The sequence below is a fragment of the Leptosomus discolor genome, chromosome 8 (assembly GCF_034619465.1).
Source record: "Leptosomus discolor isolate bLepDis1 chromosome 8, bLepDis1.hap2, whole genome shotgun sequence".
Classification (NCBI taxonomy): domain Eukaryota; kingdom Metazoa; phylum Chordata; class Aves; order Leptosomiformes; family Leptosomidae; genus Leptosomus; species Leptosomus discolor.
In genome coordinates this window covers 39,137,267-39,277,511 of record NC_141398.1, presented here as the reverse complement: position 1 = coordinate 39,277,511, position 140,245 = coordinate 39,137,267, and the positions used below count along the sequence as shown (strand labels likewise).

The 140,245-nt window shown below is 46.2% G+C and overlaps 7 protein-coding genes and 2 non-coding genes across 13 annotated transcripts in view; 3 read left to right on the top strand and 6 right to left on the bottom strand.

Moving 5' to 3' along the window:
• RANBP10 (RAN binding protein 10) overlaps positions 1-53,884 on the top strand; it is a 101,883-nt gene extending 47,999 nt beyond the window's left edge. For 2 of the 3 annotated variants that reach the window (XM_086469339.1, XM_086469341.1), the window contains 11 exons: positions 19,968-20,135; positions 28,234-28,256; positions 34,442-34,626; positions 41,565-41,677; positions 44,379-44,487; positions 45,479-45,627; positions 47,750-47,945; positions 49,315-49,439; positions 50,339-50,484; positions 50,960-51,071; positions 53,193-53,884. In XM_086469339.1, coding sequence (XP_086325465.1) covers positions 19,968-20,135; positions 28,234-28,256; positions 34,442-34,626; positions 41,565-41,677; positions 44,379-44,487; positions 45,479-45,627; positions 47,750-47,945; positions 49,315-49,439; positions 50,339-50,484; positions 50,960-51,071; positions 53,193-53,323 — 1,457 coding nt within the window. In that variant the 3' untranslated portion in view covers positions 53,324-53,884. Of the gene's footprint in view, positions 1-19,967; positions 20,136-28,233; positions 28,257-34,441; positions 34,627-41,564; positions 41,678-44,378; positions 44,488-45,478; positions 45,628-47,328; positions 47,359-47,749; positions 47,946-49,314; positions 49,440-50,338; positions 50,485-50,959; positions 51,072-53,192 lie in introns of all 3 variants that reach the window. The other variant, XM_086469340.1, reaches the window with a different exon arrangement.
• A 9,557-nt stretch (positions 53,885-63,441) lies between these two features.
• Positions 63,442-64,647, bottom strand: LOC104349271 (C-C motif chemokine 4 homolog). Its single transcript, XM_009954763.1, has 3 exons — positions 64,581-64,647; positions 63,894-63,999; positions 63,442-63,529 (listed from the first exon to the last, which is right to left on the bottom strand). The coding sequence occupies exons 1-3, from the start codon at positions 64,645-64,647 to the stop codon at positions 63,442-63,444; spliced, it is 261 nt and encodes an 86-aa protein (XP_009953065.1).
• Positions 64,648-70,100: 5,453 nt separating this feature from the next.
• Positions 70,101-71,164, bottom strand: LOC104349286 (C-C motif chemokine 5-like). Its single transcript, XM_009954786.1, has 3 exons — positions 71,098-71,164; positions 70,585-70,696; positions 70,101-70,206 (listed from the first exon to the last, which is right to left on the bottom strand). Exons 1-3 carry the CDS (start codon positions 71,162-71,164, stop codon positions 70,101-70,103), a joined length of 285 nt encoding a protein of 94 aa, XP_009953088.1.
• A 10,217-nt stretch (positions 71,165-81,381) lies between these two features.
• On the bottom strand, positions 81,382-86,434 carry LOC104349281 (uncharacterized). Of its 2 annotated transcripts, none has more exons than XM_086469519.1 (4): positions 86,368-86,434; positions 83,436-83,556; positions 82,110-82,573; positions 81,382-82,031 (listed from the first exon to the last, which is right to left on the bottom strand). In XM_086469519.1, the coding sequence occupies exons 1-4, from the start codon at positions 86,432-86,434 to the stop codon at positions 81,382-81,384; spliced, it is 1,302 nt and encodes a 433-aa protein (XP_086325645.1). The 2 variants fall into 2 exon arrangements, with proteins under 2 accessions (XP_086325645.1, XP_086325646.1); XM_086469520.1 differs by having other exon boundaries at positions 82,119-82,573.
• A 9,088-nt stretch (positions 86,435-95,522) lies between these two features.
• TRNAL-CAG (transfer RNA leucine (anticodon CAG)) lies at positions 95,523-95,605 on the top strand. The gene has a single exon. It is a non-coding gene; the product is annotated as a tRNA-Leu (tRNA).
• Positions 95,606-95,742: 137 nt separating this feature from the next.
• Positions 95,743-95,825, bottom strand: TRNAL-CAG (transfer RNA leucine (anticodon CAG)). The gene has a single exon. It is a non-coding gene; the product is annotated as a tRNA-Leu (tRNA).
• Positions 95,826-96,513: 688 nt separating this feature from the next.
• Positions 96,514-103,418, top strand: PLLP (plasmolipin). The gene is made up of 5 exons (XM_086468811.1): positions 96,514-96,636; positions 99,439-99,612; positions 100,120-100,239; positions 100,319-100,428; positions 103,235-103,418. Exons 1-5 carry the CDS (start codon positions 96,514-96,516, stop codon positions 103,416-103,418), a joined length of 711 nt encoding a protein of 236 aa, XP_086324937.1.
• A 320-nt stretch (positions 103,419-103,738) lies between these two features.
• ARL2BP (ARF like GTPase 2 binding protein) lies at positions 103,739-111,775 on the bottom strand. 2 transcript variants are annotated; one of them, XM_009956596.2, is made up of 6 exons: positions 111,735-111,775; positions 109,487-109,548; positions 107,753-107,859; positions 106,989-107,074; positions 105,649-105,745; positions 103,739-104,518 (listed from the first exon to the last, which is right to left on the bottom strand). In XM_009956596.2, the coding sequence occupies exons 1-6, from the start codon at positions 111,770-111,772 to the stop codon at positions 104,438-104,440; spliced, it is 471 nt and encodes a 156-aa protein (XP_009954898.1). In that variant the 5' UTR covers positions 111,773-111,775; the 3' UTR covers positions 103,739-104,437. The 2 variants fall into 2 exon arrangements, with proteins under 2 accessions (XP_009954898.1, XP_086325489.1); XM_086469363.1 differs by lacking the exon at positions 111,735-111,775 and adding an exon at positions 109,658-109,737.
• Positions 111,776-116,408: 4,633 nt separating this feature from the next.
• RSPRY1 (ring finger and SPRY domain containing 1) lies at positions 116,409-139,528 on the bottom strand. Its single transcript, XM_009951509.2, has 14 exons — positions 139,182-139,528; positions 135,108-135,160; positions 133,523-133,635; positions 130,591-130,717; positions 129,109-129,167; positions 128,680-128,746; positions 127,814-127,945; positions 126,423-126,538; positions 125,567-125,710; positions 122,662-122,773; positions 121,604-121,706; positions 119,962-120,114; positions 117,745-117,849; positions 116,409-116,887 (listed from the first exon to the last, which is right to left on the bottom strand). The coding sequence occupies exons 1-14, from the start codon at positions 139,526-139,528 to the stop codon at positions 116,791-116,793; spliced, it is 1,728 nt and encodes a 575-aa protein (XP_009949811.2). The 3' UTR covers positions 116,409-116,790.
• Positions 139,529-140,245: the final 717 nt, after the last annotated feature.

The window sequence follows — 140,245 nt, the reverse complement described above, 5'->3', positions numbered from 1 at the left end:
ACTCAGCATTTTGGTATCTGAGGATGAAATCACATGTCACGGCTGAACTGATCTAACTTGCTGTCATCAAAGGAGAGAAACCCAACCCTTCCTTCCCTCCCCTACAGCTGCACAGTCCCTCTTCTTCCCTTGTGCAAGCCCGTGGCTCTGGCACTTGTCACCTCCTTTGCCAGGCAGGAACCTGCCTGCTTTTCTGGGATTGTGGCAGGCTGGTTCCTTCAGAACTCGGAACAATGCTCTTACCTTTGCATCCTGAATGTAACACCTGAAATGTCCTTTCTAAAAATTAATTTAGCCCTCAGTCCAGTAAGTTTTCGTGAGCCCAGCTGAAAATGCATTGGTGGTTTGCTACCTAACCTTCATAAAATGGAGAAGATGGGTGTTCCTGTCTTTAATACGGATGAGATGTGCATGCTGGAGATGATTCTCCCCTGCATGTGGTGTTCTGCATTGGCTTTTGAAACTGTTGAGAGAGAACCTTTTATTTGTTCTAGGTCTTTGAGGGTAACCCAGCAGGAACATACAGCCAGGCAGAGTGGGAAGGAGGGGTGATTCTCTATGGTAGCAGCAAGGTCTTAATTCAGCCTAAAATCTTGTGAAACCATAACCTTAGGCATACCCTGCTTCAGTTTCTGAAACAGCATGGATAGGATCTGACCAATCACTTCTGGAGACTTTAAATACCCTCTGGTTAGTAACTGACTTGCCTTGCTCTGCAGCATTGCACATGTTAAAGGGAGAGCCAGCTTTCACTCACCATTGGTTTTGGTTTATGAAACTATTTTTTTCACCTTCTCAAATGGAAAGATACTGCTTGGCTTGTTCACTGTCTGCCTGCTTCAAACTCCCCATTAAAAGAACAGGCTTTCAAATTCAAGAATATTTTATAGACTTGAATTAAAGTGCAGCCAGATAAACCAGTGGAATTTGGTGTATGGAAACCTGTTCCGTATCAGGGTTTGGCTTCTGGAGCTGTAAGGGCTTAAGCCAGGTCAGCAAAACCAGCAACAGTTCCTCCAACTCTCCTATGTCCTTGTGAGTGATCTGTTGCTGTAGACATGTAGATAAAATAAAAGTGAGCACTGGAAATTAAGACTTCCCTGTGCTCCCTTCCTCTGTGAACGCCATCCATCCTCCTCCGTAAGCCACCAACATGATGAACGGGCTTTGAATTTTAGCTTTGTTTGGAGATCCCTCTCTTTCCTTTGCACTCTCCTCTTGCTGATAGGTTTCTGTTGACATTTGTAAATAGCAGCTTATCTTGCATTTTATAAGAGGAGATGCAAGCAGGGGAGCAAGGCTATTGAGGAATCTGTCTTCCTCTTCCTTGCTTTGAGAGGGGAAAAAAGACACTGGTTTCTCCCCTAGGGATATTCACAAGGGCTTTTCAGGCAGGTGTACTCCCTTCCAGGGGTGACCAGAGAAGGGAGGCTGGATCAATATATTGTAGGAGCTGGGCTTGTTCAGCCTTCTGGAGAAGAAGAGACAGAGAAGGGATCTAGTAGTTGCCTTTCGCTATCTAAAGGCCCTTGCAGAGAACATGGACCCAGACTCTTCTCAGAGGTGCACAGTACAAGGAAGAGGGGCAATGGGAGCCAGTTGCAACAAATAAAATTCTTATGGGAAATAAGATACTGTTCCTCATCAGAGTTAGGGATGGGTTACTACAGAGGCTCTATCCTTAGAGATTTTCAAACCTCGATAGGACAAGGTTCTAGGCAGCTGGATCTAACTCTTCAAGTTAACCATCTCCTTCTAGCCAGTTTTGTTTTGTTTTAGATTTTTGTTGTGGGGTGGGTTTTTTGGGTGATTTGCTCTTTCTACTTCAAATGTGTTTAAACAACTTCCTTTCCATGTATCAGCTTATGCTTTGGTGATTTTCTGTGACTCCAATGACAAATGAAGGACCCGTGCTAAAGGACTTAGTCCCAGTAGTAAATAGAATAATTACAGAAGATGAGACCTCACCAAATCATCTGATCTGAAGCTAATTCAATTATGCATCAGTCTTGCCTGACAGGTGTGTGTCTAAACCAGTCTTTCATTATCTTTCTGGCAACTTCTTTCAACACCATCCTTGTGCTGGAAACTTTTCCTGATGACTAAGCTGAATATTCCATGTAGTCTAAGTCCTTCACTCTCAGATTGTGTGGAGGTGCAGAATAGTTAATTTGTTTTGTCTTTGTGGCTGTATACATGAAGACATCTGTCACTGCTTTGTGGTCTTCTCTCTAGACCAAACATCCCTGGCTTTTTACCTTCTCCCTGTTTGTAATGTTTTCTTGATCTTTCTCAACTCTTGTTGACCTTTTCTGAACTCTAACCACTGGATGCATCGCAAGCACTAGTGTCTTACTCCCTATAGTAAAAGAAAATGTTACAATTCAGAGCAAGTATAGGACGTGGCTGTTAACCCACAGTGCAAACAAGGGCAAAGGAAAAACCTTGCCAAGCTTTCACAATTTCCAAGGCTTAAGTGGTGAGGGGAGGGGAAGAAGCTAGATGGTTAACTGGGAAAAGGAGGGCCTTCCCCCTTGGCTTCTACAGCAGCCAGCAAAAGCCCTGAAGTATGGTATTAAATATATGAACAGTATGTGGCAAACAGATAGTGATTCAGTCTGCTTTCAAATCCTCCTGGCTAAATCAGCATTTTGGATACCCAGCTTGATTTTTCTGTCTTTAGAAGTAATTTCTATGAACTTTGTTTAAGTATTTAGGCAGCTGATCAAGCTCTGTCTTAAAATACTTTATGGTATTTGTCCTGCTGCAAAGCTCTTCCAGAACTATCCTGTTAAATAATTGACTAACATGGCACATGGAATTTCCATACGGTGTCTTAGTAATGTCTTACAATGGTACTCGCACTTCCTTGTCTCTAGTAAATATACCCCAGATGTAACTTTTCTTTTACTGTATTTGCTGTGTTGAGGAAATAGAGCAAATCAAAGTTTTGCTTTTAGTTTAGATGTAATTTTAATTATATGGTCTATCCTTATTGCAACTTGTTGACACATTAGGAGGGCAGATGGATGGAAAAAAGGATGAGAAAGCAGTGGCAGTCCAAGCTGCTGACAGTGTAGACTCCACGTGTTAAGGCTGAGCGAGTGACCTCAGGCTGTGGGCAGGCTGCCTGCTTTGCTTAGGGCACGTCAGGTTGAAGTAAAGCTACTCGTGGGCAATGCCTGTGGAGTGTGTAGGGAAACTTGGAGCACCATGGAGAAACCTGAATTCTGTTCCTCCCCTCCATTATTCTCCGTAAGGAAGGCTTAATGCCGTAAAGAAGCATGAAGACATTCAGTTAACCTCCCACTCAACCCCTGTTTTGTTCTTCATGTTGCTGTGGCTCTTCATGGAGAACTTGAGACCACTGAGGTTTCTAGTTAAACCATGCAAATTATTCAAGAATGGCTGAAGGAAGCCTTGTGGTTTCTTAGAAGGGTCCGAATACTTGCTTTTACATGATTATTGCTTACAGTCCTCTCTTTCTTGCCTGTTTTCCTTTTATTTTCTACTTGTACTTTGTTGGATGCTCTTCAGGACTAAGCACCATGGAAACCTTTGACTACTGTTTGATAGAGTTTTGGGATAATAGCGGTTAGTTGAGTAATTTAATCAAAGTGGTACCAAAATGTATACTTGCTTCAACTTTTTGTACTTTCTATGGCAATTTGGATCTGTTAACATTACTTCTGCTAGACTGCTAATGGCAATACTGTCTATACCGTGTCCTGCTGGAGTTATTCAGTGACGAGTTAGTATATAACCCAACTCTGCTTGCCATTCCACGTTTCAACCTTTTCCCTTGCTAGCCAGGAAGAGACTTAACTTGTTAGGAATTTTGTTGTGCAAACCCAGATTGAATAGTACCCAAATCTTCATTTTGGTGTGTGATTTGCATATAGATAACTGTAGTACCCATAAGGAATTTCATAAAGACATCAGGTGTTGGGTTTGTGTCTGGTGGGGTTTTGGTAGTGGGGGTGGGGGGCTTCAGGGGTGGCTCCTGTAAGAGGCTTCTACAATCTCCCCTGGCTCCTATTCTGACCTGCCTCTGGCCAAGGCCATGCCAATCAGTGCCTCTGCCATAAACATATTTAAGAGGGGAAAAACCTGTTGGGCGTGTCTTTGTTTGGAGTGGAAGAGGGGGATGTGAGAGAAACAACCATGTGGACACCCAGGTCAGTGAGGGAGGAGGAGCGGGGGATGCACCGGAGCAGAGTTTCTCCTGCAGCCTGTAGTGAGATGGTGGGCTGACCCTGTGCAGCCTGTGGAGATCTACAGTGGAGCACATGCCTGCCTGCAGCTTGTGGAGGACCCCACATCGGAGCAGGTGGCTGCACCTAAAGAAGGCTATGACTCCAAGGAAGTCCATACTGGAGCAGTCTGTCACTGGGAGGGACCTGTGCTGGAGCAGTTCATGAAGAGCTGCAGCCCCATGGGAAGGACTCATGTTGGAGAAGTTCATGGAGGACTGTCTCCTGCAGGAGGGACCTCACGCTGGAGCAGCATAAGTGTGTGAAGAGTCCTCCCTCTGAGGAGGAAGGAGTGGCAGAGACAATGTATCATGAACTGACCACAACTCCCATTCCCTGTCCCGCTGCGCTGCTGGAGGGCAGGATAGAGAAACTGGGAGCAGAGCTGAGCCTGGGAGGAAGGGAGTAATTGAGGGAAGATGTGGTTGTTTATCTCATTATCCTGCTCTGATTTGGATGGTAACTTGGTGGTGGTGGTGTTTAAATTAAATTGATGTTGTTTTCCCCAAGTCAAGTCTTTTGCCTGTGACCATAACTGGTGAGTGAGCCCTCCCTGTCCTTTGCCTGAACCCTCAAGCCTTTTGCTATATTTTCTCCTCCCCATCCCACCGAGGGGAGGTATGAGTGAGTGAGCTGCATGGTGCTTTGTTGCCATCTGGATGGGCTTAAACCATGACACATCGCTTATTTAGCACCTGCGATAAGCTATAGAGTATGGCGATTATTTTTTCTATGTCAGGTTAAGGAAAATATAGGGTTGACTCATTTTTTGAATAGATGATAAATAAATGTGGATTCCCCCCAGACTACTTATGGGAACACCTACAGGACTTGGTTACACATGCCGTCCTTCAGCTGGCTGTGCCAGTTCCTATCCACAAACTTGCTTACGCTTCTGGTACCCTCTCATTTATCCCAGCAAACCAGTTTGTGGGGCTGTATGTGAGCTGGGTCATACAATTGGGTTAATATAATGAACGGGGGGCACTGCTTGATTTTTGGATTGTTATTAACTTGCATCTGTTCTGTTGCTCAGTTGATCAGACAGGTAGTGCAGGTTGAAACAACTCCTCTGTGAAACTTTATTCTGCAGAATTATTTTTGAGAAAAACAAATACTACTTTTACCTAAGATATGTGCTGAAAAACATTAGAGACCGACTGTTCAATTAACAGTTATCCAGCTGATCATAGAGACTGTTTTTTATGGAGGAGTGTCTTGCTGGGGCATACTGGGCTGAAGCTGGCTTGGTTGGATGCATCTCTCTACGTTTTTTTATCTCTCTGCCTGTTCTCAAGTTGTTTGAAGATGATGGCTGGATACCTTTTATTTTGGTGATTAGTTGGATGACATTTGAATTTTATTGGATTTTTTTTTTTACACTAAGCTTTGTTTCATTCAGTCACACAGTAAACATTGAAAACAACTGTCAATGAAAGCATATGCTTGTTTTGCTGTTACCTATCTGATACCTTACAGTCCAAATGATCCATGGACTGAAGGTTTGTGAAGCTACTGAGCTCAGAAGGGCTATTAGCTGTTATTAGGAGGGCTGTGTGCTAGCAGCAAGTGGTGATGCCCGGGCTATGGAAGGGTGTCATGAGGAAAACTCAAACATGGGTGGTGGAGGAGAATCTTATCTTGAAAACTTCTGCACTGAATGCCTTCTAGCTCTGTCTGGTTTGTTGCTGGTGATACATTAAAGAGGCAGTGATCTGCGTGCTGTGGTTATTAACGTCCTAGAGTATGATGGGATGAGAGTGTCTACAGAAATCGTCTTGGTGGTAGTGGAGGAAGTTACTTGGAATCAAAGGACAGTGATTCTTGCAAAGAAAGCATATCGTAGAGAAGTCAAATGGGAATCTGAAGTAGAGACCACTAGAAGCTCATTCACAACAAAGTGAGGAGGATGCTGTTAATCACCCCAACATACAAAGGGACATGCAAGGTTGAAGCAGGGAGCGCCTCTGACCTGCGGTGGCTGCAGGAGGAGGGCTTCAATCCTGCCGCTGCTACCTCTGCCTCCCCAGGCTGAGCAGACCCAACAAACTGATTTTGAGCAAGATGCACTGGAGCATCCAGGAACATGTCCTGTTGCTTAAACGTGGGTTACTTGAGAGCAGTTAGCAATGCCAAAAATCTGGGATTCAATAGGAGCTGAGGGACAAAGCAGCCTGAGAAAACTGCCCCAAAAACTTCACTTGGAGAACCTTGTTGGTGCCAACTTAACTAGGTTTTGACCTGAAAATGTACCTTGTATCTGCCCTTAACATCCTGAGAGGTTATAGGTACGTTTAGAAATTGCAGGTTTTAGTGCTGTGTAAGGAAAGAAATGAGAGCAAAGTGGGTCAGTGTGTTGGTTCAGCTCTGGAGTTAGTGATCCATTTGTGCAGGATGGATTTTTAGAGGAATTCCTCACCGCTCCAGAGCTCAGCTGGATGGGTGAAGATTATTGAGCTTAACACAGTGGTGGATGACGAACATACACTACCAAGAGAGAGATACACACTGCAATAGATTTAAGGTTTCTGGCCTTTGTAAGTCAGAGCCTTTTGGATTTGTCTACATGAGTCTCTTAGTTTTGGAAGTGGGGTGTATTTTTTTTTAAGTGAGTCTCCTGGTTGTCACTGCTTTATTTACATCTTCAGTTGTGTGACCCTTGTTCCTACTGAACTAAACTGAAGGATGCGCTCCAGGATCACAGGTAGTGCACTCCAGCTGCTAATAACTATTTGGTCCACAGGATGAGGCTAAGTAATAGAAGAGACCCATCCCTGTTTGAAAAAAAAAATTTAAAAAAATCTCATGCTGGAGAAAGTGTCCTGAAACTGGTTGAAACTGTTTATTTCATTTGCAAATCTGCTCTTACTGTGCTGCACCATGCACTATTTTCAGAAGACCTTTTGATTATTATTTTTATTTTAAAAACTAAGTCCAAATGAAGGTCATACTAAAGAAATGGGTAAGAAATTTGGGGTTCTTATAATAAAACAAAAGGATTTCCATTGAACTTAAGCTTTCACATATTTTTAGTGTAAGAATTTTTCCTGTATGGAATCTGTTTCATGTGTTCAGTGTATGTAAAATTTCATCATAGGAAAGTAATCTGAGAAATACTCATTTTCTGTTTATTCTGGGCATACTTGATTCATTCATATTGTTTCTTTTTTTTGTCTTCACTCTCAATTCTCTGTGTATGTGGTGCCATGACCAAGTTTTAACTGACCCTGGGTGCTCTGCTGCCTCTGTGTTGAAGAATCATGATCTCAAAGTTCCTCTGGCATTACTTAACTCACCCTTGTCTTGTTTTCTCTTCCTGCTTCTACTCTCTGCAGATTGGTAAATGCCCTTTAAAAAGCTTGTTCTTTCTCAAAATTGTGTGACCTTTATTAAAAAAAAAGTCCTACATACCTTTGTGAATCTTGTGTTTTATGATTGACATGTCCACTACCAATCGAGGTCTGCTGAGCTCCATTTAATTGCTCAATTGTCTTCTCCTCATCCCACATAAGCTTTCTCACCTTCCCAGTCAGTTTTCTCCAATCCTGGTTTGCGTGCTGAGGTTGCCTGAACTGGTATGAAAATTCCAGTTTGTTCTTCCACATTGTTCAGTTTTTCACACATCAGTAGTGGGCTTTCTGAGAAAGTTTGGATTTGCAAGATCTGAATTTTGGAGCCATCCAAAATTAAAACTGACCAGTATATGATTAAGATAATTAACTGGCTGTACTGTGTGTGATGTGTTGTGGTACAGGAGGGGAAGGTTGTGGACTGAATTTGTGTGCAAGGATGGCTGTGATGGCTTTGTTATAAAATACACATTGAGTTATGTGAATTGATATTTTAGATTAGACTGTGGTGTTGGGGCACTTGAATAACCTGAATTCACATCAGCTGTTCTTTTAAAATATGTGTATTCTCTTGAAATCAGTAGTGGCAAGCAAAGATTGTTGGTTTTCAGGCTTGTAGTAGCATTTATCTTTCCTGCAGCTCCTTTGTCTGGGCATGGTGTCTTGCATGTGGCTGGCCTCGTGTGGGGAAACAGCTTTTATGGAGCCTGACAAAGGTGGTCGCAGCTCATGTCCTGTTTACCCATAATCAGCACTGCAAGAAATGTTGATGTCTACAGCACTGGCAGAAGGGAGGTTGTAGGGGCCTGGAGGAGTCCGGCTTGGGAAGCTTGAGCTATCCTTTTGGGTAGATCATAACTAACTTTCACTACGAACATGCTGTGCAGGAATTGCAAGAAATGCACAATTTTGTGTGTTAGTTTATGTATCATTCCCTTTTTCTTCCCACAGGTCTTGTTTTCTGGAGTTGTGGTGCTGCAGTGTGGTGTGTGATATCTGTAGTTTATAGTGGATGGACTCGCACAGCCTTTATAAGCTGTCACAAATCAGCAAAACAAGAAATGAACTGGCAGTTATATTTGTACCTGGAAGCATGTGCAACTTCTTTCTTTACCCTCATGGCTGCCAAAGCCTCTCTCCCCATGTGGTCCTGTGCTCTGCTGGTTAAGTGTGCTTCCCCTAATTAGGTTATCTAGCTGGATACAACTTGTTTAGGTGGGGCATGTTTTAAAACACGAGTCTTCTGCTAAGAGCTGATATTGGGTGAGTTGACATGGCATGGAGGAGTTGGACAGATACCTTAGTACCCTGCATGATACTTGCTGGAGTGTGACACCAGAGCGGTGAAAATCAGGTCCTCAAATGAGATCAGACATGACACTATCCAATGTGTTCAGAGCTGGGGAGTAACAAAACCAGCTCCTGAACCATAGAATTGGGGTGAATAACCTTCTGAATTAAGGTTAAATTTAATCTTATGTTTTATTTATGGCTATTTATGTGAAACTTAGGATTGTATAAAGTAAAAGTTACTGCCTTTTTCCCCTTCAGACCCACTTCAGTTCACGTGTTTGCTTGTACTGATTGCCCTGTCTGCAGCCAGAAAAGCTGCCCCCAGTCCTTTGGTCAGATTTTTAGGGAGGAGTTGTTTTTATTTTCTTTCTTTTTTTTTTTCTTTTTCTTTTTATCTTTTCAATTAGACTAGCTTTTGGGCACACAGACTTCAGGGTTGAATAGAGGAGGCAGACAGAAAGCTAAGCTTTCTGTAACCGTGCTTCACCCTGGAATATTTGGGAAAGTGCTTAGCCACAGCATTTAAGCTGAACAAAACCATGAATTGCTGTTTGAAGGCAGTAACCCCAGCCTTGGGAGATGAATAAAAGAAAGTGTTTCCACTGGCTATTAAGTGCTCAGACATCAGTGTGGGTGAGTAAGCGATACGTACTCAGGGGATATGGCTGTCCTGTGCTTTTCTGTGCCATAACTCTTTTGGAGACAGGCTGGCTCCTCATGGAGGTTCTGCACTCTTCTCCTGCAGCATGTTCCCAGGAATATATGATACAGGTATGCTGGAGCCTGCCTTTGCAGGGAGCTTTCTGTCATCCAGCAGGTTGTGTTGGTTTTGTGCCATGTGAAAGCAGAGTTTCTAAAGCGGAGCGGAGTCAGCATTGCATAGTGGGATTGTGATTTGGCCTTTGCCAGTACCACAGGTTGCATCTCCAGCTGTAGCACAGATTATGGACAGTCCAGGTAATCTTAGTGACAAATAAGAGCAGTTTAGAGACAGCAATTTGGCTATCAGTAAGAGTTGTAATCAGCACTGCTTGTTTTTCAGATTAAAAAAATTCTTTATAGTGGCTGTACCTATTATTTGACCCTTTAAGATAAAAGGTAGCATCAACACAAAGCTAAATTTCAATACAACTCAAACGGTTGGATAGCAGCTGGTTTTACTGATGGATAAACATGATCCTCTTCAGAAAACCCTGTTGCTTTACATTAATTGATGAGGAAAGTATATAAGGATTCTCTGTTTAGAATCTAGAAGGCCTTGTTGGAACCCCTTATCATCATGAGATGTGCTTCTTCTGGAAGACTTGTCTCTCCATAAGGTCTTGTGTTTATAGAAATAAAAATTGTTCATAATTTTCTTACCTCATTGAATACCATTTTAGGGATTGTGTTTAATAGTAGCTGGATGACAGCCCCCTGCATTCCACAGTGAGCTCTAACATTGCTCTTGGCTGAGTCACTCAACTGCTCTGCCTCAGCATCTCTGTGAAATGACTCTTTCCCATTACCTTGCAAGATTTTTCTGAAGGGGTCTTAGTATTTCGTAAAGGTGTTCTTGCCCATCAAGTTGAAAAGTTGGCCTGTAAATTAACACGTGAATTATTTAGTATGATGAGGTTTGAAGCCTGTGTATGTGATAAGATTTTGTAGCCAACTTGTTCTTTGCTCCTGCTACTTAATAGATAAATTGCAAAACTCCTAATCTTTTTTTTTTTTCCATCCCTGTCCTACATTGTTTTGCACCCCTGCTTTCCTCCTCACCCCCTCCAATGTGGTGTGTCAGGGACTATAATAGATATAATAGTACAGTGGTGACCTGATCATGCTAGAGAGCTTTTTGAGCCTTGCCGTTGTAGATAGAACCAACCTGTTTTGTAGTTGTGCTTTAACTGTCTTGTGCTCTTTGTGGGGCTATAAATGGCTTGTAGCACATCCTCACCTCTGGTATAGGGAAGACCAGGTCATGTTCTGACTCTGTCAGAAGGTGACCCATCAAGCTTGTAGGTTAGGAGGGCTTGCTGTCTTTATTCATTCAAGGAAGGAGGATTTTTATCTTAATTTACTATATTCTGTGGTGAGGTACATGCTAAGTAATAGTGAGACGGATTCATCAACAAATCTCTGGGGCAGGTGGAACAGACCATTCCTGGTGACAAGGTATTGCCTGTGTTGCAGCTATCTGAAGCCTTCTGGTTTTGTTCTTCCTCTTTATGAATCAATGGGCAGTGTCAGTAGATATAATTAAGTGTAGACTGTGGTTTGATGTTTTTGAAGGCTAATTAACATGCAGTAGCTGGCAAATGGTAGGAGTTGCTGATCTGGACTAAAAATCCCCATGCCAGGTAAATATTCTTGAAAAGGAAATTTTACAGTGTTACTTTCTGCTCATAGTCTCTGTGGCGGATCAGGCAGTGCTTGTTAGCACGCATGTTCTGCTGGGTCTTCCAAATTCTTGCAGGCTTTTTAAGCTGTCTTGGAGGTTTTTTGATCTTTGGGTCACTGCGTCCTTTTGTTTCTCCTCTCTGTTAATATGAGAGTAATGCTGTGATTTCCCCCCACCCCTTTGGATGCTTGCCACATTTAAGTCCTCCTGCCATGAGAATTTGATCTGAGCTTTATCTCTTTTACAGTTGCAAGTACTTTACTCATAAACATGGAATAGCCTCTGAGCCAAACCTACAGTCAGGCCTGTCAAGAGTCTTGTGACCTTTGATTGGCATCATCTGGTGTTGCTCTGTAGAGGCCAAACTGGCCTTGGATGAATCTGCTTGATCTGCTGGGAGCTGGGGTGAGAGGCAGGCCAGTGTGCAGCAGTCCCTAACTGAGATGTGTGCAGTGATGTGAAGCACTGCACCGTAACCTTGTGCGTAATTCAGTGTGATACTATAGAGCCTATGAAAGCTGAGCACATCCTTACCTTAGGAAGTGTGTCCTCTGTGAGGTGAAGTGGTTTTATTTTGTGTATACACGTTGGTTCTGCAGTGCAGCATTTGGGCAGCTACTGCATTCAGAGTTACTTTGCCACTTTGCAGAAGAAGTAGAAGCTGTTATTGGAAAGAACATGCACGGATAAAAACTTGGGGTGCTACTAGCTAGGATTTCTTTATTTCCTGGTGCCCCTAGGTAAGTAGGTTTTGGGGACACTTTTTTTTTTTTTCCTTGACACTTTCTGGGCAGATGTCCAGGCCTTTGAAGTTCTGCTGGGAAGATGCTGTAATATGCTAAGCGCCCTGCTCCCTGGTCCTATTCCTGTCCTGCAGCTGGTGCCATGACTGTACCTCCCTGTACGGTAACCAGCTAGACAGCTATTCCATGCCAGGACCATGCCTCTCCTACTCCCACTGCCCCAAATCTATAGCATAGATTGCTGTGGCCACTGAGCAGCTATTGTTGTAGGCTGATCCAAAAAAAGAAAGATGTGTTGCAGTAGTAATAGTTGGTTTGATTCATGATTGAATGAAGAAAAACAAAGCTCTATCTCCTTGCTCTCACCCAAGCTTCTGATGTTTATGCAACTTCATATGGTTTGGCATAAAGGCTATAAAACTGAACCGCAGCTGAGATGCTGCAGCACCCTAGATGCTTCTTGGGGCAATGGGCTTTTCTTGACCAGACATTTAGCTTCCAAGGCTGTAGGGCACAGGGTCTTGCTCAGCCTTCTCTTTGCTAGGGGCAAAGGCACGTTTTCACTGTGCTGGGCTAATGTACACCAAACGTACCTCCACTGGCAGAGCCAAGTCCACTGCAAGATGGTGGAGCAGTCAATAGAGGGTGGTTCTGTTTCTGCTGTGATAACAGCTTCTTCCCCCTTATTTTTGTCCTGTCCCCTCAGACACCAGTCCCTGCCTGGGCCTGCTCTGCCCATGACATTGTAGAAGCAGCTCTGAACAGCAGCATCCTACTTCTCCCTGCACCATGTTCATCTGTTCAACCTCTGTTTAATGTCCCTTCCCCTCTGCTGACATCATGGTCTGCTCCTGCCAAAGATCCATAGCTGGCTGAGCAACAGCCTCCAGCCAGAATGTGGTCCAGGAGCAACTCTGGGCTCCGTAGCTGGCTTCACCCTCAACATCCCATTCCCCAAGCACTGTACGAGTGAAGTTTGTAGATCTGTTTCTGCTGGACTTTGGATTCAATAAAGCTTATTAAAATAATTTTGTTTGGTTCATTTCAGCGTGTTGACACAAGTTCGTGTTCCTCTGTGGCTAGTGTTTGCGCACTACTTGCCCTGGCGTGGGCAACTGTGGGAAGCTGGGATTGCTGGCTGGGGGTGTGGGAAGATGAATGCCCCAGGCAAAACACTGGACAAGAACAGGGAGGTGAGAAAAATGAAAGTCTTTCAAAATAGGAAAGAGAGAAAGTAGGTACAGGTGAAATGTGTAAAGATGCAGACACTGCAAAGACTATAGAACGGCCGCTGGGGTCTGTCCTGAAGAATAAGCTCTAAACTCTTGCATTACTCAGGATACAACAGACGCAAACCCTATTTATAAATCTTCAGCTTTTTTCTGAGGAGCTTCCATCTTCTCTTCATATGGCCAAATGCACACTTCAGCAACATTACTTACTGCTTTGGATGTTTTCAGTTTTCCTGATCCCAGGTCAGGTTATCACCAAATCTGTTGTGAGCAAGGTCCTGCCCTTTGCAGCAGCTTCTGCATCAAGTACTGATTCTTTGAATGTATGGGCTGAGCTGCAGTGGAATGTGTTTCTCCCCTGGAATGTGCATGGGCAGGGAATGGTCCATGTGTCAATGGTAAAGCCCAGCCTGGCCAGTGACAGAGCAGGAAGAGTCTGAGGTGTCAGGCCATAACTTACTGGAACAACTATCTTTTTCCATGGTCACTGGGCCTTGCACGTCTGTCCTTTGGCCTGCTATCAGAGGAGAGCTCAGCACCCATCCCTGTGAGTGCTGCCTTCCCCGTTCTCCTGTGCCCACTGTCAAGTCTGGCACATTTGAACCTTGATGCGCAGGGGGATGTCATCAGTTTGCTTTCTTCTCTGCAGAAGGAGCAGCAGGCCATCAAAGCCATAATGAATATACTGCTCTTGGTAATTCCCACTAGGGCATCCTGTGTTGCATTGCCTCTGTGTTGTGTATGGGCTGATGCTACATGCTTCCAAGGTTGAGCAGCAAGTTCAGGTCCTGATGTTCCTAGCCATGACGCTAGTTTTATCCAGTGCCTACCAGAAGTTCTGTGTACATTGCTGGCACTCTTGAAACTAAAAGCTAAAATGACATGTTATTTCCACAGTGCTAAGAGGTTAATGGTGCCCCAGCCCAATAGTACCACTTTCCAGTCTCTGCTTTGTGAGGCAGAGCCTGATCTCAGAAACAGAAGATAGGCCTGTTGCAGGATCTGCCCAAAAAGTCAAGAGTACAGCAGGGCTGATGTCGAAGGGGCAAGGTGGGATTGAACAGAGATAGATGTAGGATAGTTAAGGGTAGTACTTAGCACACTTCATCTAACTACAGTGCTTGCTAGGAGTGAGCGTTTAAGAGTTGATCCCATAACTGTGTCCTGAAGTAACTCAAGTCTTTTCTGCTATGTGGTCTGGCATTGTGTAATTCTGGCCTGTTTATCAAGCTGCAGCAATGGAACTTGCTGTTCATTTTAAATTTTTTTTTTGACTGTATGTTGGGATCAAGATAGTCTGCTAAGAAGACCAATGTATCTGCTTTTTCTTGTTAGCAGGCTAAACAGAACTTCAGTTCAGTGCTGAACATATGAAAACATTCTCCAAACCCTGCTCGTGGTTTCTGTTTTTCTTTCTTCCCATTCTCTGATTGATAGCACAGTCTGAGCTATTCCGCATCTGTCTGGCTGTTAATATATATTATACATACATTTTGGGTTTGGGGCTTGAAGTGTTCAATTCAAAGGGACATCATTTCAACTGTTTTTTGTTCACTAGCTGCTGAGGTCCTACCTGCAGAGCGGTTCTGCCTTATATTTGCATGTTTGAAGTGCGCTTGTCTTTAAAATGAGCTGTAGTGAAAACAGGAGCCTTAGGAGGCTGAATGTTTAGGTTCTACTTTGACCACTGCCATGGGCCAGGTGTACCAATCCTTTCTGTTCTATGCTTGTCTCCCCTCTTTAAAATGATTTTGTGCTTTTGAAGAGAGGATGGGGAAGGAAAAGGAAGGAATGAGGGAAGCGTGCTATCTGGACCCTCCAGCCACTGTAGCTCACTAGATTTCAGCCTATAGAGTATGGTCCTTCGGGGTATCCGTGATCTGCTTTTTATAAGAAAAAGAAAAGTACATTCTTCAATCTTATTGTCCAGATTTCTGAAATTTTGTAGAGCATCTGAACTTGCACTGGAAAAGTTTTAGGTGTGGTCAGCTGCACGCAGGTGTGAAGTGTCCCTTGCTCTACACGTCAGCTGTCACCAAGCGACTGAGATGGGATGTTGTTTAAACCCTATAGCCTTGTTGGAGTGAGTTACTGGTCAGAAACTGTTCGTGTATGAGTACTCCCAGGGTTTTCTTAGAAGCACGTGCCTGTACCTCACTCATCCGGGATGGACTGCTCTAGCTGTTGAGGATTGCGAGCCACTGAAGGTGGTAATGTGGAAGGTGCTGGAGAGGACCTGTGGGAGTGAGCTGAGGCTGAGCGCACCAGCAGTGAGATGGCAGATGAGAATCCATACAGAGAAAGCGTTGTCACAGGAGCGATGATGCCTTTTGGAGTGATTACAATAGCTTCATGGAGACATCAGTTCAGTGGCAAAAAGGATAATAAAGGGGAAAATGCTAGGATTAACTTGCAGAGGGATAGGGAACAGCACAGAGAACAACTGCAGCCTGCGTCCCTTCTCCACGATACACCTTCATCTCCATTCTCAAAAGCAACGCTGTGAATCCAGAAAAGGTTCAGATGATGATGGTCAGAAATGCAGGGAATAGCTAAACAAGCCAGGAGTCATCAGTCTGGAAAAGGGATGATTATGCAGGGTTTTGTAGAGGTCTAGATAATGAGGTATGTTCTGAAGAGGCTGAATGCATAGTTTGCCATCCTCTCCATTGCAAGAACTACAGGGTATCAAATACAAGTAGTAGGAGGCATGTTTTCATGCAGCTTGCAGTTACACTATGAAATTCCTTGCGGCAGGATACAGTGGATGGTATGAATGTTTGCATGTGCTTAAGGAAGAATTGGACAATTTAATAGGAAGAAAATCCTTTGAGGAGTATGAAGTGAACAGAATCTCCATCTGGCTCAGTATGTCTCTGTGCTGCAGGTGGTTAGCAAGCGGTAATGCTGTTCAGTAGGAGCATGATGTATGCATGTCCTACGCTTACGCTGTCTCACTTCTTGAGGGTTCCTTATCTGGGCTGACCCCATATCCTGGATGGCCAGCCTTTTTAAGAACATTCAGATAACATCTCATCTCTGCTTTCTGGGTCACAACAGTGGCTTCTGGAAGTACTTGAGTACAAGTGCTACTAGCATTAAAATGTCTGGAGAATTTGCAGATGTTAGTGTGGGGAAGCTGTATAGGCAGTGTGATTCAGCCCTTACTAAAGCAGTGTCAGATTTTATAAAGGAAGAAGATCTTGAGGAACTGGAGGCTCAAATAGTGTCATAGGAGTCAAAGAAAAGGTTGTAATATTATGGACCTATTACTAGGTGGCGATAGTAAATTGTTAACGATGTAGAAAAGTCCCAAGTTTTCAGCAAGTGTTTTTGTATTTGGAGGGAAGTTGGAGGATGTATGTGCAAAATACATGTGACGAGTGACTCCCTACTCTGCTGATAATCCAAGGTTATGCCAAACGCTTTCAATAGGGTTACACTATTTAAATCAATAGGCCCAGATAACTTTGACCTAGAAGTATTAGAAGTGCTGATAGTTATTTTAAATTCAGATTATTAGGAAATTTCAGAAGACTGGCTGAAGTTGGCAAGTGCTGGAATGACCTGTATGTCAATGCCCTCATGTTTATTCTGGGTGGAATTTTAGAAATCCTGATACATTATTTGATTAATAAATAACTAAAGGCTAGGCATATAATTAACACCACTCAGCTTTTGTTTATGGTGAGTACAGTAAGTTCTCTGAAACAAATCTGGCTTGTTTTTTTAAGATGACTGTGGTGATTTGATAAGGCTGGCAGTCTAGGTTTAAAACACTTAGCGTTGTGTCAGGTTCAGATTCAGCACTATGCAACATTTGAGTTGAAAAAGTTAACTCTGTATATCATTAGTAAAGTGCTGGGTGAGCGAGGTTTCCTTAATGGGTGAAATTAGTTGTTGTCTGTGGAGAATAAGATTCAAATCAAGCTTTTTCCAGGCATTGTTGCAACACATACCAAATTTGGCACTGTCACCAGAGCCTTTATTCACTCTGGAGTTCATCTCGTCAATGCATTCATCACCACCTTTGGTGGAACAGCAAGTACCGATACTGTGAAGCACAAGTCTTACAGGAGCAGGAGAAAGCTTTCTTCAGTAGGATCAGTCATGATCTGTAGGTAACAAAACGTTTTTCATCTTATACTACAGAACCCATAGTGTCTACTTTTGCATAAGTATTTTGTGAAGTTGTCCTCACGGTTGGGCACGGTTCTGCATTTCTGACGGCAGCCTTACCTAATGCATGATGTGTAAGCATCGGAGATGTAACTGATGACAGGTTCTTATTAAATACTTTGTAATGCCAGGAATGTTTTGTATGCAGAAGAGTTAGAAGTTCGTATTTGATTGTATTATTAAGTAGCTTAGGAGATAAATTGATTAGACTTATCATGTGACATTACCAACAGCTTCATTAGAGAAGTTCTGAACTGACACACGTAACAGACCTGGTTTTGGGGAGACTGAAATAATAGACCAGTGATGGCAGCCTTTCACAGGCCAGCAGCCTGGGGAAGAAAGGAGCCGCAGTGTTAAAAACTCAGTATTTCAATGATAATTTTACTGGCTGGAGTCTTAGCAGTGGAAGTTTGACAACAGACTCTAGAGCCCCGATCACTTCTTTGTTTTTGACAATCCTGTTTGGCACCATTTTTGAGCTTGCTGAGGGTGCTGTCTGGGCTGTTGTCCCTGTCTCTCATGAAGATATTAAACAGGACTGGTGCTACTGTCAACAGCTTGTTTGGAGCTGGTCCGAGGGAAGACGGAGCTGACCCCTGGGACATATCAGTATGTTCCTGTGGATGTGTGGGACCTAACAGAGGAGTTTTCTCACCATTTCTAGGCTAGGATTTGCTAGGTGTCCTCCACACCTTTCACTCCCAAACTTTGCCCCGAGGTCCAAAATCTTGGACTGTGACATCTTTCAGTCTTGCTCCATTCCCTGACTTTCCTGTTGGCATTCATGTGGTATGATGCAACACATGGAGGGCCTTGGGCATGCAGCGAATGTTTCATGAGTTTCTGAGAAACCCTGAGCATGTGGGTCCGCTGATGATAAGATACCTGAGCGCATGAAGCTGAGCACCATTTTACAGGATTAAATTTGTAGTGCCCTCACGTTGTGGTAGTTTTTGTAGGAAAATCGTGGCTTGCAGAGGTGCTCCAGCCCACCTTCACAAGGCCACTCTCTGTGCTTTGCCGCGTGCTTGGTCTTTTGGTGCCTTACTGCAGGATGTGCGCTTTCTACTTTTTAACCCCTCTCCTCTCGTGGTCTTTGCATTTCTCCCATAGTCTTTTTGCCAACACCATTGCTCCACATTTAACAGATTCTGCACTACCCTTTGGTTGTATAAGGTCAGTAGATGGATGAAGCATCTTCTTTTGCTTACAGTCTGCCTAAGGATCCAGCCTTATCTGTTTAAAACACAGGTGGTTGTTATTAATGTTGTGTCTATCTCAGGCTTTTTGATAGAAGTGCATCTCTCTGAGAGATGTGGGTTTGACTGTGTAATTCATAGGAATGCTCCAAAGAGCTGGAGAAAATCCTGATTCTTCTGAAAGTCTTATAGTAAGACAGAATGTGTCATACTTCCTTTCAACTCTGGTGAGAGGAGTGTTCCTCATGACTCCCTCCCTGCTGTAGCTGGCCTCTTAAGAGAGGCAGGGATGAGCCATCTTGAGCAGCAGTGTCAACTGAAGTTGGCAGGCACAGGTGAGTAGATTTGGGTGGCATTTGCTGAATCACTCTGTGGCCACAACCATGGGAGCATTGCCGCCTTCTCTGCAAGATGGAGATGAGAGTCCTCAAAAGAGACGACCAACATGTTGCCTGAAGAGCACTTCAGCTTTAAAAGATGGATTAATCTCTCTTCTTTGCAATAGTTACGAGTTTGATCTGGCATTTCTACACATAAAAATTTCACAAAAGAATTTACAACAGAATTGGGGTAGATCAGAACAAAACCAAGAACTCAGAATAATGGAATTACTGCGAGATGTAGACAAGAGCACGTGGGCAGGGTGCAATCCCTGAGCCCAGCTTTAATCCTAGGCACAGTGTCACTGGCAGAAGAAATAAAAGATATTAATGTTAAAATTGACCACTTTGAAAATTGACTGTTGACATTTAAGGGTTGGGTTTTAAGCTGTCCACAGACTGGGAAATGTTGGCCAAGGGGAACACAGAAATGCCTACCAACTGTTAGAAGGAAATGTAAATGTGAGAATGCAAAGATCGCCTCTAGCTGTTCAGTTACGCCTGTGAGTGCTGTTTAGAGACAAAGCCACAACTGGCTGAGAATTATTTTATTAAATGCTTTTGCTGGAAGACTCTGTTAGTGGGAAGCACAAATGTTTTACAAAGAGGAGCTTGTTTCACCACAGGCAAAATAAAACAGAAACAGGGTTTTAATGTTTTTTTAAAACAAAAAAATCTTGTCCATGACAAAATGACTTTCGGCAATCTGTTCTTTTAATTATTTCTCACAGGGAACAAATGAGGTTGAAATCCAAATTATGTGTTACAATTGATGACCATTAATTTCTTTTCAGTTGCTGGTATATGAAAATTAATACTGGGATGTATCAGGAGTGGGAGTCAAAATTTCTAATTTCCTACCAGAAAATTATGTCCTGAGAGCTGTAGTTGCCATGCTGTTCTGCTAAACTGGTTTCGTTGCTGACCGTTTCTTTTGTCTTGTCTTTTGCAGGATGGGATAAACATTCTTATGGGTACCATGGCGATGACGGGCACTCCTTCTGTTCTTCGGGGACAGGACAGCCCTATGGCCCTACGTTCACCACTGGAGATGTGATCGGCTGCTGTGTTAACCTTATCAACAATACTTGCTTCTACACGAAAAATGGCCACAGTTTAGGTAGGTAAAGAAAGGTGTTCTCAGGAGAGGGGTGCTCCAGCCCTGCTCTTGCTGCTTCTGTTTAATACTTTGCATGTGCTGTAACTATTGCCCCACATCTGTGGGTAAGATTTAAGAAACAGGAGAGAAATAGAGCACTTGGCAGCAGTCAGGAGTTGTAAATTGTCCCTGAGACATAAATACTTCCAGCACGTAAAATGGTTTCTGTGCCGCTCGATTTGTTTAGGTAGGTTAGGATTGCATCCCCAGTTTCTCCTCCTTTCCTCTGCTACTGCACCCCTGGTGAGAGGTTGGGTAAGATGGCTAATGGCTGGGCAACAAGGAAATAAAGAAGTGGGAAGTTTAGTGTATTACTCAACTGACTACAAAGCTGCTGTATCAGTGTCTTTTCACTTTTTAAAGGGACTTGTCCATCTGTAAGTCTTAACATGTTAGTCCAAGCATTCCCAAAGCTAGACATTAATTTAGCATAAGAAGTCTTACTTAGGCACTGACCTATAATGTGTTTCATTCCACAGTTGTTTTAGTAGTTCCTCTAAAGTTCAGGACTCAAAAATTTTGTCCAAAGGAATATCTCACAGATGTTTTCCATCATATCTGATGTGTCTAAAATAGAAAATTGTAACCATTTTCACCTAAAATGTCATTCTCTTGGATGACATATTATCCACCCTGCATACATTCTTGTAATTTTTTTGTCACATAAGACATACAGTAAATTTTGGTAAGTTCATCTCACTTTTTGCACTGGAATTCATTTGGTTTGGTAGGGACAGGCACTCCTTTCCTTTGCTTCTCCTTGCTGTGTCAGTTCTACTTTGTTGAATTCAAGATGAAGAAGCTGGTGGAAAAATACCCTACTCAAAACATTTATCAGAACGAAAGTTGTTTTGAGTTACTGGCTGGGCTGAAGGAAGGAGTGGGATTGCAGTGCAGTGTGTGTCTGGAGAGTGCATAATTTCTGGTGAACTCTGGGGAATACTGGGCTCCCCCGTACATGGGAGAGATGGACATGCTGGAGAGAGTCTAGTGAAGGGCCATTAAGACAGTTAGAGGACTGGAGCATCTCTCCTAGGGGGCAAAGCTGAGAGAACTGAGATGTTCACCCTTGAGAAGGCTCAGGGGGGATCTGGTCAGTGTATATAAATACCTGAAGGGAGGCTGCAAAGAGGATGGAGCTAGACCCTTCTCAGTGGTGCCCATTGCTGGAACCAGAGTCAGTGGGCACAAATTGAAACCCAGGAGATTCCCTCTGAACATCAGGAAAGACTTTTTCACTGTGAGGGTGACTGAGCATTGGCATATGTTACCCAGGGAGGTTGTGGAGTCGTGGAGTCTCCATCCGTGAAGGTATTCAGAAGTCACCTCGTTCTGGGCAACCAGCTCTGGGTGGCCCTGCTTGAGCAGAGGGGTTGGACCAGATGACTTCTGGAAGTGCCTGCAACCTCAGCCAGTCTGTGATTCTGTGAAAGCAGCATGCTATGCTACAGGCATAGCAGAGATACAGATCTGAGATGTGGGGTTTTCACCTCTCAAGAGGGGATCTCAAGAAGGATCCTTCCTCTGAGGCAGATACAGAAAGGCCTGGTAGTCATGCAGACAGAACTTCTCTTGGAAAATTGTTTTCAGTTTTTCTCTAATTTCGTACCCACTCTTGTTGATTTGTGAGGGGATTGTTGCCTAGAAATGAGGCATGTGCCTTCTGAGAAGCATTCTAGATTGAGTCCGTGACTGTGTGTGCATTCAGCAACTAGTCCTGATGGTTTACAACACCTCAAGAGGTCTTCAGCCCTGAATGGAAAAATTTCTTTGAGCATCCTTTGAGGCTTGTTTTTAGCGTTCTAACTTTATAGATGGAGCCTTGTTGAGAAGCCCAGTGGGGAGCTGCTCAGGTTGAGTGTCTGATCTGTCTTCTCTTTTGAAATTATAACTATCACCAGACCATGCGTGAAGACTTGTGGTTTATTACCTAGCAAGATAAGTGACTAGCGGGGGGACTAGCAGTCATTTGTAGTCTGTAAGTATTAGTTAATCACCCAGATTTATAATAGCTGGATTATTCTAAATTTAACTTTTAGTTTGTGGACATTGAAAATGTAGAGAGTTATGAAAGCAACAGCTGATGGCATAGAGCGGGAGGTATTGTGTAGAAATGAGACGAGTTCACCATACACAGTGACTACGATGCTGAAATAGTTAAAAATATTTCACAAAATCTCTCCTTTTAGTTGCTGTCCTTGATTTTTAGTGTGTGTTTACACATAAGTAGTATAGTGGTTTGTGCTGTGCCTCTCTGGCTGTTTTCCTTTGTTTGAGTAGGTAGTTTTCCAGCTTCCCCATTTTTTAGCCTGATGGTGCTGTTACTTTTTGTCACAGCCGAAGCCTAACAGTCAGGAAGAGGCCAGGTCCTCTGTTTAATGTGTTCGTTTGACATTTAATCTCTTTTTAGTGAGCAGGAGTCTGCAGAGTAGAAGGGATGTCAGTTGAAAAGTTGCCCCTTGCTCCGTCTCCCCGCTCTGTTCCCAGGGCCTTGTTGTGCCTGGGTGTCTGGGCAGATGAAGCCAGACGAAGTACACAGTTCAGTAACTTCTGCATTGAATTTCGTCATTACCATCCTCTGATTCCTTGCCTCGTGTCCTGCTCAGAGATTTGTTTTGTCTGGGACATTTGGAGGTCTTTACAGGAATGAAGTTGCCTGGTCTTCCTTTCTTGATTTTTAGTGCTCCTTTCCCTTCAAAGATGGGGTTTTTGGGTGGAAAGCTTGTGTTTTCTAATCTGACATTGAATGATCCCTTGGGGAGCAGCCTGCCCCAGTGGTGGACAATGCCGGTGGGAAGAAACAGGAAAGAAAGGGAATTAAATTACACTGTGCTTAGAAAACAGCATTAGATATAAGCATTGATGTCTCCTGGATGTCCCCCTCTTGGACTCTTCAGATGTATGGTACAAGACATGAGATGTATGACAGAATTATAGGTAGGAGACTCTCTTGAGCATTCACAACAGGCTCATTTGTGTACCAGCTTCTCTTTGAGCTGTAGTGGCATAGTGGTTGTACTCAGAGAGGAGAAATGATGTGGTTAGAGAGACAGACTGATGGAAGTAGGGTGAAGCAGGTGTCAGCAGAGGAACCAAGACCTGATGGAGGCAGGAGCAATGATTTATTTGAAAGTCAGAACACTTTCTGCGTTGGTGGATGCATCTCCTTGAAGATCTTGAACATTCCATGATACTTAATGCTAACCTGAGAATCTCCTTTCTGTGTTGTATAAACCCAAGGCTTACCAGGAAGGGGATGAATGTGCTTTTTCTTGATGTTCCCTGACATAAAGCCACTGAAGCTGTGTATGTCCCCTCTTAGGTAACGAAGTCATTGTCTAATCCTGCTGCAGATACCAAAAATATTCACGAAACTAGTCAGCCCCTTTGTGATGCCAGTTAGCTTGGCAGCAGGGTTTCAGGGCCTTCCCTCTGGGCATTTGAATTTGTCTCGCTTTTAATGGAATTACTGTAGCTTTGCTTTTCCCTAAGACGATATTCTCTCTTCACCATTTCTCTCTTCACTATTTCAATCCATTCCTTTTTATCTGTTAATTAGACCCCCCCCCCTTTGTTTTCCTTGCGATTTCTGCTGTTGCTTAAGTATGATCTTCTGTTGTCTCCATACTTTTCTGTTCGATCAGATCCATCAGGAGCACTTACAAGAACTGTTTTCTTGATCATCACAAATTCTGGATGTTCTGGTTGGAGCAAAGGCTTGAACTTTGTTTGGAGATGTCACATGAAAACTGTTTGACATCGTATGTAGTCTTAATTCTCTGTTCTGGAAAATGTCTCAAATGTCTCCTGGTTGCTGTTAAAATGCTTTTGACAAGTTCTGAGCATAGTCTTGGCAGGAAAAAACATGATGAGATGTGGCTAGAAGTGCAGTGAGGGTGAGTTAGGAGAGAAAGAGGGAGAAATGTGAAAGATGTTTGGGCTCCAGCCATTAAGCAGAGAGTTTTGGATGCGGGACGTGATGAGGGAATGTGAGTGCTACATGTCTCTGGGATTAAGTGGATGAGTTCGCTCAGGCACCAATGTGGGAGTGTTTCACATCTCACGCTTTGACAGCAGACCAAGGTAAATGGAGCAGCAGGGCTATAAAAAGAGCATGCAACCCTCTGAAGTCTTGACATAGAAAACTTCCTGTAGTCTGAGTTCTACTGCAGGCACTTGGAAAGACCAAGTTAACCTATAAAGTAAAATGCCTATTCTGCAACCAGTTTAGAGACCAATAGGAACATTAGGGGTAATGAAGAAATCTGCCTGTCATAGAGAACCACAGATGTCCTTCCTAGTTTAATAGGCTTGTCCCCAAACCTTCAAATGAAGTTTGCAGAGAGCAAGAGCATTGGGAAGTTTAAAACAAGACTTTAGATGAACCAAATTTAAAATGAATGGAAAATATTGAACTTGGCTACAGCCTTGTTTCTGTGTAAGAACTGGTTTACCCAAGTGGCTTGATTGGGGGATAACTGTTTCCGAGAGCATGTAGAGCTCTGTGGGTTTAATAGTGCTTCTCCTCAGCAGCAAGTTGTAGAACTATTTGAGTATTTCATGGGCTGACTTTTCCTAGTTTACTCTTTAGGATTCCCATCTTGCTGAACATGTTGTTGCTTATTGCAGTCTGTCAGCACTGTTTATGCATTCTGTGAATTACAATTACTGAAACAGATGCTGGAGGAGTACCCTGCTGAACAGAAAATGGATGCTGTGGCTGATCACCCAAATACATGTTGTCTTGTGCAAATGGAATTCTGAAATGTATTGTGAAGAAAATGGCCAGCTATGAGGCAGACAGGATGATTGTTGCTGGGGGGAGAGTGGAGTTGGCCTAGAAGGTCCACAAGGACATTGTATGCATGGGGACGTATGAAAGTGCATGTTAGTTATGGAAAAGTGGAATTTGTTTGATTAGGTGGCAGGTGAAGGTGTCCGTCCCACTGTCCCCCAGCACTGAACTTTCATTTAATGTCTTTATATCACTGCCTTGATGATCACATTAACATCGTGGACTTACAGGAGATGCTCTTCACACACTCACTCTTGCTTCCTGATCTCTTGAGCTATGTTCTTATGTCTTTAAATTTATGAAGTTTGTTATTTTAAATTGGATCCAGACTTTGGAGGTGCTGCAGAGGAAGAGTGCAGTTTCAAATTCAACTGTGTAGTTAGAGCTGTGATTCTTTTGCTTTCTGCTCTTGACTGTGTCAGATGCAGTTGTATGGCAGTGCAGATTCAGGATGAACTCTAAGCAGTTATAAAAGTGCAACAGATCTAGTTCTGTAAGTGTAAAGCATTGTATTGGTGCAAAACATACAAATGCCTTAATTTAAAGGCAATGGGATAAGTTTGTTTATAGAATCGTCGAGTAATTTTCACTGGGAGGGATCTCTGGAGGTCACGCGTCCAATGCCCTGCTGAAAACAGGACCAACTAGATCACGTTACTCAGAAACTCATCAAGTTTTTACTGTCTCCAAGAATGGAGATCCCCAGGGGGCTTTTCTGGTCCCCTGGTTCAGTGTTTGACCACATTCATACTGAATTTTTCCCACCAAATATCTAATCAGAATTTCCCATGTTGCTGCTCGTGTCACCATGCCCCTCTGGGGAAAGTCTCTCTCTGTCTTTTCTATACCTCCCATAAGGTAGTTGTAGGCAGCAGTAAGTGTCTTCCCTAATGTTCTTGAGACTGAACAACCGCTTTTCCGTTAGCCTCTCTTCATCTTGTTGGCCTCTGCTGGACTCACTCCAGTCTCACTGTTCTGTCTTGTATTGGGGAGCCCAAAGGTGGATGTCATTTTCCAAATTTAGACTCGCAAGCATTGAAGAGAAAGGAGTGATCCCTTCCTTTACCTACACTCTTACTAACACAGCCCCAGCTACGCTCTTACTAACACAGCTTAGGATGTGGTTGACCTGCTTCACTGCAAGGACCCACTGCTGACTCCTACTCTACTTGTTGCCCATCAGGCCCCCCCGCATCCTTTTCTGCTTTCTCTCCAAACAGCCCAAGCCTCTCCTGTTTTCTGGGAATATTACAACCTGGTGGAAGGGCTCTTCAGGTGCTTTTGTTGAGCTTTGTGGGGTTTGTGCTGGATCATTTCTCCAGCCTGCAGAGGCCTTTCTGAATAGCAGTATGTCCTCCAGCGTATTGTCTGCTCTCCTGTTTGGTGACATCTGGGAACCTGCTGAGAGTGCACGCCGTCCCATCGTCCAGGTTGCTAGTAAAGACGCTAAACTGAATCGTCCCTTCCATCAATCCCTGGGGGATAACGCTTGGACTTTGAGCTGCAGATCACAACCCTTCGATCCTCCCAGTCCAGCCAATTTTCCACCCACCTTGTAGTCCACTCAAAAATCACAGGCTTGTCCATGTGCTGCTCCCAGCTGTACAGCTACAGGAGTTGTCATGGGAAAGCCAGGCCACTTTTGGCTCTGAGTGATCATGAGTGGCAGAGGAGGGCTCCAGTGGGCTGCAGCCTCAAGGAGGTTGACCTCATTCTGGTATAAGGGTAGAAAAAAGCTTTCATCCAGCTGAGCAAAACAAGCATGAAGTGAAAAACAGGTTTGAGTGAAGAGCAGTATTTGGGCAAAGTGACTGAGTGAGAGAAAAGCTTGCTGAACGTTTTTCTCAGCCAGGTATTCAGCATCACTTGTATACACAATTTTTGTTTGGTTTGTAGAGAGGGTACTCAACAGACAAGGTCTATACTTTCGTGATGTTAATTAAACCATATTTGCTATCTGCCAGGGTGTTAATTAAACCTCATTGGTTAAAGTATTCAGGAATTTTTTCCAAGCATTTGATTTTGGATCTGTGCTGTTTGAATAGTAATTATTAGTTTCCTATGTTGACTCCTAAAATTGGTTTAAATTACCATTTCAGACTGATTTGGTAACATTACATTGCAGCTTTTGGTTAAAATAGGCCTAACATTAAAAACGGAGACCAATGTGCTCTTGCTTCTCTGCAGCTGTTTCACTGCTGCTCAGAAGGGAATGCTGCGTGGCTGGGAGGTGGGATGTGTGCAAGAACTGGGCATACTGATGTGGGTACCAGCGTTCCACTGGCTGGGGAAAGAAAGCATTGCTGGGAGCGTGCATGGGGCAAGACTCCTGAAACATTAGCTTAAAACATGAGTTAAGCTCAGCCTGCTAAGGTGAACAGGGCATGGCAGCAGTTTCCCCTGTGCGGTTGGTGAGGGAGACCTAAATGCTGTGGGTTAGAGCTGCTGTCACTGGCCGATCCATCTCCCCATGCTTCTGCCTTGCTGCTGGATCTCACCCATGGCAGATGGAGGGACACATGCTGCAGGAGAGGGAGGAGAGGCACCCTCCTTCCGAGCAGTAGCTCACGTCTGAATCCGATGCAGAGCATTGCAGAGTGGCGCCTGGGGGTAGCCTGACTGTAGCTGAGCATTGTCTTTGGCCACTGCTCAGTTAGCCATCCTAGGCAATGGCTGCCTCAGCTTAAAGATCTCTTTTCTGGCATGCCAAATGTAAATGAAAAGGGAAACCATGCACTCTTTTTCTATCTTTTATGTTTTAGCAGCATAGCCGAGAATGAAGCTGTTCTTTGCACCGTATTTCTCAGGTGTGGTCCTGTTGCAAGGCTGTTCCCCACCTGTAATGCAAAGCATTTGAGTGTTTGTTCCTGTCTCTGGCTGGTAAGGAGAGGTAGTTACAGCCTAAGCCGAAGCAACGTTACGGTAAAACTCTGTTTCTAAAGCCAAAGTGAGTCTTGAAAACCAACTCCTTCATAGTAACAAAGGGAGAAGCAAAGAAAAGAGGAGCTACTTTTTAGGAAATCACAGTTTGGGGAGAGATGACTGAAACATTTAGGTTATTCCCTGAACCTTTCTCCAGATGCAAAACCTTATGGAGGAGGGGACTGGGGAGGGAAGTTACTTTTGAATACAACAGGTGGTGAAATGCAGGGTCAGAGCTGGGATTTATTGAAATGCAATAACATTTTGTGGAATGTTAAGGGTGTAGCCAAGCAGGGAAAAAAATCCTTTGTCTTTTTAATTCTAATATTTTTCCCCCCACAGGTATAGCCTTTACAGACCTCCCTGTAAGTACACCTATTTTCAGCATTTTAACTAAGGATGCAAATAGAAGGGAGGGGGAAGAGTGTGGGGGTGTGATTTTTTTTTTTTTTTTCTGTTTGTGGTCTGTTAAAAAAAATTGTAACACACATTGCTGAATGGTATGGATTTTCCTTTTTCTGAAACTTTGTAGTCCTGTGGCTGGGTTTGTGGGCTACTCACATGCCTCCTCTCATCCCTCACCACCTTGAAGAATATGTTCCTCCTTCTCCTGGAATTAAAGCAAGCATTCGAACTTCGTTACAGGTCAATGTCTTCCAATGCAGCTTCGACTGGGGGGAGTATATGTGCAAAGTCATGGAGTAGCCTCTCATGTCCCATCATCAGAGAGCCCCAAACTGCCTAATATTATTCTCAGCTTCTTCTTGCCTCATCCAAGTGTTGTAGCCGTGGTGGTGTTCCCTTGCCATGGTGTGGTTAAGGAAGGGTGCTTCTGAGAATGAAGATCAGGCTTAGCTGGCTCTAGTGTGTGTGCTCATTGCATGCGTTTTTGACGAGCCTCCACCCATGATGAGTAACCAGCTCGTGGAATTACTGGAGGAATGTATTTGGCATCCGTGTGGGGCTGCTAGTTACTCTTCTGATTCACCAGCCCTGATACTGAGTTACTCTTGAGTGCAGTGACACCAGTTCAGTTACACCAGGCAGTAATGTCTAGTTGGGTCTTACAAAAGCACAACTTTCACAGTGGGTCATGGACAAAAACATGGTTGCTCTTTTTCAGACCCAAGTGTTCCTGGACAAGGAGCAGGTGTTTAGGAAAAGAAGATAAAACCAGGTCAGACATACACCTGTACATCCACCGCATGCATTTCTCTCATGCATAGAACTTCTCGTCCCTGAGGTTGCACTCCTGTCTTTGTACTTAACGACCCCAAATGAATTTTCTCTGAGGGATTTCTTAGTTTCCATAACTTGTTTAAGCCTCCAAAGTGATCAGTTTTCTTAGCTGACTTCCACATTGTGTGGAAGAAAGCTTGCTTTGCTTTGTTTCGCACCTCCTGACAAAAAAAATTATTTTGTTCTTCTCATTTTTGTATTGTGAGAAATAATGACGAGCACTCCCTGTTCACCTTGCCAATGGGATTTATGGCTTTACAGATCTCTCTTGTATCCCAGACAGTGTCTGTGCTGAAGGATGTTCCAGTTATTTAATTTGCCTTTTCACATCAGCTGTCAATACAGCTTTTTTTTTTGTTGTTCCTGGGCTCTTTGAACTTGGTAACATTGCAGTGTATTCTAAACCAGAAACCTTCACAGGATTTTATTCACTTGGTCCAAGTACAGTTTATTAAAGTAAAAGAATATTTTACCTGTCCAGGAATATTAACCTCTTGGAGTGAGGTCTTGTGACAACCTTGCATCCACAGCAAGAAGACACATCCGTGATATACCCTTTAGTTTTAGGTGCTCTTTTTTTTCCTTCTGGATATGGATTACCTTAGGAGTCACAGTTTTGCCATATTCCTTCTAATTTTTTTCACTGCTTTGTCTTTTCATTGAGCGAGACTGCTTCTCTTTCTGAGATGAGACCAATCTTCATGTGGGGATAGATAGATAATTACTGTTTAAGCTCTTATGAATCAAAAATGGCTATCTAACACACATACCATTGTTTTGCCATTTTTACAGCTAAAGTGTTGCCGTAGAGCTTTGCAGCACAGATTTGGCAGGCTGAAGTTACCTGTCCTGCTTAGCTTAACTTGCATCCTTTTGATCCGGGAGTATGCAGTGAGCTGATGTATACATTTAATGTGCACTGTTCACCCTGGTGTTGAGCCTCTCTTAGAAATAGGGGATGACCAGCTGGGGACGCAGACCAGACAGAGGGGCTCTTGCAGCAGTGAATTCTTGCAGTGCCTCTGAGATTGAATTCAAAACCCTCCTGAGCCCAGGGCATTCCCCCATCCTGCTGTTTCTTGATCTCACCAGATCATACTTACAGGATCTCATGCTTGTTTGTCTGTATCCTGTGCAGAGGAGATGTTGGTTTAGTGTTAAACTGGAAGAAGACCTGGTCAGGTGGATTTTTGGATCAGCTATTCAAATACCTTGTGCAGGGTCTCCGATGGTTAAATGGTATCTCTGTGCCTTTTATCAGCCAGTTTGCTGAGCTATTTCCTGTGGAAATCTCCTTCTGGCTTTTACAGCAGCAACTAACCCATAACACTGTTCTTTGGGGCCCAGAAGGAGAACAATGGATGCCCTGTAGGCCTCCTACTATTGAGAATTATCCTCCATGAGGTAATTTCTCTTTAAAAAGAGGGCAAGAGAAGCTTGACTGGGTCGTTTCACCCCCTAACTGGACACGAGCAAGGACAGGAGACTTCTGCCTCCGTGTGGATTTTGGATGTTCCTCTCCATGTGGTAAATGGCTCAGCTGCTGTGTTGGCAGCTTTGTCCTAAGGATGCCTGCACCTGACTTACATCACTCCCATTCTCCTTTTCCAATATCCTTCCCTTGAAATGCTGCCTTCTTCCCTCACCCTTGCAGACACCTGTGTATTCCATGTCCTTTTCTGGCCCTTTTTGCTCCCTCTGTCCATGGCTTCATGGTTTTTCTCCCAAACGGTTGAGGTTACAGCCGTTTCCTGAAGAAGGGGATGCCAAACCCAAGATAGACTTTTGGTTTAAGTATAATGGCTCTTGCCAGAGATTGTAGAAGATTGGAGGTAGTAGGGAATTTGAAACTGATATAACTTGCAAGTGGTATTTTTCATTTATTTTAGCATTGTGATCCATTGTGTGAACACAATACCCATTCATTATAAGGTAAAGAATAGAAAACATCCATCATATGAAACATATAGAATGTAATGTGTATTCCTCACCTCCTAAAGCTGCAGTCTAAAAACTTAACTGCAAATGGGAATGGAAACAGCAGTCTTACCTGAGGGACCCTTGAGGTTCTCTGATTTGAGCAGCTTGATATGCGTTTTTTGGCTCTGGCTCTGTTCCATACCAAATTACTGAAATCCCCTAGGGAGGGGCTGTAGGTTGAAAGCTTCTTCTTCCATTACAGCCTGTGAGATTTTGAAGCTGACTGGTAGCACACATCAGTGAGAAGCTTGGCCAGTAAGCCCCATTACTTTTACAACTTTCAGGCTTAAATAACTTTTACGGTTGGCATGTCAGTGAGATTATACAAGGAATTAATTTGAACCTTCAAAACTTACCAGTCTAGGTATTATTCACTTGAAGTGCTTATTGCAAAATTCCCCTTTCAGAGGCAAATGTTGAAGACAATATTTTGCAATATTCATATTAGGAAGTTGAAATACCTTCAGTTGAAAACCACATTTTGGTGTGATAAGTCTCACACATGGTGAAGCACATTTACTTCAGCTTGTTTCAGTTCCCTCTAAAGAGTGTTTGCATTTGTACAAAAATAGAGTGAGGAAAAAAAATTGCATTTTGGCTTAGCACAGGCTGAAGTTAATACAAAAGTAACTGCTTGCAAGTGCAGGTGAATATCCCACAGAGCGAATTTTCCCCTTTTTTACCAATTTGAGTCAATGGTTAGGTCTAACTCTCTTGTTTACACAAGCCCATATCAGGTTTATCCTGCCTGACGGTTTTGCTGAAACAATAGGAAATTTAAAAAAGCAGAATGTGGAAGAGCCCAGGATGAGATTGCAGGGGTGCATTGGGACAAGGGGGTGAAAAAACAAGCCGAGATGAACTAGAGGTTGTGAGGAACTGGCCACCAACATCAAAGGCAAGAGGTGGTCCAGATGTCATGGGAAGGTGTTCCTGAGGAAACTTGGCAGAAGAAGTCTGGTCAGTGGGCTCTGGGATGATGTCTCCCTGCATCTGGCAGAATGGTGGAGATATGTGTAATTCCCAACAGTTGCTAAACAGAGAGGACATATCCCACATGTGAAAAATGGAATTTTAACTCGGAGGTGATTTGTTGGGGGTAGGCAGCTTCCCCTCAAAGATGAACATACCCAAAAGTGGCTGAAAAATACATGATATGTTGTAACTTGGGATTTTTTAACTTCCAAGTATTTTGGGTGTCTGATTCCTGGCTTTGGAAGTCCTTGGGTTCATACTACTAAAAAGTGTGGACTGTGGAAAAGATCTGATCCCTCATTAGAGATATTTCCTTGTCCGCTAGGTTTGAAAGAAAGGAGAGACTGACTTTTCCTCTGGCATTTTCCTTTGGTAGCTCTTCCTGTCTCATGCTGCATTTTCATCGCACACCTCTAACCCAGCAACTTCCTTAGTGTGAGAATAGGAAAAGGGGAGGTGTGCTGAGTCAACAATGATGCATCCTGAGTTCTGATTTAAATTTCCAGCCTGTATTTATAGATTCATTTTCTTCCTTTTGTCCCGTGAAAACTTCCCCGGCTGCAGCTTGTGCCCGTTGTCCTTTCACTGAACACCCTTGTGAAGAATCTGTCGCTATCTTTTTTTATCACCTCCATTTTGGGAGTAGAAGACTTGCAGTTAGTTTTTCCCTTTTGCTTTCTTTTCTCCAAGCTAATTCCCTCAGCCTCTCCTTGTATGCCATGCACTCCAGCCCTCTGACCATCTTAGCAGAACTCTACTGGACCCCGTTTGTGAATGCCTTTCTTGTCCTGGGGATGTGGAGGTGGGGAACCAAATACAGTACTGCAGATGTAGCCATGCCAGTGAAAGCAGAGTTTTCTCTTCCCATGACATGGTGGCTCCACTTTTGCTAATGTGATCAGGATTCTGCTGTGTTCCACCTTGTAACAACCTTAATACCTTTAGTAAAATGTAAAATCCACAACTATAGTAGGTCTCAAGGGGAGATCAGTGATATTGCTGATGTCTCAGGTCTCTGCAATAGTGAAGAATTAGTTGAATAAATTTTCCAGATAATTGTAGGAAGGCCCATGCCCCTTGCTATAGAGGAAAGAATCATCCTAGCTTTCTTTAGGATGCCCGTCTAACCACCAATAGTCGTTCTCGCTGATTTGACCTAGAGAGAGGGCTGCTCCTCCACTGATCTGATGTCTGACATGGGTTCAACCATGAGCAAGACACCGCAACCAGGCACCTTGCAGACTTCAGTTTTGATATGTGCTTCTGTGTGCCTTGCCCAGTGGCTGGTTTCTGACTGTGTCAGTCTCCAGTGTGTTAGAGCAAAGTGAAAAAACCCGACTCCAAACAGTTCACGAGTGGCATGAGCGAGATTTCTTCCTAAACCCCACAGGCTATCAGCAGATACTTTGAAGCAGAGGATTAGTGAAGTCTATGTTGCAAACAGAAAAGTATTTTGTGCTGCAGAAAAGTAACAAGAGGATGAATGGAACATGCTCTTAAAAAATGTGATCCAGGCTGATGAAAACCAGGCACTCCTTTACCTTTTCTGATGCCATTTCTCTTTTCACCACATTTAAGTGGGCTCAGGGATTCAATTCATATCCGTAGACTTATTCTTAAAATAGCCTGAATTCAGAGAACTTCTAGATAGACTTTGACCACCTATTTTCAATTAGATCATCTGTGGAAGCTGAATTTTAGAGGTATTTTCACAGTGGCAACCTTTTTCTTTTCCTTATGTTCTGATGGCAGGTCAAAGCTTCCATTTGGCTCTGTATGCTTGTTCTTAAAATGAAGTTCATCTATCAGTAGTGGAATTTCTTGTGCGGATGGCTTGCTGTCTTGGGATCATCAAATACCTAACCTCAGAGCTCCACTGCCATCCATTCCCTTTACATCAGAGATGTAAAATATTCAAACAGCAGCTTCCAAGGAATAAGAGAGTTCAGTTGAAACAGTGGAGAACACACAGATCTGTTGATTGAGATTATACCCTATTATTATTATTGTTGTTGTTGTTGTTGTTATTATTATTATTATTATTATTATTTGATGAACTTTGGTAGAAATTGCGGAAAATTAAGCCAGAAAGTGGACACACCATAGACAGCAGGCATGGCATCAATCACAGACTGCTGGGGGATTGGACCTGTAGTTCTGGTTTTATGCAATAACTTTTAATAACTGCACAATAAGTCCTGGGGTTCCTTGATATGTACCTAAAGGCCTCTTGCCCCCTCCTATTCCATTGCATTTTTCTATGTAAAGAGCAGCTCTTTTGTCTTACTGAACCATGTAACTGGAACCAGAAAGAGAAAGCTCGGTTTAATACAGGTTTCTTTTTCTTCCTTCCCAGTCAAATCTCTACCCTACAGTGGGTCTCCAGACTCCAGGAGAGATAGTCGATGCCAACTTTGGGCAGCAGCCATTTGTGTTCGACATTGAGGACTACATGAGGGAGTGGCGAGCGAAGATTCAGAGCACCATTAAGCGGTTTCCCATAGGAGACAGACTAGGCGAGTGGCAAGCCATGCTGCAGAAGTAAGTCACTGTTCTGGTGTCCAGCATCTTTGGTTCTGCTAGGCTTTAAATACTTTTTTTAATGCTAACTTATCCTTTCTTATGGCAAAAATTGCTAGTCAGTGCATTTTGCTCAAATTGTTTTACCCTCTGTTTTGTTGTTTAATAGTCTTTCCTGTGTAGATTGCTGCTGTTTCAAATGTAAAAGACATGGGAGAAGTTTTCAGCCAAAGACTGCATGAAAGCTTGTAGGAATGGAAGAACATACACTATGAGGTGATGCACTAGGGGAAAGGGAGTGGAGAGGACACCAGAAAGACTCTTACATAGGAGGAAAGCCAGTATGTAAGTCAGCTGAATTCAGAAATGAAAGAGCAAGAAATAGCCTAAACCAAAGGCTTCCAAACCCAACCTAACTGAAATCACCATTATCGCATTTATAAATTTATGAATATCGAATGCATTTCCCATTGCAAAAAGGACTGAGTGGAACTTGATGAGAATAATTGACAAGAGTTGTCAGAGGTCAGGAGTATCTTCTGCCTGAAGAAAGGCAGAGCTGACCAAGGCTCCGCAGCTTGGAAACAGGTAATTGAAGGAGGTGGACTGTAGTTGTCTGTCGGTCATTTACACCATGAAGAGCATGACTAGAAAGTGATTACTTACTGTTTCTCAAAATACAAGAATTAGAGAAAAAGCACTTTCTGGCTTAAAAACAAAATAATTTTTTTTTCACTAAGTATATGAAACTGTGGGACTTGCTGCTGCAAGAAGTTGTGGTGGTTTAAGTGGGTTTTAAAAGCTATGCATTTAAATATTCATGGAGGCCAATTCCATAGTTATTTTTTAAACCCCTGAGTCTATGGCTGTTGGTTCTATCTCTGGTTGCTTATACCTCTGATTACAGGGAGCTGTGTGTTTCACCTTTTTATTATATTCTTTCCTTGAATACCTGATACTGGTCACTCTCATCCAGGAGGCTTAGATGCAACAATGATCACACCCATGTGATTCTTCTTGTTTTCTGCTATTCCTGTATTTAGTTACTTGCAGATAATTCAGGGCAACAAGCAAAACCTTTGAAAAGCAACCAGCCAAAGCTATTGAAAATAATAATTTTCTTCAAGAAAATAAGGAGCAGGAAACCTGCCAGAGAGTTTGTAGGGCCTGTAGAGGATTGCAGTATAAAAAGGGACCTTGAGGAAGATAAGACCATATCCAGTTGAATTCTTTGCCAAGTCCAGAAATCAGGTAGCTTGTCATGCTGGGACGCTTTTTTGTGAGGGACTTGGCAGAGGCTGTGTCTGGGATTGAAGTGTCTGTCAAAGAAGCACTGGAAGAAACAGGTGAGGGGAAGCGGAGAAAGTCTCTGGGATCAAATATTTACCCAGAGTCCTAACAGGACTCAAGGAGAAACCGGGTGAACTTGTGGCTGTGGAGCAAAGTTTCTTCCAAACTGCCTTGGGTCAAGCGAAGGGGACAATGGTATGTATGGTGCCATGTTTCATGAGGGGTTTCATAAGAGTCAGGCAGTGGTGGACAGAAAGAACCTTGATACCTGTCTTGGACAAATCCATAGAAGCACTGCTGAAGGGTAGATGCATTGGGCACATGGAGAAATAGGATGTGGGTTTTGCAAAGAGAAGCCAGCAGACACGTGGATACAGTTCTTGAGCCATTATCTTTGTCTTGGAAGTTGGAAAAGCTTTTGAGAAGCTCCCTTGCTGCAAACTAAGGGGGTACTATGCAGTGAGAGGCTGAGGGCACATGTCTGATGTGGATTATGAGTTGTTTATGAGAGAAAAGAGAAGGGAACAAGTGGGTAAGGGATTGTCGCTTTGTGAGGAGAAGGCTGCAGAAAGAATTAGATGCATGCTGGTAGTGTCTGTGGTGTTGAGGATGTTCAGAAATGGCTGGGAAGAAGGGACCCTCCAGGAAGGAATGAGATCTTTGGGTTATGATGAATCATTGCATGGAAATGTCAGCTCATTTTTTTGATAGCAAGCAGAAAAAAAAATGCTAAGATTTGTTAGAGGAAAAACAGAGGACAAAAATCATTCTGTCACTGTGTGAACATGTGATGCACTCTCAATGTGAATGCCATGTGATGTTTCAGTTCTTTCTCTCCAAGTGTGAGAAAAGTGAGAAGAGCATGGAAAAAGACCAAGGCAGGATGTGCAAAGGCATGGAGTGGGTGTGAGGCAGGGAACAAATATACAGACCCGCAGCGTTGAAGGGTATGATTGTGAGGGGTAAGGCAGAAGTATGAAAAGAGTTATCTTGAATAGCCTGAGAAGGTGATGAAGGAACAATTATACTGCAAGAATACAAGGGCACCAAGTGACCTTCTATGACAAGGTGACCTGCTTAGTGGATGAGGGAAAGGCTGTGCATGTTGTCTACCTTTGACACTGTTTCCCACAGCATTCTCCTGGAGAAACTGGCTGCTCATGGCTGGGACGGATGTACTCTTCACTGGATAAAACACTGGCTGGATGGCCAGGCCCAAAGAGTAGTGGTGAATGGAGTTCAATCCAGCTGGCAGCCCGTCACCAGTGGTGCTCCCCAGGGCTCAATATTGGGGCCAGCTCTATTTAATATCATTATCAATGATCTGGACGAGGGGATCAAGTGCACCCTCAGTAAGTCTGCAGACAACACCAAGTTGGGCAGGAGTGTTGATCTGCTCGAGAGCAGGGAGACTCTGCAGAGGGATCTGGACAGGCTGGATCGATGGGCCGAGGCAAATTGTATGAGGTTCAACAAGGCCAAGTACCGGGTCCTGCGCTTGGGTCACAACAACCCCGTGCAGCACTATAGGCTTGGGGATTAGTGTCTGGAAAGCTGCCTCGTGGAAAAGGACCTGGAGGCGCTGGTCAACAGCCAGCTGAACGTGAACTAGCACTGTGCCCAGGTGGCCAAGAAGGCCAATGGCATCCTGGCCTGTGTCAGAAATAGCGTGGCCAGCAGGAGTAGGGAGGTGATCGTGCTCCTGTACTCAGCACTGGTGAGGCCACACCTGGAATGCTGTGTGTGGTTTTGGGCCCCTCACTACAAGAAGGACATTTGAGCTGCTGGAGCGTGTCCAGAGGAGGGCAACGAAGCTGGTGAAGGGTCTGGAGAACAGGTCTTATGAGGAGTGGCTGAGGGAACTGGGGTTGTTTAGTCTGGAGAGGAGGAGGCTGAGGGGAGACCTGATTGCTCTCTGCAGCTGCCTGAAAGGAGGTTGTAGTGAGGTGGGGGTCGGTCTCTTCTCCCAAGTGACAAGCAATAGGACAAGAGGAAATGGCCTCAGGTTGTGCCAGGGAGGCTTAGATTGGACATTAGGAAAAATCTCTTTACCGAAAGGGTTGTCAAGCACTGGAACAGGCTGCCCAGGGAAGTGGTGGAGTCACCATCCCTCGGGGTGTTAAAAAAACATGGCACTTAGGGACATGGTTCAGTGGTGGACTTGGCAGTGTTGGGTTAATGGTTGGACTTGATCTTAAAGGTCTTTTCCAACCTAAACAATTCTATGATTCTAAGTGAAGAATCTAGAAGAATCTAAATGAAAGAATCTAAAAGAATGTGAAGAATCAAAATGGCACATTTAGAAAAAAATAAAGGAGGTGGGGTTTCACACTCTGCCATAAGATACTGTGAAAACGGCATGGATTCAAAAAGTGACTGGAGATGTTATTAAAAAGAAAAATCTGTCGGAGCTATGATGTAGAGAGGTACAACCTCTAGGACAGGAAGTATCTGACTGATCATTGGAAGCTGGAAGGGTTATGAGGAAAAGTATCATTTCATATGTGCCTTGTTTCTTTATTTTTTTTCTAGTCATTTGCTTTTGCCAGTTAGGAGGTACAAGTACTGGGTTAACTGGGTGTTTGGTCTGACCCAGCATGGATGAGATGTAACAACTGGCATTGACTTTACTGTTAATTTTCATTCTGATATACTGGATTATTGACTTTACAGGATCATTTCACTCTTTGCAACGCATCTTGTCACGCTGTGGAAGGACAGGATCTGCTTTTGGAAAGCTTGCTTAGCAGCCAAAGAGAATGAAGAGGTTCATTGATATTTAAATGGAAATACTTAGTTCCTAGTGCTCAAAAGGCAACTTGTTCAGAAGAAAGTGTATGCCCGGCATCTTTGAACACAAAAGCACCTGCATTGGGTGAGATTGCTGGTCCGTCAAGCTTAGTTTTATGAATATGTTAATAGCAGAGGTTCCTGCAGCACTAGAGTATTTTTTCCTTTCCCTGGTAAAACTGATCTTTTTTGCCACCCCATTATTTAACTGAATATTTAGCTGTGTTGGACCTTTTCTATTTATCACATGGTAACACAGTTTCTTTGAGAGGCTTTGCTGAAAGGCTCTGTGAAATATCTTTGGACAACCAGTGGACTGCAAAAGCATCTCTTTTCTGCTTGCTTCCAGACTCCCTCCACAAATGTCACAGATTAGAGTGCCATGACTTACCTTTACAAAAGCCGTTGATTCTTCTGCAGTAGCACCAGTTTGTCCCTGTGTTTGTTCCTTCTATTCTCCAGAATTGTTTCTTCTGACGTGCATGGTGGACGTGTCAGGGTCACTGCTCTGGAGTTCCTCTTACCTCCTTTGGACTTCTTTTTAAGAATCAGCATTATGTTTCCCATCTTCCTTCTCTCCATAGGCAGGTTTAAGTCAGGGCTTGTACCTCACGTTAGTAGTCCAGCTGTTTCAGGTTGGAGCTCTTGGGCCAATATTTTCTTGTCCTCTGGCTTTGTTAGGATTCGTAGTATCTTATTTAATCTCTAACTGTGCAGCTAAGTATTTCCTTCCCTTCAAAGACTCTCCTTCCTGACAGATCCTGAGAGGCGCAGTCTTAGAGAGGCTGTCACTGGGGAAAGTTTGCTGTAGGGAGTGCCTCCCTGAAGAGCAGAGGAAGAATTAGCCTGGCAGAATTTTTCATTTGTGTTCTAATCCTGGATACGCTGTCACCAGAGAGGCTGATCTGACAAGGTTTTCAAGTGCTTGAAACCTTGAAAGGGACTCACATGGACAACTCATCTTCTTTGGGTGTTGTTACAGTCCTATAGGATCTCTACTCTTTTTAGCTCCTGCCATGAAGTATCTGAGTTGGAGTCATCTGAGACTTGAGATCAGCTGGTGTGGTTGATTATGGGAGGAGGAACAATATAGGACCCTATTTCTGATAAAGCAGGAGGACTTGGCATTGTTTGTTTGAGAATCTAAGTGGCGCTGTGTAGAAGGAGGAGAACTTTATGTAATTTGTACAGAGAAGCATGCAGTCGCTGTTTTGGAGAAGAATTTGTACAGAGAAGCGTGCAGTCGTTGTTTTGAAGAAGAAAAGCCACAGACGGTACAGGCCTCTACCACCGCCATGACCGCTCTAGGTAAGAGAAGCACCCCTGGATGCAGCACAGAGATAGCTGCTCCTGTGATTTGAGCACTTCTGCCCTCAAGAAGTTTCAACCATGGCTGCCAAGCAGTAAAAGCTATTCCTTTGGAGAACCTGGGATTCTGAAAGGTTTTGATGTCTGCATGAACATGTCATGTAGGTCACAGTGGAGTGCGATAATATTCCCCTAGAACTTCAGGAGAGGTACCTCTGGATGCCAACATGCTGCTGAAGGTTTGGGAGTGTGCAGTACTGCTGTAGTAAGTAGCTGAGACATAGAACTGATAACTCATTGCTGAAAATTAGCCTGGCGTAGTGACCAGTGTGTCATACACAGGGATGCTTCCTGTGGTGCCCCGGGCAGAAGTGGCATAGGGAGGAGCTCAGTTTTTGTGCACCTTTGTAGAGCATTTAAATCTTTGCAGCCTCTGACTCTGGCTACTGAATTACACCGAAGCAAGAATTGGCTTTTCCCCTCTGTTCCTGCCAGCCTGGATTGCTGCATTCAGTGTTTCAGCCTGGCTGAGCCAGGGTGACCTCGCTGTTGTGCTTGACAGTGAGAGTGATGCATTTCGTTATGCCTGTCTGTACCATGCCAAGGACAAAGGGCCTGTCCTGTATCAACAGCGGTCAGAAGCACTGGTTTCTAAAACAAGTTTTAAAAATTACACACCTGCTTATGATGTAACGCCTGAAAATGATTGCTGACTTGTAACATACTTTTTTCTTGTACTGAAAGGAGTCAAGTTGAATGTGTGTTTTGAGCTGTGACTTGATCGGATCAATACCAGCTTCATCATGAGACTCCTATTTTGAGATTCATCACTAGAAGCTTTGAAATCCTGTGTTGGCTTTTTAGGTTTTGTTAAAATCCAGTGAGCATTAAAATTTACCCATCATATCCTGGGAAGTGCTTTAGAAATGGTGTGTCCAGAAAGACGTTTTTGTTGGGTTTGGGTTTTGACAGTAATACTACCTCCCCCCAATATTTTTTGAAAATACAACTTAAAAATGTGTTAATATTTGTAAAATCAGTGCTGACAGTCTACTCTTTGATCAGCAGCTAAAAGTATCTATGAACATGTAGAATTCATAAGGTGATTCAACTACCAAAGATACAATTGCTGGCAAAATAAGTGATGGAAGAAATTCAGGACAATGATCTTTTTTTTGAGATCTACTTGAAAGCCATGAGCCTCTCTAAGGTTCAGATTTTGCATCTATATAGGATGTCACTGGCAGTAACAGAGTACTGAGCTCTTACAAGTGACCCTTGGACAGCCATCATTAAATAAGTAAATATTGTGTATGCATTGGGAATCTTAATTTTTATTCCCCCACCCCTGTAAGGTGAATTTAGAGCCTTCCTCCTGTTTGCTGAGGACCAGGTGCCTATCTTGTAGAATTACACTGTCTGGACCCAGAAGTGGGAGCCTGGTTATGTCCTAAGCAGGCTGAGTTTGGTCACTGGAATTGCAGCTTCTGTTGTGTTGACTTTTTTCCTCCAGTCTGATTACCCTGTTTCACCAATGTATCTTCATCTGTTTCTCTTTTCTTATTTTCTAGTATGGTTTCGTCATATTTGGTTCATCATGGGTACTGTTCAACAGCAACTGCCTTTGCCAGAGTCACAGACACCACAATCCAAGAAGAACAGACCTCAATAAAGAATAGACAAAGTAAGTCTCTTGGGTACTCGTTCCCAAAGTGTGGCACGCTGGCCACACATTACTTTCAGGACTGCAGAGGAATGAAGTGCTGTGGAAATAGGGAAATTATTCCATGACAGTACAAAGCTGTCCACAGCATGCTGCTGAGCTAGTGTTGCTGCCTGTGGGTCAGTAGAGCTTGGGGACCGCTGCTGGGAGCACTTTCCCATCGTAACTGTGTCCTCTCCATGCTCTGCCGTCTTTGCCTGAAGAACTGCCCTGTTCTTTCTTTTGCCTGTCTGCTCTGAGAAACGACCTGCACACCTGGCAGTGTTGAATATGCTCAGTTTTCTGGTTGACTTGGTTAATTTTCCTCAGTCTTGTTGAAAATGAATAGCTGCATCCTTGAAGAGATAAGGTGACTCTGAGCTTTGAGACCAGCAGTTTGACACATCAGGCTAAACGTGCTATCTAGCACAGAAGGTGCTTTCTTGGAGGTAGTGCCAAATTGATGGAGAATAGAACGGTTTTACCTTGGACTTTACCTGAAGTCACTGTGCACCAGAGAACCCTTTGGATTTGGGTTCTTTGATGCAGTCTGTTGCAGCAGGGACAGTTTCATTAGCATGATCATAGGGACCCAGACAAATCAATCTAATTTGACTACAGCTCCCAGAGCTGATGAGTCTTCCAGTCCCTTTGCACGTTTTGTCTTCAGGTAAAATGTTTGCACACTGTGCATTTTGCAAATTCACAGCCAACTTGTTTAGTTCACAGTAGGTGAAGAATTTGTGTCCTGTGTCTGTTTCGGTTACTGCTGTTTCCTCTGAAGTGGCTCATCTCTCAGTTGGTGAGGCTGTAATTGCTTTTGGTTCCTGCAGAATAAGGTTTGCAGCTTTCTCCTGCTGTACTTTTTTTTTGAGCTTTTCTATTCACAGGCTCAGACTACAGAGTCACAGAACATTGGTGTGTTTTCTGCATTCTCCTGGCTGTTGAATACAGGCAACATCCCGCTCTGTACATTTCCCTTCCCTTTGTGAACCATTTCTCATGTGACTGTAAGGTACCAGGAGCATTGTGCCCCTTTGTAACTCACTCTCCATACATTACATGTGCTTAGCCAGCATTCAGGTTCATTTGAGGACTCTGCTTAGTACCCAAAATAACTTGTAGTTGCTGCCCATTAGTGCTGATGGGCTTTGTGCTTTCCAGGTCATACATTATGCAAGCCTGACCCCATCCAGTGTTCGTGCTGGTGTGGGTTTAATTGGTAAAGCCTTACGGGAGGCACGTGAGATAGCACAGTCTCGTTTGTCTGAGGACAGGTGACAAGGCAGATGGAGGGAAGGAATATAGAGCTCTGAAGTTGGGGCTTAAATAAAAGGTGTGAGGAAAACACAGATGGGAAAACAAAGAGAGGGGAAAATATTAAAGGCAACGACATTGGTGAGAGTTGCCAAACAAGGCAAAGAAGAGAGCCGTCAAAAGCAGTGAGACATGAAAACGGATGTGCAAGTAAGTAGAAGAAACACAGAGCAAAATGAAGGAGACTGTGCAACACATATCAGTGTGAGAGCCACATCCTTGCTTTTAGCTTTCATCTATGATAACAAGCAAATAGACACTGAGAAGTGGGAGCCAAGACAAGTCATTGCAGACTGTTACTGGGGATTGCTAATGAGGATTACTGGGATGGGCTTTCAACTGCTCGTGACATGCAAAAGTCACAGCCTGTTGTTATTAGAGCCTCTGCTAGCAAAGCACCTCACGGGCCATTCAAAACCTTCTCTCTGTTGTTTGTAAGGAGTTCTGGAAAAAACAGAGAGGGAAGTGCAGTGCATTTTTAGTTTCAGGTACATTTAATTTTTGATTTTAAGTACACTTAGAAACAAAATAAAATGTGAACCTCTGTAGATCAGGAGCTTCTCTGAGTGTTCAGGGATGAGATCTTAAGTTGAGTCTTGACACTTGTGTCTTCTGACCCACTGAAGGAACATACGTGGGACATGAACACCCAGGATGACAGATGGCTTCTGCCTTTGCACCTCCTAGAAGTGTACAATTCGTTGAGCTGTTTCTAGCTTAGTCAGTAGCTGATTCTTGAAGCTAGCTTACAGGTGCCACATCCTCATTGCAGGCCAAACTCAGGTTAATTCTCTGGGAATACATTCAGGTGGGACTTGCAGGAACCCAATTTTATTGATATAATTACTTCTACTTTGAGGTAGGGATGTTGGGGAAACAGTACTGTGCCATGCTTTAAGCCCACAGACCGTCTTAAGAGTACTCTGCTTATCTGATGCTCAGCCATACATAAGCTTCCAAGCGTGAACCAGCCAGAGGTTGTAACGTGGGGATGGCCTAGGGGCTTCCCCTGTGAAATTACCATTTCCCCAGCAGCCTCCCATCCAGTTGTCGTGTCCTACTTTCTTCTCCATTGCTGCATAGCTGTGTGACTAAAGGACTAAAGTCCCAGCGCACCCCACCCCAGTGCACCTACTTCATCCTTCAGATCCTTCTACTCTTGGTGTTTCTGAGCTACTAACAGATTCTCCCTCATTTTCACAGGCTTTTCCTCACCCAAATCCATAATAAACAAAATACGGTCCCCAATTCTCCCTAGCCCTTGTGCAAGGTGGTAATGGGGAGCTGGCTGACATATGTGAGACAACTCTTCTGGCCATTCTTGTTGGCCAGTCCCGTGTGTCAATAGGTCTCCTTTTGCTTTCAGGAATACAGAAGCTAGTATTAGCAGGCAGAGTGGGAGAGGCTATAGAAGCCACCCAGCAGCTCTATCCTGGCCTCCTAGAACATAACCCCAACCTGCTCTTCATGTTAAAGTAAGTATGAATGGCTTTATACTCCCTAATGCTGAAATGTGTAGATGAAGGAGAGAAGAAGGAGGTTGTCCAGCCATCCAGTCCAGCTGCACAGCTTGGTCTGAATTCAAACTGTTTGAGATCACTTTGGGAGCAGGTGGGTGAGGACAGAGGTTCAGTCCCTTGCACAGTGCTTGTAGCAATGTAGATGTAGCCCTTTTGTTGCTGCTCAGACGCAGTATGGCCTTGCCTCATGAGGTCAGGCAGAGGTGGGTGAAATTTTATCTCTGCTGACTACCAGAAACTCCTTCACAGACGGCCTTTACTTGTCTTGTGGAGGCCTTGCAACGCTGGAGCACGTGGTGGTCACTGTGAAGGTTCCTAGAAAGGCAGATGCATGGAAAAGGCTATCCGGGATAGAGACTGAAGGGAAAAAGTTCTTATGTGTCCTAGTTCTCCCAGCCATACAGAGTGGCTCTCCCCAGCCTCCTGAGACATATAAGGATGATTGCCTGTAAAGCTAAATGAGGAGCTGTCCTCCCTGTCACTGTGGATATTGCATTTTTTACTCTTCCTTCTCTATTTTCTTTTGGCCACCAGTATTTCTAGGTTGATGGAGTAGTAGGGGATCTATGGTGTTTGGCAGATTTAGTATCTTCTCCCGGGAAAAAAAAAACTCAGTTGAATTTTTGAGTACCTGCAGAGGTGGTGGAGATGAAAGCATGATGTAAAGGAACAGTTTCTTCTTAGAACAATGGAAATAAACTTGCTTTTGTGGAATGTCTCCACATTCATTAGCATCAAAGTTGCAGTTTCTAAACTCCTTCTTCCCATAGCCCGATCAGAGCACTTGCAATGCAAAGGTACCAGGAGCCTGAAATGTCTTTTTGAAAGCAAAGAAATTTAACTCCTGTCCAGTTTCTAGGACTTCTCCACTCAGTAACTAAGGAAACCTCAATGAGAGCATCCTGGCTGTCACGCACCCTTTTCTCCTTCCCTCCTATGAAATCAGGTGTCGGCAGTTTGTGGAGATGGTGAACGGGACAGACAGTGAAGTACGTTGTTTCAGTGCCCGCAGCCCCAGATCCCAGGACAGTTACCCCGGGTCCCCCACCTTAAGTCCAAGACACGGATCAAGCAACTCGCACATTCATAGTACAGGTAAGTGTGTGCCTCCTAGTGAGAAGAGGAAATGTCAAAGGTGGACATAGTTGTGTATTACATTACCTGCTACTTTCCTTGCTTTATTCTATGAAATGCTTCTTTCCTTTCTGATACCCAGCTGAGAGGACATACTGTTATCACGGATGTCTCTATACTGTTACAGAATTGGGTTGCGCTAGTTATTTTCCACAGACAATTGTCTGCAGAGCAGGTTTTTTTCAGAATAAAGAAGCTTTTGAATGTGGCCTTCTAGTGCAGCCACTAGTGACTCGGTGTTTCACTGATCAAGCTGTAAGAGGGGGTCTGGAAAACAAAGCCTGTTTCCTCTACCTTGGAGTCTGCAAAAGAATTGCTTTCCAGTAAGAACCAAGCAGAAGATGTGCTGTTCTGGCCAACTGAGTGACAGCTGAGGGGGATGCCTTGATTGAGAGCTTCTCCCTCCCCCATGGACTTTACCTTGCAAGCTCTAAACCTGTGAGAAGGGAACGGTTCTGAACCTGCAAAACCAGTCTCTGGAGCATCAACTCTTTGCAGTTGAGGAAATTAAACTTTAGGATTTGAAGTGGAAAGAGCAAGATAAACCAGGACACCCAAGATATTTTCCCGAGGTAATTATTGACTATGGCTTTGAAGATGGAGTGGGCCAGGGAGTATGACCTGCAGAGCCCCTGATCAATCTGAGCTGCTTTGCTGAGCCTTGAGCTGCTTACAGCCATCTGAGTATATTTTGTTTCAGTGTTCCCGCAGCTGCATGTGACAAACTGTGGACAGGAAAACATTTAGGGGAAAGGAAGACAATTACTTGAATGCCTCCAAGCTGTCACTCACCTTCCCAAGCCAGTATCTTTGTTTTCCTATAGTGTGTTGCGAGAAACCTTGGGTGTGTTTCTCTGACTAGATAGTCAGAACGATCCCGTCAGTCCATAAAAGCTCTGAGTAATACCTGTTTTCAACCGGGAGATGCCTACATTAAAAAAACCCTGCAACACAAGGCAGCATTCGTACATATTTGTCTCCATATGTGGGACATCACCTTCCACAGTTCTCTCTGTTAGCCCTTGTGCTTTCAAAATAGTGATAATTTCATCAGTGCATGTTTCGAAGATGAAGCAGAACTGTTGTGCACTGTTTACTGTGCCTTTGTCATTGAAATGCACAAAGCAGCCCGTTGCTTGAATCTGTGTGTTGTCATGATAAAAATATAAATAAATTCCCTAGCTATAAATGTAACTGTGGGATCAGCTGATGAATTTGGGTATATCAGCATCACTTCTGGAGGAACAGCCATGCCAGGTCACATCATCTAGCCAAGATCCTGTGGTCAATATTGGTTGCCTAGGGAAGAATATATGAAGAAGGCAAGCCCATAGTGAGTTTTTTCCAAAATATTATTTGAGCCCCTAATGGTTTGCAGTTGTCTTGGTATTAAATAGCCCCTGTAAGTTTAGCCAGTTGGTTTTGAATCCATATAAAACTTGTGGTAATGACCGAAAGTTTGTGTCCTGTGTCAGTGAGTTCCACAGCTTGATAGGCACCTTTTGTGGGGGAGCGGATGGGATTTCAAGCCTGACTCTCCTTTCAGTGATATCTGTTCTCTTGAACAACGAAGGTTAGCTTGTGATTTTTAAGAGGTTTGTTGTTACTTGCTGAGTGTTGTGTGAATCAAGTATATCCCTAATGTAAGATAGGTTGTGGAAGGCCTGGGAAGTTCTGAAGAGTTCTCCTTGTGCTCCAGTTTTCACCTGTGCTTTCATAGTTTTTCTGGATAGAGTGTTTATGAGAAGAGAGTTTGTAAACTTCTTTACAAACCATCCACACTTCATATTTCAACAATAATTTCTGTACTTGTGTAAGCTGTTTCTGCCAGTCTCTCATTTACAGCCCATTTTTAGAACTTCCTTAAGCTCAGGCATTGCTGGTGAGCAGTGGGGTTCCTTCCATATCCATTTGTGTTTTCTCTAAACCCCATTGAATTTAAGAATGAGGAATCTTAATTTAAGATCGGCAGACTTGTCTTGCTTTCTTCCTTTGGGGCCTGCTTTCTTGGTAAATTGTTGACTTCACAATAGAGTGATATTGTTAGTCTGGTCTCATTTTTCCCTTTCTTCTTGACTTTCAGGAGCAGATAGTCCAACCTGTAGCAATGGAGTCATGTCTGCAAAAAGCAAACAGAGTCACAGTAAATACCCAACACTGAGTTCATCATCTTCATCTTCCTCTTCCTCCTCCCCCTCATCTGTGAACTACTCTGAGTCCAATTCTACAGATTCTACCAAATCTCAGCAGCACAGTAGTACAAGTAACCAAGAAACCAGGTACTTTTTTTTTCCTTCGTAGATGCCTGAGGAGGGTGAGAAGGTGGGAGAGGGCTCGGTCTGCATTCTGAGGAGCCAGAAGGGCATCTGTCCTGCTCTTTTGAACAACAAAATAACTCTTCATATCTACAAGGTCACTACTATTCCCAAAAGACACAAGCCTGTTCCTGCTCTGGCTCAGACTTGAAGGCTCCCCTCATAAGGAATATTATGATGCTTTTGTTTCAGACACCAAGCTGTCCCATTAAACTGACATTGTCAGAGCCCTATCATGTTGGGTTTACATAGAAGCTCTGCCCTTGAGCCTGTTTTTCTTAGTGTTGCCTCAGCCAGTCGATTGCTGCTGCTAAGCAGCTTGCCTGCCCTTTAGTGGGTGAGGCAGCAGCTCAAGTGATTACTGGTCTTGTGTGTTGCCCTTGAGTATTTTTCTTGGGCCGCCTCTACCTGCTGCCCAGTTCCTTCCAGATGAGCCTCTGAATCAACAGTAATTTGTTCCATACTTCTGACAGCAAGTCAGACCTTTAGAAAGCCTCCCTTCTCCGAGAAGCCATAGGCAGTCTAGGAGATGGGGATAGTTACTGCTGCATTTACTGGAGCGTGGAGCATACTGAGCCGTGGTGAGAACTGAGCTTCCTTTGGGCTCGCTCTCCAGGTTGTCCGAGGCTGTCCAAGGCCTTGCTGGAGCAGAGGATATCCTTGTGATTAGTAGAATCTCTTGCTAATTGCAGCTGGCACTCATCCTCTGGGTCCTATGCCGAGCGCAGTGTGCAGAACAGCTTGTAGTCCCTATCATGACCTCTTGAGAGCTGTAGAACACGTAACTGAGTGAGAAACACTTGTTCAGACTCAATTTAACAGAATCATTTGATAATGCTGGATTTATGATTCTTTTTTTAAATGTAGAGCCCAAATCCCAGCAAGATTTTCTCAGCATTTCAGTTAATCAGCAATCTCTTTTAGACTGCTGTCTTGAACATTTAAGCCCTTGTGTTCTGTATTGCACTTTTTTCAAGGGTTGATGGCTTACCACAGCCAAGTTTTGTCACCTGTTTAGTGTGTTAATATGTTATCTGTTGTCTGGCTGCTGTTTGCTGTCCCAGAGATGACTCCTTCTTGAAGGGAAAGTGATGAGCACTATGCACCTGTAATTATGACAGGCACTTTCAGAACAGAAACCTGTTTCATAAATTGCGTTCAGAAGCCTGCTACAATTTTTGCTACACTGAATTAGACCATCTGGCTCCCTATAGTCCAGCTGGCACCGTTCCTGGTTTACTAGCCGTTGCTGGGCACCATTTGGCATCAGAGCTCTTAATTTCTTCCCTTTCTAATTTAAACATCTGATCTTTCTTTCTTCCTTTCACCTCAGTGACAGTGAGATGGAGATGGAGGCTGAGCATTATCCGAACGGAGTCCTGGAAAGTTCATCCACCAGGATAATGAATGGCACCTACAAACACGAAGAGATCCTGCAGACAGATGAATCCAGCATGGGTAGGGCCTCTGGGGCAGGAGGGGTAAAGGGAAATAGAAAGAGCTGATATCAAGAGTTAAAATTGTGATTGGACTGTGGGGAAAAAACATGTACTTTGGGTTTCTTTCCCTACCCCAGTGAATGAAGTTCTCAAGGTGCCTGTTTCACGGGGAAAATGAATCTGTCCTGGAACTAAAACCAGGTCTGGCTTTTCATAGTCTCGCAGCAGTGCTGGTGATGTTGTGGAGCAGAGAAGGCAATAGGAGTAAAAGGTTTGTTCAGCGCTGGTGATGAAGTCCAGCTCAGAGCAGTCCTGGCACTTCTTCCAGCTGAGGAACTGAACGGAGCTGTGAAAGGCTGACTGATGCCCAGCCACAGCGCGTCCCCAGCACGGTGTGGTCAGCTACAACTGTCTTGTTTGTGGGTGCTTTAGCCAGGAGGGAGAAGGTGAATTAGCTACACTACCTCCAAAACTGGGGATTCCTCCAGTTTTAATGGGTCTTGTGGCCACCTAATACTGGGAAGTTGATGGTGTTGGCATCTCTGACTGAAAGTTTTCTGAGTCCAGTGTTTGTTAGACCAGGGGTTTCCATGTTGTGTATGCTGCGTCACACACATGAAAGGGTAACACACCTGGAGTTGCAAGCTCCTATGATTTTATCAGAAAACTTGATTTGTAGGTAGTCCTCAGGCATTAGACAAACTGAGCTCAAGTCTTCCCTGTACCTAACAGGTGCTGTGAAAAAAACACTACTGGCTGTTGTAGTGCAAGGGTCAGAAAAAGCTTCCACTGGGATAAACTTAGAGCCAGGCGCAGCTACCTACTCCAGAAGGGGAAGGAGTTTATGGGTAGCATGACAGAGTTCGCAGTGGTGGGGAATGAGAGACGATTGTTACTTCTCCGCTGCCTTTCCTTTAGAAGACAGCTGCCCCCAGAGGCAGCTCTGTGGAGGGAACCATGCTGCCACAGAGCGAATGATCCAGTTTGGACGGGAGCTGCAGATGCTGAGTGAGCAGCTTTGCAGAGAATATGGGAAGAACACAATGCACAAAAAGATGCTTCAGGTAAGCCTGAGCCTTGTGCTGCATCGCAGCAGTTCTCTGGGCCAGGAATGGGGTTGTGGGTTCTCTTGCAGAGCTCTGGGTGGCCCCTGCTTGTGCACCTGGTGAGGAAGAGGGGGCCTGCATGGGGGATCAGAGGTCGAAACTCAGTGAACGTGGAGCATCTAGACCCAGTTCTCGGTACAGGAGAGAAGAAATACAGCCCCTGTCTGCCTTCGCACTTCTCTCCAGGTGACACTCTGCCTGCCTTCCCGTGCTGGCTCCTTTGCCAGGTGGAGGGGGCATCCTCTTTAATCCACTATCTTGATGGCTCAGTGTGGTCCCTTGCTGCCAAGAAGAAAAGGGCTATTTCTTTTCAGGAGGTAGGCACCTGTCACTTGGCAATGGCAGGAGGTGCCCTGACTGATGGACTTCGCAGTTTTCCTGTGAGTTTGCAGCCGTGCATGACCTTACTGTGCCTTTCTGTTCTCTCATACAGGATGCATTTAGCTTGTTAGCTTACTCAGACCCTTGGAACTGTCCCGTCGGTCAACAGCTGGACCCGATCCAGAGGGAACCTGTGTGTGCTGCTCTTAATAGTGCTATATTGGGTAAGGCCTGGTTCCTGTGTGAGCACTACCCACTGGACACACCTGCTTTCAAAGACTGTCCTGTGGTGGGCAAGCCTGTGTTAGGGAAAGTTCGGAAATACTTGTGTTTAGCCTTTGCCTCTCTGTTGCTGGGGACTGACAGGGCAGTGAGGCAGGAAGGGAGGCAGGAGGGAAGCCTGCAGAGAATGGATCCTCCTGATCTAATTTTCTTTTGTCTCCCTTCCTTGGGTCTTCCTCAATGCTGCTTCCAAGGATGCTCCTCGGGATTTTCCTCCCCTGCTTACTGAGGAAGCCAAGATCTCTTCAATGCGTTTCCTGCCCCTCTTCTTCTTGCTCTGAACCCCCCTGAATCAGTTTGCTGGCATTAGCAGGAGTCTTTTCCATGTTGTTTGGGTTGGCAGAGTTTTGTCCTGGCATCATCCTGCTTTCTGGTAGGGAATGCAGTTGCACTGTTGCAGCAGCTTGTAAGTGAAGCAGGTTTCCATAGCGTTGGCTCTGAAGCAGAGAGGGCCAATAAATCCAATTACCTTTGATCTCATGTTGGACATGCAGAGTTAAATGGGTCTTCCCTTTGAGCATTGCCTCTGCATGTTCCCGTCATGTGCTATGCCTGCTAGAGCCCAGAAAGCCTGGCTGCCTGCAGGCCAGTGTTGGAATTGGGGCTGCGGTAATGGTCCAGCCCTGTTGCTCTTTCCTTTCTGGTCCTAACTGTGCTGAGAGGACCCCACTCTGTGCAGAGATCTGGTTAGAGGTTGGTTTTCTTCAGCTAGCAAGACAGCTCCCCTTTTTCTGATGGGCTTTGCTCTTTGTGTCAGCAGGATAGATCATGGTTGTATCTGGATATTAGCAGTCTCTTACCCTCCTCTGTGTCCTTGGCCCAACAGCTTGTTGTCATTTACTCTTCTGTGTTGAACCTGGTGTAGTAAACGCAGTAGCTTTCCCTGTTGGAAGTCTTGTGCTTGCAGTCAGTGAGTTGCCATGTCGTTGCTGACCCTTCATCTTCAGCTACAGAAAATCCCATCATGGAGAAATGGGTATAGGGATAAGGAGGTTATGGCCTGCCACCAGTCTGCCAGAAAGGGATTGATTCATTCTAGGCAGAACCCTTGATCATGTCACCAGACCATGTACATGCTGTGTCATTGCTCAGGTAACTTCACAGGACGCTCCCCAGTCTAGGTTAGCTTAGTCCATCCACAACTGGCCAAACACTGTCCACTGGACAGCTTCTCTGTCTCAGAAACCCATGCTTGACTCCTGTGCACCATCTAGCTCACTGTGCCCGGTCGTATTTCCTAGTGGGTCTGTGCACTTCACGTTGGGTGTGCCAGAAGGAGGTTTATAGATTGGCTTCTGGAGGAAGCAACAGATTGATGGACAAACCAGTGAGGGCTCCTGTTCTGTCTGAGTAAAGGAACAGAAATTATATGGTTTGGAAAGGAGAGTCCCTTCCCCTGATAGTCAGCATGGGCCAGTATCCAGCAGGATGGCTCAGTTCTAGGCACTGTTTGTCCAGTGCTTGAGGAGCATGGACAAGTTGCTGAGGGGTGCCACCAGGGAGACATGAAAGATGGTGTCTGGACATGCTTTGTCACACAGGTCGTAAGACACCTTGTCTAGCTCAGCTGAGGATTCCCTCTTGCATACATAGCAAACATGAAGTTGAAAAGAAGCAATGACCAGTGAGTGAGTTTTGTTTAGGGCTTGGACTACTGTGTGGCCTTGCACAAGTGGGAGAGGTGGAGAGGTTGCCTCTCACTTGGTGCCAGTTTCTCCTGCCTTTTCTTATTCTTCCATGCTTTGATCTCTCATGCTTTGAGGTGTTTCTGGCAGACACTGAGGCAGCAGGAGCTCCACTGCCTTTCTTTTGCTCTGGCCACTGCAGCAGCACTTTCTCAAAGGCCTTGTTGAGCTGTGGCCCCACGTGGGATGTGTCACGGGTGGCAGGGTGTGTGGAGGAGCAGCAGTGCAGAGCCAGCGGTGCTCAGGAGTAGCTTCCTTCCAGATCCAGCGCCTTCTGCCAGGGATGCTGGGCTTGGTGCCCGGGTGGGACTGAGAGGGACCCTTGGGCATGCAGCCAGGACACCTCTTCTAAACAGATTTCTTTTTTTGCCCCCACAGAATCTCAGAACCTGCCAAAGCAGCCCCCGCTGATGCTTGCCCTGGGCCAGGCCTCGGAGTGTTTGCGGCTCATGGCTCGCGTGGGCTTGGGCTCCTGCTCCTTTGCCAGAGTAGACGACTATTTGCACTAGCCACCAGAGCAAGATGGAGTTGACATCGTTGAGTGCTGCCCTTCACCCGCCGTTGCTGCCACTCTACACCACCACCTCGTTCAATAGCCTGACCTCCCTGCCACCAACACCCCCTCTAGCACACACACACACACTGCCTGTGAAAGGACTGAGCAAGTCCCTCACTGTGTGGCTATTCCTGACCCCAGGAATGACTGGCAGATCTTACCTATCTCCCTGCCATTGCTGCGGCTCCAGCAGCACTCAGTATTTCGCTGGTTATTCTAATGTAGCGCCTTCTGATGTAGGGATTTCTCTTTATTTTGATTTGAGTTGTTTCTCATGAATCCATCAATATTTTATCTGGAGAGTTTTGCTGAGCTGGTTTCTGGTGATTTACTGAGGAAGCTCATCACGTTGATGACAGCTTGTTCTTTTCTTCCCTTCTCCCTCCATCGTGCACATACAGCATCATCTTCTGTGCTAGTTATCTGAACTTTTCTCGCAGTGGCAGTTCAGAGGGATTTTTTTTAATTTTATTTGAATCCTGTTTATTAAAAAGGTCTCTTCCACCTCCACAAAGTCATTGATGTATTTATTGCCCACAGGCTCAGTCCCAGCCATACACATCATACAGCCCTGCAGGAGACTTGGTGAGGTAGGTCCTGTCACGCACTAATGATGGGAATCGGAGGAGCTTGGTCTTTCATGGTGCCTGCCCCTCTTAGGAGCACAAGGCTCTCGAAACGCTTGTCTTTGTGAGTGGCAAGAGTAGAAGACTTGACATTGCTTATGTTGGTGGCTGCACTGCAGAAGCTTCTCACAGCCCTGAGAAATAGATAAATCCAGCTCTCACAGCAGCTCGAGGGACTGACGAATACGAAGCCATCTACCACTGTATGGGTAGAAGCAGGTCATGTTAGCCTGCAAGAAACATCCGTGGGTGCTGCCCAGTTGGACTGTCATTTTTGTGTTAATTCACAAATCCCCCTTTTTCTTCATATGGGGGGGCTCTATCACTAAGACTCAAAAAAAATAGTATTTACTCCCCCTTCCACATAACACTGATCTAAATGAGCACTTCTAGATTTTGGAAGTGTGTTGAGAACACTGGTGTGAACTGTGCTCACCCTTGCAGGTTGCACGTGCCGAGATCAGGTTGCGGGTTCAGATCAGTACAAGCTTTGTAAGGTCTGAGCTGGTCAGAAGGGACCAGCAATGTTTCTTTAAGGATTACTAAGAAAATTCTTTTAGTTTCAGGCCCAAAAGTGACCAGCAAGGATCTGTGAGTGAATAACCTCTAAGTAAGACAGACTAATGTGTCCCTGCTGCGTACATATCAAGCCCAGGGACTCAAGTGCTGCTAAGCTTTTGGCATTCAAACCATCTGCCTATAAGTGTTTCTGAGTGTGTACCGTTACCTGCTGAGGCTGTGTAGCAGGACCACATGCTTTGCATCCTCTGGTGTGCTGTTAGGAGACTTCAGGTTCAGTCTGGCTGCACGGGAGCAGTTGTAATTCTGCACCAAATGAGGTTTAGGTCCGTAGCTCTGAGGAGGGCCCAGGGGAGCTCAGACCCCGCGTGTATTTTACGGCTGTTCATGACTTTGTTTTTTTTTTGAAGGGTCAATGAAAGAGAAACAGATTGTGTTGAAGTTTGCCCTTAAAATGGAAGTTAACCTGTGCCAACTAGCAGCAAGAGAGCTCGTGTGCCACTGAAGACAGGAAGGTGGTATGTGACCTCTGTGCAGTAGCCCATAGCTTTAAGGATTTTCTGCATTTGCAGGCTTGATTTGCAGCTGGATCATGAGGTCTGAAATCAAGGCAGAGCAGGGGGGCAGGTGCCCCCTGCATTGCAGAAGGCGACTGTGGCAGTGAATGTGCAGGTGGTGTTGGAGATGGTTGGGAACACCTATCGCTACGTTTTGATGAAAATATACAATGGGTAGAGGCAGTGCTAGAGCCGTGGTGGCCTAAGAAAACAGGCAACGCGAGGCTTAGAGATGGAGGAGATCTTTTTGTTAGATCAGCTTGTAGAGTTGAAAAAACCAGGGGGAGCTCTGCATACCAAAGCCTTTCTTGTAGGCAGACAGAAGCAGTAGACTGCACGAAGCAGAAGAATTTAACTTGCAAATCTGGGGCTTCTATTTCAGTTCTGGGGAACAGCTTATGTGCCTGAAAGCTCATCTACTGATTTTCAACTCTGCTCATTGTCCTAGTGATGGATGTTACCACAGCCTGCTGTCCTTGTCTCACTGCAGATGCAGAGACACTTGAACTGGGTGGGCAGGCCTCTGATGCTGGACCTGCCAGGCTGCCCAACCTAACCCATCATGCCCCAGTGCCATTGCTGAGCCTGAGACAGCATGTGAACTTGGCCCGGTGAGAGATTCTTCTGCATTTCTTAGACCCAGGCTTATGGCAGACTGAGGGGCTGATTGTGGGTACTTAGGTTGGAAATACTTTAGTATTTCTGGCTTTGCCTTTCACCTTTGGCAACTTCCTCTGCTGTTTGTCACCATTTAGCTTGCTGCTGTCTGTCTGCGGTTGGACCTCTCATTGTAGCAACACCGTCTTTATCTTTTTTGTTCCTTCTCCTTGTGGTTCATTTAAGCCAGTGAAATGACTTAAATGTGTTGTATCAATGTCCCACTTGGTCTCTCAGCAAAGCTGTGCTGACTACCCAAGAGGATTTTTATTTTGTTTCCGTTTCCCTTTCACTACAAAGAACCCAAGAAATGCGTGATGGGATGGTCTGTCTGGCTTCTCATGGAGACCCTCCCTTTGGTAGAAACCATCTTGCTCTTGTGTCATGGTTAGTGCTGAGAGGCCGCACTCTTAATGATGGATGATTAATTGTGAATCACTCTCTCTGCTGCTGCTGATGTGCGTCAGATGGTGGCAGTAGATCCCTGTAGACTAGACAGCAGTGATGCTTTCCACTTCTTGCACTCAAAGCAATAGTTCTAGCTTGAGTTGTTTTTCCCTTTCCAGTTGACCCAGTTCCTAACTGGCCTCACTGTAATCAACACCCATTGCTGCTGCCAGCTTCTCGACAGCTCTTTTACCTGCTGCCCTGATGCTGGTTTTTGAGGAGTGCAAAGGCTTTTCTGCTGTGACAAATCTGTCCCGTACCTATTCCTTGGCGTTTTTTATTTCAAGCGTTGTGGTTTCACTAGTGGTTTCTGCTTGTTGTTCTCAGATTCTGACTAACATGGCCATGACTCGGTGTGGGGAAGATAAGTGTGTTTGCGGTGTGTGTGGGGTGTAGGTGTAGGCTTCAACCTACCACATTCCTAGGTGAGATTTCTGACTTGGTTTTCTCAGGTTATTTTTCGAAGCCTCTTGGTCTTTGAGTGTCCCTGGCTGCTCCTTGATGGTTCATGTCAGCTGAGACTTGGTTTGCGGTCATTTTAAAAAACAGAACTAAACTGAATTGAGGTCTTTAACTTTGGATGTGGTTGTACACCTAACCAGAGGCTACGTGCAGTTTAAAAATTAGTTTTATAAAAGTGATTTGGGATTTGTTATTCCGAGTGCCTCATGCTTTACTCAGAAACAGATGAACTAAGAACGCCCCAGCTGAGGCTCTGCTTCATCTGGGCAATCCCTCACAGTGTCATTTCTCCCAAGAGTCCTTCATTAAAGCCGTGTGAACGATGGTGGAGCCCGTGGCAGAAAATGCTTGCTTCCTGTTTCTTGGTGAGGGTGACAAGATCTTAGCTATGGCCCTGTGCTATAATGCTGATGGCATTGGATAGAGGACTTCCATCACATGATGTTGACATGTAGGTTTTCTCTCTGGTGGGCTGACTTCAGATCCTAAAAGAGGGATTTCCAGACCACAGCTAGACACTGCTCACAGGCAACATTTCTCACCATGCGAGCCCCAAGAGAGGCTTTCTAGCTGTGGCATCTTTTTCAGGACGTGTGAAATGTTGCAGCACTAACAACTGAACCTCTTCCAGCTTTGCCGTGTCTGCACACTGGAGAGGTCTTGGCTCTCCACTGATCAGAGTCACCACCAAAGAGCTGTAATCTACAGAGTGGCAAGCACACTCCAGCTGTGTATTCTGGACAGCAGCCACTCCAGCTGCCTTCCTCAAACTCAACACTGCAGCAGGGGCCTCTCAGAAGGACAGCATTTCACAGGGACCTGGTGAAAACCTGTTTTCAAGGGTGGTGAACTGCAGCCCTGCACATCGTGGGCTTTGGTTTTGAGCTTAATGCCCTGCCTGTTAAGTGACCCTTTGAGAACAACATTTTGGTAACTCCAGACCTGGAGCCTTGGTTGAAGTGTCCCTTAGGGGTTCTGTGGAGAGAGCTTCATGGAGCCAAATTACAGCACCAGGCTTTTCTCCCTGTGGGCAAGGGTTTGTGCTGTCCCCACAAGCAGTGAGTAAGAGCAGTCACATCAACAGTAGCATGGGAGAACTTCAGAGTGAGATGAAGGATCAATACAGGAGTAGTTGGGATAAGTGTTTCCAGCTCATACACCTTGTACTCCAGCCTTTGACCATCTTGGTGGCCTGTGCTGGATGCATTCCGGTTTGTGGGCATCTCTCCTGTATTGGGTGAGCTAAATCTTGTTCCTTCTGTTCCTCCTGGAACCAACTTGTTCCAGACGATTCCTCTTGCTACTCCATGATCCTGTCCTAGCAGGTGTTTAACTAAAGCTAATTTGACACATACAGGGTTGAGTGAGCTCTCTGTGAGCAGGGAGGGCAGAGGGCTATTTCCCATGCATCCTTAGAGGTGCTCCCAGAGCCAGCTTGTGTTGGGAAAACTTCTTACTGCTACCAGCTTTCTCGTCTTGCTCCTTTGCCTCCCACAATCCCAGTATTCTTCCATCTCTGTGACCACCAAAAGTGGTATCTGCAGTGTTTTGCACTGTGGGAGCTGCTTTGAGACCAGGGTCAGCTCTGTGGCTCATGCCAGCAATGCGTTTGTCGAGCCTAGACATGGCAACTCCAGCTGCTCTTCCTGGGCTTGCTTCTGCTGCGCTGGCCTGAAGGGGCAGATCTGCGTGCGATGGTCCCTTTTTGTTGTTTTGCAGGATCCCATCCACCTGCAGCTGGGCTGGCTCTAGCACTTCTGCCATTCTTTGGGAGTCTGGCTAGAAATTGTGCCTTTGCGTGTGGCCAGCAGAATGGAGAGGGACCTCCAAAGTGAAGCACCGGGTACATGGCATCCAGCTGTTGGGGGGAGGTTGTCCAGTGGCTGCTCTCCAGACCCCCATGTGTACCAGAACTGTAGCTTATTGCTTTGGGACACGTGGAAGGTGTGTGGTTATCGGTGCTATAGCCTGTTTCCATTTCCAACATCCTGGTGGTGCTTACCATGCTGCTGACGACCTGATTTGGACACCAGGAGGTGCAGCTGTGACTAGTGTGGAGAACAGGCCTCTCTAGGAGTGTCATTCCTCATGGTTGCATACACCTAGGACTTTCCCATCTGCTTCCTTATTCCTGGTTTTTCACAGTGACATCTCAGCCTGTCCTCAAGCTGTGTCCTTATTTTTCGCATAGTTTTATTAAGGCATCTTTACCATTCTTTAAATAGCTTTGTTCTTGAGGCTCCCTTGAACAACTGGAACAACCAGAGCTGGTGAAACTGGCTCTGGGGATTGAATTTATCATTTTCCTCCTTAGGCATCAGAGATGATGAACTGTCTCCTTCTCCAGCAAAGCAAGCCTTGTTGGATTGCTGTGATGCTGCAGTGCTTTGGTACCTTAATACTCTCGTAGCACGTGTTGCTTAGGTGCAAGTTTCAGAGTTCTTTCTGCCATCATGGGATTGATTGAGAAGGTGAACCATGGTAGCCAGGTGATATAGCAGTGTGTAAATGCCGTGAAGCTGCGTGGTGCACAACACGGTATCGGGAAGTTCTGTCCATGAAGAAGCAGTGTGCAGACTTCAACTGCCCTCACACGGCGACAGGCAGAGAGGTCCAGCACACATCTGTCCTGGGTGCAGTGAGGCCCCATGGAGCTGGTCACAGCATGAGAGCAGGAACATGTTCCTGGAGAAGGTCATCCTGCTCCACCTGGGAGTCCCTGTTGGGGAAGGAGCAACTTCCTTGAAATCCTGCCCATGTTAGCGCAGCGTGAGTGGTGGATCCGGAGGGGAGTAGGTCTCTTGTAGAGAGCTGGTGTTGGGACTTCAGCTGTAGCTGGCTGTCCCTAGGTGTTTCAGCAAAAGGGCTCAGGGGTACATGACAAGGGATGTGTGCTGTGTGCTGCTGGGACCCTTCTGCCCCAGAAGAATGAGTGATGGAGGGAACTGCAGTCCAGCAGCTCTTGCTCAGGGCCAAAAGCTGCGTGTAAGCCGTGTCCCATCCACTGTGTAGGTCAGAGAGCTGGAGGAAGTGTTGGGGGGGGGGGGGGGGGGTGGTGCGGGGTCGAGGCAGATTTGGGGAGGAAAGGGGAGCAGTTGAGAGCCTGGAGGCCTTTTCCAGAGAAAGCACTAGCTGCTCTCCACCATCCTTCCCTGCAACACGAGGTGGCGTGTGATGGATGAGTGAACGTGGCATGTCTATCCCTCTCCCTGTGTCCCACACCAGAGCTCAGAGCCTGCAGCCTTGAGCTGTAGCAATGCCCGACAAGCCCAGGGTTCATCCAGGCTTGGGGAGCACATGTCCTGCCAGCCATTTTATTTCCAAGAGGGAGGCTTTTAACTCTCTCCTGCTCGCAAGAAGCCAAGTCCTGTGTGGGATTTACACTCACATTGCTGCAGAAACGTTCCTGGAGGCCATGCAAACCTCTGCTCCTTGTTGAACTTCCTCTGGCCAGGCAGTCACCATTTCTCTGGTTGCTTCACTTGGGTCCAGGGATGTGCTCTGACCCCTTTGCTCAGGAGGGCTTTAGCTGCATCATTCCTGCAGGAGGGAACACAGGGGGTTGATGCGGACTAGGCTTCTCACAGGCTCAAACTTGGAGAAAGGAGGCGCAGCAGCGGCTCTGGGGATAATCAACATTTTAAAGAAAATTTTTAAAATTAAAGTGTGATGACTCTTCCAGACCAAGGACTCTGCACAGGCGTTTGATTGGGATTGTCTCTCTCGGTTCATGCCTGTGCATGGCTCTCCAGCCAGGGGAGGCAGGAGGAGGCTGCTGGCACCTGAAGCTCTTGCACGCAACCTATTCGACAGTGCAAGCCCAAGGACCTGCCCACTACGCAGTTAACTCTCTTCTGCTGGTTGCTCAAAACTCAGGTATGAAATGCTCAGCTGGAGCATGGGGTGCGAGGTCTTTGCAGGTTTCCAACCAGCCCTGGAGGAATGGCCACCGTTGGGCTGCAACAGAGCAGATCTTCCTCTGCCACTCCAGACTTCTCATCACCTTTGGAGGGGAGTTTCTCCTCTTTGGTACAACATTGGCTAAATGGACATCACACAAATTGTGCACATTGGTTCAGTCTAAGCTTAGTATTTGTGAATTAAGTTATCTGATGCTTCGCATGAAAACTTCAAAAAGGGGAGGGGGGATTTTAACAGAAAAGCCTATGAAAATATACTGGAAATACGGTAAAGAAATCGACGTTCTGCTGTATATTGACAGAATTATTTTTATTAAAATACACATCCGTGTGCAAGAGCTAGTGTGGAGCCATGTGCTTTGTCACTCTCTGCTCGCTGGGGAAGACGAGCGGTGGAGCTGGCTCAGGTGGCAGCTTGTGTCTCCTCTGACAGGGGATGGGGTCTGGCCACCATCGGGCAGGATAATGGGGTGGTTAGCGCAGCAATGCCCCCCAGCTTGGGAGGCATCAGCCCTGGGACCAAGCGCTCGGTGGAAGGAGCTGGGCTCTGCCCAGCAAGGATGAGCTGGCTCCAGGATGAGTTTTCCCCATCCAGGGCTGAGCAGATGCCAACAGAAGTGCGTCCCTGTCATTAATGCAGGTCCCTTGGTGGTCAGGGTGGGCTCTTGGCTCAGGCCTTGCTGCCTCACTACAATTATTAGACGGAAACAAGGAATCACTACTAAGATTTTCAGGTAACCCCTACCCGGCTTTGATAATGGGTATTTATGGGGCAGTTCATGATGCAGCAGCTGCCAACACCTAGGCATATTTCTGCTATAAGATTTTCTTGGCGTAACAGAAAGCCCATGATGGCTGTTCTCCAAACCCTTCTGCAAAATGGCTTCCCCCACAGTTGTTAAGCCCTACCAGAAATGGTGGGCAAGGGGCACTTCCAGCACGCACTGGTGGTCCAACCCCTAGGGAAGACCCTGGCAATTAGTTTTTGTCCCTTTGCCGTGGACCACCTCCTGCATCTTGGGTGCTAATGCCACACATTCGGTAACATTCCCACTTCACAGCATCTCACTCATCAGTTCACATGAGTGGTCCCTGAGCAGGAGGTCCCTGGGGTCTAGATGAGTCCTGAACGTCACCACAGCTCCATTCCCCATCGCCCAAAACAGGCAGGGTGGTAAAATCCTCAGGAGTAACAGCATGGCCAGTGGAGTGTCATTTTATTTTGTTAGTGAAGGAATAGAGTCTAGTAAAATCATCATAGTGATTTTTTTTCTTCATCAGGGGCTGCTCTGTGATATGGGCAGATGGTGTTTGTCCCACATTTCCATTACCACCTTTCTCATAGCTGGTGCGATGTGTCATCCTCAGAATATTCCTAGATGGCCTGCTGGCCTTCCTCACCTCTTGTTGGCAGTAGCAACTTCTAACACCTTTCATGTCTTGTTCAACACTGCTCTTTTTGCAGGTCCAAAATTTCCAGATTGGCTCTGTGTCATGGCAAGAATTACTTTTTCTCCTTGAGCATCATGTTGCCGCTTGTAATATTCTGGCTGTGGGCCTATGTAATTTTGATTTTCAGTGGTGTTTAAAAAAAATATGGGGGAAATGATCTTTGTAACCGTCAAACTCGAATGACTGGGGAAAGCTGCTTAGTTTCCTAAGTGTTTAAAGAGTTTATGAAATACAGACTGGGGGTGTCTATACAGAAGCTTGCCACCTTGCACGGCTACTTGCACATCCGTGTTTTCTCTCGGAAGACAACAGCCCTCAGTGTTCCGTGGTGTGAAGGTGTAACGCTGAAACTTTGTGTCTGTAAACAGCCAAGCACAATCCATGAGACATGTGTCCCCCAGACTGGATTCTGCCTCAGCTGTCGTTCCCACCCTGCCTCATCCCGTGGTGCTTAGGATTTGTGGGTGAAAATGTCATTTGGGATTTGTCCCCGGCCTACAGTCAATATCCTAGAAAATACAGCCCTGCCCTGTTTTCTAATCATGAGCATGAAACACTGATGAAGCTTTAGGTTGAGGATCAGTCCGTGGCACTTCCCACAAACCTTTTTTGTGAGGTTTTCCCACGCACACTCTGCACCTCTCACATGAAATGATGGACCATCAGCCTGGTGCTAACAGGGTCCTGTGCTGCTCCCACCCCTCCCCAGCCCTGCAGAGGGTCGGCAGCTGGGACACCTCTTTTCCTGCCCAGCTGAAGGAGTTGTGCCCTCCTGGCACTGCACACATTTGTTTTTCATTTCCCTCACTTATTTTGCAGTTGGCCACCAGCATATTCAGAAGCTGACGAGGTATTAAGGGCTTGACAAATCAGTATCTTCTCCCTGAACCCTCCACTCCCGACCATCTGATTTTGGAGCGGCTGTGATGCCCGTGGGGCTGAAAGCATACTGTGAGGACAATAGCCTTACCTATGGGTCCTTGGCCTATGAGTCAAGACCTGGCCCCACTGTCACGTTCCCAATGATGCACACCATGACCATACAGTTTGCTCCAAGCCTGGAGAAACACGTGCCCATGGCAAAAGGGAGTTTTCAGTCACACTGTGCCCTGAGCTTGTAGGATCTGCTCCTTGGGCTGAAGAATCAGGAAAAATTCAAAAAGCAACTTGTGGCAATGTGTGTTTATTTTAAATATTTGCTCCACTGGGTGCATCCTGGCAGGGCAGTGACAGCAGGAGGGACCTGGTGGCCAGCTGGTCCATGCCGCTGTGACACCCGGTCCTGCCGGGGTACAGGCTGGCTCCACCCGCAGTGAAGCACCCACTGCCGCGGGACCCTTTGGGGAAGTGCCGTGAGCGCCGTCTGCTCCCTGCAGAGATGGGAGGACTGCATGGGCAAGTCAGATGGTGGACAGCAGAAAGAGGATTTTATTATTTCCTTTGAAGCTTTTTCATGGCTTTCTTCACCCAGGGCTTCCTGGGGTTGGTGCAGACCTCAGCACCGGTGGCAGCCACAAACCTGCAGTGAGGAAAGTGAAAACACGAATGATGAGCCGTTCCCTTCCCATACACTACTTCCTCCTTCCCTGTGTGCATCCCCTATGCTGGATGGAAGCTTGGAGCCATCTCCAGCAGCCCATGCCCTCCTCCATGCACGTCTGAGTCTTCCCAGCCCACTGGCATTAGCAGAAAACACCAAAACCTAATTTTTTTCCCCCCTCTGCCCGCCCCACAGAGCTACTTTCCTGCTACAGCCCCCTCCAGGCATGTTCTCCCAGCTGGGACTGGGCTGTCTGTGGGGCAGGATGGGTTGGGGGGAGCTGCTCCATCTCCCAACTGTGACAGTGTGCCAGGCATGGGAGGTGAACCTCAGGGTTACTCACACAACTGCATGCAAGGGGCAGTTGCTGGGTGTCTCATAGAAACTCTGGATGTGTCGGATGGGTTTCTGTGCGTACTCAAAGCAGCATTCGGTGGGCGTGAAGTGGGCTGTGGAGGGAAGGGAGAGACATTGTGAACACCCTTGGCAGCATTTTGCAACTAATTGCACTGCCAGACAGTGACACCACAAGGTATCGAACGCAGGATGGAGGTCATGGAGCTTCTCAGCAGCTCCCACAGCCTCCCATGGCAGGGATTCGTCTCCCTTCATGGCAGCAAGTGCAGGACTGTGAAACGTGGACAGCGGTGGGGAGGGGAACAGGGTGCTCAGTCTGGGGACAAGGTTTTGGGGGTTTCCAAGGCAGGGGCACAACTTGTAAGGTGTTCTGGGAGGCTCCAAACAGCAGCACATGCTCCCCCTCCAACCACATGCTTATCCAGCTGAAACCTGGGGAATGGGTTCCAGTCTCCTCCAAGCTCCTCCAGCATCTTCCCAGGGCTGGCTTTGCTGAGGCCACCCAGCACCCTCTCCATCCTTCCCTGCACCCCGGGACGTGCTGCCCTGCCCCGACCAGGGGGTTCTTCCTTCGGCTAGCAGCACCGTCCCTGCTGGGGTTTCCTGCCTGACCTCCCCAACAGGACGTCCCCACCCCTCCACCACCACAGCAGTGGCCCAGGTGGTGCCTTACCTGCGGCGCAGTGCAGGGAGAAGATGAGGAGCAGGACGAGCAGTGGGACCATCCTTGCAGTGAGCATGGTGAGGCAGCTGGACATGAGGGCTCTTCCTCCGTCCTGCTTCGTGTCTGGTGTCTGTGGCTTTGGCTCGCACCGCACCGTAATTTATCCTCTGCATGCCACTCACTTTAACCACTTTTCCAAAAATTTTGGACATGTTCTAAGAAGCTTCTTGCCACAGACGAGGAAATTTCTGTATTGTTTACTTTGGGGGCACATCCCGTGGCGGGTGGAAGAGGGCAAGGAGCAGGGCAGCCACTTCTGCTTTCTGCGGAAGAGGCACGAGGGGCTTCCAGGAGGCTTTGGGGGAACTGAAATTTACCCAGGAAAGCAGATTAAAAACAACTTTCTGCGAAGGCAAGGTATCAAGTCTAATGCTTGCCTGTTTGTTTCTAACAGGAGAGACAACCCAAAATCCTGAGCAGGAACAGGTCATTGATGGGTTTAGCTGGTTTGCCTGAGTTGTCAAAGGCAAGTGACTAATGAGTTCCCTCCAAACCGGCTTCCCCAGCCACCCTGGCTGTACCAAGGGCACTGGGTTAGGCAGTGAACACTCAGCATCGGGTGGGGTGGGGTGGGATGGGATGGGCTGGGATGGGATGATGTCAAGCAGAAAAAGCCACACTGGACTGAACTAGGAGGAAGCCCAGAGCAGGGGGTCACAGAGATGCTTTTGGTGGGTTCAGGAGACTTTACAGAAGGGGAAGAAATGGGGCAACCACAGTGGGGCATCTAAGGAGAGTGTGTCTGATCCGAAGTCTGAGCCCAAGCATTGCCTCTGCCTCCCATACCAGCGATAGGATTGAAATGAGAGGGTCAGAGGGATGGAGACTTGTGGTCATCAGTGCACAGACAGATCATTTCTGCAGGGAGATGGGACAAACCCTACCACAACCTCAAGAGGGTCATCCCAGACCCCAGAGAGGACCGCTGAGGGCAGTGGGGGTGGGTGGCACAGACCCTGACAGCAGCACCATGGAGCACTTGTGGACATCAGTCCAGCTGCGGTCTGCGTGTGAGGAGGGGGTGAGGACCCAGTGGGAATCCATGTGGGATAATGGTGAGTGGGGGCATGGGAGGGGAAGCCAGGGCTTCTCAGAGGAGAAGAAAGGTGGAAACAGACTTCCTTGAAGATTAGCTCATGTTTGCACTTCTCTGGAAGAAGAAAGGAGAAGGAAACAAATCAAATGTGCTGACAGCTCTGATTTGGAAGATGTGGTCTGCAGGACATCGGGTCTGGTGGCCTGGCATGGCAGCAGGGTGGCCATGCAGAGAGCTGGGTATGGCACCACTGGTTTCTAATGCCACTTTCCCCAGGAAAGGTCTCTGCAGAAAGAAAACACCTGATACACGGCCCCTGAGCCCCTTTCTACAGTCTCTGCATCTCCCCCCAGCTCTCCCATCTTCCCTTTTGCAGCCCCTACAATGTCCCGAATGTACAGACCTTCAAGCCCAACAAGCTGCCAGGGTCACACCACCTCCTAAACATTGGTCAAAAGTGAAGGGCTCTAATTAAGGGAGAACTGAGCTAATGGCTTTTTCCAGCCAACAGCTCCTCATGTAGGAAACCTCATGTGCCAAGCTCTGAGCTCCCTTTTCAGATTTATCTGAGGCACATGTTGATCCTGCTTTTCCCTTAGCCAATCAATCTTGTCCCCAGTCCCATCAGAAGCATTAGCAGATGCCTCCACTATCTGCTCTTCATAAAGCAAGTCAGCACATGTGGGGTATTTGAAGGCCTGGAGAGACCCCATGAGGCTCTCTGGAGGACTGGGCTTTCCTCTGTGTCCCTGCCCCAGCAGCGGACCTCTGGGCTTGGCTTTAGTCTTCTCCAGCCCCTTCAAAACCACCATGCCTGGGTTGCTCCCGGCAACCTCCCAGGCCATCCCCACCAGTGGCACAGCCTTGTCTCCAGGTGTGGAGTTGCAGGGCCTCCCCCCCCCCGATTTGCCTGGTTAGGCAAATGCAAAGGCAAGCAGCCAGCTGGGCAGAGAGGAGGGCTGGACACATGATTTTATCAGTGCCCAGACCAACTGCAACTTCACTGTAATTTATAATTGACTACAAATTGTTTGACTGAGGAAAAACGCTGCTTTAGAGATTAAAATGGGTAGGGACGGACAAAAAAACCCATGTAGAGATGGGAAATATTCTCTGACTCATACAATGTTTTGGTTTTTGAGTGGGTAATCATAAAAAATTAATAGTTTAACAGGGTACGTGAATACAATAGAAGCCAAAGACAATGGAAGAGCAAAGGCACTTGCACACTGGGGATGCTGGTCCCTGACACTGATGCCACCAAAACCCTCTCTGCAGGAAGCCTTCATCACCATCCACCATGGCTGAAAAGACAAAGGTGAAACTATAACAGTAACTGATGCCTTAGATAAATTCGCCAGAGTCTTCTTGCCATGGCTGGGAATTGGAAAAGGTGATAGGAAATGTGTCGAGGGAAATAATATTACAAACTCTACAGTAGATAGCAAAAAGACCTTACAAACAGAGGTCAAAAGGTTATACAAACCAAATTAGCTTTAGATGATCTAGTAGAGGACGAAGGAGGCTTTGTGCTCTCATAAACACTGGTTGTTGTTTTTGTGTAGACCAAAACAAAAGAACAGAAACAGATGTAATGACAGTCCAAAGCCACTTAAAGATTTTTCATAAAAATGAAAAAAAACCCACTGCATTTGAGGGGTGGGGTTGGACACCAGCCATTGGCAGATGGTTTGGAAATGTACTTAAAATATTGTTCAAATCTGTCTTTATAGGGCTGATGACTATAATAGTAGCCTACATGTCCATTCAATTAATTATTAGTTGTTCTGAGATTATGTGTCTAAGCAGTGGGCAATTACTCAGAAAGAGATAAAGCTGATGGTAATGCAAATACACGGGAAAGAAAAATAAATTAAAGCAAAAGAAAACCAATTCGTTAACATACAAGTATAATATAAAGGCTGCCCTGGGGCCCTGTGTCCCTGCCATGTCCATTCTTGGGTTCCACGGACCCCCCTTGGAGGGGATCAGAGGTGAGGTGTCTGTGGGGCCAGTCTGTTCCCTGTTGGTCTGGGAACCAGAGGTCTCGTAGGCACCAAGAGGCAAGTGGAGATCTCTGGGGTGCACCAGGAGGTGCTTCAGCTTGAGGAAGCCTTTTAAACTGTTGCCTTTACTCTTCAGGAGCCTTCAGACCACAGAGATGTCCTGTTTGCTTGGTCTTGGTCCCCTCTCCTGACAACATGCAGGTCCTAGGACAGAAGGTCCTGGATTACCCAGACCTCCCCATAGAACCCACAGCCATTGTCCCAGCCGGGCACCCATCTCTGGTCCTGGGGCCAGACCCTCTGCCAGGAGTTTCTGATGCATGTGATGGCATCACAGCACTGGCAGTGGCCTCACAGCCCTGGTCCCATCCCCAGGCAACAGAAGCTGCAGAGGACTGTGCTGGTTGGAGAAGGCAGCTCCAAAGGGTGGCCTGTGGCCTGGCCCCACCATGCTGGATGCCATGGGGCTGATGCCCCACAGCTCGTTCCCCCCCTGCTCAGGGGCACCAGCTGCCTCTTATTCCTCAGCCCCAGCTTCCTCCTAATCCTGGTAGCCTGGGCCACCCTGCGCTGCTGGCACAGCACCTCCAGCACATGCCAAGGGGTGGGAGGGATGCTCTGGACTAGCCCTTCCTGGGGATCTGCTCCTGCTCAGCAGGACGGCCTCTGGCCAGGGAGCTGGCAGGGACCCACACATGCTGTGGGACAGGGCAAGAGGCCTCTTGACGGGCTCAGCCAGGGCTGAGGTCACAGTGATGCTGGTTCTGTGGCAGTGGGTCTCTGCCAGGAGCCAACACTGGGGATGGCAGATGAAGGACCAGGATGGAGGTGAGGCCCTGCTCAGCCCTGGCACCAGCTCCTCCAGGTGATGGGATGCTCCTCCTTGCTCGGCTCTGGGCTCCCGGGCACGCTGCACTCACCCCCTGCATGGTGCCAGGCTGGACTTCCCCATCCAGTCCCAGTCCCGGGGTCTGGGCTGCATCCATGCCAAAGCTGTCAGAAGAGGGCACCAAGACCAAGCAAACAGGGTGTCCCCGTGGTCTGAAGGCTCCTGAAGAGTAAAGACAACAGTTTAAAAGGCTTCCTCAAGCTGAAGCACCTCCTGGTGCACCCCAGAGATCTCCACCTGCCTCTTGGTGCCCATGAGATCTCTGGTTCCCAGACTGTGGTGTGTCAGCATCATTCCCCCAGCTCTGGATGGGTTTTGCTTCTGTTGTGAAAGCGTCCCTGGGGTTGCTGCAGTCAAAATCCCATTCCCCAGGAGCTGGGCATGCTGGCAGTGGGCCTGCCAGGGTGACTGCTGCTCAGGGACTGGCTGGGCATGGTCTGGCTGGTGTTGAGTGATGGCTTTTGCATCACTTGGTGGGGTTTTTCGGATGTTTTTTCTTTTTTTGGTTGGCTGGTTTTCTTTTTTTTCCCCTTTATTAAACTGTCTCGGGGAAAGAAGGAGGAAGTGGGCAGATGTTCAGGGTTACAACATTTGTCTTCCCAAGTCACTGCTACGCATGACGAAGCCCTGCTCTGCTGGCAATGGCTGAACACCTGCTGGTGGGAAGGAGTGAACAAAGGCCTTATTTTGCTTTTCTTGGAGTGCAGCTTTTGCTTCACTTATTAAACTGTCTTTAACTCAACCCACGAGTTTTCTCACTTTTGCCCTTCCAGTCCTCCTCCTCATCCCCAAAACCCTGGCAGGGGTCACTGATGAGCTCCCTGTGGCCCCTGGCATGGAGGGGATTTCCATGGCTGTATGTGGGTGAGTCCCTTGTCTGCTTCAGCATCCCCTGTCTCTTCTGCCTGCCCAGGGAGCTCTGCAGAGAAATCCTTCCTCTGCAGCACAGCTCAGATACACTAAAGTCTTGGGCACACTGTGGCAGCCAGGCTGTGCTCATGCATGGCATGCACGGGGCAACGCAAGGGACAAGCTGAATGCTCTAAGCCCAAAACTGATGGCAGTCTTGCACCTAAAAGCCATCAGAAGAGTCATCAGCCCCTTTTGGGTCCCCTTGAAGCAAGTAGCCAAAATGCCCAGAGCATCCATGCAGCACCTTCCTGTTCCACTCCCTGCCCGCCCCAGTGAGACCCATGAGGTTTTGGGAGGCAGTGGGAAGAGCCCACATCCCACCCCTCTCCATGGCTCGACCAGCCATCAGCAGCATGGTTGCTGGGACTGGGAGAAGAAAGGACACCACTCTCCAATACCACATGAAGTAAACCTTTATTTTGTGGCTGCGCTCAGCAGGCGGGTGCTGGCGGGGCTGGCAGCCCCCCAGGAGCTGGTGCCTGGCTGGTCAATGCAGCACAGGGCTCTGGGAATCAGTGCTGTCCCTCAGCAGCAGGAACATCCACAGCCCTTGCCAGGAGGATGACTGTAAACCTTCCTTCCCACCAGGATGTTGGGTAGTCCAAACCAGGGCACCCCACTCTACATCATGGGGCATGAAGTCCTTCCTTTTTTTGAAGCCTCTGAACAGCTTTCTGCACCCAAGTCATCTCTGGGTCTGCACAGACCTTGCTCCCATTCCTGGTCTCAAACCTGCAGAGATGAAAGGTGAAGCTTGGTGAGAAATGACAGCTATAATCCCACTTGTGCCCGTGCCATCCTGCCTTCCCTGCACTCCTTCTCCTTCCCCTGTGGCCCTGCATGCTGCCCCTGGGTACTTGGTGTCCTACAAGCAGCTCCTCTGGCAGCCCAGTGCCTCTAGAACCCGTGCAGAGCTCCTCCAGGAGCAGTGATGGACCTGTGTCCTTAACTGCCCTGCAGAAATGGCCAGACAGTCATGTCCTCCCCTCTTCATGCTGGAAGACAGCCACTTGTGGAGGCCATGCAGACCCAGCCCCAGATGGGATGGATGAACTGAACTCGTGGTGGCCCAAGAGACAGCACAGTGGTGAGAAAATTACCAGGACTTACACAATTGCTTGGCAAAAACAGTCCTTGGGAGTTTTGTAGGAACTCTTCAGGTTAGCCAGCCGGATAGGGGACTTTATGTAACTGAAGCAGCACTCGAACGGTGCATAAGGGGCTGGAAAAGACAAAGAGAGATGGTGAACGCTGGCTTTGGAAAGCAGTCTTTAATATAAGACCTTCCCTCATGACAAGGCTGATGTACACAGCAACCCCCAAGTGCTGCAGATGCTGCCGTGAGGAGCCACAGGTGTCCTCCTTCCTTCCCGGGGCAGGAGGATGCTCTAGGTTATCACCCAGCACCAGCAGCCCTGCAGGCAGCTTTGCCAAAGCCACCCGGCCCCAGGAACAGTCTCCATCCTTCCCTGAACCTCAGGACACACAGCCCTGCCCTGACCAGAGGGTTGCTCCTCCTGCCAGCAGCACCGTTCTGGCTCCACACCAGGGTTTCTTGCCTGACCTCCCCAACAGGACAACCCCAAGCCCTGACCTGCAGCAGTGGCCCCTGAGGTGCTTTACCTGCATCACAGCATGGGGAGAGGGTGAGTAGCATCATGAGCACCAGGACCTTTCTTGCACCAAGCATGGTGGCTGCATGAGGGCACTTCTTTGCGCGGTGCCGCTCTGCCTCTTTGGAGGACCTCAACTGTGAACTCAGGCAATGAGGTGCTGCAATTTATTCTCTACATCCCCTCCCCACATTAGCCCTTTTCCAAAGAATTTTGACCAAATTCAAGCTAAAGCCCTGTATGTTTTCTTCAACCGAGGGGATTTTCGTGTCATGTAGGTTCTTCAGGGTTACTGATGGAGACAACACCTAGAAAGACTGAACACAGTTCAGCAACTTCTGCATTTGAGATGGGTCTGTGGGAAAGCCACAAGGTCCACGAGGGAATTGAAAACCTCCCCCTGCAGAGGTGTAACCTGGAGGGCTCCCAAACCCACAGAGAGGGGACTCGCAGTGATAGGAAAGGCAAAGCTCAGCTTGCCATGCAAAGTCACTCTTCAGCCCCGGAGCCAACATAAACATGCCAGAGATGGCTGGATGGCTTGTGGACTCTCCAGGGAACATTAAGGAGAAACACAGTGACCGCAGCTGCCACCAGCCCTCTGCAGCTTGAAAGATGCAAGAAGTCAAATACTGACAGAAATTGCTTCACATTCCATGCTGTTCCTATGGAGAGGAACACAAGTTTTTCACCAAAAATCCCTGTTCATAGCTGGGAAGCGTAGGGTGAAAGGAGAAGGGGGTGCAGCTGAACCCTCCCTTGCAGATGAGGCTGTCTTGGCTTCAGGGCAGCGCAGGAGGCTGAATCAGGCTGAGGAAAGGCTTGTGTTCAAAGTTCTTGGGTGTTTTTCCAACATCTTCCTCCCTTCACAGCCTTGAAGCTTCCCAGATCCTGCAGGCACCTACAGAAAGGGGGTCAGCCTCTCTGTGTTAAGCTGGGGACAGCTTCTCCCCACTGTGCTCGACTCCCCCTTCCTCACCTGGCCATTCAGACCACCAGACCCTTCTGCAGGTCCCTGCCAGGCATGCATAGCCCCTGCTCTGAAGCTTATTTCCCCATTCTCTCTTTTTTTTTTTTTGGCTGTAAGTGGATGCATGGAGCAGCAGAGTCCCACGCAGATCCCCAGGGCACCACGGTTTCCCCCTCATCTGCTGTGAGCTACCCAAGGGGCCTCCTCAAGCCCTTCCTCACATTTGCACCCCCCCAAACACCCTCTTCCCCTCTGGAGCAGGACTGTGTCATCCCTGGGTGCCCTTTAAAAAACCTGGGGGAAAACCAACCAGTGCTGAGAACTGCTCTGGTCATGCCCAGGTCTCCTCAACCCCAGCTGCAGGAGACACATACTCAGACCCCTGTATTGGTTCAGCTGCTATGGAGAGATGGAGATCCTACGTCTCACAAGCATGACTTGGCCCAGGAGGAGTTGACGTGAGGCCACCCATGCAGTGTAGGCACCAGAGAACTAAAAATAACCCACAGCCCCTAAGGACAATGCTGTTCCTTCCTGCCTGTTTTCAACCCAGCGACTCAGGGTCTCCCTGGGCTGTAATAAACTCCTCGTACCCTCCTCCTGATCCCCAAAAGCATGTTCCTTTTCTCCCACAGCTTTCTGGGTCCTCCCTTCCCTTCTTGGCCACCTCCCCACCTCTGCTCTGCCCCAGGCTTTCTTCTTGCGGACTCGTGTGCCTCTCCAGGAGCTTCTCCAGGAGCCTCTCCCAAAACCTGGGCCACAGCTGCTGGGATCAGAGTAGCCTTCCAGCCCATGGAGGCCATCCCAGCCAGCAGCCTTTTGGAGACTACGACACTCCGCAAGCTGCGCCCAAACTGGCAACGCCAAGCTGCGACATGGGTCGTATTGCTGCTCCCGATGCGTCTTTGTCTTGCCTGTGGTGTGCACAGGAGCAGGGCCACCAAGCGCAGGTGGCATGATGCTGTCATACCCATGGCAGATATCCTCAAGATGGGGGAACACAGGCTCCCCTGCAGCCATGGACCAAGGGAGCACACAGCCTGCTCTAACCACGCCTGGGGCAAAGCCACCATCCAAGGACTGGACCCTGATCGACGCAGAAGGATTTGGGGAATAGATAGGCACAGTCTTGCTGCAAGCCCGTGGCATGTCTACCCATGGCCTAGAGCTTCACTCAACCACTCCTCAGCTATGGGGGATGCTTTGAGTGGGTGGCCAGGGCAGCACATAGTGGTGGTGGCTGAACAAGTATGGAGCACCTGTCAGCCAGGGTCGAGGAAGAGGCTGCTCTGGATGGAGAGGACCTCAAGAATTAAAACTATTAGTGTGTTCCTGCTTTTGCAGGGTTGTGCCTGCTTATCTGGCAGGAGATGTGGCCTGGGATGCTCTGCTTCCCCTTTCTCAGATTTTCAAGCCATTGCCATTGCAGCCAGACGATTCACGACTCCCTGGAGATCTTTTGATGTTTATTCTTTTACTTTTGGGGAAGGGAAAGGCTTATGTGCAGTCATTAACTGATGAGTGCTGGAAAACCCCACTGCTGGCCAAGTTCCATTTTCATTTGAATGGGCTCTGGAGAATTTGCTTGTTTACGTAAAAAAATAAACAGCATCCTCTTGATTCTGCAAGAGGAGGAGGAGGGAAGCTTGGAGGACACCTCAGGTGCAGCCTTTGCCAGCAATGGTGCCAGTGTGGGGAGGAAGGAGCTGGTCAGGACAAGCCCCACTCTTGGAAATGGGGTCTCAGCAGATAACTGAGCACACCCAGCTGTGCTGGAAAACGCATCTACATGGTCATGGTGCTGCTCAGGAAAGCACAGGCTCTGCACTGCAAAAGCAGCTGGGCTGCCAAGGCAGGAGGGAGGTGGCTGAGCATCACCTGGGCATCAGCAAGTGCCTGAAACCTGTTGTTAGGGAGGTGGTGTGAGGGTCAGGAATAAGCTTTTCCCTATTATCTTCTGTTCTACCCAGTCACTTTGAGTCTTCTCCATTTACAATGTGAAACATTCTAGGTTTTCTTCTATTAAAACCTCAGGTTTCTGAGTGTAAAGCCCCTCCTCGTTTCTTTGGGGTGCTCCCTCAAGGGTCTCCCCAGTTCCATTTTGAAGCTCTAGTTGGCTCGGGATACAACCACAAACTGCATTCTCGCTCCTTCCCGGAGTCAGCGGTCACCCTGCAACTCCAAGTATGACCATGCTAGGTCCTACAGCCTGGAAAGACACTTTAAAAAGAGGAAAACAAGGGCCTCTTCCACAGCCTGCTTCCTACAGCTGGACACTTGGGACCAAGTACTGGAAGCTGGTGATCCAAGCCACATCCTGTGCAGTAAGTCCTGCCCATCCTCACGAGACATGGAGGCTGCAGGAAGGATGTGTCCAGGAGCCCCTCCCCAGGGGATTATCTGCACTGACTGTAAGCTTGCCCACTGGTGAAGGGGTAGAGCAGAAACTCACTGCAGCCGGGCAAGGAACACTCACCATGATGGACAAGCAGAGAGTCAGGAGTGGATACACCTGGACCAGAAACTGGAAGTAGCCACTTCGCTAAGGAAGAGAAAAAAAGTGCGTAATCCGAGTTTCCTCAAATGCACTAAAAAGGAGACATTTTTTTCATTTTTCTCCAGTGAGGTAGATAACTACCTTGTGGTTAAGTGAAGGATGGCTCTGGGGTGTCAGGAGGAGCTGCTGCTCCCAAGGAAAACTCTGTGCGTGGAGAGGCTTCTGTGTCAGGTAGCAATCAGAGGAAAAGATGCTTGATGGGGCTTCAGCCTCCTCTTTTCAATTCTGACTATTCTGAGCTTTTTTGAGCTCCTAGTTACAGACAGCAGTGGAGAGGCTGCATCAGCTCAGCTTTTAAAGCAAAGCTGTGAAAATAGAAAAAGAATACGACACGGAAGCAATTTCAGTCCAACGTTTAGTAATTTAATTCTGAACAGAATCACTCCTGATTGTAACTCCAAGGAGGCAGTAGAACAAGTTATGAATTTACTCGCTCCTTAGTTTTTTATTAGGATGAAACCCAGCAATCAGAAAAATAAAATCAGTTGAAAGAGTATGATGAGAAAGCTACATTAAGGTCCCTAGATATAGTAGTAAAAAAGTATTTGTGTCGACCATGGTCTGAGCTGGCAAGCTGACATCACATCCCCCTTGGAGGGCTCCTCTCATTTCTTTCTATTATTTTTTTTAATTATTTGCTTTGTGGCCTTGTAGCTTACCTGGCAGAATTCAAGGGTGCTTCAGAAAGGAAGCTTCCTCTGCCACCCGAGATGGTCACGGAAGAGGTATGGCCCTGGAGTGTCCTGACAGACTCTGTTTACTGACAGAAGTAGACTTACACTGCTCACACACCCTTATCGTTGCCCACTTTGGATACCAAGTATCAGGCCAGATGGACCTTCGCCCTGAGTACCGCTATTCTCAGACTTGTGTGTTTTAGTTATGTTTTTCCCAGTGAAACAGCTCACGCATTTCTAAAAATTAGTACAAGGAGATAAAAAATCCATGGGGAAATGAACAGCTATTGCTCACCTCCAAAAGATTTGCAACTGTTCCGTTGATGAGCACGTTGTGCATCAGACTGAGGGCTTGATCTTTGAGCCTCGCTCGTGTCAGAAGTGTGGGGTTTTGCTATCCTAAACTGGATGAACACAGACTTTAAAAAAAAAAAAAAAATCACACTTCACACTTGCATTTTGCAAATTTGTTCAGATGGTCCAATTATCTTGAGATGTTCCATGGCTCTCACCCCTGTCAGAGGGTACATGCCTCCTTCCCAGAAAGTGACAGAGCCAATGCCTGGGCTGGGACATGGTTACCCACTGAATGCCTTCTGCTAGTGCAGGGCTGGGAAGAAATGTCATCAGAGTTCTCCCCAGCATATACTCCTAGGGAAAGGAGGAGGTAGGAAGAACACTAGACTAGGCTAGACCAGAACAGCATAGATCTGCTATGTCATGCCTAGAGTTCTGCATGACAAGCTCTGGCCTAGGTCTGCAGGCTCCATCCAGGACAGGAGCTCTCTGCAGTGCAGGCCCCAGCCCCATCCAGGAGCCAGGGGCAGGGACGGGCACACCTCCAACACAGCTCAGGCAGGGACCAAAGGCCCCAGGCTGAGCTGAGACACGTCTCCTGGGCCTGCGGCAGGAGACAGTGGGGGTCCCTGGAGAGGCCAGTCCCAGCCACTGAGCACTGTGAGCACCCCCGGGACCCTGGCAAAAGTAGACTTGCACTGCTCACATGCTCTCCTTTAGACATTTATGGCTGGCCACTTTGGAGACCAAGTACTGAGCCAAATGGAACTTCTCTCTGAGGGAACTTCACTCTGTGTTTACCCAAAGGGGGACTTTGGCTACAAGAGCAGCCCTTGCGGTGACATGAACAGGGACACAACCCTCATGAAAGTGGAGGCTAAGCAAACGCAAAGCATGGAAGAACCACAGCTGCACAGCAGAAAACTGCGGCTGTGCAACTGGAGGGTCAAAGCAGCTAAGGGGACGTCCTGCATTCTGCTAAGCCAGCATTATGAAAGTGGTGGTACCTTAACTTGGCTGGAGGCTGCCCTAAGCACGAGCATGCTTACGCAACACTTCATAGGATAACCACCACGCTGAGCAGGGACAGACATTTCATAAGTCACAATCCCAGTCTCAAACCAGAGAGGATAGAGACTGCAGGGTGTCTGCTTCACAGGAGTAACTGTGCCCCTCATGCATCACCCCGGAGAGAAGTCAGGGCTTGGAGAAGACAACGGCAGAGGTGTCTCACTGCCAGGTTGAGGCTTCAGGGAGCAGCGAGAGGGGACAAGCCAGGAGCCAAGGGTGACCCCAGCACAGGCAGTGTCCTCACCAGTGAGGGGAGGTCCCACGGGGTCTGAGCATGGGGGGCAGAGCCAGGTGCTGGTAACAGGGTCCATCGACCATCCCAGACACACCAAAGTAAGGAACCAGATCCAGGATCCGTTTGGGAGGCGTCCATTCAGCAGCAGCAGGAGATGGGGACAGAGGCAGGGCTATAACACCAAAGGGCCCAGCCAGCCAGGAGACAGGATATCTACAGCATAGGTCCAAGGTCTATTCAAGAGACAGGGCCAGAGCCACGCCGTCAGACCAGCACTCTTACAACACATCCAAAGCAGGGACTAGAGGTTCAAGCCTGAGCTTAAATGGAGTGCCTGGGCCTTGGGCAGAGGTGGAGGGGACAGAGTGTGGGGAGTGATCCACAGGTGAGGCGGGTCAGGGTGATTAAGGCCAGTAAGTGCCCTCAAGGCCTGCCACCATGCCACCTGCTGGATCCCGTGGGGGTGTGAAGGCATGGAGGTGAGCCTGTGTGGCGTCCCAGTGACTCCTCATAAGGTCAATCAAAACAGCTGGCTAAGGAAGTGGTGGAGAGGGTTTGCACTGATGTGGAGTTGAAAACCAAAGATGTGGGTCAGCACAGAATTAGAAGGGGCACACCATGACCGTGGCCCCGCTGTCTCCTGTGGCTGGAGGGGAACCTTGAGGCAGAAGCATGTGTCTTGCACAACAGGTGTAGAAGACAAGCCTCGTTCCACCTGAGCACGACAGTCTTGGCATTAGTTGTCTCCTGGATCAAGTCCTGCACCTGAGGCAGCCCATGGACCTTCAGGAGGAGCACGGGACTGTGCACGGTTGGATATCCTTCACACAAAGTCTTTCCCTGCTCTGTCCAACACAGAGAAGCCAGGGAGCAACAGCAAAGCCAGTGAGTGTGTGCCACCAGCCAGACGAAGGACCTGGCATCCAAAAGCTCTCTCAGTGCTCTGGAGCCGCAGCCCCTGAATGGCCCCATGTTGGCGCCTGCGCTCGCTCTGCGTGTCGGAAATGATTCATCGCTGTCGGAACTGACTTGTTTACACAGCCTCCACCTCCCTCGCCCACCCCCTCCCCACAACAGAGAGGAGAAAAGACAAGAAAAAAAGTGCTTTCCTTTCCACAGAGCTTCTTATCCCCAAAATGACCTTTCTGGCCCTGGTGATTCATCTAGGGGAAATTTTCACAGGCATCACCATCCTCCCAGCACACTGGTGGTGACAGAGCATGGGGCAGGGCGGCCGCGCTGCGTGGGGCTGGGACATGGCTGGGACGAGGGCTCCTGGGATGCAGGGGAGATGCTCATCCCTGACCCTCTTGCTCTTTCCAGCTCCCCACGCCAGGCAAGTCCCTGGGCACTGACTCTTGTATTGCGTTGCCTTCCCCCCCTCCCCCCCACCTCCTCCCCAACATCTGAGAGGAGCACACAAGGGCAGCCCAAGCCCTGGCTGGGGTGGGAGAGGTCCTAGCTCAGCCCTTGGCCCCTTACAGAACAGACTTGGAGCGTAACATTTGCTTTCTGTGGGTTGCTGTTTGGTTGTAGCTCTGCTTCAACAAAGCAAAAACCTGGCTTTTCAGTATTGCCTTAGCAGGATGGGAAGTGCGACTCTCTGTGAGAAAATATATTCCCTGCAAATTTTTGGCAAGATTGAAGCCCTTAAACAGTGAAGAGACAGGGCAATAGCCCAGCTGCATCACCTGCTCCGGCTTTGCCATCTCTCAGCAATGCTGGGAATTCCCCTCACGGTGCTTAATCATATGCATTCATCTCCACACCACTGCAGAGACCAGGCTTGGTCACCCAGCCTTGGGCTAAATCCCCCGAGGACAAGAGTTTTTAACATAAGGACATTGTTACTTCTACTTCTAAAAAAAGGTATAGCACATGTATCTTGCGCACACAGTCGTATATACTCGATACACAAATGAATCAGAGCTTGCGACCATCGCTGTGCTCTACAGCAAAGGACATTTTAAGCCCCGGGAACCAGTGACACTCATAGGCTCCATCCTTCTGCACTGACATTCATCTTGTGCCCTCCCAGACTGCCCATCACACAGCATAAAGCAAGGAGGAACAGCGATCCCTCCCCCCTCCCAGGTTTTAACTGCCCACCATGAGGCGTGCCAGCGCCCTGCCTGCTAACAGCCTGGAAACAGGAGAGGGAAGCAAGGCGAGCACAAGGATGGAGCCAGGCTGGAGGAGCAGCTCCTCCTGATGAGTGCCAGGATGACCATCGCTGCTGGAAGACCATGTGACACAGACGTGGAGCTGAAACCAGTGTCTTTACAAATACTATAGTGGGACTCAAAGTGATCAGATCTGCCTGGTGCACATTCATCTCCCCAGCATTGCTCCAAGCCAAGGACTTCACACATAGCCAGACAAGACAAGTGTCCACTCCATTTTCTGTAGTGCCTGGAGAGTGACCCAGCTCCCAGGAACATGCGTAAGCCATCCAAGACCAGCAAGAAAATAGCCAGGGCACAGTGTTTTCCAGAAAGGTCTCGACCCTACGATGCTCTGGTAACAAGGACAGGACATTACATACATTCAAATGGCTACAAAACTTTACTACAAAAATAATAACTCTAGTGTTTCATACAAAAATAATATCATAGCACACCACCTCATGAACTGCAAGGCCACAAACCCCAGCCGTGCATGAGCGGGGCAGATGCGGAGGCAGCACTGATGGTTCCTGATTTACCCTCCAGGCAAATCAACCCCAGCCAGTGTTACATAGCTGGGCTGCATGAGCATGCTGCTGCACAAGGAAGAGTTTCACCCCAAATGCCTGATTACAGTTAATCTGATTTTGCACTCTGTACTTGCAAAGCCCAAGGTGAATCCCTGGCTCCCCTTCCTCAAGCCAATAAAAAGTAGAAATAAGGTATTGAATAATGGCAGAAAACAAAAACTGTTGTGGCCTATCCTCTCCACATCCAGGGCTGGATGGATGCCCTGAAGGTGCAATCTGATGGATCTAACAGGCTGCCTTCCTCTAGCTCTGACTGGCCTGCCTTTTTTGCTTTGATTATCTTGCTTATTATGTGGTTTTGCTTTCTTTTTTTCTACATGCGTATTTATACTTTGGATCTGATCCACTGAGGTTGGTTAGAGGAGGATCTGACCCTTGCTATGTGTCTCTACCTACAAAGCATTGTATCGTGAAGATCTTTGCATGCTCCAGCAGAAGTCATACTGAAGTCAATGTTTAACTGATCACAGATAAAAGATAAGGCTTACATACAGCAATGTCTAGATATGCAGACATTAAAACCAATTTGTGTTTAAAAAAAGCCTGGTGCTGTTATGGTGCTTTAACAGCCTGGTAACCAGTGCTATCCAAAAAAAAAAAAGAAAAACTAAAATGCAGCTGAAGTGTAGGACCATGACCAGGCATTTTTTGCTTTTTTGTGGATCAGCAGATGTGCTTATTTCTAGAGAGAATATGGGACCAGAAGGATGGTATGTCTACTGTGGTGGAGTAATTCCTGTACGACCAAATCCAGATTGCATTTAAGTCCTCCAAGAAAGTCTTTCCTGGGTTTTGTGCTTGCAAAGAACAGCAAAAGCCCTCCAATGTTATCATAGGAATAGCAAAATTACTGGGTGACTTCTTGTTTCCTCCCATTTGCACAGGCTTAGACATATTATCCTGCCCTGGTGCTGGATGCAGATGGACACAGGGCGCATCAGCTGGCAGAAGGGTTTTATTGCAGTTGATTTGCCAAGAACCAGGTCTCAGACTAAATCTGCAAGAAGAAGTGCCCATGACTGCTGGAGAGAAAGGTGGCCTGATTTCAAGGAGGTGATTGATTGCGGGTTGCCAGCTCCTCTGAATGTGAAATCTGTGGCACTGACCTTCAGTCCTCTAATCAGATGCAGTTTTTGTCACCTCTGTCTGAAAAGCTAGACCACCCCTTATGTCTCCAGTAAGAGTAAATGGGGTATTTGATCAGCTCAAGGAGTGCCAGCTCCCAACTGACCACCAGCATCAGTCTTGGTCTGACAGAGAAGTGACCTGAAGTGCAAAGAAAGAAGCAGCAGAGAGTGCAGATTATGCAATCCTGGTGTTAAGTTTGCCAAAAGTGGCTGAGCCTGAGTCCTGCAGCGTGGGTGAGTGGGTGGCTTCTCGACTGGACCATGATGAAATGCAGAAAAATTCCCAACAGCAATTTGGAAACTTGCTTCTGTCCACCACCTGGCAAAGAGCCACCAAGCAGCTCTAGAGAAGCAACAGCTTTTGTACGTAAGAGTGGCAGAAGAAAAAAAGTGTCTCATTTATTTCCAAGATATCGTCATTGGTCAGTGACAAATTAGATATATTTTTGGATATTCTACTCTGCAAAAAGTTCTGTTTTCTCTGGTATTTTTATTCCCTGCCTTGCTTCCTACTGGTCACCTACTGGTCACCAGTTCAGCATAAACTTAGCTTTCTTGCAGCAACACACATAGTTTAGGCCAAAAATGTCCACGCCATAAAGCATTCAGATTACTTCCATTAGACAGACATTGTTCTGATGTCCCTGCTTCCGGTAGAGCAAGCCCTGTACTATTTCTCTTGACATTTCTTCTGTTTTGACTCCAAATTTTAGATACAGCCATACAACAGCAACACTGAGAACCATCAGACCACCTACCACAGCAACTGGGATGACAAAGTGCATTTGAGATCTTGATAAGAAGCTGGGAAGAGGCAGATCGCTCGGTCTTTCTGTAGGCATCTGCACTCTGGCTTGGTCTGAGAATGCCTGACTAGTCAAAACTAACGTATCTGAAGGCTCTTGCTTTCCTACAGGCGATGAATAATCAAATGTTCTAGTACCAAAAGCTTCTGCAGAGGAACTGACAACCTTGTTGGTAGCAACAGAAGGGCCTTTGTCTATGGCAGTGGAGTTTAGAGTAGAAACTGAAGTAGTCTCTGGTGGAACTGGTGTGGCTGGGACTGTGGTGATCTCCATGCTGTCCAGGATGGAAGGAAGATCTGAACTAAGACTGCTAGAAGCAGTGTCTGGTGCATTGGCTCTTGCACTTGTAGGCTCTCGGGATTTATTTGTAGAAAGTAGAGGATGGTCTGATCCTTTAGTAATGGCCACAAGGTCTGAATTTGAGCTAGGAGAAGACGTGTCTTGAACAGCAGCCATAATGTTCGCAGTATGTCCTACAAGTTCTTCTGCAAATCCTACAGCATTGTCAAAGCCATGCACAAGAGACATGGGATATGGGGTGGGCTGGCTGGAGACCATGCCTGCTGCAAAAGTTGTTGAAGGTGCAGGAGATATTAAGGAATCTCTGTTTGGTTGTGAAGTGACTTCAGAGTGGGCAGCAACTTCCCGTATCATGGGGGACGATCCTGCAGGGAGCTGGGTGGTGTCCTGTGTGGCTGGTGGGGACTTGTTGGATGCCTCCGTCTGGGCAGCAGGAACATGTATTCTCTCCAAAAGTGTTGTGCCAGTCCCTTGGAAGAAACTAGTTGGAGCAGTGGCTTGAGATGGAGCTGTTACTGTAAGACCAACATGTTTCTGAAAAACACCGGGCTCTTCTGGTGCCACTGCTGAGTCAGCATCAGGTGGAAGCAGGGAGGCTGTGGCCTTTTCCTTGTCTAGTTTCTGTATGATCTTCTTAACCCACTCTGCCTTCGGATCTGCACAAATCTCCATGGACTTCAGAGTAATAAATCTGAAAAAAAAAGGGATAACTTACTGGATAAAGAAAACACTGTTTTAAATGATCAGCGCGACAGGGAAGGCGCACAGACAGCAACACTGACTCTCTCAAGCCCGTGGTAAACATGACTGGGTTGGATGGATTATTTGTTTCAGGAAGGGCAGGTGCTCTGAGATCTGACTGAATGAGGAGCAGCTGAACGTGAGTCATGTATGAAGGGTTTCCCCCTAAGAAGTTTTTATCTTTCTAAAGCATTGCCCTGGTGTTGGGACACAGTGTTTGCCACCAGCACCCAGAGCAGGAAGCTCCACAGGCACCAGCTGCCCAGGGGCAAGCATACATGAAGACAAAACCCTCTGATTTACTGAATGAGACTTTCCAAGGTCAGCCCGGCAGGTTCACTTTGGACCAATGTCCTGGCTGCAATAAAGTGGTCTCGATGATGCCTCCTCTTCAGGGTAATTTGAAAACAACAATTATCCTAGGGAAAAAAAAAAAAATGTAGCTTTTCTCATCTCCAGGCAAGCTCAGAAGCCTGAATCTGTCTCCAGAGAAAACACGTGCTTTCACAGAAACGTGAGCTCTCACCCTGTGTGCTTCTGCTGCCCTGTTCTCCCAACAAGTATGTCCGTCAATCCCTTTCCCCATCCATTTATCCCTGTCTCACTCTGTGCGTGAACCCCTGATCTCCCTCGGAGGCTGTTGGTCTTTAAATTACAGAAGAAACCCCACCCACCCTTCAAATAAATATCAGCGTTTGCTCTGCTTCCAGATTGCTCCTTGCTCCAAAGCAAGGGCATTTGCTAACAGGCTCATGCTATGTCAGTGCCAGAGAGTGCACGGCAAGAGGGGCAAGTGGTGGGGCAATGCTTACATGATGGCTTCTTTGGGGCAGTGGCGTTCTGTCCTGCGGTAGCTCCTTATCCACTTCACCGCTATCTGGGATGTAAAACGGCCACACTCTCTTGAACACTTCAGAGATGCTTTGGGTTGCCCTGAAATAAAGTTTTCAACATATTAAACATTGGGGTTTTATTAGCTACTATAAAAACTGGCACAGCTTCTTTTTCCCCTTCTCTGGGGAGAAGGAGTCCAAAGCTTGCCATGAAAATTTCTGATCCCTGCTAAAATGAGATGAAGACAAATCCCATCGAGGCCATGACTGTATCACCCAAACAATGATACTCAGAAAACTGAAAAAAAAAGCACTGTGAAAATTGCAGGGTTCTTGAGACACTGTTGCAGCTTGCCTTACAGGATGAGCAAGCACTGGCTGGAGGTCACTTGTGCAAGCACCTGGACCTGCGGGTCCTCTCCCCTTTGAGTCAACGGAGGACTTCTGTCAGTACAGTGCCCAGAAGACACATTTCTTCATCCCCAAAAGACCTGCTGCAACCATCACCACCAGGCTCTTGGTGCAGATGGTGCAGATCAGAGGGCAGGATGCTTGTCCTCTCCTTATCTGGATCAGTCACATTTCTTCCCCGTGTAGCAGTTCTCCTCCAGACGAGCACCCTGCCTCTGTCTTTGCTGGTATGTGATCTCTGAACACCACTTGGACTCAGAGAAAGGGTGCAGAGAAAGAACCTTTTGGTGAATGATACACTGCTCCTGTAGGTAACTCAGCAGCCCAGCTTCACAGCACAGTTTCTCACCAAACATCTCTTTTCCATCTCCACCAGAAAATACCGTTTTCCTTTTGCAAAGTGTAAGAATAAACCCCACTTGACCCTTTCAGGGCGCAAAGCCAGTCACCACTGGGGACCCTTCGTTCCTGCACCTACCCCCAGCCTCCAACACCAAGTGTTTGCCAAGCGAGGGGTGGTTGCACAGCGCAGCCTGGCAATGTGTTTCTGACATCCCAGGGGGCAAGGCTTAGAACAACAAGCCCTGATTTATCTGAGGCCCCCTGTAAAGAAAGGAGCTGAGGTCTGGTTTAGATCAGGCAGTCCTTACAAAATGCTGTCTCAGATTCCCAAATTAATTTGGTGAATTTGATGCCGTTCACTTGGGAATGATCCAGCCACCAGGTGCAAGAATGAGCATTTTTTGATCCATTTACTGGGGAAACCTATGGTTGCAAACAAAGCAAACCCAAGCAAACCCTCCTGTGGCTCTACAGAAGTACATTTCAATCTCTAGGTCTCTGTAACTTTAAAGCAAAATTCTTTATTCACACAATAATAAGTCTGTGGCATTTTAGGGTCAAGAATACCCGCTCAGGGGTGACTGACTTCCCAAATAACTCTCATTAATCAGAGGACAAACTGCTGATGTCCTCCACTTTCAGAAGCATTGTTCCACGAAACAGGCACAGCAACAAGAGGGCCAGATCCATCCCTGTGGACAGCTGGGGAGGTGCTTGGCAGGGACTGCTCCCAAAGGCTCTCTGGTAACTGTTAACTGATTTTCCAATTATTGGCATCACAAATAAATGGTTTGCAATTAGCTGAACTCCTGATATGCTCTTCCCAGCATGGAGGACCTTGGAAAGCACCTTCCAATGAGAAGTGTCACAGGGACCACAGGCCCAGCCCTGGTGGTCACCCTCCCACTGGGGCATGCAACTCCACCTCCCCGAGTTCCATCTGAGTCTTTGCCAAAGGGGTCTCAGGGACACCTGGGATCTGGGCATTTATCCACCTGGGACCACCGCTCCTCTGAGGCACCGCTTCTGGGAGCCATTTGTATGTGCTTTTCAGCATGGTTCCTCAAGAGACCCTGGCCAGGGAGCACCACCAGCCTTTCTGCAGAGCCAGCCTGATTTAATCACTTTAGAGGAGATGGATGCTTGGCCGCAGACAAGCGGAGCCAGGCTGTGCCAAAGCAGGCAGCAGGTTCCCAGGGCAGGATAAGCTGCCCTAGCATCCCTATTGCCCACTTTACTCAGGCCAGCCCTGGTGAATCTGCCTAGAGGTGCGAGGAGAGGAAGAAGCTCCATCCCTAGCTGCCCTTGCTGATCTCCCATCTGGTGGCAGCAACCACAGATCTCAAGGTCTCTTTGCCTCTCTCGCTTCCCATGGTGGGAATAGATCATCCCTTTGCCCTGGACAAAGTCCAGCTTTGCCTGCACTGCTGAGAAGCTGACAGCCTGGCAATCCACCCTGCTTAACTGCTGCCCTGAGCAGCAATCACTGATCTGTGCCATCCATGACTTAACCGAGACCAGCTGAGGGAGAGGTGTGCCCACCTTCGCCCAGTCCTCTGGCCCCGCTCAGCACCACCCCAGAGCACGTAAAGATCTTCATGAAGCAAACAGGAGAGTGTTTCCCACCTGTGCACACACACACACACACACACACACACACACACACTGCACAGGCACTGGAGCTGCAGGCAACAGCACCCTCCTGCCTCGCAGCGAGGGGAGCACCAGCATCCTCAGGACAGGGAGCCTGTGTGGACAAGCATCCACCCTTGGACAGGCTGAGCTCTGCCCCCACGGCATGTCCCTAGGGGACATGAAAAAAGGGGAAAAGAAGTCCATTACATTTCTTTTCTAATACGGATCAACAGAAAGTCTCTCTGACACTCTCCCTACCTACCCTCAGCAGTGACAAAAGCCATCACAGGGCTGCTCGGACTTACCTGCTGCCAGGATTGCTGTCTTAGGCTCCCCCCGCCCCTTCCCAAACTCAGCCTGATCCTGCTCTGAGGTCTCCCACAGTCCATGAAGGTTTCTTAGTGCCCGTAGCCCAATCCAGCATCACCTTCCCCCTGCCCCCCACGCACACTTCATCAGCCCCTTATGAACCTGGCTGCTCCCCGGGGGAGCCTGGCGGGTGGCAAGCAGGGCTGTGGCTCACCTCCAGCCAGGGTCACCAGGCACAAGACCCTCAGCACAAACAGGACCTGGAGAGAAACAGCCTTCATGTTCCCGTTGTTGGCAGGAGGAAGGTCACGCAGGGAAGGATGGCAGGCAGTATATTCTGCTCCTGACTGCTTATTGCATCCTCTGGAGCAACACAGCTGCTGCAGCTCATTCCAGGATTATGAAGCCCCAAGACCGGGTTTCAGTAGTTATTCAGCTCCCCCTCACGTGTCTCCGGATGACGACAGGAGGCGGAGGGAAGAGTGGGACAGGGGAGGGAATACTGTCTGCTCCGGAGCTAGACGGCTCCTGGAATTCCCCAGCTGCACTTACAACAGCTTTTCTTAGCTCACACGTAGCAGCTCCAGCCTCCTTGGCAAATTATTCAGGCAGGGACTTTCAGGGACTGCTCCATCCTCCGCTCCCACTGATGTGTCTCTTGGCCTGAGAGCCTGTGCTAAGGCGCCATTGTCCTTAGGCTCATAAAGCTCTCCCCACCTCCAGCCTGCAGCTCCCCAATGCACATTAAGCTCATTATTTACCCTGAATGCAAAAGCAGCTATTCCCTTCCTTTTTGTCGGTCATCTTATAACAGCAGCTTTGGTCGTCAGGCCAAATGAGGCAGAATTTACTAATCAGGATTACAAGCTCATGCCAGGCTGCCTCTCAGGAGCATCACCAAAGCAAAGGGTGAGCAGGGACCCAGTGGCCTCCCCAAGCAGCTCTTTGTCCCCTGGGTGTGCTGTCTGCAGCCTGTGCTTGCTTCTACAGCCTTGGCTTTCAGTATATGGCAGGGTCTCAGCCGTCGGGGTCTTGCTGATGTTGAGAGCAGGAGTACGAGGCCCCCAGATCTGCAGGCAACCAGGCCAGACTGGGGGGCTTCCCAGCGCCAGCACAAAGGTTTGAAGCGGACATACCAACACTGCAGTCACATCCTGCATCTTTACTTTCTCTTTCATCTCAGATCCCAGCTGAATGCATACCGATTTTCCCCGGTCAACTCCCACAACTGAAAAATGAAGATAAAATCAAGACTGAGACAGTGTGGCTGCCCTCAAAATCTTTTTTTTCCCAGAGTTTTCTTAGGACTGGTGGAAACCTGGCTTCTCTGTGCTGTGAGAAATTCCAACAGTTCCCGTTAGGATTTTATTCCTAAGGAGTGAAAACACCCAGGTTTCCATATGATGGATTTTTAAAACTTTTGGTGAAACTCCCAACCTGTAACTTCATCCTTTGCTTATATTGTAATAGAAAAAACCCCAAACCAAACCAAAACAAAACCAACCCCCCAAACATTTCAAGGCTATAAAACAAGCCAAAAAGACCTTGAAATAGTCTGTTTGATTCAACCAGCACAGAACACGCTGCATCTGCTGGGATGTTTTCTGGCCCCTTCCCCAAACGGTGTTTTCTCAGGCTGGGCAGAGCCTCACAGGAAACTTTTGTTCCAGGAACTGGCATTGCCCGAGGCCTTGGCTGCTGGAAGTGATGGCACTGCCCACACATGCTCAAAACTCCTCTGCAGCAACAGGTTCTGCTGCTTCTGCAAAGGGATTACTGCCAGTGATGGATAAAACTGAGGAAGGGCTCCAGCATGCACATTAAGTGGGAGGGTGAGTGCTTTGTTTGCTAAAGGCATGACTTGCCACAGCGTTGTCGTTTTAAGGCACAAACAGCTCTTTGGCAGGGTAACGCAGCTGCTTTTCCTGCACAGACTGGGCTGGTGGTGTTTTACCTGCTAGGGGACTCCTCCAGGATGCTCTTAGAGATGTCCCTTTGCTCCCAGTGAGCTGGGCAGCTGGATTTGGAGGTGGCATCTGCACAAGGCAGTCCTGCAGCAGGAGGGTGGAAGGCAGCCCCAGTGCAGCTCCATGGGACCAGGCAAACCTTGGCTGGTATAAGACTGTAAATTAAATTGTGATGTGGAAGAGGGCAGGCAGAGGAGGACACCAGCAATCCTGGTCCATAAACACAAATCACAGCACTCAAGCAATGGAGTGTACAACCCTGTGAGTCAGGGACGACCAGCTTTCAAGGAAACAAAGGTCAGAAAAACTGAGTAACTGGGAACCAGCAAACACAGCCTGTGCTAAGAAAACATATAAAAATGAAACAAAGAAGACCAAGACTGAGGAGGAAGAAAGCCTACCATGAACACCATATCCTTCCAGTGAAGACCACGGGCCCTTCCCCATTCTTCCTTAGGAGGACTGGAAGGAGGGTTCTTGAGGTTACCCTTAGCACCCAAAGGCTCTCTGAAGGGGTGGTGCAGCACCAAAGAAAAGCAGTAGATACTAGGTGGAGGTTTGGGTTTTTCCCCCATATAACTTCAACTGCAGTATGAGTGAGGAAGGCCCTTAGGCTGATCTGAAACAAGGGCAAGGAAAAAAACATGAGCAAACATAGGTTTGTGCACCTGCTATCAAGTGTGGTCAGAGGGACGATCACAGGGCACTGTGCACTGCTGGGGCTGGGACTGTAACCTCTGGGCCACCTAATACCGCTCCAGGTTTGATCTTCAGCACCCACAAAAGGACTTGGTGGCTCCTGCCAGACAGTTCTGTGTCAAGATTCGAGTTGGGGCTCTCTGGCTTCAGTTCCTGCTCTGCTCTAAGGACAGTTTCATATCAGGATGGACATCCTGCTACTTAAACACCGGCCCTGCTGTGGAGAAAGGGGGAACAAGCTCTAGTGTGGCCTGGATGTTGGTGAAAGCACAACGCATGCTCAGAAGGCCGATCTGATGCCATATCCCTAACCTTGGTTACTCACTGGCAATTCATTAGCCAGGAGCTTGGCTTATTGCTCCAAATCACAGTTACCATGGGCCAAAGGGCCAGATCCCATCTTCCCCATGAGAGACATGAAAGCAGCTCCAGCATTTCCCACCCACTGCAGCTTTGCCAGGGCTGTTCACAGGCAGGTACTCAAGCTGTGCACAGGATCAAGGTCCTCGCAGGTAGAAGGAATGTATGACTAATGCCAGAACTGCTCTTGAAGGCTAAAAGCAACTTGACCCTTCAAAGGCAATATGCAAAGAGAATGAGGGCTGTGCCCTAAACAAACAGGAAACTGCCCCAGAACATGACCTGTCTCATACATGGTATTTCCATGCTAGAAATTTACGCTACTTGGCTATTGTTAGTTCTTTGTGCAAGAAAGACTGTACGCTGTTTGTTACAGTAGCTTTGTCTTCCTGGAAATCAGGTGGTGACTGGAGAAAAAGGAAGACTCAGTGAGACCTAGGAAGCTGTATGAGACCTGGAAGAAAGAGATGCCAGCGTTAATTAGATGAGAACGCTGATGATTTCCACCACATGGTCTGTTCAGCAGCTCCCAAGACCTCAGGAGATGGTCTCCCTGGAGCAGCAAAGCCTAGCACCCCTGGTAGCAGGTATTAACAGCATCCTTTGCTGTCCATGATGTTGTCCATTATCTCTGTCCCAGTGGCTTCCTGGAAAAAGGCAGCAGCTTTTGGGAAGACCCAGCCAGTCTTGATGCTGCAAAGGAGACAGGTTGACCCAGGACTCCAACTCTGGACATATGAGATTCTCTTCCCCCTGCTAACACCCCCAGCTCCAAGCTGCCTTGTGGCAGCTCACCCTCACACTACACCCACCTCTCCTCAGTGGGGTTGACAGCTCAGACACCACCCTGATGCAATCCCCCTTTGCTGCAGCCCAAGAGCATTAGTCTCAAGGGAGCTAAAGGACCACCACTGCAGCAGAGCTTCTACGCTCACCAGAACTGGGTTCCTCCAGTTCCTCTCGACGAGGATATGTGCAGCGAAGTCTGTGAGCCAGGATGTGGGGAACTGGTGGTACATGTATTGCAGATGAGGCCAGTGAGTGCAGCGGTCCCCGATGTGTGGGAACAGATTCCCAGATTTCAATTTGGAGAAACCCTGATGGCTTTTCCAATGACACAGCACTGGGTAGTATGGCTCAGAGCAGTCCAGAACTGACCGAACCATCTCCTCTCTCCTGGCCAAGGAAACCAGTGCCAGACTCAGGAGATTGTTCCTTAGAGCCAAAGGTGGCCTCTCGTTTTGGAGATGCCCTCAGCCTGTGCTTAATGTAGAGCTCTTGAGCCGTTACTGTAATAAGGGAGAGAAACAAATGTCAGGGGATCCAAAAAATCTGTTTGACACGGCATGACTTTGAATTTTCTCACATTAAAGAAAAAGGCATGAAATGAGGAGATGTCTGGGGCTGTCTGCAGCCAGCATCTCCACAGGGGACAGAACAACCCCTGTTTGGGCAGTAGTGACCAGTGTGGGGCTTGTGTTTTTAAGAAAACGCTTTACTTTTAGAAAACATTTTCAAAAATAGCAGAGAACATCACGCAGGCTTTCACTTCTCTGAACACAATGGCTTCTTCCTTCCTTGTGAATAACAACAAATTTGGGCTCCAGCACACAGTGCAAAACACTGATAATCTGTATTTTTGACAGTGAGGCAGCCCACAGCTACTGGTCAGCATCGCAGCCAGGCTGCAGGACATGGCTCTTTCCCCTGGCAGCACCACACCTGAGCTGCAGGCTGGCGGCTGATCCCAGTGGGATGTTACGGAAAGGTGCACACCTGCAGTGGGAACTGGTGCCTCTCCTTGGCAGCCGGAGCGGCCAGAACTGAGGACAACTCATTCTGCGACTGTCCTATGAGGACTGCAAGGGCTGCTGCAATAAACAAGATTTAAGTTGGTTGCAAATATTGTGTGCAAACACAGAGCTGTCTAGTCTGCAACACAGTCAAGCTCTTCCTAAACAGAGAAGAGTCACTTTCACTCCGCAGAGCAAGGCAGCCACCAGGCACAAGCTCCTCCTGAGGACAGGGCACAGGGAAGGCTCTTCTGGGGAGAGTGCCTGGATGGCACAGATGAAATCGGGGCAGCTTTGCAGATGAGGGGAAGGAGCGTGCTGGGACTCGGCCAGAATGGGCTTGCCTGAGCACAACAGGCCCCTGGGTCTGGAAGACCAGAGCTGGAGAGATGTCCTGATGTCGCAAACCTTCTGCGTAGCTGTAGGCCCCAAAGGCAACATTTCCATGGAGCTGTCATGATGAAGGAGAGCCAGATGATCCCTGAAAGGGCAGTCTCTCACCACTGCACTGCAGGGAAAAGAGGGTAGAGCAGCAGCAGGGCTGGGCAGGATGGGCACAACAGAAACCTCCGTGAGCCACAAGAGACCATAGCTGCCGCAGGAGCTGCTGCCAGGCTTTCCCTTGGTGTAGGAGTGGCTGTGCTGTGCCTCATCCCAGGGGGGGTCTCCTCTCCTTCGCATCCTGGAAAAGGGTCCTACCAAGGCCGCTGTGGGAATAGGCAGAAGTGGGGAGCAGGAAAAGTGCCAGGGCTCTGCTATTTCACCTCTGCTAGAGCCCAGGGCAAGGCTAGTGTCTGCCACCCTGGCTGAGGAGGAGGATGAAGCATGCACCTCTTTGCAGCAGCCCCAATTACTCCCCTCCTCCCTCCCTCCTGTAGCAGCAGGAGCAGAAAGTGTCAGCAACGCCCCTGTCCTGGAGGGGTCCTTCTCCTGGCAGGAACGGCCAGGTTCTGGCCCCAGCCCTTCGCTTGGGGGCACAGGGAGATCCTGTATCTGCCACAGACTCAGCCCTTCGGCCTCCTTCAGCAGCATGTGTGGGCCAGCACAATCACCACTTCTCCACATCTCCACTTCCCGCTTCTCCATCCAGCATGTTTGCACACGAATGCTGCCAGTCTCCAAGAAAGGAGCTTACCAGAAGCAGCTCTGTTTATTGTGTTCTCGGAAAGGCTCACCTCTTCCCGTCTCTTTTGGGCAGGAGAAGGCTGTGTGCCTTTCCAACAGCATCTGCAGGACCAGTTTGACATGAGCGTATCGTTAGGCCGTGATGGTGAGTGAAGAAGAGACCCAGCAAACCTCTCTTCAGCGGTGCCACTGGAGCTGACTCCAATGGTGTCTCCATGAGAGCCAGTGGCACCTGTGGGCCAGCCCCAAAGGGCAAGAGGAGCTGCCACGTGCAGTGCAATGATCTGCTAGACATCACTGCGCCGGGGCCATTGGCACCCCCTGGTCTGAGCTGAGCCCTCCCGTCTCACAAGCTTTCAGATCTCTGACAGGCTCTTATAAAAATGTCACCCCACTCATTCAAGGGGATCTTTTCGCCAAGTCTTGGCCACTGGCATGCACCGAGCTCCCCGCCGTTGCCCAGGGACAAATGCCAGAAGCAGCGGAACAGCCCCAGGAGCCCGCAGGGCTTCCAGCACTCAGCAAGCTTTTACATGAACTAGCACAATAAACAGACATGGGCTGGGCAGGGAAACAAACCCAGCCACACATTTCTCTGCCCAGGATCTTCACCCTTTTCAAGCCTTGCTGGCTCAACTGAGAAACCAGGTCACCAAATCTCTTCCCTCCTCCACCCCAGCTTTTCTGCATCCCATGTTGTAAGAACAGGGTGTCTCCTTCTCCTCTGCTTTTGCCCAGAGCCTCCATGCTCCTGCCAGGTTTCAGCTGTAACACCACTAGTGACCTGCTCCCTCACCAGCTTCATCCCAGGGAAACAGGCTTTTGCCTTACACAAACTTTCTTTCTGGGAACATCATGCCTGCCCCACCACCTGATGCAAGAGCTCCTTGGGCTCCTGACCAGCTGTAGTGACTGTGGGGTGTATTTTTAGGGTCAATGCCGCTGTCTCACCTCCTAACGGAGCAACAGGCTACAGATGCTGGCCGTTAGCATTTTGGGGATAGTTAAAAAAGGGGTTGCTGTGGGTAAGGCTCAGGGAGATTCTTGCCCTGGGCCATGATTCCTCATATCAACCCAAGGAGGCAGCAGGGGAGAATCAAAGAAAGCAGAGATGAGGCATGTCTGGGATTCAAAATGCTATTTGGGGAACAAACTCCCCCCCAGGATAGAGCCAACCTCAAACCAGGGCTCATGACCGAAGGCAGTCCTGCTCACACCCGTGTGCCAAAACAAAATGAACCTTGTGCAGTAAGAGCTGATGTGCCCCTGCTCCTTCTTGCTGAACTGGACCATGACCCAGAGACTTCCCTGTGGGAGTCCTCCTTGTCCAGCCCCAGCCCACACCAGAGCACTGCAGGTTCACCTGCTCCAGGACGCTGGGGTGAAATTTAGGCAACAGCCACGTTGCAGGCAGTGAGACCTCCTAAGGTCCCCCAGAGCTGTGACAGAGAGGATAGGGGAGCATTGGCAAGCGCTAGAGCAAAGGCTCTCTCTGGGAAGGGTGCAGGGCGGTGGTGCAGCCAGCCCCCATGAGCCCTCCGGCCACCACCGGCAGACATCCGCCAAGAGGAAAGGCCCCCGTCAGCAGAGGATGTGCTGCTACCCCTGGGCACTCACCAGATGGCCGATACAGAACAAACCCACCCAAAGCGCCCCCAGTTCCTGGCCCCACTAGCCTGAAGGTGACAGGGGCCATGAGGAAGGGACACATGGCCTTTCCTGCTCTTTGAAAGGGTCGAGGAGCTCACAGCAGGCTCTGTCCCTGGGGAAGGCTTCTGCGGAGTTTCCTAAGGTGGAAGGGCCTCTGCCTCTTGCTGCAGCAGACAATGCCATCGTGTGGCGGTTATTACTTTCTCGGCTGAAGCATCCACGCTAAAAATTGCTGCTCCCGCCCTGGAGTTAATTAATAAACTCCTCTGCCCTGCTGAAGTGTTTCCACACCACAAGGAGATCGATCCTGCAGCTGGGTGCTGGTAACATGGAGCCTGTACGGGTGGACCAGGGCTCCCAAAATCTGACCTCCCTGCAGGTGCTGGATACCTCCAGAGGCTGGGCTTCTCCCGCAGGGCAGGAGAAGGACTCCAGGGACAAGCCCAGCCCATGGAGGTGCCAGGATCCCACGCAGGAGCTGGACCCACACCTCGAGGGGCCACGTGGAGGAGATTATTTCAGTGCTGCTGTATCATTTCTTGCTTGTTGAGCTGCAGCACAAGGATGCAGATAAACATCTCTGCTCTGAGGCCACCGGGACTTTCACCGCAGGACAATGGGCTGACCGAAAAGTTCAAAAAATAGCTTTCTGTGCTGGCTGTTTATGTCGCTCTGGATGTGGCTTTTTCCCGTTCCGCCTCCCCATTCACTTCTCACCCTTCTGGCTGCTCTCCCAGCTTGCTTTCATAGCGACAGCTCATGAAAGACAGTCAAGAAAAAAGTCCTCTGAGCTGTACCCGTGGGCAGGCAGGGTAGGAAGCTGCAAGCAGGATAAGTACGGATCTTTCTCCAAAATGCCTAAGGATTTCAAGGAAAAGCCATTTCTGGGGAAAGGTTAAGTCAATCCCTGGGGAGCACATGCCTGTGGCCAGACCCGGGCCTTGAGCCACTGCCTGGGGCTCAGCAGTGGCTGAGGGGGTTTGAGCTGAAGCAGCTCTAGGTGAGAAGTGAAACCAACACCACGTGCCACTTCCCATTCTGGCATGGCCTGGTCCTGTGTGCCAGGTATCCTGGCACCTTCCTTCAGTCCTCTAGCAGTCCTCACTTCTCCAGAATCCATAACGCCATTTTGTGTAAAACCAATGTTAAATATACGCCTGGGAAGCAGCAGGAGCTGCTGGGAGGTGCCGAAGGGAGTTGTGTTTTTCTGTAGAGACATCCAAGCGCTGACTTCCCTGCGACTGGCCTGTGTAGCGAGGAGTAGTCCTCCAGCATCCCCTTGCAGGGACACCGCTGGCTGTTTCAGGTCCCTTTCCCAAACCAGAAGACAGACGGTGTACACCGAGAAGCGTCATGGTGTTTCCTCTCCTCCTCGTGCTGCGACGACGGCCCAGCTTGAGGCACTGACGCTTCCTGCCATTGTGAGGCGTTGTGAGATTTGGCCGAGGCAGCGACGGCACGTTTCTGCCTTCGGGAGGGTTTTTCCCTCTGGAGACCCCGTCACAAAGCCCCGCGGTGCAGACGACGCGCGGTGCAATTACCTCCCAGCGCCGCCGCTGAGGTTTACGCGCAGGAAGGCTTCCGGCCCCGCACCCCTAGGCTTGGCGGGGGGGAGGTCCAGGCCTGGGGCGGCAACGGAGCCGCCGGGAGGGAGCCGCGGGAGGCTCGGCCGGCGGTGCCTGGCGCCCGGGGACTCTCGGGGGCGGCGGCTGGGGACCGCCACAGTGACGGGGCGCGGGCCGTGTGGCGCGTGGTGGAAAAGGGCTTGCAGCGGTGTCAGGATGGCCGAGCGGTCTAAGGCGCTGCGTTCAGGTCGCAGTCTCCTCTGGAGGCGTGGGTTCGAATCCCACTTCTGACAATGCGCCGCCATTTTACGGCACGCTTGCCCGTTAGCGTTAGTAGGTTTTCATTGCAGCGGGTGGTGCTGTTTTTGTTAATGGGCGCCCCGCCCCGTCCATGGGAAAAAAGCGATCGCGAGGTGACGCAAAAGCGAGCTGTCAGAAGTGGGATTCGAACCCACGCCTCCAGAGGAGACTGCGACCTGAACGCAGCGCCTTAGACCGCTCGGCCATCCTGACGCGCCATACGCGGTGTCCCCCGCCGCCATGTTCCTCAATATCACCGCCGGGTCTTTCACGATCATCTCGGAGCGGTCGCGATGAGCGGGGAGAGGTGCCCGAGGGAAAGTGGGTGTCACCGCCGGCTTCCAAAGGGCAGCCGGGGAGCTAGGGGCCGGCCGGCCTCATCCCATTCCTGGGAGGGCGGTGGAACTCCCCGGGAGTCACCTGCCGGCAGGTGGAGACCATCAGGAGCAGCCAGCATGGCCTCTCCCGCGGGAGGAGGGCAGCTCAACAGACTTTTGCGATGGCGTTATGGGCCTGGCAGATGAGGGGAGAGCAGCAGGTATTGTCCACCTGGACTTCTGCAGGGCCTCGGACGCCATCTCTCACAAGATGCCGCTAGAGATGCGTTGATGTCCGGCCACGAAGACCAGCTGGAGGCCAGTCGCTGGTGGCGTAGCCCAGGGGTCAATACTGGGTCCGGCCCAGTTTAACATCTCACCAGTGACCCGGATGATGGGGCAGGGCGCAGCCGCAGCCCCCCCAGGGAGGAGGGGCTGGGGCAGCCGCGGGGGGTCAGCCCGCTGCCTGGGCATGGGGAAGGCCCACCCTCGACGGCCGAGGGAGGTGGCGGGACCGGCCCCGCGCTCCGCCTGGGGAGGGGCGGGCGGCACCCCGGGGCCCTGCCGGTCCCGCTGCCCGCGGCATGGCGGGGTTGCCCGGCGCCGCGCGGACCCAGAGCGGCTCCCCAGGCTCCTCTGCCGCCCTGCCCGCCCTGGACGGTGCCTTCCTCTGCTCGCCGCTCGGGGGGCTGATGGCCGCCCAGGCCGTGAGTACGGGGGAGGGGGGACCCGGGTGCGGGGGAGTGGGCACTCGGCTGCGGGAGCGACCGTCCGAGCATATCACCCAGGCTGAACGCTTTTCTTCATTGCCCTGGCTGGAAACAGTGGGGGTTCCCTTTGGCTGCCATCCTTACCTCATCCTTGCTCTCTAACCCTAATTCATCATCACACCGCAGCCCCCCTCTCTCCTCCTTCCCTCTATAAGGCCAGAGAAAAATTCAGCTGCTTGTCCTCACGCCCTTTGCCGGTTGTAACTCGGCTCGACGCCTGGCAGCTCCCAGCGCTGGGCACTGGCCGATGCACATGGGCATCCCTGCAGGGAACAAGCCAGTGGATCAGGGGGGGGCTGTATGGAGCACGGTGACCCCAACTGACACGTGTTGGGGTGGCTCCTGGAGTGCCCATGGGGCTTAAACACTCCCTGGGTGCTCCCAGCCCTCCAGGTTGTCCTCCCCCCGTGGTCAGGCTTTGGTGGCCACTCTCAGACAAGCCCAAGGGTCTTTGCATTGTCACAACGAGCAGCGGCATTACCTGTCGGTCGCTTCAACGTTGGAGGCAACCACAGAATAAACTCTGGCTGCTGCTCTCTCCTGGGACCTGGGACTTCGAGTGCAATGTATGCACGTAGAGCTGGGAGTTCAGCTGCACACGGGGCCCCGGTGTTTGCCCACGGTGCTGTCCCACTGCGGTGGGGGAGCCTGTTTGTTTGTCCCCTCTCCCTGAGGCAGCATTGTGGGGGACGTGCCCTGAGCAGCTTACTGTGAAACAGCCGGCATAGACCTGGCTCCCTGCTCCAGATTTCAGCCCTTGGGCATGGCTGAGCTAGTTGTGACATGGGCAGGGTCAGGGAAGGATGCTGCCAGGGAGATCTTGCAGGAGAGGTGGAACCAAGGGACCCTTCAACCCCATACCTGGTCCCACCTCTCCAGCCCATTGCTGGGGCTATACCATTACGCATGCTCACCCAGCTTCTGTCCACTGAGACCTGCTGCTCCCCAAAACCTTTCTCCTAAGGTCTCCTGCTTTTCTCCCCCTGGCAGCTGGAGCAGGGCAGCTCGCACATGCCACCTCCCACTCCTGGAGCACATTGGGCTTTTTCCTATAGATGTTTCTCCCCAACACATATTTTGCGATCACAAGTGTTAGAGATGGATGTGACGGACAAGGAGGCATTGTTGGGGCAGCTGAGCACCAGGGCGTCGTACTCAGGCATGACAAAGGCCGTTGTGTTTCTTCTGTGACAATAAGCGCTGCAGGCTTACGCAGGGGCAGAGCAGCTTTCCAAAGAGCCCTTCTCTCCACTTCTGGGAGACGACTCCGTGGTTCCCCTGCCAAAGCAGAGGTGAGCGCAGGAGCCAGGTGGTGCTGGTGGCTTCACCTGGCTCTGCACAAGGAGCTCCCAACCTCAGCTGGGAACCAGAATATGTGTCAGCTGCACCTGGGGCACATTCTCACCACAGCCTTGCTGTGGGCATCTCCCTGGGATGTTTGGTCATGCTGGGAAACGGGGAGGGCACAGGGCTGGAGCCTCCATGCTTCCCAGGAAGTGGGTGTGAAGGCTCCCTACTTTGCTCTGGTCCAGCTGGGAGGTGATGAAAGATGGTGAAGCAGAGCCCACCAGCACCCTGCAAGCTGCCGGAGCCCCGGCTCTGTCTCCCAGTGCACAGGCTGTGGTTGAGGCTGCAGAACGAATGGGGCAAATCACAGAAAGTGCCATTTGCTTTGCAACAGCTTTGCTTTTCCAGCTGCCAGCGCTATGTGCTGATGTCTCATCCTCTGCTTGCTCCATCATGGGTTAGGGGCTTTCTAAATAAAAAAATACCCACAAACTTGCTGCTCTAGGGAGGTCCCTGGAGAGTGGGTGTTTGAGAAGGTGGCTGCTCCCTGGCCCCATTGCTGTGGGCGAGGCAGGGTAGCATCTCCTCCAGAGTCCAAAGATCGGGGTTGACACAGAACTGGGAGGGAAAAGAAAAAACATAAGAATAAATGAAATGTCACCTGGGCTGGGCTCCTCCATCCCTGCCTGCCAGGGAGCCAAGGGCAGAGACCTGCTCCCTTGCCACTGCCTCTGCCTCGGGGGCTCTGCCAGGGGCTGCAGGGAGGGGAGAAAACAGCTCTGCCCTGGTTCTGCTTACTTCTCCCTGAGCAGACCCAGAGACAGACTCACCTACCTGGGTTTTTTTGCGATTCACTCTGCAGGCACATGATGCTGCAATTGCTATGCAGTTAAACCTGCTGAGCAGTGACAGGTGAGCCCTAGAAGCTGTAGATACAGGAGGTATAAACCAGACCAGACCCAACCAAACAGTGGAGAGAAGCTTGCTTTTGCTTTTTCTTTTCTTGTCTTTTTTTTTTTTTTTTTTAATGATGCGGCACCTGGGGGAGGTCAAGGCTGAGCTGGTGCCCCAAGAGCCCCCACACATCCAGCTCCCATCCGGCCCATGAGATGTCCCTATTACTGAGCCAGTACCTGCGCAGACTGACCCTGGGGGCTTCTTGGTTGAGAAGGGACTTTCGGTGGCAAGAATGCCCAGGTTTCACCCAACCTGCCTTGCAGGACATCTCTGTATCATCTCCTGCAGTAGCAGTATCCCCAAACAACGAGGGTCCCAGGTGGGCTCCCCATCCTGAGCTGTCCCCAGGGTCCAGCAGCTCTTGTGTGTCCCTGCTTTGTGGAGCCAGGGGGACCCAACTGCCATAGGTGCTGGTGAGCCCGGGCCTCTGGGCAATGCTCCAGTTCCCACCTGCAGGAACCACCACACGAACACTTTCCCCATTTCACCCTGCAGGTGCTCGGCTTACTGGTGTGGGCTCTCATTGCCGACACAACGTACCACCTCCACGCGGCATATGGCTGGGTGATGTTCGTGTCCATCTTCTTCTGGATATTAACAGTCCTTTTCTTCATGACTTACCTCCTGCAGCTTCAGCTGAAGTTCTACATGATCCCTTGGCCCCTTGTGGTATGTAGCCGACAGGGAGCAAGAGGGGGTCCCAAGTGAGAAACATCCTGGGGAGATGCTCCAAGAGGTCCAAGGCTTCAGGCTTTCCTGGGCTGATGGAACTAAGTCCCCTGCACTTTGCTGCTGGGGAGATGCTCCGAGAGGTCCAGGGCTTCAGGTTTTCCTGGGCTGATGGAACAAAGTCCCCTGCATTTTGCACAATGACATCATTTCATTCTGCCCCTCAATTGCATAGGAAATTTTCAGAACAGGGAGCCCTGTATCAATCCAGAAAGTTACAGCCACCACGTCACTGCTGCAGTTGTGGTGTCAACCAGAAACCTCTCAGCACAACCTGGGGTGCATTTAATGAGATGTTGAGCTGAGGTTTGTTCCCAGCATGAGAGGCTGGATGCCTTTCCTCTGGTTCTCCTGAGGAAGAGAGGAACGTGAAACTGAGCCCTTCGCTCATCCCAGCGCACAGGAATCTGAGCACAGACCTCACAACCTCCTCTTTGCCTTCCCCAGCTGATGATCTTCAATGCTGCAGCGACCGTCCTGTACGTCTCTGCCTTTGTAACTTGTGTGGCTGCCGTCCAGCCTACATCCTGGCGGCAGTGGGATTACAACCGGAGAGCTGCGGCATCCGTAAGTAGCGGCGGTCAGGCGAGGGCTGCGGGGCTGGGGCAACCACCGCGCTCATGCATGGGGTGTGCTCCTCTTCCAGTTCTTCGCCTGCCTCGCGATGATTGCCTATGGGGCGAGCACCTTCTTCAGCTTCCGTGCCTGGAAAGGGCTGGGCAGCAACGCGGCCACCAACCAAGTGACTGACCATGTGTAAGGAGGGGACAGCAAAGCCCAGCCACAGGCCACCCTGGGTTAGCTCATGCAGGGCTTGGTGGCTTGGAGCCTCACGTGCTGTCAGGTCTTGTTCTTGGACCAGCCTGTGCTGGCAGCGACGGTCAGTGCCAGGTCACATGAATGCTGCTTTGTGGTCTCTGATGATGCTTCCAGCTGTTGTACCCACAGCACAAATCCACCCGTGCCATCCCTGACAGCGTTGCCAAGAGGACACAGACTGGCTGGAGGCTGAAGCTCCTGCTTGTCCTTGGGGTTTATCCAGATCCTTGCTGGAGCAGCTCCGCTGATGGCACTCAGCCAATTCAGCACACTTCAACATTAAAATGCACTAAACCAAGCCCAGGCTTCTGCCTCCGGTCTTTCACAGCTACAGTGTAAGTAATTGCAATTAACATGATACACAGCGGCACAGCTGGGGGATGTAGGCTAAGCAAAGGGAAAAGTCTAAACTCTTCTTGTATTGCTTTCTAAAAATGTAAAGCACAAATTTTATGCTTTAAATTAAAATCTTCCTAAATCCATCACTGGAGTCTGTCAATAAAAACTTTGTCTTGTGAGAAGGTGGTACATATAGCCTGGCGTGGACAGCAGAGATGTCACTGGCAGAGGCAACTGCCCCTTCCCAAGGCATATGGGCAGCCTGGCCCCAGGGGAGGAGGTACTAAGCCCCCAGGGCTCACCTGGCCTTGCTTTACTGTCACACACACGTACATAGGTGCACACACACCCCCAAGACCGCAGGAACATGGAAGAGGTGCCAAGGCTCTGGTGCGCTCCCTCTGGGCTCAGCACCACACACACCCCGGCGTGAACAGCAGCACCCATTAACCCTGCAAGCCAGTGCAGCCCGTTAGCTACAGGCGTCCTTCACAGATTAAAACCAAATCTGCAAGCGCTCTGGGCATACACATAGGGGCAGTGCCTCAGCAGAATGCAGAACCACACTGCTCCCCCACGCTGCAGACGACAAATTCACCTTTTATTTCCTGGGGACACAGGCTGGCATTTGTCAGAACTAGAAGCGATGCCCAGACAGTCACAGCAACTTTTCCCTTCACACCCTCCTTGCACAAGCTAACAAAATCAGATGAAATGGGTTCAATTTATTTCCGGATTTTTCTACATGGGAAAGTTGGTGCATGATGAGCTACATGGCAACATTTACTGCATGCTCTGCACGAGAAAAGATTTAACAGCTTGTGTACAGAGGCTCAGGAAATTTAACTGCATTAACGGAAGGTGTGAATTGGACTGGACAAACTGCATCAGCCCCTGGCCCATCTGCCTTTCTTCAGTTTTCAGCGAGCTAAACGAAGAGTCAAGTTTCCACAACCATGAAAATATATATATATATATATAAAAATCAGTCAGAGAAAGAAAATTATGCTTTGTTATGACAATGTTAAAACTCTTAAAATGTGAAGCCAGACTTGTACACAGACAGTTCATTATACAGGGAAGTTTAATCTCTTTGAAAAGTCCTTCTGCCTGATGGAAAATGCACCGAACCAGGGGCGAGGGACAGGAGTGTTGCAGAGGGACAAGTTATTCTGGGACAGAAGAGGGTGGCAGAAAGGTACTGCAGGAAACACTGAGATACAGTTCCCCATCAGAGTGCAAATTCATCCCCAGCTGTGCCTTGTGGCTCTGAAATTACAAGAGACTTTGCTTAAAATACACCAGAAGTCCCTTCAGAAAACAACTGCCCGAGGTATTCATTTACACTGCTGTCAGCTTAATTAATTGAAGCAATTGTAACGGGAAAAGAATGAAAACTTTTTTTCAATTAAAAAAAAAAGACAGGGTATTGTTAGCTTTAGCTGCTAATAAGTATTGTAGCTCTACCATTAAACATTAAAATATGTCAACAGGATTCTTTAAAAATTTGATAAAACCTGTTCCTGACATTAAAAAGTCAACAGTATCTAAAGAGGTAAGGAGTTAAGTGAAGAACTCCGGTCCATACGCTGACAGTAGAAACCCAAGCAGATTTAAGCCTTCTGTTTCTCTGATGTTAACCTCAGGACTCACATGGCAGAGGAGCTGCAACCAGTTTGTATTAAAACCACAACCTAACGTTTTCATACTTTTTTTTTCTGGGAATACACACATCGGAGCATCACCTCTGCTCATTAACTAACCGCCCATGCATGCCTGAGCAGCAACTGCTGTGCCCACAGGAGAAGCTACTCTTTGTGGCACGGTCAGTAGGATTCTTAATTCTGCTTCAGCTTCTGGCTTTTATCATTCAAATCCAGCAAGCATAAATTTGTCGAAGGGGATTAGAACGAATTCTGAAGGAATAGTTTGTGTGGTTTTTTTAAAAGGAAAGGTATGTGCACCTGGTGTGTGTGCTTAGGAAGGAGATTTCAAAATACCAGAATAACTCCAGACAGAAAACTGCAGAGCCATAAGCACAACACACTAAAACCTCATGAGAGCCAACTACTGCAGCACTCCTGAATTTGGTACACACGGAGCCAAAATACTGGGACACTACACTTCGCATTGCTGGCCCACTTTTAAAAAGCCATTATAGTCTGTCCACAAACATGTTTAATTTTATCGTATTTTGTAGTATAAGTATGGCTTATTTTTGCCTGCATGGCTAGGAGCCTTCCCTCGTATCCAAAACCTATTTCAGTTGAAGAACAAAAGCCTAGCACTGTTGAAATCGCTGTTGGACGTCAACAGGAACAGGATTTCATCTCGTTCGTCCTTGTAAGACATTTCTTGTACAGAAAGAAAGATTTGTAACAGCCCAGCCATAACTTTGCTCTAGGTTCTCATCAGATGACAGCCTCCGCTCGACACCTTCACTGCTGCCGAAGGGCACCTCCCCTGCTGCATCAACCCCTTGCGGGACAGAGCGGAGGGCTCTGCCCATCACACTCGTGTTGCCCGAGCACTTCATTAAGCGGCAGATGAACGTGTCTGAACAGCATGAGAACAGTGGGTCCCTGTAGCTCCAAACGCAGTTTAAGGCCAGCCACCAAGAGAGGTGTGTGCCTGAGGTTTTGTGACAGGCTTATGGCTACACTTCCACCAGGAAGCCACTCGGCTGCTTTTCAAGGGGTGCTGAAAAACGCATTGCTGCCCTGATGTTGCTGACAATTTAACAGCAAACATGCACCTTTTAATCAGCATGGTACTGAGAGCAGGAAGTGACATGGTGGTAAACATGTCTGTGCCCAACCTACTGTCAAGCTTGTACTACCAGAACTAATGCAGCTGCGCTGCTGACAAAAAGAAAGTCAGCGATTGCATACATAGGCCAGAGTTTGGTTTATCATGGCTATTTTTCCCAATGTCGAATAGCTGGTGCCTGAACAAAAATGAATCTGAGAACTTTAAGGGCACATTAAGGATGAGACTTAACAAAACACAGAGAACAGGCAGATTTACACACTAACTCATCAATTGTCAGAGCTGAGAGACAGTCATATGCTAGAACATCCACATATGAAAACATGTTCTTCATTAGAAAGCTGTAGCACTTAAGATCATTTTAAAGTATTAAAAACAAACCCAACCAAACAGCAGGAACTCAGAGGTTATGTATGCGCACCTGCCCTCCCAAGAGCTGGAGGGACATCCTCTTTTCACACTGTCTTCTTGATTCTGAAAAGTTCTGCGTTTCAGCAAGATGGTGAAGGTGCCAAGCCAATTAACACACACGCAGGCCTATTTAACTGTCCTCTCAGCATGCTGGGCTTCTCAGCATGCACAATGGTTAGGCTGGTGTACAAATACTGTGTATTTATTAAAAACTATTACTCTGGTAGAGGTGAAATTGTCATCTTCTGTGGTCACTGAATACCAACCAGAACTCACAAGCAGATGTTTCTAGGACCAGGCCTCTGAAGGTACAGTCTGGAGGGTGAATGAGTTTTCATCATGTAAAAGCACCTTGATTCCCATGAATCAGTGTCCAAATGAAAGCAGCAGCACTCATCTGGAGAAAGCAAGTAGTGCATAAACTGTTCTAGGAGGACAATATTGATGATTTGTTTAATGAAGTCACCACTAATCCACTGCTTAAATCCAGGCTTCGACCCTCTTTTTCCTAGAAACATGGAAGAAAAACAAATCCATGACTCAACGCTGTTTTGAAATAAGCAGTTCACTGTTTTGAAATAAGCAGTTAAAAGAAAGAAACGGGCAATACATATTCCATTTATTGCATCAGATCAATACAAAATGACATGTTACCCGAGCACCTATGACTGAATGAGAACCTAAACTCACAAAGAGATTGTGCGGGACTCCTGCAGTAAGGTCACTGTCGCTCTGCCAGCCGTATGTCCAGGTCAGAGCAGAGCCTTGCTCACAGCTGGTCAAGAATGCGCAGCAGCAGGCTCACCCGGTGCTCCAGGAACCAGTGAAATCGAGCACCTGTGGTTTGCCCCTCAGGAGACCCAAGGGTACAAACCCCAGCTGAAACTATTCCTGCTGCTGAGACACGGACTGTCTCTCCTCAACCTGTCCCTGTTTTTCACAAAACTTAGAGGGGGGGGGGGGAGGCGGCAGAGGGCAGAACTCTGACAACCCCAACTCCTGCTCCTTTGTCAAATGTGACTGGGCAGACACTGGAGAGCACTTACGTGTTTCATTTCCCTAGGAAAAAGCTCATCCAAAAACATTAATACTTTTGTTTGCTTGTTTCTCCAGCCTGCACAGAGAGGAGGAGAAATATAAACGGAGTAAGCTTAAAAAGCTAATTTAGGATTGGCTGGGAACAAAAAGGAAAAATAAAAACCGTATCACAGAATCACAGAAGGGGCTTCTGGAGGTCACCTGGTCCAAACCCCGTGCTCAAGCAGGGCCACGTCCAGGTGAATACCTCCATGGATGGAGACTCCACAACCTCTCTGGGCAACCTGTGCCAGTGCTTGATCACCCACACAGTGAAAGTGTTCCCTTTTGTTCAGTCGGAAATCAACGTGCAAAGACGCAGAAAGCTTGCCTTCCTGAAGAACTGCTCCACAGGCCAGCTTCATCGTGTTTTCTAGAAATTATTAAATGTATGTTTTGAGTTTAGCCGGTCAGTGAAGTTATTTTCCTTCTGACCCTGGTACAGCCTTGGAATAAATGCTGCTACCTACTGTAGTAACACTACCTTTGGTACTCTCAGAGAAACCTACATGAAATCAACAGCCATTATGCCAAGGAAAATGAACAATGTGATATACTTACAGCTCTGTAATCCAAGAACATTTCTTTGAAAGCCAGAAAGTCAGTAAATGTGAGAAGCATATCAAATATATCCCCTGCCATTTCATCTTTGTGCTGTCTATAGAGAGAAGAAGTTGAGGAATTAGAAAATTGTGTCGTAAATAAATTCATTACTTTAAAATGGAGTGAGGTCGAAAAGGATAGCAGGACACATGGACCATGATCAAAATCTAAACAAGAATGTTATTACAGGTCTATCGTAAAGCAAAACTTTAGCAAAATGTTACCTTACAGTATTTCCAATCCAAGTACATTAATATATTATATTTATCTAAATCCAAGACATAAAAGTATCACATCAGTCCTTGAAAACCAGACAAAGAAACTGACCTGTAAGTTGACAGAAGTAAGACTTGACTGGCATCTATCTATGGGATTATCTTGAGCACTGAAACAGTGAGACAGTCCCTTGGAAGGTGAGAAGGGTGGAAGAGAGGCACCGAATGCTCACAGACATCCCTCAAGAACAAGGGACTGTACTGACGATACCTGGCAGAGGACTTTTGATGAAAATATTGTGGAGGAAAGACTGCGTGCTCCCACATCAGCGTATTTCAACAAGACTTTCATAACAGTCAAGGGCTGGGGTTTTTTTGCTTTTTAAAAATTATTTAATTCTTACCAAAAGGAACTTCACCTTAAACAATCTATCTTCTAAGCGTACTATGTGCATTCATAGTAACGTCCCAATGTCTTATTAAAAAAAAAAAAAAAAAATTATTCAAATATCTTAAGCTACTCAGTTCCCAATTACACTTGCTTTTCTTACTCAAGGGGAAGAGCAGTGATCTTTCACAAGTGAGCTCTTCAGTAAGGTGGTTAAGCTAAAATGACCAAATGCAAAGGCCGAAGACAAACCAAACTCCTCCCCGAAAGCTTTGTACAAGAACTGCAATAAAGGCATTTCATCACATGACTCTTGAAAGACTACCAGGCTACTCAAGTATCCAACACAGAGCCGGAAAGAGATAAATCTTTTAAGGTCTGCCTTCAAAGCAACAATGATTATGAAAACCCTCCAGTATTCTCATTCTGATTTTTCTTCCCACCCCTTAAAAGCCAATATATTTCAGCATGACACTTCAGAAATTTAGAGCAGCAGGACATGTTCAAGGCAAGAGAAGGGGTCAGGCATTGCCTGCATCAACATTTTTTCTTTTTTTTTCTTTTTTTTTCTTTTTTTAATTAAAAAGGAACCTCCTTCTAAAGGGAGAAGTGTCAAACCTAAGCTTTAACCTAGATAAAAAGAATTAATTGAGAGGCACATAGAGACCGCCAAGCAAAGGAAAGCAGAGACTTACTGCAGTGACATTGTGAAAGCAGTCATATTAAAACCAGGAATCCGATCAAGCAACTTTTCTTCAATGTATTTCTCCACTAAAGAGATCTGAAAAAAACCCAAACAAACCACCCCTATAATATCCTAACGAATTTCAGGAAGAGATTTCAAAACAGCGCACCTTCCTCGCACTGACACCTTACTGACACTTTGTATTGTGCTCACCAGGTAAACACCTGCAGATTCCTTAGCTGGGTGTTGCCAGTTCAGCTATTCACACCACCGCTGGGGCACAGAGCTGAACATTTTTGCTGGGAACATTGGTGAGAAAAAACCCTATTTGTATCTGGTAACAAATTATTTTTAACTCATTTAATGGTATTGACTAGTAGGCTGGCATAGCTTCATAATTATGCTTTGCATGAGGAATGTAATTGAAGTGTCCAATACATGAAATAATACAACTGGAAAAGACCAAACTTTGTTATGCACACGTTAAACTTATTTACTGCAGCAATAGGCCAAATTTCTATTCAAGAGAGTTACGCAGCTTCCAAAACATCTACAGAAATTTTCAGAAACAAACAGAAAGGAACCTAGAACTCCAGAAAACATCTATCTGGCTCACAGATCATGACCTTGCTTCAGAACGAGGCAGCAGGCAGTATGTTGGCTCTGCTCCATGTAAACCCAGGATTTTACAAGGTGGGGAATACAGGACCTGACCCTAGCCTTAATAAAAATTAAAAAAGCAATACATACAAAAAAGAGGAAAAAGTATCTTACATATTCATTAAAAATAGAAGTATAGACAAGCTTGTTTTCTTCTGAGTCATCAAACTCCTGGTAGTGCTCCTCCATAAAAGTCCTCTGTATTAACTGGAAATCATCATCTGGGCCACAACAAAAACCATCATACAGTTACGAGTGCCGTCATTCTTTTTTGTAAGACAAATCCCACATTCACTAGCCCTCTCCTTCCCTGTGGGAACCACAGAGCCCTGCACACATGCAGAGTCAAATCACACCAGCACTGTAGCTGCCGCTGAGCCACCACTTCTGCCCCAGCTGTTAGAAGACAGAGGCTTCCGGCGAGGGCAGTGCTACATTGGGTCAGGGACCGCAGCACATCGGTCGGCACTTGACAGCAGCTGCCTATGCAGAGTGGAACAGGATGGACACGCCCACCTAGTGAGGTCTGCAAGCAGGAGTTTCATTTACGCTTCGTATTAGTGAAAAAGTCCTCCTGCTTTATGTTTTATCAATAAGGTTATTTATTCCAAACCTCTTTTTGTTCAGGCTCTGAAGTCAGCAAAACGTCTGTATTTTTTTTATAAAGTGAAGACCTTTTCCCTACAAGAATTCAAAATCTTTTTTTTTTCCTTGAATTAAAAAAAAAATAGTGAAATTCCCAGATTCATTTTCAATTGCTGAAGAATTTTTTTCCCCGTTGTGGAAGGAAACAAGAATAAATATGAACATGGTAGGTCAGAACCAAACTCAACAGAACAGGTATAAAGTTAACTTATACACAGTGTTAAAATACACCTGTCTCAATCGTCTAAACTCTAACACATTAAAAATTAGTTTTGTTAGCATTTCTCCAGATTTGACTACATCACCAGGCAATCGAGACTGCAGAAGCCTCACCTCTCTGGGAAGGATGTGGTCAAAAAGATTATATGCTGTTCCTGTGAAGCAGCTGATGGCCAATTAGAATGAATTCTGTCTTGGTGTCTTGTGAACTTGCACGCACTGACTTCTCAGTTAAAATTACGGTCCTGAGAATTCAGCACCTCTTATGACCTAAGCTCACACGATCAGATGGGCACCATTCAACGTCCCTGCTATGAACAGGCCCTGCCATGTTATGACTGTATGCATACAGGCATGTTACATGCGACAAAATTGACTCAGGATAGTCTCAAAAAGTGAAAAGTGGCAAGACACGAGGACACCCATCTCCAGTTCCACAATGCTGCTGCAGCAACGGCAGAAATAAACTGTTCTCCGTGTTCAGCAAAGACAGGACAAGGAACGACATGCTTAAACTGCAGCACAAGCACTTTGTATTACAGACCAGCAAAGGCTGCCTGCAGCAGCAACAGCTGGGCACTACAGCAGGTTGCCTGGACAAACCATGACAGCTGCCAAGATTATCCGGACAAAGACGTTAGGAGAAGTTTAGGCAGAGCTGGGGAAGGGATGGCTGCTTCTCACAGTCTCTTCCGTCCCTGTTATGAGAGGCTATAAAAGTCCTAGAAAGCTTTGCTTTCTCTGTGAGATTTACAAGTATATTTACTGTTTATTTATGAAGCAGCGTATTGCAGCAGTGCAGAGAATAATTTTCACGATTCCTAAGCACACTGCTGTGCAAACAGCACACAAAAGACTTTCCTGTGTATTTTTACTATGCTACCAGACAGGGGCTCTTTTAGCTCTGTATGTCTGCTAACAGAAGGGCAACTTGCAATATGTTTAGCACCCATCTTGTTCTCTGTAACTACTTGCAGAGCTTACCCATTATGATATCCTCCAGATACCCAACAACTGCATCAAACTCTGCATGAGATGGGGAGGAGCTGAAAGCAAAGACAGACGGTACTGCATAAATATATATTTCAACCACAGCAGAAGTAAAAGTGAAAAAGTGTTAACAAAGGCCTGAGCACAAATAAGCCCAGTAATTACAAGATAACCGAATAATTTCCTAGTTTCAACCCACAAAATAATCCATGACACAGATAAGACTGCTTCACGGGGATTCTCATCAGGCTTCTACCATATTTTCCCCACACAGGTTCCTATAAATGTTGTTTTACTGGCATTATTGTTAAGGTAATTCCAGTCCAGGTGCAGAAGGATGCAAAGGGTGTAATTAGAACAGTAAATTAAGCATTTTCCAATCCACAAATCCCAGCTGCTACCCCAAGCTTTCCTTCTGCTCTCTTCCCTGAGAATGCTACATGGTGATCACAGAACTCCAGTCACTCTAGAGAATATTTTTCAATACATAGTCTTGTGGAACCACTTAAAGTCAATGTATACACACGTATTATATAACTGAAGAAACGTAAATATTTTTCTTATGCAGGGAACATCCCTGCATGGTACAAATAAATGGCATAATCTCCTAACGTCATTCTATCATGGGCAAATATTAAACACCATTATGGATCTGAAGTCATCCAGGGAAGAAACGTTTGGTACCAGCACTTTAGGATTTTGGATCCCTCTGCTAAACCTATTATTGAGCAGCTTGTTCAGACGCAGTAAATAATCCACAGGATCTCTTTGGCCTTGGCATTCACAGCTCATCTTTAGTGGGGGATAAGCTTTTCCTATATTCTCCAGGAGATGAAAGACAGGTTTTTCTCACAATTGAGGGAAGCAAGTCTCACAGGACATTTGTCTTCAAGAAAAAAAATCAGCTTTGATGAGCAAAAGCACCATTTAAATTAAATAAAAATGAAATTGCTCTTTCTCTTTGAAATGTCTCTTTAGTCTGAAAGAGTGTTCTGCTCTACTAAGTTTTAAAAAACCCATTAAAGTTATTTTGCTATTGAATAATATTCCAGTTAAATTAATTCAACAACAGTTTAACTCTAATGAGCCATAGGGTTCGTTCTGACCAGGAAAAATGAAAAGATCTTTGACTTAAAAAGGTGTCTGATCACCAAGAGATGTTCTAGCAACATTTCTGATCTGTTAAGCCTTGGGAGACAGCAAGGACAAGGCAAGGGACTGGAAAAGCATGTTCTTCCACCAGAGGGCACGACAGCACCAGGAGGGGAGCCGGCACAGCACAGGCGAAGCACTACATACATATCCTGAGCATCACACTTTGGACATCAGGCAACAGGGTTCACGCTTGCCATTTACATGCAAGGACAGGAGACTTTGCTATGGATAATTTCCACTCTTTTTTCCCCTCCAAATAAGTGCTACTACTAGTTTTATAACTTATTCTAACAGCAACAGAAAATTTAAAGTATTAAATTAAACCTTGGCTTAAGCCTGTAAGGCAAATAATGGAATTTTAACTGTTTCAAAACAGCAACAATTCCATCTCTCAATACAAGACCCGTGCACCCGCATACCTGAAGAAACACATGTCACCAATCTTGCGGCTTAAGCCTCTGTCACCTCATCATGCCTAGTCTAGGCCAGCACAACCAGCGCTGCTGAAGCAGCCCAGGGAGCATGTGGCCTTTCAGTCCATAGAGTACCACAAATGAACCAAATCTAAGAACCAGAGCGAGAGGCACAGGCACACATCTCCTTCTGGCACAAGCTTTAGTTTGTATGTCAGACAAACGCGGAGCGAAGCAGCTACCAGTGTAAAAATTTGGCTGAGGCCATCTGTAGGAGGTCTCACCTGTCTACAAAGGAGCACAATCAAACACAGAGGAATAGCCTCCTCTTAGAATCTACGATGTCAGACAACATAGGCTCTTGAAAAAGAGAGAGAAATTTTGAATTTAAAACAAACAACAACAAAAAATATTCACAGTGCTTATTTTGATCACTCAGCCAGGGCTACCTGGTGCTACGCTCATTTCGGTTAGATTTAATTTGACTTCACCTAAACTCTGCACTGACGTTATTCCCTCCTGGCGCTTTGTGTTCTGTGCTCTTGTTCTTCTCAGAGGCAGAATCTGCTGATCAGTATGGTCTAAATTCATTCGTGTAATTACATTCCTATCAAGATATTTTAACAAGTAATTAGCTTACTGAAAATCTCTGACACAGAATGTAGCATACTCACATGGCTACATCAAAGTTTTCTTCATCAGAAGTCTCCATTGTTACTGCATAACCAGACTGGAGGCGAGGCAATCTGCTATACTGCTGCTGTTTGTGGTTATTTCTTTGTTTCGGACAAAGCGCTAAGGAATAATATGTGACTTGGCATTAATACAAATTCAATTGTTAAATGTCATACGCTTCTCAAACCGTGAATCAGGAGGGAATCTTTAATTTTTAGATGTAGGAATTTCAAAATCACATTCTTCCAAAGTTACTGCTACTTGTTTTCTGTAACAACCCCAATTCTCTAGGAACTTTCTCTGCTTACTCAAGAGATCAGGCTCAAAGCTGCACACACCTGCAGCCAGTCTCTGTAAAGGGGTGTCAGGTGACCTTTACATCTTTTCTCCTGAAGCATCTATGACTGACACTTATAAAAACACAAGAAAATGAAGCCAGCTAAGATGAAGATGCCACCCCAGTCTGGTGCATCATGGAGAGGTTGCAGGCCAAGCTTTGGATAGTGATCCCACGTGTCAGGCCAGGGACTCTGGCCAGCGCTGTGCTGTGTCCCAGCCAGGCCCTCAGCCCGTGGCCGTGAGCAGCTGCTGACCCATCACACAGGACAGGGCACGCAGCACCCCAGGGCCACCGAAGATGGTCTAGCTGGCTTCTGCGTGCTGGGGACACCCTGCTCCTGCCACTCTCACAATCACCGAATGGTTTGGGTTGGAAGGGACCTTAAAGATCATCTAGTCCCAAGACCCCACCATGGGCAGGAACACCTTCCACTAGACCAGGTTGCTCACAGCCCCATCCAGCCTGGCCTTCAGAGCAGTCTGCCGAGGGTGGGAGCCAGCTCTACGGCATCATCCCATGGCACGTGAGCGTGACTCTCGCGTCGCCCTTCTCAGTCCTGGCTTCTGGGGAGCGGGAAGCCCCAGCCCTGTGCCCCCCCGGATGGATCCAGGCGCCCGGCCCGCCTCAAAGGGACCCAGGCGACCGGGCCGTCAGCTTCCCGCTCCAAGAGGCGCCCAGGTGACCCGCCCTTGTCAGCCCCGTCCCGTCCCGAGGAACACGGCCGTCAGGTCCGGGTCACCTCCCCCCACCTCGGAGAGGAGCCCAGGCTCCCTGCCTTGCCCCGCACGTACCCCGCTCACGGCAGCCAGCGGCGCTCCCCCACCGCACCCCCTTCCCCTCCGGCCCGGCCGTCTCCTGGGCAACGTTTCCTTCCGCTCTATCCGCAGCCAATCGGAGAATGGAGGCCGCCGCGGAGATCCCGCCCACATCCCGACGGCCCAATGAGTGCGCGCGGGCGGGGCCGGGCGGGAAGGCGGTGCCCGACGCCATAGTGGGGCCTTAAGCCTGGCGTGGCGGGCGGCACCGCTGGCCTGGGCTGAGTTTAGTGTCTGGGCATCACAGGGCTGTCTTAGGAATAAAATAAAAAGAGAACATAGTTAATGTGCTTCATTAGGATGCACTAGCACCCCCCGCCGTTACTGAAAGGGGCTTTTCCCTCAGAGCAGGGCCCCAAGGGCTGGAGGGCAGCACTCTTAAGGCAGGGCCTGGGGCGCACAAGTCCACCTAACCCTGGTGTAACCCAGGTCACCCCCGCAGAAGGCTGCTCTCGGGTGTTTCACACAAGAGCAGACACCTGCCTGGCACAGGGCTTGCTTTTCTGCCTCAGAGCCAACTTCCACAGGCAGTCTCCATCTCCAGAATGTTACAGAATCATTAGGTTGGAAAAAGACCTCCAAGATTGTCAAGTCCAACCATCAACCCAACACCACCATGCCCACTAAACCATGTCCCAAAGTACCACATCAACATGTTTTTTGAACACCCCCAGGGATGGTGACTCTACCACTTCCCTGGGCACCCTGTGCTGATGTTTGACCACTTTCCGTGAAAACATTCTTCCTAATGTTTGATCTAAACCTCCCCTTGTGCAACTTGAGGCCATTTCATCTTGTCCTATCACTTGTCACTTGGGAGAAGAGACCAACCCCCACCTCACTACAACCTCCTTTCAGGTAGTTGCAGAGAGCAATCAGGTCTCCCCTCAGCCTCCTCTAGACTAAACAATCCCCATTCTGTCAGCTGTTCCTCACAGCACTTGTTCTCCAGACCCTTCACCAGCTTCATTGACTTTCTCTGGACACACTCCAGCACCTCAATGTCTTTCTTGTGGTGAGGGGCCCAAAACTGCACACAGGATTTGAGGTGCGGCCTCACCAGTGCCAAGTTCAGGGGCATGATCACCTCTCTATTCCTGCTGGCCACGCTATTGCTGATACCAGCCAGGATGCTGCTGGCCTTCTTGGCCACCTGGGCTCACTGCTGGCTCATGTTCAGCCGGCTGTCAACCAGCACCCCCACATCGCTTTCTGCCTGGCAGATGTTTGTAACCCTGGCTCTCAACAGAAACGAAAGAATTAAACAACAAAATAGCCTTCAAGATGTTTTTATTGTTGAATGGATAACTTTGCTACAATTTATTTCCCCTTCCGAGGGCCTGCAGAGCCACCACCTCCTGTCCCTGGCCCCAGAGGCTTCAGGGCATGCAGGGACCGAGAGGAGCACTGCACTGGGCATGGAGGATTGAGCTTTACAGACACCCCCTGCATTGTGGATTTCAGCAGAAATTTCAATCAAATTGTACAGTCTTTCCCTCTGTGAAACGAACAGGACAGTTCTCTGCAGCACAGCTCCCTCCTCTGGCACCACTGGCTTTCCCTGCCCTGCACCAGCTGCATGGAAGACAGTCTGGGGCAAAATTTTCCAAAGCACGTACATCTTTATCTTTTTGAAGAATGCAGGCACTTAGTCCCATGTCCGCAAAGGCAGTGAAGTTCGTAGGTCACTGCCCTTTCAAGAGGACACCAGACACCTCAAAGCCATTGTGGACCTGGGCCTTAAGAGCTTAATCTCGTATAGCAGTTGATACGAATCAGGAGTCCTAGGCACTTCTGAAAATTTTACCTCAGTTAATCCTGGCCAGGGAACCCAAAGCCCTGAAGTTACTAGAATCTATTAAGGCAGAGTTCAAAATGGTTTGTCTCACCTCTTCCCTAAAGCATGGTTTGTATCTTTGTACCTTAGGGATGAAAACCTACCGTTGCTTTTGGAAGCATTTAAAACTTCATTTCAAGTGATTCTGAAATTCTGAGATCCTTGTGGCAGTGATGGTGTTCACGTTTGCTCATTCAGCACTGAGCAGGAAGGGACTCAGCTATGATGTGGATTAGAGCAAAACACCATAAAGGACAGCCAGTGAGGAAATGAGGTCCCTGTGGCACAGACTTGCCAGTCTGACTTTAATCAAAACAGGCATCCAAGGCGGAAGAGAATTCACATTTTAGCAGAGAAACTAACCAGCGCTCCATTTCTGGATTCAGTCTATATTTGGAAAAAAGTCAACAAGAAGGTGATGGACAGAACTTTTCTAATTCACACATTGTACTCCAGAGGTTCCATGGAGGCACTTTTTTTCCTACACCCCCCAGCCCCCCTCTCTGGATGAAATTCAGCACCCTTGAATTAGCAAAGGCAGAAGGTGAAAGGAGTTGCTAGAGCTTGATTCTGGGACCTGTTTGCAGAGCTCTCAGCTCCTGTTTAGGTCAGTAGGAAGCAGGAGTGCTCAGGAGGAAGAAGCAGCCTCAGCTCTGCTTTGTTAATACTTGATAGTAAAATAAAAACAATAAACAATTTAAAAAATACGATACCTCACAGAATGAGAATTCACTACAGCAGCCTCTGCTGTTGAATCACTGCCAAGAAGTGGGATGGTTTTGGTGTAATTGCACGTGAATTAGTAAAGTTCTACTATATAGCCAGAGAATTTAAAAAAGTACGAGTCTTGGAAGAGACCTCAGTTGGTGCAAAATAAGCTTAACTCCACTGATTTTTCTGCTACTTCACTGACACCAGATGTGAACCCTGACTCCTTGCAGAAACCTAGTAAAACAGTCAAAAGCTGCCTGCTGAAATGCATCCTTAACATACAAACGTCACAAATGTGTAAACTGGAGCAGAGAGTCCCACTGTATGATCCCTATCAAAAATATCAAGTGTGGCCCCAAACCTGCTCAGAGCAGGACTGACACATGGCAAGCAAGGTGCATTTTTAAAGAGTTACAGAATAAGACCAAACTTGCTATCTAAATAACTTTTTTTTTTTAAATAATCTGGCCCAACATTCTCCTCCAATCTTTTAAGATAGCTCAATATTTCCAAAGTGAACATAACTTTCAAAACCAACACTAATTAAAAAATATGTTCAATGATACCTTAAAAAATTCCCAGAATATCAAATTAATTCCAGTCCAGCGTTATAATTAGTTAAGAACACCTCCTGAAAATTATATCCGCACAAAAAAATGTGGGTACTGAAGTTAAAAGCATCAGAAACATTATGTACTTGAAAATACCACCGATCTTTTAACGTGTAAAAACAAATCAGAACATTCTTTGGAATCACCAAGTTATTAAAACATGTGAGCTTCTCAGTCTCCACACTGTCTTTTCAACTCAAGTCTATGTACAGATTAAGTCTTTGACCAGTTTAATATCCACTGTCGGAAAACAGAGTCTCTGACCAGCAGGAGGCTACATTAAACAGGAAAACACTGGCATTCTGTTTTTTAGTACTGACTTCTGCCAAAAATAGAGACTTTTGAGCATGAGACGGAATGGCCCTGTTTTAGGAGATATTTCTTTTCTCTTCTTTTCTAAAATGCATTGTACGTGTACTTCCAGTGCACATTTTTTCAGTACTTGCGACAGGCAAGAAGGGGGAGGAAGAGAGACACTCTCCTATGGTCTTGCTTGGAGGAACCAGTAGCCATAGTGCGCTGACCTACCAGCTTCCCTTACTGTTGAAACCAGTCCCCATCGCTGGCAACCTGAAATAGTTTATTAAAGATTTCATTTTTAAGATAAACAGATTACAGTTTAGCATGAAATCTGGCCACGACTATGGTTCTATGTGCGCAGAGATTGGTTAGAGATGCTTTCCCCTTTCAGTATCGGTTGGAGTTCATTAAAAACAAGTCTGTGGTATTTCTCCACATGTGTCATGAAATATGAGAGATCTGTCTGACTCGGGTTTGTATTTCCTGTCGACACAAAGGGCAGGTCTCCAGTTGCAAGGCACACTCCATGCACAGGTCACTGAAGGAGATGAAAATAAATCAGTTAAAGTCTGTGGTTTTTTTATGCTGTAAATGCAAACAAAAAAAAAAAATCCAAGCACTTAGTCAGCTAGAAACACAGCAAAGGTGGAGATTAGGAATTGCAAGTCAGGTGTTGGGGATCCACAGAGAAGCTCCTGCTGCTCAGCATCTCACAGATCTGAAACTGCTCGTGCCCGCTTTTGGTAATACTAACACTTCTCTGGTCTGGAGAACAGAAGCCCCAGTGCTCTGAGTGAAGCTGCCTCCACTTGTTGAAGTGCACTGGGCGCGTCTTCTCTTTCTACCTCTGCAGCGTCCATCCAGAAGACCTGTGGCAGGACTGCTTCCATGAGTGCTCTAAAAACACTAAGGAACTGGATTTAACTGGATTAAATTCCTAGTAGGCTGCTTATGGTATGACTTATACTGCTGTCCCATTTTTAGATTTTAGATGACTTTGTGACTTGAGACAATGTATTTGTTGAACATTTAATGAGTATTTGAGGATAAAATTAATTTTCTGCTCTCCACAAGTGATCTGGATTTCACAGCACCAGTACTAAACAAGTACTCATCAGTAAAACGTCTGAGATCAGGCAATTAAGACTTGGTAGCCACAGTACTCCCCCAACCCCAAACACATACACAATTAGGGATTAAATCTGCTCAAGTCTAGGGCAAGGGGAACAGTGGGAATACTACGCTTAACCTCTGTCACATCTTTAAAAGGAGGGGTTATTTCCTTTATGCTGGGGAGTCAATCAAGATAAGCAATGACTGCATCTGGTCTCACCTAAACTCAAATACACACATTTTCCTGTTTCTTTGGTTTTGGGTTCGTTTTAAGGTTTTTACCTGTGTCCACATGGCCTGAGCTCTGTGTCTGCTACCTCATCACAGCAAAGTGTGCAGCAGTTCTCTCGGATACTCACTTGCTTTAACAAAGCCAGGCGCCTGTGTCTGAAGAAGAGAGGACATCCCGTGCACAGATTAGTTGGACTCAAAACAATGGATTCATAACTATTCTGAGTATTGCACAACTAAACTAAGTATTGTGCTACTCAGCACTACTGCTGATAAACATTGATGTAACTTCCCACAAAAAAAAGGCTTAACACACCCAGAGATGTTCAAAACAGTCTTCAACTCACTATTCTGGTCTGTCAGAAAGGGACAAAGAGGGAGCTAGATTACAATTCTTCTAGCTCCCACAGCTGAACACTTAAAATTTCTTCTTTAGTATCTGTGTACTTTCAAGAGTTAAGAAAAAAACCCAAACACCACAGACACATGTACCAACAAAATTCAGAAGTGCTATAATGCTATAACACAGTTTAAAAGAATAGAAATTGAAAATAAAATCAACAGCCCAGTATGGCAACTGCCACAAGGGGGAGTAAAAGGATAAAAATCATCCCACATTTGATGAAATAAGACATCTCAGATTTGGAACACATACACCACACAGCAAAACTGTTGAATGGCAGAGGGACACGTCTAGCCCAGACTATGCCCCACACTAGATGCATTAAATTCAGCACAACTCCACAGAAGCTTACCTTAAGTTCTGTGATGGATAGTTAGGGTCCAGTCAGGCCCCTGCCTTTTTTTCCATATCACTTTTAAGATCAAAGCTATCTTTTGATTTAAGATTGGCTTATTTCCAAACAGTTCAGGCTGTAGGGCAGGGATGATCTTTGTTTACAAAGAGCTACAGTGTCCAACCTTGAATGGAGCCTTTCAGTGCCATCACATCAGCTCTAACACAGGAGGCCAAGTTTCTCCAGTCAGACACCAACAAGAAACAGTCTCCTCCAGTTTCCCTCTACACCTTTTGGCACAATCAAATAACAGCTCTCACAGCTAATGCTTAAACGTTGCCAGAATGACATCAGTAACAATCACATATGATCATCAGCTAAAAACTGCAAAACCCCTCGTCTAGTGCATGACACTAAGAAGACAGAAGAACACTTAATTTGAAAAGGGGGCTGACCAAGAATGACAACTAACAGATCATCTTAAGGGATTAAATCAGACTCTCCCTTAAAGCATCTGCAGCCACAGGCAGGTGTAAGTTATTCTGGCTGTCTGCAAGTACAAAACTGTCTTGCAAGTTGCATTTGATTGTCCCTGCATAAACACAGTTCACAAGGCTCAAACTTGGCCACCATGTGACTCAGATACAAGTTTTTTTTTGTTTTCTTTTCAAACGCTAAGATACTTAAGTACCTCAAGTACATTTGATTGAACAGCTAGATGATTCAAAACAAGTCTCTGAATTTTATTACAGCCAGGTGTACTCACCTCCAACAGCCCCCACCCCACTTAACTAGATGCAACAAAAGATAATTTCAACCACATACACCAGTAGCACTTGAGGGCCATCTCTAAACAAAGCTGCAAATCTGGGGTACACTATATCCCAGATTACACTGTATACTGTTACCATTTGTGTTTCAGTAAGTTATTTCATTACTAATTACCTAAACCAGAAAAGCTATCAGTTTTCATTCCTGCCAAAAATTTGGCAAGTTAAGGAAAAATGTATCCAAATCCATTTCTATCTGGCTTGATTTATATTTGAATAACCTTTGTCAGTACTATCATTCACAAATGGGGAAATTTTCATCTGGATCAGAAGAGAAGGACAACTTCAAGTCTCACAATCATTCAGTACCTCCATGCTGCCAACACCACAAATTAGGTCAATTTTAAATATGACATTTTTTTTTTTAATTAAGACTATACCTCCTCAACCAACCCATCAATTCTTAGACAGCAGGAGGCACTTCTACTGAAAACGGTTTACTATGCAGCACTAGTTAATTTTAATTTAGCTTAATATTACAATAAGTTATTTTAATTGAATGGATTTTAGGTGTATATCTCCTCCTGTCCTCCTTGAGTTGCACTGCAGCCCATGGTCTAATCCTTTTCTGAAAGAGACCTACAGAGCAACGACCCCATAAAATATAACTTTGCTAAATACAACATAAGACTATGCAATGCCAAAGTGAAACATTTTAGTTTTTCGTATGCAGACACACTCAAACTAGACAGGAGGATTACCTGGGCAAAATGATTTTCTCTTCTGCTGTCAGAAAGGCATAATCATTAAAGGTACTGAACTTCATTGGTGGCGGGTACTTGAAAGGTTTTGCCCCAAAGTTGAACTCGCATTGTTGATAGGACATGAAACTAGCTGCAGCAAAAAAGCCAGATCTGCAATGTGATGAACAACAGACATTTTTACCTGAACAGTAACAGAGCTCTCCAGACACATTACTATTACCAGACAAAAATATACCATGAAACAAAGAGACAAGTTCCTTAAATAGAAGAGTTCTACTGCTAATTGGGAGAAAAGCCTCCAACACATCCAGTTTCAGTTGCACATACTTCCCTCATTTAGTTCTCAACTTCTGAATTTACTATCAGGGTTGATCTGAATTCACCAGCCAATAAAAGCTGCCTACTCTACCACTAGGATTAGTCACACAGACTAAGAGCAGATACATACATCTAAACAGGCTACAACCTGATCCTCTTTACGCCAATCGGCTCGGATATCTCCTTCAGCACCAGAAAAAAAGTATTTTTCTTCCACACAACTGCTGGTTAGCAGAGCTGTGAGGAGCAGCACCAGCTGCAAGGGACACCTCCACATCCACTGCTCCTGCTGCTTTAGTTGAGCAGACACAAATCTGGGGAACTTGCAACTCTTGTACATTTGTGGTATGGGACACGTGCAGGATGAATCCAGGTCTGAGCTCTCTTCACACAATGCCCATCTGCTTCTGCTTGCCCTTGCAGGATTACCTCAGGACAGCTGTCTTCTGCACAACAACTTTGTAAAAACACCACAACTATCACCTCGTTCAGTTTTATTTCCTGAAAGGGCGCAAGTTGACCAATACCCCAAATTCTAACCAAGTAAGAGAACTGTTGAGTATATAAATGACATCCTCCACATGAACAGAGTACTGCAAGCTGAATAGACAAGATATTCTGCAACACTTTAAACTGAACTGCTATTTTGCTTGCATCTTTAACTTTATTTTGAGGAGAAAATATGCATAAAATTATTAGCACAGTAGTATTCGTTTACAAAGTACTGTAATGTTTAATTAAACTGCATAGCTTCTCTCAAGTATCGCACCAGCTTCTCTTTCCAGAACTAAAGGCCTGAACTTCTCCATGACAGTCAGATGAATTAGCCATGTGTTAATTTTAACAGAGCTGGCAAAATAAGCCTAACACCTTTCTGTAATGCTACCAAGAGACATCATTCCATGAATATGCAATATGCTACTATAGGAACTGGCCCCAGTGAACAGCAGCAAGTTACTACACAGTCTTCAGCATTTACAGGACTGAGACTTTATTTTTCGAAAAGTTCAAAAAATCCAAACTAAAAATTTGTTCATCTTTGCTACAACCTCACTCTATTTCAATGCTCCGCTAGTTTGACAGTAGACAACAGAGTTAAACTGACCTTTGGAAGGTCCAAAGTACTTATTTTGGACCCTGAAATCCACCTGTAAAATTATATCCTTCTCACTGATTTCTAAGCAACTTTCAATTGGGAAACCTGCTTAATGATGGCTTCAGGTAGGCAAATACAAATTTACATCTCAAATGGGAAACACTTCATATAATTAAAACAATTATCCATATAGGTCACTGTCTTTCCAAATGAGCATATACTTACACAGCAGACGAAAATACTTGCTTCTCAGCAGGAAGATGGTTTCCATTTAAATAGAAGATCATTTGCTTTTCTTGCAAGTCTAGTAGAAATCCTATTGTGTCTCCTTAAATGCAAAACAAAGATAATTTAAAGATTTCACTTCTGTTAATAACTGTTTCAGCTGTTGGCATTTAAGTATCACATATCTCACTATAGGTTGACTCAAAGGAACTATTTGTAACAGCCTAAAGGAAGAAATACTGATACAGATAATAACTAATGAAAAAAATCAGGACAAAATAGTGAAAAAAAAATTTAATTATTTTTAGTCTGCTAGAGCATTAATACTACATAGTTTTGGAAGCATTGCAGAGTATTTGCCAAAGCCAGAAAAAAGCTGCACTTTGTCTCTCCTTGGCTATTTTACACCCATTGAAGCTATCCTCAGAATACCTACTTGTTAAAGTCTGAGTTTCTAATATGCTTGTGTATATGCTTATTTTTAATAAAAATTTTTAAGATAAGAGAAGGCAGCACAGTCTACACAAGCATGGCATGCACCGATTCCTACCAAGGTTTCAAAGAGATCAAGAACAGGATTTTGCTGTCCAAGTAGTTATCCAAGAATTTAAAGTAAGCAAGACTGTGCCACTCCCCCTTAACCTTGACCTCTAAATTAGACAGGTTTTTTTCCCACTTCTCTAAGATAACTCTTTCAATCCAGAAAGGAACATTTCAACCCTGTTCATAGGACTACGAACATCCAAGAAAAAGTCTTACGATAAAGTGTCCAGCAACATTAGTTGATGCTATGATTTGTACTCTGCCTATGAAAAGGCATTTACCCAACAAGATTCTCTTTACACCAACTATGGAACAAGAGCACGGTGCCCACTTTGTGCATTTAAACAACTGCAAATACTAGCAAAGGCACAATAATTATTAAACCTTTAGCATCATCAGGATTAGACAGCAACTGCTGCGTTCGCACCTACTAACAGTTTTCTAGACACCTGCAAGAGGAAAGAGTCCTGTGCAGAAACTCAGTTAGGATGAACAGCAGGAGATGGACTGAATACCTTCCTTCCAACAGGGATGGGAATGTGGTTTACTTCTGGCATTATACCAGATCAGCTGCCGGCAGCCATCGTATGCACAGGAGTATTCGTCGTCCCCGATGCCATAGCCTTCCTTTAGAAAAAAGAGCAAACCATTTCAGTCTGAGGCCATTCCTCACGCAGAAGGGCTAAAGCTTATTTTTATTCAACCAAACCATTCATCCAAGAGCAGGAAGGGTTTCTTCCACCCCCGTGAAGACAATTTTTTTTCAAACTAGTCTTAGTTTCATTTTCAGATCAAAAGGAATTTTCTGGTGTGAGGAGGGGGGAGAAGGGGATATTGTCTCCAAAGTGGTTTTCATTCTCTGTAAGCTCAAATCACTCCTGTCTATTAAAATATTTTAAAAATCAGAAGGCATACCCAAATAGCTAACTGCATCTTAAAAAGTCAACACAGAAGTCTAACCACTCTCTTGCCTTGAAGTCCCAGCACCAGACTTGTAATACTTCCCCCACAAGATATCCGAGTGCCACCAGAACATACAGTACACAAAGAGAACAAACCCATAGTTCCCTCACTGAATTTGTTACCCTTCCAGTGCCAGTCTCCCTCAATTTGTGAAAAGGTTATCAAGTGATAGTCCCAAGGACCAGGACAAATGCAAAACTTAAAAAGTTTCAGAGCAGGAGAAGAATCTGTCATGTAGGAGAGCCCAAACATGAAACCCCAAAGCATTATGGAACGTAACTTTCTCGTGCTCAGCATGGTTTGTCTGGAGCGCAAATACTACACAGGGTCTGATTACACAAGCCCCTGATATCCCAAATTAAAGCTAAGCCCAGCTAATGGGTGTTTAATATCATATTTAGGACTAGTCTTTTTGTTACACATGCTGCAAATAAAGAGCATAGGGCTACTCTGATGACTGTGTTTGTGACATACCCAGAAGACAATATCCTCATATTTCAGGCAGACACCCGATGAACTTAACAGTAGCATTTAGCCACCAGCAACACATTTGTAGCAACAGAACTATCATCCTGCTCAGAAAGGCAACACCTCCTATTTTCATACCTTGTACAGGAAGCACAGACAGAAAAATGCATATACACCAAGCTCCTTAACAGTAAGTGGGGAAAAATCTTTTAAGCCTCTTAGTCTAAAGGCAGACACATGGTTTTTTATTTCAAACAGTTTCCATTACAGTCAATGTCTACAATGCCTGTGCTCACGACAGGTCTGTATGGTTTTTTGTTTGGTTGTGCGTTTCTGGTTTTGTTTGTGGGGTTTTTGTTTGTTTGTTTTTTAAATTTAAATCACACTTGCAATTCCAGCTTAGAAATTTGGGACTGGACTTTGGATGTGATGTAGAGAAATATGCATGTTACACACCAGCAGAGGACAATGCTGTTTACGTGAATAATTAGAAGAAGTTGAGCAAGGTCACTGAACTCACAGAAAGACTTAAGTGAAATGGTCAGAAAAGCTGCTCTCCCATTCCTGTTGGGTTTCTGGCCACTAGTGGGGTTTGCTTCATCTCCTTGATGCACTTTGCTCATACTCCCCACCATCAATATTTACTTACATGTATTTATTTGGCCTATCTTCATATTAGCTTCTGCATTTGACTCAGCTGTAGAATGACTTTTTCTATAATAATCAGAAATGAGCAGTTTTAACTGCTTATCTCTACATTAAATAGATACATAATCCTTCTCCTAAATTAAATTCCAAGTAGGAACAGAAAGCCACGCAATTACAACAATAAAGAAGGGCTACAGGTACATTTCTCATTCAAGCTCAGCCAGTAGAAGTGTCAGCTTGAAATCCCAGCACTGTATTTCTACTCTGGTCAGTGGCAGCAGACTAGGCCACACATGCCTTCTGTGCTAAAATTCTAGCTTGCACTTCGATGAACTTGAATGGAAGTCTGGAAGGCTGATAATATGCAGTCCTCTCTAAGCTGAAGCAGCCAAGTTCTTTGGGTAGTAATCATTACACTTTCTTAGTATTACGGAAATACTGAAGCAAATTATGCTACAGCATATTGAGTCTGACAGCCATACAGAGTTACCACAAAGATTTAAGAAGAAAAGTCCTAGTTACATATCTACTAATGTTCAAGATTATTCTTTAACTATAGGTTTGGACTTCACGTGCACATAGCACATTTTGCTTTAACGCTAGTAAACACATAATTTTAAAAGTAGGAAGAGGAATACTTGAGAATAAGACATTAAGTTAGGTGGATAAGGAGGAGAGCAAAACAAGCTATAAAATAAGACAGTGTCCTTATTTGGTATTATCAGAATAAAGGCAAGAAAGGAGAGTTTTAATCTTTTTGTAATCCTTATTTTATTAATTAAAAAGAAGCTGTCACATACCCAAACCATACTATATTGATGCTACCAGCAAATCCAGTGATACCATGCTATCCCAGAATCAATTGAAACAATTATTTCCCCTGTGACAGTTAATCTAATGGGAAAGTATGTTACAGAGGGTAATCAAACGGCTGCTTGGTGAGTTATGTAAAAGTGAGCGCATGATAATCTGCTAGTTCCTAGTAATCATTTACTTCAAAAACAGGCAGTAACCACTGCTGTTATCTAAAGAACTTCGAGGAAGAAACTAAGCCACAATAAATAAGAAATAACTTCACGTAGCTTCCAGACAACAGCAAGTAGATAACAAGCTGTCACTGCTAGCAGCTATGCGTGATTTGTGTGAGCAGTATCAAGTCTGTAGCAATGACAATACAGCTTTTTCTCATACCACTAAATTCCGCAAAAATTAGCTTCATGAAAGTACAGAAAAATTGAGGAAACATGAAAGTGCTCAGTTACTACCACAGAATAACCAGAGCTATTTCTATTGGTGTTGTAAGTAGAAAAATACTGAAGTTACATCATCACATGTACTCACATGATTGAGAAACTTGCTGTCTTTGGTAGCCCATCCTATCTGCATCACTCCTGAGGTAATGACTGTAACTTCATAGTACCAAACTCCAGAATCGACACAGAACGTACATCTAACACTTTCAAAGGATGAGGCATCACATCGAGCCTACCAAAACCAAACCAAAAATCAAGTTTCTACAAAATTAGCATTCAAACAAGCCCTTTTCTTTCCTGGATCAAGTTTCTTGCATATAAGAATACACCAACATAATTTTAGAGGCATTTCAGACAGAAAGTGCCCTGGCTTTATAGCAGTGATTGTCACACAAACTAGCAACTAGGCAAGACTGAAAATTGTTCAGTGGTAAGCCACAGGAAAAAAAAAAAAGTAGAAAGTAAACCAAGTCAATTTAAAGACTAAGACAACCAAGACAGGAAGACCCAAGCCACTGGTTGTTAGCTGACTCCTAGTATGCAGGACAGAGAGGTATTCAAGGGTAATTCATGAAAATCCATCTGTAAGTAGTCAAACAAGTTTTTAGAAAAAGTAACAGAGAAAAAGAAGAAACCATATGGCAGATAATAGGAATTACACTTTGTGAACCAGTGAGCGAAAAGCCATCCGACTCAAGCATCTTCCTCACTTCTCTGAAGTTTTGGGGCACAGATAGAGGGGTTACTTTAGTGTGAATATTTCTACAATTGAGATCAGTATAGCAATGTTACAACCCTCTGACAAAGCAAGTTTTCTATACAAAGCTGGCAGAGATTTTACTCATTCTAGGAAATCACAGGAGCAAGCAGCAAACAAAAATAGATAAAAAGGAGTCTGAAGAAAAAGGCAGGTTTTAGGTTGAAATTGTGAAATGATATCCTACCTCTAATCCATGTGGTGAGATCTTCAGGTATTCACTGACATCGTTACTGTTCAGCATAGCCCTAATGTTGGTCAAGTCAACCTTCTCATATGTAAACTGCCTGCCTTCTTTTAAAACTGCAAAATAAAACTAGTTTTAATCACTGCTGCAGCAAAACTTTTAAACGTTTCACACAGTGGCAATCTCTTTAGGATCCAGTTAATTTTTGACATAACCGGATGAAATATTGACATTTTCCCTGCATGAAAACAGCATCACTTCCAATACACTTTGTGTAAATAGGCTCTAAACATGAGAGCACGAGCTATACCTCTGACTAGAGCTCTTACAATCTAATTACGACTTCCAGGAAACCCACAGGCAAGTGTAAGGCATCCAAGTTCATACCAAGATGACACTGTTTCAGGGTTTACCATTGTATTTGTATATTCAGCTGGGCAGAGTTCTTCTGATTCATCACAGTGGAAAAGATTTTGGGGATGGGGAAGAAGGGGAAGGGGAACACAAGGATTTAAAAGTTTTTCACCCTCTCATTTTCACATAGGTGATGAACTTGAATGGAGCCAAAGTAGCTCTTTCTCCAAGCATTCCCTTTTCACACGGAAGGATCAGAAGCATTTCTCTTGCCAGGTGTCAAACTGCTGACACATGAGTGTTAATTTAGAGATCAGAGATCTTATCCTAGGACCCTTCATATATCCTAAACTTGCTACAACACTTACACAGGTGTTTACTAAACACAGCTGACATTGGTCTTCCATAAGCTGGCTAAAGCCCCATAAAGCCCAACAAGACCTTTTCCTCGGATTTATCTAAAAGGCATTAGAAACTACAAGGTCCTTAGAGCTGTTGCACCCTTGAAATCACAACTAAACAAGCAAATTTGATGATTTTCAGTCATCTAAAAGGACAAACCTAGTAAAATGCTTTATCAAACACTCTTCACTTTTGATCACAAGATAGTATCTTTTCTTTAAAAAGTCTTTACTGCTTTGAGACTGTGCACTGCTGGGGTATAATCACAGTAGTGTCTGTCACCAGGATATGTCCGTAATCCAGCTGTTCCACAGAGACAGAGCTGCACTATTCAGCTACTCAGCACGTCTGCTGAAGCATGGGTTACAGGAAATACAGTGCAAAGAATTTTCATTGCAGCTCCAACTTGCTGAGTACAAACCACTTCCTTTCACAAACATCTTCCTTGCCAAAATTTCCTTTCTATGCAATTACACTGGATTGATTTGCCCCCCACCTCCCCCGAAGGACAGCAATTACAAATGCTGTCAGGTATATTTATAATAAGCGCTTATACAAACAAAACACAGAGTAGTCCTCCATCTCTTTGGAAAAGTGATTAATATTAAATTAATCCATCCCTTTGTTATACCTACACAGATTGTCTAAACTCCACTGGGCACAGAATCCAACCTGGCGTTTTAAATAGTCCGGATTATCTGTCCATTTCTCTAGCAAGATCAGTTGGTCACTAATGCACGATTCAGAAACTGTCATTTTATTTTCACCTGCAATTTAAGAGCAAAAAAAAAAAAATTGCTATAAACTAGGGATAAGTTTACTTAAAAATAGTAACATTCTACCAATGCAGCAGAACCCTACACACACCTTCAAACCTCAGATTTACAGACAGCATGAAATTCTTTCCCCAAGCAGATGTGACATTAGCATAGGTATGTCATATATGACAGCATGCTCAGACATACCACTTCTCAGCACAGAGCTGCATCATCAAGAGGCTATCAGGTCACGGCTGTTCTCCATCTTAATAGATATATTTCTCTTCATGTAACAAAGCCCTCATGTCATATGTCTTTACGTAGCAACTTCTAAGCTGAGAAGGACTGAGTTTCAGCAAATCTCTTAAGGGTTTGTGGGTGGGGCTGTCATTAAAGGAATAAATATTTTTTCCTGCCTGCAAACCACCAATCATAGCTGTTCTCCATCTCTAATACAGATCCACAAAGGCCTCATGTCATAAGTCCTTCTACAGCAATTTCTAACTGGGAAGGACTGCACTGAGTTTCAGCAAATATCTCAAGTGTTTTGAGGGGTAGAGGGACATCACTAAAGCAATAAATATTTCTTCTTGCTTGTAAATGGACAAACATTTCTCTTCTACATTTGTGTTTCCACCAATGCAGCCTCTCATGCTCACAAGTGTTATCAGATGAAGCAAGTGCTTATCATGCCGTAGAAGCCATAGTATGACTGTTAAGAGCCGTATCAGGCTAATACTCACTCGTTTGTGCAAACTTCTCCAGTGCTATTAGTGCAAAAAGCATCACTGTTGGATGGGACTGGAAGTTCTAAACATGGGCAGTAAGAAAAGTTATTTAATAAATACCCAGCACAGATGGACAGGAAAAATTTGTTAGTCTGTCACAGAATGCTTTAAGTTGAAAAGGACCTCCAAAGCTCATCCGATCCACCCTCCTGTAGAGAGCTAGTTCAAGTAGATCAGGCTGCTCAGTGCCTTGTCCTATTCACTTCTAATTATCTCCAGGGATGGAGATCCCACAGACTCTCTGGAATCTCAGCTTTCTATAAACATAGATTACCAGTCTCTACCAAACATGACCCCTAACTTTTCACAATAATAAAAAAAAATAAATAAATTGCATTATAATTGCTAGGTATGGGCACATACAAAAAGATTGAAGACACTTACCAAGCTGTGAAGTAAATATTCCAATATGCCTGGGCTGAGTAAGCCTATGCTTGCAGGACCTACACAAATATTAAAGATTAAATCCATCCATGGGAACTACCATACACTCATCATCATACAGATCATTTAAACACGAGGCAACAAATAAGAACATCTAAGAACTTCGCAGCAAAGCAGAACTATAAAACAATTACCATTGTTCCCAAATATTTGCTACACATTTAATAATTACACAGTTACTGGCAAATTACAAACATAGTCAGTTTACCTGCTATAAATGGGCACGGCATTCCAGCCACACTTCTGAGACTTTGGTGTAAGACTCCACCAGCCTCTACTTAGCATTTCCATGCTCATTACTTTCAAAAAGAGACTGGCTCCCCGTTACTTTCAAAGTATAAAGACCAGCTCCATTTATCAGTAGCCCAAAATAAGCAAACCTGAGCATCTAATATAGCCTGCTTGATGGTTAATTATATAATTTGCAGCAGCACCATAGCAAGCAGCCAATTAAAAAAAAAGCCCTGAAATACTGTCTTGTCTGCTTAATCAAGAGAGAGATATACAAGGGAATCGCACTCTGGCATCTACGAACTCCAACAAATTGCAATGGTTCCAACACAGCATCAACAGATTTACTGCCTGAGCTGATACAATGAAATCCACGTCCACCAAGACAAAAGTACATACAGGATCTCATTTTGACTTCATATAACAGGGCAGAGGTATTAGATAGTACAAAAATGCTTCCTGCCCTTGTTCTTTACTTTTTTTTTTTGACAGAAATACTGAAATTATTTTTTAATAACTATTAGGTGATGCTGGACAATCACTTTTCCCCCATTTTTCTGTCCGCTTTCAGAAAAGGAGCAAAAAACTAGATCAAAACTGATGATCAGCAGGAAGGAAACTTAATCATCAGTTTCCAGGAGGGTACCAGAAGTGACAGGGTTCTATACAAAAAGTCACCTTAAAATAGAATCGCAGCCATTTTCTTTTAAGTTACACAGAAGAGAGAATCTTTTCAGCTAACTATATCAGAACTATACATGTTTAACAGAAAAAGCATCTTTCTTTTTTGTTCCTCCAAGCCTACTCATTTGATACTCCTACTCACTGGCCAAAGAACTGTGTGCTCTCAGTAATTCAGACACGGCCAAAGTAGGTCTACAGGAAAGACTGATTACCAGCACTAAGGTAACATACCATAAACAAACATTGATCCACAGTCACTCGCCACACATCAGAAGGATTTGACCTTTTTAAGTATCTGAGATTGTGAATGGCTCATTCGGACCCAAGCCAGTGAGTGTTCAACATGTTAATCAAGCAGTAGATTCTCTCACACAAGGTCTCTCCTCGATGTAGAGCATTATTCAGCCCTAAGAAAACATTTCTGAACCAGGCTGCATTGTGGGTGCTAAAGCAGAAGCTGCTTCAGCAAGCTAAATGCAAGCTTTCAGAAGAATCCCACGGCTTTACCTGCTAACTTCTCTGCTAAGCAGCCCAGTACTGCAGTTGTATTCCGGTGTTTGGCAGGGTGACAAGCATCCTGGCAAGCAGCAGCTCCACTTAAGTTTAATATTTCAGTTAACTTTTGTAATGCATCCTGAAAAAGAAAAAAATCGAAAGTCTCTTCAACATTACCGATAGATACAGTTTCCCCTCAACTCAATATAGGAGCACAAGGTATTTTTACACTATATTACTAAAGTCAGCATCATATTCCAGACAGCATGGGATGGTTATCTTCCAAGGTAAGAAGAGAATACAGAACAGGTGGGAAGGAGAGTTCAACATCCCCAAGAGCTGTAACTTTAAAATCACCACCATATTGTTGGTCATTGTTGTGATCAACAACTCAGGACACTCCTGGACAGAGACAACCGAGCTACCTAAAGCAAGAGAAATTACAATAGTAGACAAAAGCAAACAATACCAGTCAGCACATATGGCACTACTGCCATTGAATGTATTTCCAGTGTCCTAAAACTCACACCCTTTCCAAAAGAAGGGCTGTTTTAGACTTTAGAATTCAGGACTAAAGAGACATGCCCAAAACCAGAGCCACATCCCCATCATAAATTTAGGATGCTGTCAGCTTTACAGGATGTCATTAGTGATATTCTTGAGAGTGTAAAAGGCTTTCTGGAGTCACAATAACTTAGGAAGTAACCAATGAGGATAATAAATCTAAAATGCCATGCTTTGACTTGCTTCATTCAGGCAGTATAGTACGGATAAAATTCAAGATAGATCTAGAGCATAGCCCCCATGTTCAGAGTAGTTAGGGGTTAATCTAGAGCGAGAACAAGTTATTCCACAGGGACAACCCTACCCTGCAAAGTTCCAAATGCCCCTCAACTTTCCAAGACTTCATGAAAGTTTCAGCTCATTCTGATTGAAACTGCATAATCTCAGGCTAGGATCTAATTATAACAGAACAACTCCTCATATTGAAGTCATCAGCAGGCCATTTGGAATAAAAAATTAGTATTGCTCAAGTCAAATACATGGGGGTTTTGTTTGTGGGGTTTTTGTTTGTTTGGTTTTTTTTTGTGTTTGGTTTTTTTTTGAATTGTGTTCTGAGCCACACTCAAATCAGTTTACTGCACTAGAGTCTGAGGTTTGTGCAGAGATCACACTGAAAAGCAGTTACGTTCCCATAAGAAAAGCCACAAAACCAGAACCAATGAACAGGACTGATGCTAAATGGAAAGAATAGAGGAAGAAAGGATGACTGAGCCACAGACTTGGAATGGAAAAGCCTCACTAAAATTAGACTCTTGACATACTCCAATACTACTTTTAGTCATTATTAGAACTGTCACAGAGATCAAGTATTTTGAGTTAAATAAAGACTTTATAGAATAAATGGTTTACTGCACTGTCATTTTAACTTTATGGACTTTATAGCCTACAATAACAGAAAATGAAATACAGCCTGCTGCTGTTCTCCAGCTGTCGCAGAAGTACAGCACCAACTCAGAACTCTTAAGATCAAAAACTTAAAATTTGTCCTGAATAGAAAGAAAATGAACAGCAGTAAACGCTTTACTAGGCTGCATGTAAGGACCAGCAGATCCCGTAACTGCAGCTCCCTGTGCCATAAGGAGACTGCACAGGAAAAAAATCCTGTGCACCCCAGAAATAGGCACCTTATTCCTTTTGTCTTGTTAAGGTCAACTATTTCATAGCTAACTTCTTAAGATTGAAGTACTTAAAAGTCATGTGGCTTTTGAAAAACAAATCATTTGATTGCTAAGTACATTGTATAGGCGAACAAAAAATACAAAATCGCTCTTCAGAAGGGGCACAGTGGTCTCCATTTCCCAATTTCTTTTTCAAAGCAGGCAACATTTCTAGTTATAGCTTTGTTTTCAAAACCATTTTGCAGTCTATGTAACAGCCATCATACAACATTTAACTTGTTCAAAAGTTTCACATGACTTTAAACAACAACTTAGAGGAAAAAAACCACTGAGGTAGAGAGCCTGACTAGCTCTCAAGGCACACCTGCATTTACGTAAAACAAAAAGCCACCAGCTTTTTATATCCCTAACAATGCAAAATTGAAAGCTAAAATTTTCAGCATAAGAAGTAGATTGATAAATGAAAGCTGCAATGATGTAACCATCAATTTCTGATGAAATGAGATCATGGCAAGCATTTGAAGACAGTTAAGTACTCTACAATCATCACATTTAAAGGGATTCAACAGTGGTTAGCATCCTGACGCACTCGAGGCTCTCACTGAAACACCCGTGCCAACACGGTGTGAACACCTCAGGTCTCCACCCAAAAAGCAGATTAGTAGTCAGTAAAAAAAAAAAAAGTATTCAAATTTACCAAAACTGTATCTAGATATTTAGTAAAAAAAAGTTACTTGTTTAACCCAACACCCCCACTTGTGTTGCATTCCTTACGTGCAGGGCAGGAACAAATTCAATAGCGACTGGTAAATGCACAGCTTTCAGAACTTGAGAACAAAGCAGCAGAATTCGCACTGCTTTGGCAGCACCTGCACACCCTCACCGCACAGCATGCATCTGCCACATGGCAGGAGAGGACAGCAAGAAAGGCAGCTAAAGACGAATGGCCTCTTGTTCTTCCCCATGGACCAGATTTATCTTCCCCCTCCCTGGTCGTGTCGTGTGTCTGTGTCATCCACCTGTCCGTGTCCATCGTGTCGTGTCCAACGTCCAACACTCACCCCCCCTGGTGCTTCTAGCATTAAGTAGCAATTAGATACCAAGTCAGTACAAATTACTCAAAGTTGCAAGTTACACCCATTTTCTGAACAACTAACAGTGTCCTGCATCACTGTTGAAACCCACCCAGAAGCTATCATGGGTGTGACAACCATGAATAACTGAAGTTCAGCCACAGATAAATACATGTGCTTTAGACTCACTTTTGTTGGCAGTGGGCATTCATCAAGCAGTAGCGTTATAACAGCTGGTCCCAGGGGGTCTTCTAATGGAATAACTCTAATTAAAGATTGGACAACTTCCAACCAGCCCTCATCTGTCAACCACAAAACAGAAATAACGCTCAGAATTAACACTGCAATTCCAAAGTGTTCAAATATGTCCATAAGCATAAATTGAAAAATCCTCAAGATTACCTAGTGACTTTACAGACACTAGGAAAGAGGAAAAAACCAAAAGCCACTTTACTTCTTACATCAATGTCTTAGTTTGCAGTACTTTAGAAGTTTAGATTCAAGGAGGAAAAGTTTACAGCAGCACAGGTAACAGTGAACACCTCTGTTGTTTGGGGAACAGGCTTGCCCAGGCCAGAGCATCCTTTAGTTCCCACCAGTCTTAGGAAGGAACACTCACGACCAGTATGGTCGAGCATTTTGTTCCAGTGTGATACTCAAGAGTTTGGTATGCAATGTCAACTCCATGTGTTAAATGCTGCATTCGCAGTGACACTGAAGAAATATTTCTTCTAGTGAGCATCAGAGCACTCTTCTTGAGTTCCCTCAAGCAACATGGGCCTCAGAGGAACTGCATTAGTTGCCCCATGCCTGGGGCTCTAAAGAAAATTTGCTGTCATAAGGAACAGCTCTTGCTGTTGAATGTGTAGACAGGGGCTTCTACTTGCAAGTAAACGACAATGCACATACAAAATGTTAAACTACTAATAAAGTAAACAGATTTGGGTTTCCAAGAAAGTAGTTCCCTTAGAAGTTAAAATAAAGACAGAGTCTGCTATCTGCACACAAGCGAGTGAGGCTGAAGAGACTTAGTGCTCCCTTTAACAATGACAAGTAAATGTAAGTAACACATTGCGGTTTGAATTTTGTTAGCACGTTCTCCTGAAAAACATTTTACTGAATTGCTATAATATCTAATAGAGTTGATTAATTAATTTTGATACAGAAATAAATTTCCTAAGACCAGTAACATCTCTACTAAGAGACAAAAATTCACCTAACCAGAAACTTAGTGGAGGTCTTGAGCTGGGAGAATTTCTCCTACTGCAACATAGATAAAATAGCCCTTGCCCAAACGTGGTTCACCTTGCAGGAGTACTCAGGGACAGGGTTGGAACTACATCAATAAAGCAGAGGTCTAAGGACAGCAAAACCCAAAATAGAAAGTATGTACACTTGGCCAACACTACAGCATGTGGGTTTAAACCATGTCTACATACATATATGGGTTGTTTCTGCCTTACTGCAAAGAGACATTCTTCATGGCTTACAGTTTAATGCCATTGCAGTGTGTTTGTGCCCATCCGTTGGCTGCTTCTGGAGAGTTCATGGAGGAAGTTTAACAGAGTTCAAAAAAACTCAGGCAAATGCAATGAGCTCAGTGAGACTTCTGAAGGGCAGAACTGTGTTTTGGATCCCACATCCCTAGAGCTACAGCAAGTTGTAAAACATACAGCTAGTAGGTATCTTTCTTCTCAAAGAAAAGGGGGGTTTGGTGTTTGTTTGTTTTTGCTTTGGAGTCACAACTGAAATGCCCAACACAGCGCCTTGATACCTGTTTCTGCCATTTCATGCAACGTGATCATTGAATAAGGAGGCTCCTGGTCACTGAAAGAGATATTACATAGGTCAAAATTTATGCATAATCATCAACATAATACACTGAATAAAATGATAATACACAGACAGAAAACAAATCCAGTATGTATTTAACAAAAGGAAGTTACACAGGCTGCACACTGCTAATGCCATTTTCAGATCTGAAACAGATGGGATTTGAGCCCTTCTCTGGCTCAAAGTCAACATCTGCATATCTACAATAGTTGATAAATGAAATGGTGATCTGTATCTGCATGCCTAAAAGCTGAACATAATGCTTAGGCTTAATGCTATTCATTAGCAGTGTTCCTCAGAGTATACAACTAGAGACCATATGTTAGAGGTCACGAAGTGAACAAAGACACAAGGGACACAACTTAAACATGATCCCCCCCCCCAAAAAATTCTCTGCTAAATATACAAATAATAAAAAAACCACAAAACACAAAACTGAAAGGCAAGCCACCTAACAGCATCATAGACTTTAAACTCATTAATAAGAGCTGTAAGAAATAGTTAACGCAGTTTAACAGAGATATTTAACCCAATCCCCTTCCCAACATGAAAAACAAAAAGTTGAGTTAGATCAGTTCCTCAGTCTGGTTTGCTGGTGCAAGGACAAGCAGTCCAGGTTTGTATGAGTCCAGGTTATGTATTGAGTAGGCAGTACTGTTGAAAGTACCTAAAAAGCAAGATCTCAAAGTCCTATTTAGTAAGCACCTCCAGGTCCAGAAAGAGCTTATGTGGCAGCACATTCTAAATGCTTTATTCAGTGCTACTTGGGCACTACGAACTAATGCCAGGCTTCAAATGGTTCCACACTCAATTTCTATCCCACAGCTCTGAAACTGATTTGGAAATGCAAAGTACAGATGAATTTTCAAACATTTCAACACAGACTAATCATGCAGCTAATAAAATTACCTACTTTGGAGGGACTAATTATAAAAGATGAAGGAAAAAACCCCTCAGTTTCGACTGAAAATATGATGTAAATACATGCTTTCTTATTAAAAAAAATAAACACATTCTTAAGTATTTCCACAAGAAAATGCTGAAGTTTAATCCATTTTTAGATTGTCATAACATTTGAAACAAATAGTGTGGATTTTTTCCCTCCAAGCATCTCTTTGCCTTTCTTCTCAAAACTAATGTCCCCAGCAGGAAAGAGATACTGCAAACAGAATCACCTCAAGAGAAAGGATGTAAAGACTCAGTTAAAAGAAAAGCCCAAAGAACTCCACCATAAGTACAAGTAAAGGCTATGATAAGGGATGAAATTTTTATCAGCAAGACTTCTGATTCTGTTATGGGTAGCAGGTGTCAGCAGTACCAGCCCAGAGCAAAGGAAAGTCTTGTCCCACTGATTTACCATTTTAATCACTTAATTTTCAAACATCCCTCCAGCACACACCTTCCTCATTTGGAAACAAACCAGTCATTTTGCTAATATCTTAATTTGCAAAGCAGCACTTCATATAAACTCCAAAATTAGTACTTAACCTTCTGAGGCTAGGAAAGGAAACTTAACTCCTTTCCTTCTAGAAAGGAGATTATCTCTAGATATGAGAAGAAAAAAGCAATTGTCAGATATCATGTAGGTCCAAACTTTGCAATTTGATAAAACAAAACAAGAAAACCCAAACAAATAGCAAACAGGGGAGGCAACTGTTCATTGCAGATCACAGTATAACAACTTAATTTATAATTCATCTCAGTGTCCCCATGTATTAACTTTTAATAGAGGGTTTGAAAAAAAAATTATCAGAAAAAGGGTTTTGCCTTCCATTCTGTAGACTGCTGTCTTTTGTTCTTTAAGGCTGTACTGTCACACTGAAGCCCGTATTTCCAACCTGCTGTTACTTATATGGTTTCATTTTAGTTTGACTTTATTCTTGCACATTTTTTAACATGAAAAGAGATTTGTCAGCTTCCCTACCGTTTCCTTCAGTTGTGGTATTTTCAAAACTGAAAAATAAGGCTCTAGGAGAAACAGGTGATAATGGAACATACTTATTCCTACAGTCTCTCACTTACACTGAAACCCAAGATTTCCAGACATTTTTTTTTCCTTCAAGTGAGCATTGCTATTAATCTAAAAAGGGCTATCATTAGCTTCAAGTCCAGCAGAAAGGCTCCTTAAACTTTTTTCAGACAGATTTATGTAGTTTGCCTCATGAACAGACCCCTCCATTATTCATAGCCACAGGTCTTTGTCTTCTCTGCAAGAACTTGTAATTTGTAGCTGTGTTATAAAACCGTCTGCGTCTTAACAATGGTCTTAAGAAACAAGGGAAACCAGTATACCAGTACAGCCCACTTCTGGGCTCCCCAGGACAAAACAGACATTGCTACACGAGAACATGTCTAGCAGAGGGCTTGCAAGACAGTCGAGGGCTGCAGAACATGACACAGAAGCAGAAGGTAAGAGAAATAGCTTTGTTCATCCTTAAGGGGGAGGTAAGTGGAAAGGAGAAGTCCAACTACTGTCTGCAACCATATAATGGGAAAGAGCAGAGAGGACAGAGTCAGGCTCTTCTCAGAGGTGCACAGCAACAGGACAAGAGGCAACGGGGCTTTGCTGGAACATGGGGAATTTCAACTTTTAAAAATATTTACTTAAACCATGGGGGTGGTCAAACACTGGAACAGGGACCCAAAGAGGTGGAGAATGTCTATATTCTGAAGCTATTCAACACTGGACTGGATAAAACCCTGAGGCTCCTGCTCCCGCTAGACCTGGGTTTTAAGCTGGATGTAGATGAACTTCAAGAGGTCCCATCCAACCTATGTGATCATGTGAGTCTAAGAGAAGTATTTCACTGGAGTCTGTATAAAAACAACAACATAAAACACATTTGCTTCAGGAATTTGTCAGAGATGGGACTCCAGGATCAGTGAAATAACTATGCTTATTGTCCCTCAGTAGCATCGGAAAGTGCTTACAAGATTACAAAACCACAGGAACAGGATCAACTATGCACAAAAGCACTATGAAACATCTTGAGCTGAACTTGGGAAAGCGGAAGGCATGCGAGATTAGGGAAAGACTTTAAAAAACATCTGCCATGATTTTAACTTAATGATTTGAAGTCAGACCACAAAATAAAACCTGTTAAAAAAAAACCCCTTCGATTTAAATGTTCAGGAAAAAACTGCGTCCTGGTATTTCCAGTTAAGCATTTTACAGCAGGAAGGCAAACTCCTCCTCTGCAGGCACATTCCAGAGTAACGTTGCAGGTATAAGAATCAAGGCTCACCCATCCTGAGCCTCATCCACCTTAAACTCAAGCCCCAGCTGTGAAGCTAGAATAGCATTTTTCCTTCCATTTTGGCCTTCCCAATTCCTAGCCTGCATCTAACCCAAAAGGTATTGAGCTAACTTAACCCATCACTTTTAAGGTCCTTTTAAAGCTTTGTAGAAAGCAATGCAAAACCAAAAAAAAAAAAAAGGATGAATCCATAAATATCCCCCACACCCTTAATGGATGATTTGAGCATGTGAGGAATGCAACACCAGGATCATGAGTTGAACAGTCACAACATGCGGTCTTTAAAAAGTAGTCAGACTTAACTGGAAAGAAAACCTCAGTCTGTTTATATAAGCTAACAAAGATCAAAGCTCTCAGTTTTGCTTAACAATTTCTAATGAAGTAAATACAGCCTGAAAACAGAAAACTTGCCCAACAACCAATTTTTAGGACAGAAGTTCCCAAACTCTGGAGTGCTCATTGCTTCCTAAACTGCGTATCTATTCCACGTAAGACTTACTGAGTGCACTCCTCATCCCACCTGGGTGTAGGCCCGTACTGTGAGAAAGCTCCTCAGCTCCTGGAAAAGTCTGTACCTGGGCACTCAGGAGCTACTTCTATTGCCTAGGAAAGGTGCTCCTCTCCTAAGCCTCCAGAGGGAAACACATGGCTGCTTCAGGGAGGGTCAGGTGTAGATCGGCGGGAGGATGGAGCCACAGTTTGAGAGAAGAAAAGAACATTTTCATTCATGTTGAATTATTCCTTGAAGAGGTACTTACTTATCTACTAACGTCCGAATTACAGCCAGTGTGTCAAGTACTAGCCCATCCACATTCTGTTTTTTCCTTCTTGGTTCATGAGGCCCTCGACCCCTCCTGGGTGGACGGACAGGGTCCCTTGGGTGGCTTCTTGCTTCAGGTACATGTACTCTACTGTTCTCCGTCTGCCGACTCTGAGATTCCACATTGTCTTCTGCTCCGCTGTCATCACGGCAAACACATGAGTTTCCCATATTGCTAGCCCCCAAGGCTCCCAGTAAATGGGGAACGCGGTGCTCTAGAGTCAACAGTAAACCTTGAAAAAGGCTTCTGCTAGCATAGAACACAACAAAAGCAACTACAATCATCTAGAAAGTTTTAAGAGTAATGTTTGTGTAATCCTGAATTGTGGTTTTTTTGCATTATAAGTGTTGCTAGGAGCTGGAATGAATGCGAAGTTGGAGACTTAGTTTCCAATATAATTGGTTAAAATACACATTGGTCATCAGGAAGGAGGTCTGAAAAAGCAAACCCAAAACAAGAGTCAGTGTTACTTCCAATGAATAACAGAATTCCTGTTTTAGTAAACAGAATCAGTTTTGGTGGATAAAGCACCTAGGAAACATAAGGTTTGTACCTGAAGTCTGTTGCAGGGAAGGGGAAAGGAAGGAAGAGGAGGAAGTTCACTGGGTAAGTAGCTCTCGCCCACACACCATTCCTTTCTACAGTACCTATTATTTCCCATTTCTTCCAAGGTTTTGGATGCAGAGGAACAACTTTGTCCTTTAATCTAGCACAGATTCATTTGTTCTTTACCCTTCATAGAGATATGCTGCTTAGGCCATTCAACTAAAGGCTGTATATTTAAAAATCTCATTTCACATCAGGAATATTCAGTATCATTTCCATACAGACTCTACAAAATAGCCAAAATCGTAAATAACTGATCTTACAGTTATGGCCTATCTCAACAAACAATAGATTTAACAGTGAATGGTTTAGTCCATCTGTGCGTAAACATGTCTTTCTGGAACACGCCTACATCAACTGGATTCTCACCCAAAGAAGCACCAAGTACCGATCCA

Coding starts and splice junctions, on each gene's coding strand:
- PLLP (XM_086468811.1), top strand. CDS start 96,514: ATGGCGGGGTTGCCCGGCGCCGCGCGGACCCAGAGCGGCTCCCCAGGC. Junction 99,613..100,119: donor TGATCCCTTGGCCCCTTGTG/GTATGTAGCCGA, acceptor TGCCTTCCCCAG/CTGATGATCTTCAATGCTGC. Junction 100,429..103,234: donor AACCAAGTGACTGACCATGT/GTAAGGAGGGGA, acceptor ACTTTGCTCTAG/GTTCTCATCAGATGACAGCC.
- LOC104349281 (XM_086469519.1), bottom strand. CDS start 86,434: ATGAAGGCTGTTTCTCTCCAGGTCCTGTTTGTGCTGAGGGTCTTGTGC. Junction 83,557..86,367: donor CCTGGTGACCCTGGCTGGAG/GTGAGCCACAGC, acceptor ACTTTATTTCAG/GGCAACCCAAAGCATCTCTG. Junction 82,574..83,435: donor TGCCCCAAAGAAGCCATCAT/GTAAGCATTGCC, acceptor TTTTTTTTTCAG/ATTTATTACTCTGAAGTCCA.
- RSPRY1 (XM_009951509.2), bottom strand. CDS start 139,528: ATGATTGTAGTTGCTTTTGTTGTGTTCTATGCTAGCAGAAGCCTTTTT. Junction 128,747..129,108: donor AATATTTACTTCACAGCTTG/GTAAGTGTCTTC, acceptor GCCCATGTTTAG/AACTTCCAGTCCCATCCAAC. Junction 127,946..128,679: donor GGAGAAGTTTGCACAAACGA/GTGAGTATTAGC, acceptor CTTAAATTGCAG/GTGAAAATAAAATGACAGTT.
- LOC104349271 (XM_009954763.1), bottom strand. CDS start 64,647: ATGCTCACTGCAAGGATGGTCCCACTGCTCGTCCTGCTCCTCATCTTC. Junction 64,000..64,580: donor CTCCCTGCACTGCGCCGCAG/GTAAGGCACCAC, acceptor TTCCCTCCACAG/CCCACTTCACGCCCACCGAA. Junction 63,530..63,893: donor TGCCCCTTGCATGCAGTTGT/GTGAGTAACCCT, acceptor TCCTCACTGCAG/GTTTGTGGCTGCCACCGGTG.
- LOC104349286 (XM_009954786.1), bottom strand. CDS start 71,164: ATGCTTGGTGCAAGAAAGGTCCTGGTGCTCATGATGCTACTCACCCTC. Junction 70,697..71,097: donor CTCCCCATGCTGTGATGCAG/GTAAAGCACCTC, acceptor TGTCTTTTCCAG/CCCCTTATGCACCGTTCGAG. Junction 70,207..70,584: donor TGTTTTTGCCAAGCAATTGT/GTAAGTCCTGGT, acceptor TCATCTCTGCAG/GTTTGAGACCAGGAATGGGA.
- ARL2BP (XM_086469363.1), bottom strand. CDS start 109,737: ATGAGAATCCCCGTGAAGCAGTCTTATCTGTGTCATGGATTATTTTGT. Junction 107,075..107,752: donor CTTCTATTTTTAATGAATAT/GTAAGATACTTT, acceptor GGTTTTTTTCAG/ATCTCTTTAGTGGAGAAATA. Junction 105,746..106,988: donor GCTTTCACAATGTCACTGCA/GTAAGTCTCTGC, acceptor TTCTCTCTATAG/ACAGCACAAAGATGAAATGG.